Genomic DNA, 144,179 nt, shown 5'->3' with positions numbered 1-144,179 from the left:
CGGTCTCCCAGTCTGCGTCGGGTCTCACCAATATATAAAAGGCCACATCGGGAGTACCGGACGCAGTATATCACCCCAGTCGACTCACAGGTGAAGTGATGCCACACCTGGAAGGACTGTTTGGGGCCCTGAATGGTGGTAAGGGAGGAAGTGTAAGGGCATGTGTAGCACTTGTTCCGCTTACACGGATAAGTGCCAGGAGGGAGATCAGTGGGGAGGGATGGGGGGGACGAATGGACAAGGGAGTTGTGTAGGGAGCGATCCCTGCAATAAAACAACAAATCCCAAGACTGGATCTTCTACATCCCAGCGATATACACAATGTGTTGGAGGAGCTCAGGTCAGGCAGAATTATTGGATGGGGATGAAGTGTTGACATTTCAGGCAGAGACCCTTCATCAGGACTGGTACTGAAGAATGGTCTCAGCCTGAAATTTTGACTGCTTATCCCCATCCATAAATGCTGCCTGACCTGCTGAGATCCTCCAGCACATTGTGTGTATTACTCTAGATTTCCAGCATCTGCAGTACCTCTTGTGTCTATCTTCTACATCCCAGTGTATTGAAGGAGGTGGCTATAGAGGATGTAAAAGTATTGGTTGTCCTCTTCCAAGTTCTACAGCTTCTGAAATGGTTTCTGCAGGTTATGACTCCAGTATTGAGGAAAGAGGGGCAAGAAGGGACGACTGACCTACTAGTGAGTCATCAATGGTGAGGAAGATGTTGTGTTCTCCAATAAGGGATGTTAATAACAAGATACCTTGAAAACAAAACTGAGCAAAATTAGCCACACAAAATAGTGGAGGCAGCATCTATGGAGGGGCAGGACCTGTCAATAGATTCCTCCAGCAATTTGTGGGTGTGGCACAAGATTTCCAGTATCTGCAGAATCTCTTGTGTTCTTGAGTAGAGTTAGCATGTATTTATGAGTCACTGTGGGATGGGGGGGCAAAAACTTTGGGACGGGGAAAAGACATTGCACAATTCGGTGGGGAGATACCAAGGAAAGGGGTAAAGATTGCGCAACAGAATGAGACGCTGCAGGCAGAAGGAGATGTCATGTGATTACTGTGCGGCTCAGAGAGAAGCTGTGTCAAGGTACAATGAAACAGAGAGACAGAGCATGCTGTAGAGAGAGCAGGCATGAAATGAAGAGACACTGTATAAAACAGGCTGTCACAGATTGGCACTACAATACAAGGTGATATTTAATTTCACAGGAAAATACTGCAATATTGATATGGAAGGAGATTGCAGAGCACTGAGACAGCCCATGTGATATGGGACACTGAAACCTATCGCATGTTGAAAGAACATAGATGTAGAGGGGGTCTTTCCTATGGTGGTGGAATCTAGGACCAGAGGGCACAGCCTCGGGATGGAAGGATGCCCAATCAGTATAGAGATGAGGAGGAATTTCTTTAGCCAGTGGGTGGTGGATCTGTGGAAATTGTTGCTGCAGGCGGCTGTGGAGGTCAGGTCATTCGGTGTACTTGAGGTGGAGGTTGATAGGTTTTTGGTTAGTCCGGGCATGACTAAGGTTATGGGGAAAAGGCAGGAGGATGGGGTTGAGAGGGAAATGGATCAGCCATGATGAAATGACAGAGCAGACCCGATGGGACAAATGGCCTAATTCTGCTCCTATGTTGCATGGTCTTATATGAAGATGCGCTCTCACACACCATGTGATCTTACGTGATACTGTGTGATATGGACACCACATGAAGCAGGAGGACACGGTGTACACTCTCCCTATGACAACATGGGTATCCTCCAGGCTCTCCCACTGTCCTCCCACATCCCAAGCACGTCTGGGTGAGGGTTAGCAAGTTGTGGGTATGCTATGTTGGTGCCACAAGTGTGGTGACCCCAGCGAATAGTCGGACTGGGTTGATTGTTGATGCAAATGATGCATTTTGCTGTATTTCAATGTCTCAATGTACATGTGACAAATAAAGCTATTCTTTAATCTTTAGTCAACACATACACCATCATGCAACATGGCACTGCTTAACCGTGCACAGTGCAGATGGTCATCATGAAACAGACAGACGCTGGGTGAAATGGAGACACGGCAATGCACAGGAGCAGACTACTCACCAAGGTGAGACTGGTTCCTGAACCAGTGTGGACATTTTCACTCACCACAACACTGAACTGATCACTTGGACTCACTTCCAAGGACTCTAAATATTTGTTTAATTATTTATTAATAGGCGGGAGGAGAAGATGGCGGCGCACCTGCGTGTGCGCAGCCCTCCTGTGAAAAATGATATTGTATCTGTTAAATAGGGGCCGTGGACAATTCTGATTTGATGGAGAATGGACGTGAAAGCACAGAGGAACATCTGGAGAAATCTCTGAAACGCCCGTTTACTGCGCGGTTGGGAATCTTTCGGAGGGTAGGCCTCAAAATCCCCGGCCTTGCCTGTTCTTGGCAACTGAGAAGAAGGTCAAATCGTTCAGACAGAGATGGCGCTCAGTACTCGGTGTCGGAGAGCTGATCGGAGCTCGAAGTTTTCGGATGACTCAGAGTCAGATTGTGGTCGGCATGGCAGAGAGAGTTTTTCTTCCTTCTCCTGTCTGCGTGAGATGTGGGACATTTGAGAAACCTTGAACTTTACTGTGCTCATGGACTTCCTCACCAAGTTATGGTATTGTTGCACTGTTTGTAACTATATGTTATAATTATGTGGTTTTGTCAGTCTTGGTCTGTCCTGTGTTTTGTGATATCACACCGGAGGAAATAATGTATCATTTCTTAATGCGTGCATTACTAAATGACAATAAAAGAGAACTACATGTCCTCATAATCATAATATAATAATCATATTACTACTTCTCTTTGTATTTGCATAACTTGTCAGTCTTTGTGTGCAATCAGCATAACCAGAGACACCACACACCCCGGCCACTCCCTGTTTGACCCGCTGCCGTCCAGCAAAAGGTTCAGGACACTAAAAGCCGGAACAAACAGACTGAGGAACAGCTTCTGTCCCAGAGCTGTGGCCTCCATCACACCACTCCCACAGAACAATGACTGAAACTGTGAGCACACACATCAAGGACTCAAATACTTGCACTAACGGCACTTTGTGCATTACTGTGATATTCTGGTGCTGCTGGAACTTATTTTCTGCTACTTATCTATTTAATACTGCTTTTCTATTACTGTCTTGTTTTTATCTACCACTTTATTTACATAATTGCCTGAGAGGAAGCCAAACAGAGTCTCATTGTACCTATGTATAATGACAATAAAGATCATTCAATTCAATTCAATTCAATTAGTCTTCCATTGAATCTATTGTATATCTTTGTTCTACTATGAATGCCTGCAAGGAAATGAACCTCAGAGTAGTATTTGATGGCAAATACACACTGTAATAATAAAATCTACTTTAAACTTTAAAATTTGAACTGCCTGACACCAAGAAATCCAAGGATTATACAGGGAAAACCTGCATGAAACAGAGAGATGCTGCCACACAGTGACAAACAATTCATATTGGTAAGAAACCACCCTGTCTCCTTAACTTTTGCAGAGATGCACATTCCATGGATCAGAGGGACTGGGGACATTTCATGGCTTGGGCGAGAAATGAGGAGTTGCAGCGTGATGTGGGGAGTCGCATTGGACAGATGCACTGTGTAACATGGAAGGACTGCCCGAAAAAATTAGACTGTACTGCCCAGACAGACACTGTGACACAGAGACATTACATGACACGATTTGACACAGTACATGGCAATCTGGGCCACATCGCAGAAAAGCACTGTAAAGCTAAGGGATGCACAGACAGTCACTAAGTGAAGTGGAGAATTGTAACAGTTGAGTGATCGATTGCGTTGAGTATGATGTTCTCCCAAGGGGTTTTTTCCCTTAATGGAGAATGCCCGTGTATGATGTTGTTGCATGTGGGGAAGCTGATGCATAGGCAACCACCACACAGTCCTTGACAGGTCAGGGTTAGGGTCCAGTGGCAGAGAGAGCAAGATGACCGGTGACTTTTCACTGCTACAGACTTCCTACACCTTCACTGATGTTGTATTGTCTCAGCATCTTCCACCAGTTCCAAAGTTGAAGTCTTTGTTGGGTCGCTGGCTGGCTAGGACTTCCTTCTTGACCTTCCCACCGTGGGTGACCCTACCAGGAGCAAGGATGCAGACAGCATCGCTGTGGGATCGCAGGAACTCACAAGCCTCTCCAACACGACAAGGTGGTGATCCCCTGAGAAGGACAAGGGAGGACACATTGCGTGACAAGAAAGATGCACGGCATGTCGCAGGGACATTGCCTAGGTGACGCAAAGAAATATGCTGATTGACATGGAGAGACACTGAGAGTTAAGACACAATATGGAGGTGTGCTGGCTGATGAGGAAGATGCTATGAAACTTAGCGCCATGTCATGGAGAGATAGTGTGTGACACTGAGGGGCACTGCCTGATATGGGGAGACACACATGACACCAGGTGACAGGGGAACATGGCAACACCCAGTGAGATATTGTGACAGGCCGACATACACAGGCACCTCCCAGTCTTCTCTCAGTTTCAGGAGTCATCTGCCACTCATTTCCAACACATCACCTGCAGCCTATTCAAACCACAATCATATGAACCAGCCAGCCACAACCAGTTGCTCCTAGCCTTCAGTTACCTTGTTGCCTTGTCATGTTAAGTAACTGTTCGCTCTTACTTTGTGGCCCCTCATGAATAGCTAGGTTACAGTTTATTTGTAAAATATCACTTACTGCTAAATCATCTCCGCTGCTCTGCTTTCGGGTCAAACCTTCTCTACATTCCCTGATGCACTGTGTACCATGGCCAAACTCTGATGTGGCCAGGTACAAGAAGATGCTGCACAGCACAGGGAAACATTGTGTGCACTGGAGAGGCTGGAAGAACCATGCATCTGTTCTCTATTAACGTTGTATTCTGTCTTGCACGTTTATTATGTCTATTCTGGCAACTAGTCACACAGGTGGGGGCATGGTAAAAGCAAAGAGACTAAGTTACATATTTGTGCTTTGTTTGGGGAAGTTTGAGGCTGGGGACCGACGGATGTCGTATCTTTTGTTGACTGCTCTTTTACACTTAACTGGCCAGTCCTGCCAAAGGGTCTCGGCCCGAAACGTCGACTGTACTTTTTTCCATAGATGCTATCTGGCCTGCTGAGTTCCTCCAGCATTTTGTCTGTGTTGCTCGGATTTCCAGCATCTGCAGATTTTCTCTTGTTTTTGACACTTAACTTACATCTGGTTACGCTTCAGTTTCATCGCTTCAATATTGTATGTTTGCTAGTTGCTAATAAAGGATCGAATACATGTCTTCTGCTTTTGGAACAATCATTATTGAAGCTGAGAGTGCATCATAGAAGTATGACAAACCTGTGGGGGTCAGCAGCAGCAGCAGTTTGCCTTGGTTAGAATTGACTGCTGCAGAGACAAATAAATAAGTTCCCCAATTCCTTCCATGATCACGGTGTCAACAACAGTGCTGAGTGTAACATTTCTGTCAATACAATCTGCTGAATCTGATAGTCATAGCAGTGAAACAGGCCATTTGGCCCATCATGTCCAAACCAGCCAGTGAGCACATACCTGTATTAATCTCAGCTTCCATCACTTGGCCTGTAGCTTTTTATGCCTGTGTAATTTGAAGGGTTTGTCTGGAACACTTCTTAAATTCTTCTGGAAAATAGCCAATATAATCGAAGACCCCTCAATCTCACATCTCCTCTCTCCCATCGGACAGAAAATAGAAAAGCCTGAAAGTGCGTACCACTGGGCTGAAGGGCAGATTCTATCCCGCTGTTATCAGATTCTTGAATGGACTTCTCGTAAACAAAAAGATAAACTTTTGATGTCCCAATCGACCTCATCGTGGCCTTTACACTCTATCTGTCCACCTGCACTGCATTTTCTCTGTAACTATAACACTATATTCTGCATTCTGTTTTGCTTTTCACTATCTTGCTGTACTTAATGCATTGAATGACATACAAGCAAAAGTTCTTCACAGTGTCTCGGTACATGTGACGCACTAAGCCAATATTATTCTACCAGCACTCTGCTTCCACCACTCTCTCAGGTACTATTGCAGACACTCACCACTCACAGGGTGGTGAAAAGGTCTCCCTCAGACCCCTTCTAAATCTCCTACCCTCATCCGAAAACTATGTCATCTGGCTTTATTTGCCTCTAAGTTACCTGCTTATACACTTCATAAATCATGTACTTTCTTAACCTCCTTCTCTGCAGGGAAAACAGGGCCAGTCTCTCCTGGATCTGAGACAGGCAGCTTTCGAGCTGTTCCAGTCAGCCCCGCCATGCAGAGGAATCCAAGCTGGTTCCACTCACTGGCTAACAACTCCACTATGTGAAGTGGAAATTCAGGACGGACTCGCCCAAGCCTTAAATAGGTCATTATTCTGTTGGAGGCACACCAATAAAGAGCAACCACTTTGGATGTTTCTAGGAAATTCAAGGAAACGCCTTCACACACAAAGGGAACTTCGAAATAAAGTCAATGTGACGTAGAACATATCAGTAAACTTGTTTATCGTAGAGTCATATAGCACTACAGCACAGAAGCAGGTTTCTTAGCCCATCTAGTCTGTGTCAAACTATTTTCCTGTCTAGTCCCATCAACCCACATCTGGACCATTGCCCTCCATACCCCTGCCACCCATGTACTTATCCAAACTCCTCTAAAATGTTGAAATCGAACCCACATTCACTATTTCACTAGCAGCTCATTCCACACTCTCACTGCCCTCTGAGTGAAGGACTTCTCCCTCATGTTTCCCTTTCACCCTTAACCTAGGACCTCTAGTTCTTGCGCCACCCAACATCAATGAAAAAAGCCTACTCTATAATACCCCTCACAATTTCGTTTATCTGTTTAATTATTTCCTTACTGTGATTTCATTCAGATAAGCCATTTACTTCTCCTTAATGCAATGTTTATGATAGAATCACTTCACTAAAATTATTTAAATCTCCTTTTATGTCCTCACAGTGAAAACTAAAGAAAATAAATATTTACTTTTACAACTGATTTAATATGAAAGACTTAAGCATGCATTTTGTCTTGGAAAGAAACTTAAACATAGAGCCTACAGAGTATATTTTTGCATCAATACCATTTAATATGAGTGCAAGTAACATTCAAAGTCATTATGAGATTTTACTTTATCAACCATTATACCATGTAATGAGAAGTTGAGACATAAATCCTTGCTGGAATACTTGGCACAGTGGGCCGTTCATTAGAGGAGTACCAGTTGGAGAAACAGCCAACAGGGTGACGATGAAGGGTATTTTTAATTCATATTTCAGGACCTGCTCATTGCCGGAAACGCCAGAGCGTAGTACCCTCCCTATTTGACCTTGAAGTGAGTGGCTTTGGAATCAGTCACATCTACTGAGTCTGGAGTCAGATACAGGCCAGACCAGTGAAGGACGGCAGGTTTCCTTAACTGAAGTCTCCGAATGAACCAACAGGCACAATGGATTGACAGGTGACTTCGATGAGGGGAATTAAAGTTTGCACATTCTCATTGTAACTGCACAGTTTTCCCCCAGGTGCTCTGCTTTCCTCCCACAGCCCAAAAGTGAACTGGTCGGTGGGGTTAGTTGGCTACCACACCCTTCTTTAGGCCAGTTGATGAGCAGGTATGAGAGAACAAGTACAGGGATATCAGCAGGGTTGTGGGATGGGACTGCTCTGAGCAGAGGCAGAGATTCACTGGGCTCAATGGCCTTCCATATCGCGAGAAATACAAGAGAAATCTCCAGTTGCTGCTGAGGTAAGCAGGCAAAGATTCAAACACATTGGCAAGTTGGGAAGCATATTGTTCATTGTTATGTCCCCTGTCGTATGACGTGGGAAATCATAGTCGTTCCAGGACCACGATAGTTCTAGGCAAACTTTTCTACAGAAGTGGTTTGCCATTGCCTTCTTCAGGGCAGTGTTTACAAGACAGGTGACCCCAGCTATTATCAATACTCTTCAGAGGTTGTCTGCCTGGAGTCAGTGGTCGCATAACCAGGATATGTGATATGCACCAGCTACTCATACGACTATCTACCACCTGCTTCCATGACTTCAGATGACCCTGATCAGGGGAGCTAAGAAGATGCTACACCTTGCCTAAGGGTGACCTGCAAGCTAGCGGAGGGAAGGAGCACCTTACTCCTACTTTGGTAGAGAAGTATATCCATTCTGCCACCCCAAAAGCCATAAAGGCAAGATAACTTTTCTAGAAGACATTGATGAGCCAGGTAGATTTTCATTGCAATCCAGTAATTTCATGGCTATAATTATTTGACTGCTTTGAGTGCTTGCATAGATTCAATGGGCTAAATCATCTCCCATATCATGGGAAACACAAGAGAAATGTCTTTTTGCTGCTGAGTTAGCAGGCTAAGGTTCGACCGTTTCAACAAGTCTGGAAGCACATAAAGGCAAGATAACTTTTCTAAAAGACATTGGAGAACCAGACAGATTTTCATGACAATCCAATAATTTCATGGCTGCCATTATTGAGACCAACTTTTCTTTAAATTTGAAGTTTATTTGATTAGATTACATTTAGAAGGTTTGGGGGGGGGATCTCGGAATCAGAATCAATGGAATATAGTAAATATTGAAGGGCCTTAATCAAGTGGATATTGAGTCATAGAACACTACAGCATAGAAAGAGCAACTGCAGCCCATCTAGTCCATGCTGAACTATTATTCTGCCTAGTCCCATTGTCCTGCACCTGAACCGTAGCCCTCCAATCCAAGGACTTATCCAAACTTTTCCTAAATGTTGAAATCAAACCCATATCCACCACTTCCACTGGCAGCTTGATCCCACTCTCTCCACCCCATGAGTGAAAAAGTTCACCCTCATGTTCCCTTTAAACATTTCATCTTTCACCCTTAACTCTATTTCTAGTCTCACCTAACCTCAGTGGAAAAATCCTGCTTCCATTTATCCTATCTATCCCCTCATAATTTTATCTACCTCTATCAAATCTCCTCTCATTCTCCTGTGCCCTGGGGAACAAAGCACTAACCTATTCAACCTTTCCATACAACTCAGGTCCCCAAGTCCTGGCAAGATCCTTGTAAATTTTCTCTATACTCTTTCAAACTCATTGATATCTTTCCTGTTGGCACTGAAGGTGACCAGAACTGCACACAGTACTCCAAATACAATACATGGAGAAGATGTTTCTAATACTAGGAGAGCCTAGGACCAGAGGGCATGGCCTCATAATACAAGGAGGTCTCCTAAGAACAAAGATAAGGAGGAATTCCTTTAGCTAGATGGTGGTGAATCTGTGGAATTCATTGCCACAGATGGTTGTAGAGGCCAAATCATTGGGTACATTGAAAATGGATGCTGATAGGTTCTTATTTAGTAAGGACATTAAGGTTTGCAGAGAGAAGGCAGGAGAATGGGGTTGAGAGGGAAAATAAATCAGCCCTGATCAAATGATGGAGCAAACTGAACTGGCTGATTGGCCTAATTCAGCTCCTTTGTCTTGTTGTTTTGTGGTCTGTTGAACTCCCCAGACACCATGATTAGAACTCAAGTCTTTGGATCATCATTCCATAGCTCCAGCTAAACGTCACTGTCCCAGTGCCATTTGTTAATCCTACAAAGCTTGATGGAACAGTAGGCTGCAAGGAAAAGCAAGAAACTGCAAAAGGCCAGAGACCAGAATAAAGACTGGCATAAGGGTGGGTAGATTTTCCTCTCTCACTGAAAGAATGGAAAAGAAGGTCATCTTCTCAATTGTAAAGCATTAGCAAATGCTGGAAATCAGAATTTGGGTTTTCATAACTATAAATCATACACAAATAAAATGCAGATACCAAGTAGTTAGAAACACAAGTAGTATTTTAATATTTATTGCTATTTTATAATTATTTACAACAGAGATACAAGTCATTCAGTCCATCAGTACTTAACTATGTTGCTTTTTGGCACTACTTTTTAATATATTTATTATCGTAACTGATAGTATTTTTATGTATTTTCTCTACTGCTGCCGCAAAACAACAAATTTCCTGACATATGTCAGTGGTAATAAACCTGATTCTGATTCAAGTCTATATTGGTTCTCAAAGTTATCAGAACAATCCCATTCCCCATCAATTTCCCTGAAATTAATTCCCTCATACATACCTATTAACAAGCCCCTGATTCTCTCACCAGCCATCCATACTAGCGGGGATTTGCGGTTATCAATTAACCTAAAAACCAACAGGATTTTGGGATGTGGGAGGAAGTTGGAATATCCGGTGAAAATCCAGGTGGTCACAGGGAGAACTCTGCTCAGGTTTCAGAGCTAGTTTCAGCATGCCAGAGTAAGGAAGCCTTTGCAATTATATGCTGATGTTGTACCCAGGACCCTTAGAGACCCTTAGACAAATTCATAGATGGGAGATTCTTTCAATGAAAAGGGAGTGTATAAAATTATTGAAAGATAAATCTATGCAAGAAGGTCAAAACATTAAACAAATGTGATAAAATTTTCAAGCAAAGTTTCCTCTGATTGAAAACTAGGGGTGTTAGTATTAGAACAGCATTAGAGGATTCTCTGATTATGACTCAGAAGAAACAAAGTATTTCACATCAGTATCGGGTTTATTATCACTGTTTTATAGAGCATGAAATTTGTTATAAAATCAATATAAATACTGAAAGAAGAGAATAATGAAGTGATAATGGTTTCTAGAGTCTGGAGACTGAGGAGTGTGTCTCTGCAGCAGAGCCCGTGTTTAAGTGCAGGGAATGACCTGCTGTTTGGACACTTCAGACTTTGGGCTAGATGGACTGAAAAAGCAGAATGTCGGGCCCGGTTCCGCTCCACCACATTTACTCCGCTCTCCTCGGTGCTGAGGCTGCGCCCTACACCAGCTGCTCCAGGCTTCATGTCTGCAAGCTTCGCGGCAATTTGCCCCACTGTGTGATAAATTGAGACTGAGGCTATGGGCCTGTTCTGGCTGTCAGAGCTTCGGGTCTATAGAGTCAATTTTCTTCTGAATGCTGTTGTTTGCTTTATTGTTTGCATGATGTGTTTTTTTTCCTCTTTCTCTGGGCATTGGGGTTTCTTGTTTTGTGGCTGCCTGTAAGAAGACGAATCTCAAGGTCGTATCATTTATACATACTTTGATAATAAATATACTTTGAACTTTGAAAAAGCTGTTTCTAAAATGTTGGGTTAGTTCTTCAGGCTCCTGTGCTCCTTCCTGATGGTAGTAACGAGAACAGGGTGTTCCTAGATTGTTACAAGGCTTTGCGGTTTGATGTTTAATATTCAGTGTGTTATTCACTTGTTTTTGCCGTTTAAGACCATATGGGCTGATCCCATTCTTCCAGTCATCCCCACTCCCCAGCCTTCTCCCCATACCCTTTGATACCCTGGTTAATCAAGAACCTATCTATCTCTGCCTTAAATGCGCCCAATTACCTGGCCTCCATAACTGCTCGTGGCAACAAATTCCAAAGATTTACCACCCCCTGACAAAATTAATTTCTCCACATCTCTGTTCTAAATGGACGTCCTTCGATCCTGAAGTTGTGCCCTCTTGTCCTAGACTCCCCCACCATGGGAAATAACTTTGCCATATCTAATCTGTTCAGGTCTTTTAACATTCGGAATGTTTCTGTGAGATCCCCCCTCATTCTTCTGAACTCCAGGGAATACAGCCCAAGAGCTGCCAGATGTTCCTCATACAGTAACCCTTTCATTCCTGGAATTATTCTCGTGAATCTTTTCTGAACCCTCTCCAATGTCAGTATATCCTTTCTAAAATAAGGAGCCCAAAACTGCACCCAGTACTCCAAGTGTGGTCCCACGAGTGCCTTATAAAGCCTCAACATCAAATCCCTGTTCTTATATTCTGTACCTTTAGAAATGAATGTCATCATTGCATTCAGCTTCTTCACAACTGACTCAACCTGGAGGTTAACCTTTAGGGTATCTTGGACAAGGACTCCCAAGTCCCTTTGCATCTCTGCATTTTGAATTCCCTCCCCATCTATTATTTAGATAATAGTCTGCCCATTTATTTCTTCCACCGAAGTGCATGACCATACACTTTCCAACATTGTATTTCATTTGCCACTTCTTTGCCCATTCCCCTAAACTATCTAAGTCTCTCTGCAGGCTCTCTGTTTCCTCAGCACTACCCACTCCTCCAACTATCTTTGTAACATCGGCAAATTTTGCCACAAATCCTGGTCCCACAATTTGCACAATTTGCTCTTTTTTTTTGAGCATTGGGTAATTGATGTTTTCTTTGAACGGGTTCCATCGTTTTCCTTTGTTTCATGGCTGGCTGCGGGAAGACAAACCTCAGGGTTGCCTACATACTTTGATGATAAATGTACTTTGACTTTGATTTTGAATCTTTGAATGTCCCGGATGGTGAAGGTCCTTGGCGATGGATGCTGCCTGCTTGAGGTAGCATGTCTCGAAAATGTCCTCAGTGCTGGGAAGGGCTGTGTCCACGACTGGCTGAATCTGTAACCCTCTGTAACCTCTGTGAATTGGAGCCCAGAAAAGGCTGTCATGCAACCAGTCAGAATGCTGTCCACCATACATCTATAGAAATTTGCCAGATTCTACTAAAATCTCCTCAACCTCCAAATGAAGTAGAGCCACTGGTGTGCCTGCTTCATAATTGCATCAGTGTGGTGGGACCAGGATAGATCTTCTGAGGTGTTAACACACAGGAACATAAAACTGCTCGCCCTATCCATTACTGACTCCTCAGTGAGAACTGTGTGTGTGTTCTTCCAAGTTCCCCTTTCTGAAGTCCATCAGCGATTCCTTGCTCTTACCGATGTTGAGTTTAAGGGTGTTGTTGCAACGTGACCCACCAGCTGATGTATCTCATTCTTGTACACATCCTCATCGACATCTGAGATTTTAATCAACGACAGTGATGCCATCTGCAAATTTATAGATGGTGTTTTTGAGTTGTGCTTTGCCACGTAGTCATATGCGTGGAGAGAGTAGAGCAGTGGGTGAAGCATTCATCATTAAGTTGTACGTGTTGATTATCACTGAGAAGTTGGGGTGGCATGATAGCGTAGCAGTCAGCATAATGCTGTTACAATGCCCGCGAGCCGGGTTCAGTTCTGCTACTGTCTGTAAGGAGTTTATTCCTTCTCCCTGTGACAACATGGGTTTCCTCTGGGTGCTCTGCTTTCCTCCCACATTTCAAATATGTACAGGTTAGTAGGCTAATTGGTCACATCGATGTAATTGTGTGGGTCAGGCTCAGCAGCCAGAATGATCTGTCATGGTGCAGTGTCTCAAAATAAATAATAAATTATTACTGATCTGCACTGAGGATCCAGTTGCAGAGGGGGGTACGGAGACTCAGATTTGGAAGCTTGATGATTATACAAAGAGGATGATATTATTGAATGGTAAATTGTAATCAACAAAACAGAACTTAGCTGAGACTTAGCTATAGATGGAGATGGAAGAAGAGTCCAAAGTGTTTCTCACCACAAACACTCACAAAAGGCTTTAATCACTATAATCGGCTTATGTTTGAAGTAGCATCTGCACCTGCATCAGACAGAAAGCTATGGACCAGGTACTGCAAGGCTGCCCAGGCACTCAGTGTTACCTGGATGACATCATTGTTAAGGGTAACAAAGAGCACCTCCAAAACCTCAAGACAGTGTTAAAAAGATTAGAAGATTATGGGCTCAGAGCACGACACAGCAAATGTGAATTCTTTAAACCAAGCGTCACTTACTGCAATCACACCATTGATGTATAAGAATTATACAAGTGCGATGAGAAAATTCAAGCAGTGGTGGATGCCCCAAGGCCAAGGGATGTGTGCACAGTTGTGGTGATTTTTTTGGATTTGTCAATTACTATAACTAGTTTCTGCCAAACCTGGCTACTGTGCTCCACCCCTTGAACGCACTACTACAGATCAGGAAGAATTGGACAATGGACAAGGCTTTTTCCAAAACAAAGGAAATGATGACATCGGACACTTTACTCACACGTTATGATTTACATCATCCAGTGAAGCTTGCCTGTGATGCCTCTCCTTATGGTATTGGTGTTGTCATGTCACACGTTATGAGTGATGGAAGTGAACACCCCATGGCCTTTGCATCATATTCCCTTACCGCTGCAGAGAAAAGTTACATACAGATTGACAAAAAGGTCTTGAGTCTGGTTTAGGGTGTAAAACATTTCAATCAGTACTTGCATGGGGGAAGAGTTTACCCTCATTATTGATCATGAACCACTAGCGTCCATTTTCAATCCACGGAAGGGTGAACAGCAGCAGCACGAATGCAGAAGTGAACTCTGTTTCTTGGAGAATCCAATTACAAGATTGAATCCAAGAGGATAACTAATCATGGAACTGCAGATGGATTATAACAAGGGGAATTGAGTATAGGAGCGAAAAGGTCCTTCTGCAGTTGTACAGGGCCCTGGTGAGACCACACCTGGAATGCTGTGCACAGTTTTGGTCTCCAAGTTTGAGGAAGGACATTCTACCTATTGAGGGAGTGCAGTGTAGGTTCATGGGGTTAATTCCTGGGATGGCGGGACTGTCATATGTTGAAAGATTGGAGCAACTGGGGTTGTATACTCTGGAATTTAGAAGGATGAGAGGGGATCTGATCGAAACATATAAGATTATTAAGGGATTGGACACGCTAGAGGCAGGAAACATGTTCCCGATGTTGGGGGAGTCCAGAACCAGAGATCACAGTTTAAGAATAAGGGGTAAACAATTTAGAACGGAGTTGAGGAAAAACTTTTTCACACAGAGGGTTGTGGTTCTGTGGAATGCTCTGCCTCAGAAGGCAGTGGAGGCCAATTCTCTGGATTCTTTCAAAAAAGAGTTAGATAGAGCTCTTAAAGATAGCAGAGTGAAGGGATATGGGGAGAAGGCAGGAAAAGGATACTGATTGTGGATGATTAGCCATGATCACAGTGAATGGTGGTGCTGGCTCGAAGGGCTGAATGGCCTACTCCTGCGCTTATTGTCTATTGTCTATTATCCCTTTTACCCTTGGAAATGGAAATACCTGAAACATTTACAGAAGAGTGTACTCGCCTTGACGAGTTTTCCTGAATGGAAATCGAAAGTTTCCCAATCACAGCAGTGATGATCCAGGGAGAAACTAGAAAAGACTCCACACTGACTCACATCTACCTGGCAACTCAAAATAGCTGGAATGGGCAGCAGAAATTCCATTGCCCCCATTTTTACCAGCATTGGGATGAACTTGCCCTTGATAGAGGTTGCATTATGTGGGGATTGAGAATTATTTTATAATCCAAGCTGAGAGCTAATGTTTTAGAGGTCATCTAAGCACGGTTAGAATGAAAGTGTTGGCTCGGAGAAGGTGTGGCTCCAAGGAGGCAAATCATTTCCATATTTTTTGGGATTGCCCTAAATTAAGTTTATATTGGGAAGGTATTCACAGAACATTAGTTACGGTATTTAAGACTCAGATACCTCTGAACTTTGAGACTCTCTACTTGGGGCATATATTGTTTTTGGAACAGAAGATAGATATAAAGCTGCTGCAGGCCTTTTTAGCAGCAGGTAAGAAATCAATCACCAGAAAGTGGCTAAATCCAACATCACCTACATTAGAAGATTGGCATGAAATCATTTTGGAAATATTTAAAATGGAAAAGATGACCTACTCTCTGAGAAATCAAAAAGAAAAATTTTATCAAATTTGGAATAAATGGATTGAATTTATAACCCCAGGGTGAGCAGACTTTAGATGATTCTCCTAATGGTTTATACTGTTTGTCTCACCAACACAGTATTAGTGTTAATGTAAGCGCCCTTGGCTCGAACATTTACTGTTCTTTTTTTTGGAAAATGTGGAAATAACACAAGTAAAGAAAAGATCTGGGGAAATTTTGGACCAGAAAGAAATGGACCAGAAGAGATACATGGAAATTAGTATTCAACCACTATTATTAATATTTTTTATAACAACTATTATCATTATTTAGTTTAATAGAGTGGAATTACAATTGTACGTAAACATCTATTTGAGTGCCTGATTATTTTCTATATTATCTCAATGTGCACTTGTGAATGTACAAATTAATATAGATTTGCTCACATAAAAATGGAAAAGGTTATATATGTAAAAAAAAAGTTTGTGTATTACTTGTGAATACCTTATCCAAATAAAAACAAAATTTTTTAAAAAAGCAAGTGTTGACTCAAAGCTTTGTCTGGTGGCCTAGGAAAGATCAGCAGATCAAACAGCTCACCATGCACTGTTCAGCATTCCAACACATCCAGGAGATGTCAGGAGCAATGCCTGTCTATCCTTGGGATTGGCCTACATTGCCTGGTAAAGGATTCATGTGGATTCTGCCAGAGCATTCATGGGCACAAATTTCTAGCTAGTAGTGTATGCAGCTACAAACTGACCAGAAGTGTACCCAGTAGACGCCACTACAGCTTTGCAGACTGCTGAAGTGTTGAGCAGCCTCTTCTCAAGGACTTAGCCGGTGACAATGGACCACAGTGAACAGTTTCAGTCATTCCTGAAAATTAATGGAATAAGGCATATTACATCTGCATTGTACAACCCAGCAACAAATGGCTTGGCAGAAAGGTTGATCCAGAGTCCAAAGAACACACTAGACTGTCACTGAATCAGAAGCTTGCTAAATCCCTCCTTGCATGTCACAATGCAGCGCACTCCACAGCCACCAACTCGCCAAATATCCTGTTCCTGGCTCATCCCTTCCTCTCATGCTCAGACCTCCTGAGACCCCACCTCAGAAGGAACATGCAGAAAAACAGGCAAGACAAATTGAGGGATCTTCAAACAGGATTCGATGTTTCCCACCCGGACAAGCAGTCCTGGCGAGGGACTACAGAGGAGATCAAAAGATAGTACTTGGAAAGATAAAAGACAGAGTTGGACCACTCTCCTACACAGTGGAGATTGTGTCTGATATCATCTGGAGATGACATATCAGTCATTTGAGGAGAAGAAGGGTGGGGATTGACACATCAGTCAACTGTTGGAGAAGAAGGGTGTCCAGCGCTGTCAGAACCGCTTCCTGCAGCCCCAGAATTGACTCCTATACCATGTGTTCATATCACAGCTTATGTGGGTACAAGATGAACCGGGACTCAGGTCAGCTGGCATTTACAGGATTCCCTGTGAATGTGGAGCAGCGTATATTGGCCAGACGGGACACATGGTGGAAACGCATATGAGGAGCACAGCAGGCGTATCCGTTTGGGTTACCCGGAGAAATAGGTGGTAACAGAACACTGCATTTTCAATGGCCATAGGATTGACTTCAACAGCACAAAACTACTGCGCCGCACTAATAAACTTGAAACCTCCTGGTAAAGAAAGCCATTGAAATAAAACTAGAGGAAAAGAATTTTAACAAAGAAGAAGATCTCACTCAAAGTAAGAACTGGAATTCGATTGTAAACAAGGTGGCTGAGCGGAAACTTGATTGAATGAGTCGGGGGGTGGACGATGGGGGTATAAATACCACCAGCCGAGACATACCCAGGTATCATCCCTGATGAAGATGGCAGAGTTTGACATTGAAACATTGGTTATGATCATACTTTCACCCAGCTGGAAGTCCGAAAAGAGTTTATTCGTCATATACACTGTGAAAGCACTAGATCCTAGCCAATAATATTAAAGATTCGAAAAGTTTCTTCAGATACATAAAGTGTAAAAGAGAGGCAAGAGTGAATATGAACCACTGGAAAATGATGCTGGAGAGGTAGTAATGGGGGACAAGGAAATGGCAAACGAACTGAATAAGTGTTTTGCATCAGTCTTCACTGTGGAAGAGAATGGCAGTACAGTGGAAGTTCCAAGTGTCAAGGGCCATGAAGTGTGTGAAGCTACCATTACTATGGAGAAGGTTCTCTGGAAATTGATAAGTCACATGGGCCAGATTGTGTACACCCCAGGATTCTGAAAGAGATGGCTGAAGGGATTGTGGAGGCATTAGTAATGATTGTTCAAGAATCACTAGATCTTGGAATGATTCCAGAAGACTGAAAAATTGCAAATGTTACTCCTCTGTTCAAGACGGGAGGGGCAGAAGAAAGATTAAGGGAGCTAGGGCTTTACTCTTTGGAGAGAAGGAGGATGAGAGGAGACATGATGGAGGTGTACAAGATATTAAGAGGAATAGATAGAGTGGATAGCCAACGCCTCTTCCCCAGGGCACCACTGCTCAGTACACGAGGACATGGCTTTAAGGTAAGGGGGTGGGAAGTTCAAGGGGGATATTAGAGGAAGGTTTTTTACTCAGAGAGTGGTTGGTGCGTGGAATGCACTGCCTGAGTCAGTGGTGGAGGCAGATACACTCGTGAAGTTTAGGAGACTATTAGACAGGCATATGGAGGAACTTAAGTTGGGGGTTCATATGGGAGGCAGGGTTTGAGGGTCGGCACAACATTGTGGGCCAAAGGGCCTGTAACGTGCTGTACTATTCTATGTTCTAAAGGTAATTATAGGTCAGTTAGTCTAACCTCAGTGGTTGGGAAGATGTTGGAGTCAATTGTTAAGGATGTGGTTTTGGGGTACTTGGAGGCACATGATAAAGTAGGCTGTAGTCAGCATGGTTTCATCAAGGGAAAATCTTGCCTGAAAAATCTGCTGGAATTCTTTGAAGAAATAACCAGCAGGGTTGACAAAGGAGAATTGGTGGATATGGTGTACTAGGTTTTTCAGAAGGCTTTTGACAAGTTGCTACATATGAGGCTGCTTAAAAAGCTATGATTCCAGCACAGATAAAACAGTGGCAGATTGGCAGGAGGCAAAGAGTGGGAATAAAGGGAGCCTTTTCTGTGTGGCTGCTAGTGACTAGTGGTGTTCCACAGGGGTGTGTGTTGGGACCAATCCTTTTAACGTTACACATCAATGATTTGGATGTTGGGATTGATGGCTTTGTTGCAAAGTTTACAGACAATATGAAGATAGGTGGAGAGGCAGATAATTTTGAGAAAGTAGAGGCTGCAGAAGGACTTAGACAAATTAGGAGAATGGGCAAAGAAGTGGCAGATGGAATACAAAGTGTATGGCCATGCACTTAGGAGGAAGAAATGAAAAGGTTGACTATTTTCTAAATGCAGAAAAAATATTTTAAAAAACTGAGGTGCAGGGGAACTTTGGAGTCCTTGTGCAGGATTCCCTAAAGGTTAATTTGCTGGTTGAGTCTGTGGTGAGGAAGGCAAATATGATGTGATTCATTTCAAGAGGGTTAGAATATAAAAGCAAGAATGTAGAGGCTTTATAAAGTACTGGTGAGGCCTCACTTGGAGTATTGAGAGCAGAGTGGACCCCTTCTCTGGGAAAGGATGTGCTGAAACTGGAGAGGGTTCAAAGGAGGTTCACAAAAATGATTCCAGGATCAAACAGCTTGTCATGTTTGATGGCTCTGGACCTGTATTCACTGGAATTCAGAAGTATGAGGGTTGATCTCATTGAAACCTATCAAATGGTGAAAGGAATTGATAGAGTGGATGTGGAGAGGATGTTTCCTACGGTGGGAGAATCTGAGATCAGGGGACACAGCCTCAAAATAAAGAGGTGTCCTTTTAGAATGGAGATGAGGAGGAATTTCTTTAGCCAGAGAGTGGTGAATCTGTGGAATTTGTTGCCACAGGCAAGTGTGGAGGCCAAGTCTTGATGTACTGTATATTTAAAGCAGAAGTTGATCTACTCCTCAGCTTTTTTTCTCTAGTCCTGCCAAAGGGTTTCAGCCCGAAATGCCGACCATACTTTTTTCCATAGATGCTGCCTGGCCTGCTGAGTTCCTCCAACATCTTGTGTGTGTTGCTCGGATTTCCAGCATCTGCAGATTTGCTCTTGTTTGTTAACTGATAGATTCTTGATTGGTCAGGGCATAAAGGGATATGGGAGGTGGGGGGGGGGAAAGTGGGAGATTGGGGCTGAGAGGAAAAATAGAGCAGACTTGATGGGCCAAATGGCCTAATTCTGCTCCTATATCTTATGGTATAAAGCTGTAGAGCCCAGGAACAGGGCCTTTGGCCCAACTGTTCTGTACCAATCATCAAACCTAACTACGCTAATCCTATTTGCCTATATTAGGTCCCTCCATTTGTTTATTCCTTTCCCTAGATGCTACCCGACCAGCTGAGTTTCTCCAACATTTTTACATATTACTCTGGATTTCAAGCAGCTGCAGAATCTTTTATGTTTGTATTTAGAAGACAATATTTTTTGAACTGTCAACACAGAATTCTGAAAGGAAAATCATTGACTCAGAATCAGGTTTAATATCACAGGTAAATGTTGTGAAATTTGTTTTGTGGCAGCAGCACATTGCAATACTTAATAGTAGAAATGCACTATATAATAATAAAAACTATAAATTTACAAAAGAAATATATATACAATGTATAAGTAGTGTAAAAAGAGGGCAAAAAATAGTAGTGAGGTAGTATACTTGGGTTCAATGCCCATTCAGAAATCTGATGGCGGAGGGGAAGAAGCTGTTCCTGAAACATTAAGTGTGTCTCTTCAAGCTCCTCTACTTCTTCCTCGATGGTAGCAATGTGAAGAGGGCAAGTCCTGGTTGATGGGGGCCCTTAGTGATGATGCCACTATTCTGAGACCGCCTTTTGAAGATGACCTAAATACTGGGCAGGCTTATGCTCATGATGGAGCTGGCTGAGTTCACAACTTTCTGCAGTTTTTTCCAGTGGCCCCTCCATACCAGACGGTGATGCAATCAGTAGGATCCACTCCACAGAACATGTGAGTCTTTGGTGATTTAGCAAGTCTCCTCAAACTCTGAGTGAAATATAGCCACTGTCATGTCTTTGAAAATTGCATATTGTTTGAATCTATTGAAGCTCTTTGAGGATATATATATATATATATATATATATATATATGGTAGAGTAGATAAGGAAACTAGTGGATGCAGTTTATTTGGATTTTCAAAATAAGATCCTGAACAGGAGATTCTGAACAAGATAGCGCACATGGAATAATCGAAAATGTACAAGTGAGAATTGAGACTGGTTAAACAGGTAGATAACAAAGAGTAAACTAAGCAGGTTCTTGTCAGGTTGCCAGGCTCTTACTAATGGAGTGCATAAAGATCAATACTTGGGCTTCCAATTGCAAATTGAATGCATCACCCGTTTACAATTTGGATGAATGTTTTGGCTGACCTGAAACTAAATGGGAATGTAGCTAGTGATGAGAATGCATCAAGGCAAATTCTGTGAGACACCAACAATAGAACATAGTCTATAGAACAATACAGCAGTGTACAGGCTCTTCGGTGCACAATGTCTGTGCCTACAAGGATGCCAATTTAAACTAACCTCTCTGCCTGCACATACTCCGTATCCCTCAACCCTGAATATTCATAGCAGAGGAAAAATCTGAATTCGCACACATTGGTCACTGAAAGTTAATCTGCAGGTTAAACTGCAAGCTACAAAGAAGGTAAAAACTACATTAACATTTACTGTAAATTGATTTGAGTCTAAAAGTCTTACTGCAATTAAATAGGACTTAGGTGAGGGTATATCTAGAGTGCTGTGGACAGTTCTGGTCACCTTTCATATAAAAAATAATACGTCCTTGCAAATGAGGGGATGTAGTGAAGATTTGCCAGACTGGGTTCTGGGTTGGCAGTTGAGGAGATATTAAGTAGGTTGGGCCCCTTTTCTCCAGAGTTTGAATCAAAATCAGAATTAGGGATCTGAAGTAACAATTATTTCAAAATGACTTTAAACAATCTGGAATTTTGAAGGTTCAATATCATTTCCATATGTCATGAAATTTATTCTTTTTTGGCAGTACAGTGCAATACATAAAAACAATATCTATTTTTATTTTCAACTATATGTATCTATATTTTTTTAAATTTTAAATTAAATAAGTAGTGCAAGAATGGAAGAATGAAAACTAATCTCAATGTCAAGTACAAAATACTTAAAGGGGTGAGTAGGGTAGATGAATGGAGGCATTTCAACTGAGTTTGGAGTCCAGGACTAGATGGCACATGTACTAGAGTGTCATGGGCTCAGAAAAAGGAGTGGGCAATTCAGACTGAAACAAATATTTCTTCACTTTGAAGTGGTGAATCTTTGTAAATCTCTACCCAAAATACCTGTGGAAGGACAGTCATTGAGGTATTCAAAGCACTGAGTATGGGGAGATTGCAGTATTGCATTGGCCCCTGCACTGTGATTAGTGGAACCCAGATAAATGTTAGCCACCACAGGACAGAATTTCCTGTTGGTTTTCCTTGCTTTCAACTAATATTTAAAATCCCTGCCTCCGATTAATGTCCCTTTTTCTACAAGTAGCTGAAATGCTTTTCGGCTCTGCCTGGCTCTAAACTTCCGAGCAAGCTTTGAGGGAGGAGGGGAGAGGGGAATCGAGGAACTAGCCGGGCCTGATTTATGACACCTTACTTTTCAGAGTAATTGACTGTAGGTGAACTGTTGTGGGGCACCTGAACAGGTTCGGTATTGATTTCTGATTTTTTTATATAGTTTCAGGATCCCACACACCTGTGGTTCATGGCAATCTCACTTCACACCGAGGAGTGGAGTATTGGAGATTGTTTTAAAAAGGAGTCTCTGGCTATGAATAGGATAGGCAGGCTCCCCCCCATCAGTAGATTGATTGACAGGGCAGCCACGTCAGTGACAGCTGACATCAAAGGGCTCGTGCTCCCTTGATGACGTCATGGTGGTGTTATCTCTACCCTTCGATCTCACGGTCTGGGGACCGATGCCTCACGAGCTCCTCCTGAAATGATTCAGAGAAGATGAAATCCTGGTAATTGACTGTGACAAACGAATAGTGACTGCAATTTTCTGCGTGTGAAGTTTACAGGAGTGACCTCGAGACCCTGCCAATAACCTCGGCCATTTAAGGTGCAACACCACTGGCAAATCTGAAACATTTTGAACCCTCATTGCGACCTATTTACTCTTGTTGGGGAAAATGATAAACAGAACACGCCTAGAGAGAGAGAAAGAACTCGGGAAAAAAATTGTCCCGAAAAAGAAATAGTTCCATCGAATTACAAGACTGACCTCTGGGGTGTAACGAGTCGTCCCTGAATCCACATTCCATTCCTACAACAAACTATCCGGCCGCTCGATAATCCACGGGTAATTAGCATAGCTGCAAACTCCGGGAGGTTTTGGGAATTGAAACCCGGCCCTTGATTGGAATGAATGTTTATTATAAATGTTTTTTTAATATAAGGAACCGGCGCGATGGTGAAAATTTCCACTAGCACCCCTTCTAAAAATTAAAAAAAACATGTTCTGCCTGTTAAACCTCAACCTTGACTTGATCTGCCCTCAAAATGTTTGGAAAGCTGGCGCCTATGGTAATTAGGTTTATTGTAGCCCACAGCTGCGGCTGAGGGCGGTACAAAGGTATTGTCTTCCCCTGTAATGAGTATCTGAGAATTCATAATTGCTAAATATCTGGGATTAAAGCAAGTTAGTGGGACATTTAAGTGCTCCGCTTCGTGGTTTAATGTTGCCGATGCAGTTGGGAAGGGGGGAAAACAATATTTGTACAACAATCCGATAATCGTCTTGATTTATTCCGGGACGTGTTTGTTAGTGTGTGTATGTATTGCAAGTGTGTGTATGAGGGGGAAGAAGGGGACCCGAACTGCGAGGATTAAAATTCGCAGAATAAAAAAAATGGGAAGACGTTCTACTGCAGTAATGAAGGGGCACTGCGCAGATATACAAATATCTGCCTTGTGAAAGATGTGCCTTTTGAATGTAAACCATGGAATCCCGGATACGCAGCGGTGGTAATAATATCAATTCGTAACTAGTCGGGGGGGGGGGGGGGTAAAGTCAACGGGCAAGGGAAATCAGGATCCCACTCACAACAAAGTGATCATAAAATAGTTTTTTAAAATATACAAATAAGAGAACTTGGATGACCTATCCCACAACAGAAGTTCTGAGTAGCTGGGCCCACGAATAAAATTCCCATACCGTTTTAGCAATTCCTTGATCTTAAAGAAGGCGGGTAAAGGAGTAAACACACTGTCTGTAGGGTCAAAGTACTCGTCCAGTTTTGCTGCTTACCTTCTGTCCGGCATTAGGGACACTGGGCTCTTTCTTTCATCTATTATTAACGCTTCCGGTGCGAATATATACAAGTCAAGTTTATTAACAGGGGTCTTTGGAAACGAGTTTGTACAGAATTCAAATTCCAGACGTTTGTTGTCTATGAATCGATTTGTCATGCTGTCGATTCCCAAAAGCTGAGGCTCGGCAGTGTCAAATTTTTGGTAGCAAGGTGCTTTAGTGTTTATTTGAACTCATTTCATCCCCATTTTGTTTTCCAAAGAAATGTTAGGACACCCTAATGCTGTTTATTGCAGGAAATTGGGAAACAGATTAGCCGTTCTTTTCGGTCTTCTGGTAAACTTTATTCAGTATCAGTTATGGTTGTGTCGTAGTGATTTTTTAAAAATTTTTGCCTTTCGTCAACATTAGCTGTCCGTTATAACAAGTACAAAAACGTTTGTACAAGATTTACCCACAGATTTCCACCCTATTTCAGCAATGGATTAGCACAGCCGTGTAGATTTTTATATATATAAACCCCCTGAAGTTAACTTTTGTGGCTTCCTTTCACTCTGAAGGGCTTTCACGTCGGAATCGTTCTTGTGTTTTATTTTCACTGGAATACAATTACTCATTAACCGACCATATTAATATTGGGTGAAAACATGACTTCGTGATTTCCGGAGCAGGAAAATCTAGACTTTTTCCAGAACCCAGGCATAGCTGTTTTTAATCAAGTATTCTAGATATAGGCCTCCTAGCAATAAAAACTGCCAAAAAAATAAAGATTTTGAAAGGATATAAAAAGATGCTCGAGATTTTAAAGAAGGCGAAACATTTCGGACAGCCGCAGTGGTTCATCGGCACGTGTAAAACGGACAGGTAGCTGTTCAGGGTTGAGGTTCTCTTCAACTGATGCCAAGACAAAATATACTTTCTCCTTCAAGATTTACTGAGCAGTCCTGTATGCAATAATTGGATTATTGAAAGGTGGAAAAAACTCAACAGATATGACTTGATTTACTGAAACTTGATCATTAAAAATATCAGAATATGTAATAATGGCACCGAGAGAAATTGTATTAAAGCAGCTCTCTTCGGAGTAAAGTGGAGGCCACTCGTCAAGATAAATCGGCTTTGCAGAGAGTTCCCAAACCGCTTTCTGTAACAGACAGCCTCAGTGTGCAATGAGTAGAGTGCAGGGGTTGATATACCGTTGGTATGTGCAAATGCAGATGAATCAGCTGCATTCTTTATAAATTTCCCATATATTTAATTAATTCCTTAGAACATTAGAGACACCATTTGCTAATTCCCAAATCACACCACTGCACCTCAAGATGTTTCAGTCAACCTGCGAAGTTGCTTTGCCTACGGTGTTAGTGAACCTTCCCAGTCCCTTACAACAAAAATGTGTGATACTATATGGAACTAGAATCTGAAAACAAAATTCTTATGAATGAATGTGGTCTGTTTCAATCGGAAGCACACAATCCATTCATTCATTCATGGGAAAAGTGACCTGAACATTGTTCCTGTCAAAAAATACACTTTGCTTGTTCCTGCCGCTATACATTATATCATCGTGCCGTAATTGTACTTTCTTTACAAAAAGCTTTATTTTTGCACAAACTTCACTTTCCGTGCGATAATAGCAATATCCACCCAAGAAAAGGCCAGCGAGGCGACCAAATTAGCAATTATTATTGTTTTCTTTGTTGTTGTCATTCCGTCGGCTCTTTGGAAATAGGGTCCCGTGGAATTCACACGTGTATTTAATGAAAATATCACGAAAATGGCATTCTGGAAAAATGGGCCAGGACGCCACTAATGACTTCAAATTGTTTATCATCCTATTATACACCAGCACCGTCTATACAAAAGTTGAAAGCGGGATAAATGATCAGGCTCCGGCTGTCAATGAAGCCATTTTACTAAACGGTGTCTCCAAAGACAAGAACCATCATTCAATTAGGTTTATCTACAGGTCCTTAATTGCGTTTTAGGAGCGAGGAGTGTGTAATACACTACTGCAAAGGGCTTGATTAGGGGCTGCATGCACAATCCTGACGGCGCTTTTCAGAAAGGCCCATTCAGAAGGGATTTCTTCACGCCGCGGCGATCAGGCGGATTAAAGAGTAATTAAAACCTGGAAATTATCTTTCGCAACATTTTTTTTCAAAGTGTCCACTCGGTTCAAGAGAAGGCCTCTGATGCTGTCTTTGCCCTTTCAAAGAAATTGGATCAAGCTTAAAACAAAACAGCGACGAAAGAAGGGAGCGGTGCTCAGCAGAGACCTGGCGCCGGATGAGATATCGATACTTATTTTATTAAAATCCAATCAAACAACGCCCTACCCCACCCCCTTCACCAAAATAAAGATTTTAAACCAGCCATTGCACCAACTTCAAACACTGCATGCATCCGTTGTAAGTCTTTATTTTTTTTAATATAGGCAGAATTGTCTAGTTTGTTCTACATTTTCTCGGGTTAAAATTACAAAATATTCACCAATACGGCATTTCTGATTAGTTTCCCAGTCACCTGATTGTGATTTCACGCGTTATTAGTGTGACTCCCGTTAAATAAAAACTAATAGGTTGTAAAAACAGCAAAGGCTTAGATAAGATCAGGACAAGAATTCCACTTACGCTTCGGACAAGTTTACTTCTATTTTTTTTAATCTATGATAAGCTGACAAATTTCGTATAATTGTCAGCTAGAGTGTCCATTGCAAAATAAAAGCAGATGTTTCACGCTTTAGATAGAGGCTGCATTTTAATAGAAATTGCGTCATCTGCTGGGCCCTCATAAGGGGTTTACAACGTGTGTCGTTAACAATACACACAGTTCTGGGACTGTAGTAGACTCCGCACAGGGTTTTATTTAAAACCAATATTCTAACCTCTCATCTACTCCCCACAATGACAGGAAGCCTTCGTTTTGTTTTTAGTAAGTCACATTTTAAGGACATGACAGGCGATCTGGCTTTTTCACCGCTCATGTTTGGAGTTTGAAGATTCAGATTGTGACCCCTCGCTTTGTGTTTCGGCTGCTGTTGCGCCAATTCATTGGACCACATCCTTGTAGCCGCACTGGCTCTATGATCTATGGACTGGCAACCTCAACGCCGTTCATTCATAAATACTTTTAAACGCGGAGACAAGTGTGACATCTCTGACCTTACAGCACTGAATTGCCAATGACATTCTGAATATAAACGCCTCCGATCCCAGATCCTAACGAGCAGATATCGAATATTTATATATAAAAATAGCAATTAGCCACTTAAAGTACAACAGTTTCGCCATTTGCCCCGTTTGTGAAGTATTGACGGAGAACAGCTGGTCACTTTGTAGAATTTAGAATTGGAGGAAATACACAACCCTTAAAGCAGCCGTGGGACGAGCGTATTAGCTGCCTATTCAAACAGACTCAACAATGTGGAAAAAAAGATCTTGTGCTTCGGAAATTACAAGATCCTCTAACTTGACGGCTTAGACAAACATTTTTTTTATAATTCAAGCGGAGGTGTTCTCTTCTTTTATATTTCCAGTTTTTTTTAAAAAAAACGTCCATAAATGTTTGATTCAGGCTCTTGTTTCTCAAACCGTGTCTGACAGTTCCGGCATTAGTTTGGAAGTACTTATCGATTTTATATTTAGTCAGGTTGACAAAAAAAAGAACTGGATGGTAAAATGGGAAAAAAAACGAGAGGGGAGTGTGGGATTGGAAAGCAGGTGGGAGAGTTGGCGGGAGCCGGTGGGGGTGGGGAGATGTTGTCCCAACATTCACCAAGGAATGATGAGGCAGCGATGTCGGTCCGTTTGCAACTGATTTCACTCACTGGGTACAACCGGACTCACGTGTTTTACACCCCCTCTGGGTGATTTTGCCCCCTCCCTCGAAAGAAAAAGTGGAAGTGCAAATAAACAAAGTAGGGCAAAGCTTTAAACAATACTTCCAAACTGAGCACCTTGGCAGGGAACTAACTGTTGGGCTTACAACAGACTGCTGGAAACAAAGAACACTGTAATTGACAAAGGTTCCAGGGGAAGAATTGGCTGCACAAGGGAAAGTCAAAATTGGGACCTATAGTGAGGCCCTTCAATTCCACGTAAAGTCATTTCCCCTTTCCCCTAAGCAAGCAAGCGTTGTTCCTCAGAGTAAAAGGATGCCCTTTTAGAACAAGTGAGGTGTGATTGCTTTAGCCAGAGCGTGGTGAATTTGTGGAATTCATTGCTACAGACGGATGTGGACACCAAGTCACTGGGTATATCTAAAGTGAAGGCTGATAGTTTCTTGATTAGTAAGAGTGCCAAAGGTTTTGGAGAGAAGGCGGGAGAATGGGGTTGAGAGGGAAAATAAATCGATCGTGGTGGAATGGAATATACTCGAAGGGCCAATTGGTCTAGTTCTGTTCCTATGTCTTACGGTTTATTTATTACTGATCACTGGATGCCCCAGGGATGATATATAGACGCCTCTCAGTAATCAGCACGGGCTGATATCGATTTAAAGGACAGCTCAAAAACAAAACTAACAATCGTGGAATGTGTGGGTTCAAATTGTCACCTTAAAGGAGGCCCGTTTCCGAACCCCTGTTAGAAGAAAATTATACCGACGTGAAAAGCCAAAGGAATTCGCTACTTTTTTTTTGACTGAATACTCGAGCGGATCCTGTTTCACTCGCCAGGGCCTACGTTAATACCCAGGATCGGATAGTATTGCAGAACTTTACCGTCACAATATTCCTTGTTGTGTCTAGGAGGATTAGCAGCTCGGAAGTGAGAAAAGCTTTGAAACTCGAGGCAAAGGGAAATACTGTGTTTCGAATTCTAAACGAAAATAGTAAGATAAGGGAGAATGATGAAAGATTCCGGTTGACCTGCCTGTACTGAGCGTGCATTCCCAACACCGGTCCGCTCGCTGCCTACCACATCTCTGGGCACTTACCCGATAACAGCTTGTACCATGTTGACACGGTCACAGTTGTACATGTGCTACATTTTGCCATTATGTTTTCAACGTCCTGATTTCATATGTTGTGATGTGATTTGCAACGGCGGCCCGAAGTCATTAGTTAGCCATCAAAGTGCTTTGAGTGAGGGAAGGAGAGAGAGACAGGGAGTTTATTGGGTCTGAAATTAAATCCAGGGCGGAGTGGGAACCTCTACAGTAGCTCGTGTTCTTCTTTTTGTTTAGCTCCGGTGTGGCCGGGTGCATTAATTCCCAATTTTTCCAGCCACGGTCTTTTTACCTCCAGTTTGCAAAATGCTAAACAGTCTCAGATCGGCGGGGGCGGGAGGGGGGGGGGTGGCAGAGTGGGAATGCAACACATCTATTGAGAGATTAGCGTCAATGTTCGACTCGTGTGTTGTCGCGCTAAAATACTCCAATTTCTGAGCAGCGTCCTTAAACTTCGGCAGATCAGTCGGATGGTAGACCAGAAAAGGACTTATGCGTTTGTTACCGGAGTCTGTTTACCCTTTTCTAGGTATAGCTTGAGGTAAAACTAAAAAGACTGCGTGTATCCAGTGGAGATTCAGAGGTACAAGAACTCTAAAATTCCCTTCTCTCTTCCTCCCCCCCGCTCCCCGTTCTTGTCTGGGAGTCATATCATTTCAGGTCCCTTTCCCCCTCCCCCCGGCAGGGTTTTCTCGTCCGTAATATCACAGACCTTAAAAGAGATTCTGTAGATGCTGAAAATTCAGAGTAACACACTCAAAATGCTGGAGGAACTCAGCAGGTCAGGCAGCGTCTATGGCGAGGAAGAATCCTCTCGGTAGATGCTGCCTTACCTGCTGAATTCATCCAACGGTTTGTATGTATCACAACCCCCTGTTTCTGAAGGACAATTGGACTGACTCATTTGTAATCTTCCAAATGTGAAAGTTATGCTTCGCTCCCGAGCGACGTACCTGGAGACGCTGCTGGAACGTTGATTAGACTCCGAAAGAGGAATGCCTCATTAATTTTTCGCGAGCTGAAAACGCCAGCCGAAGCAGTAATAATGTAGCAGGAGTTGTCTGGGTTAAGGAAGGACATATGGTTCTTTTGGAAAGCACGAGGGTTCATTTAAACAACACTCAGTAAGATGTTATAGCGCTCGGGAGACTGAAGTATTAGGCAGGTCTATCTTTAAACTAAATAGTGGGGGTTCAGCAGTTTGGGAAAGTATCAATAAAGTAAAATGGAAGGAGAGTGCAGGAGACATTACTGATGTCTCCATAATAAAGATTAATACAGAAAGCTTAGAAAGGGGTAAGTATTTAACTTCAGGCAACACGAAGACAAACTTGAGAATGGAGGTGAATACAGTAATGTTGTATTTGAATGCGTGCAGCATACGAAATAAATTCAGTGAGTTTATAGCACAGCGAGACATTGGCAAGTATAACGTTGTGGGCATCACGGAGTTGTGGTTGAAAGAAGATCACAGCTAGGAGCTAAATATCCAAGGATGCAAACCATATCGAAAAGACAGGCAGAAGGGATGTGGTGGGTCGGTTGGTTTAAAAAAAAAAGTTGAACAATATACTTAGGAATAAGTGACATGGGATTTGACGTGGTAGAATCTTTGTGAGCAGGGTTAAGAAACTACAATGGTAAAATGACCCTGATGGGAGTTATATACCAAGCCTCTGAATAGTGGTCAGGATGTGGAGTACAAATTGCAATCGGGGATAGAGGAGTCATGTAAAAAGGTGCAATGTTAAAATGATCATTGAGGGTTTCAATATGCAGGTATACTGGGAAAATCGAGTTGGTGCTGGATCCCAAGAAAAGGGATTTGTAGAATGCTTAGGAGATTTTTTTTAGAGCAGCTTGTGGTTGATCCGACGAAAGAAAATACGGTGTCAGATTTAGTGTTGTTTAATGGACCAGATTTAATTAGGGAGCTTAAGGTAACGGAACCCTTAAGAAACAGTGATCATAGTAAGATACAATTCACCCTGCAGTTTAAGAGGGAGAAGCTAAAACCAGATTTCATAGTTGAGTAAAGGTAACTATAGAGGCATGAGAGAGGAGCTGGCTAAAGTTGATTGGAAGGGGACCCTAGCAGCGATTATATTAGCAATAGCTGTTGTTTGTGTGAGTAATTCTGAGGACGCAGGATCAGTTCATCCCAAAAAAGAAGGATTCGAAAGGGAGGATGAGGTCACCACAGCTCACAAGGGAAGGCAAAGGCAGCATAAAAACAAAAGAGCGGGCATGCAATATAGCAAAAAAAATTAGTGGGAAGTCAGAACATGTGGAAGTACTTAAAAACCATGAGGCAACTAAATCAATAGCAGAGAAATATGAAATATGAAGGTAAACTAACCAATAACATAAAGGAAAATGCCTGAACTTTTTTTCAGACATATAAAGAGTAAAAGAGAGGCAAGAGTAGACCTCACACCATTAGAAAATGGAGAGGTAGTAACGGGGTGGGGTTGAAGAAATATGGGACGAAATGAATAAGTATTTTGCATCAGTCTTCACTGTGGAAGACAACAGCAACTGCCAGAAATTCGAGAGTGTCAGGGGGCAGAAGTGAGTGTATTAACTATGACTTAGGATAAGGTGCTTGGAAAGCTGAAAGGTCTAAAGAAAGATAAGTCAACTGGGCCAGATGGACTACACTCCAGGTCTCGGAAAGAGTTAGCTGAAGATATTGTAGAGGTATTAATAGCGATCTTTTAAGAACCACTAGATTCTGAAATGGTTCCGGAGGACTGGAAACTCGCCAAATTGGTGAGTTTATCTTATTTGTCCTGTCTGACAAATATGTTCGAGTTCTTTGAGGAAATAATAGGCAGGATAGAAAAATGAGGCTCTGTGGATGTGTTTCATTAGGATTTTCAGAAGGCATTTGAGTGCTTTGTGGCAAATTTTGTGCACGATACAAAGATATGCAAGGAGCAGGTAGTGTTGAGATATCAGGGAGTTTGCAAAAGGACTTGGACAGAATAGGAGAATGGTCATAGAAGTAGCATTTGGAATTCAATGTAGGAAAGTGCAGGGTTATGCACTTTGGTACTAGGAATAAAGGCATAGAGTATTTTTTAAATGGGAGGGCAATTCATAAATTGGAGGAGCAAAGGGACTTGTGATCCTAGTGTGAGACTCACTATACTTGCAAAGTTCAAAGTAAATTCATTATCAAAGTACGTATATGTCACCATATACAACCCTGAGATTAATTTTCTTGAGGACATAGAAACATAGAAAATCTACAGCACAGTACAGGCCCTTCAGCCCACAATGCTGTGCCAAACATGTACTTACTTTAGAAATTACCCAGGGTTACCCAGAGCCCTCTATTTTTCTAAGCTCCATGTACCTATCCGGGATTCTCTTAAAAGACCCTATTGTATCCGCCTCCACCACCATCACTGGCAGCCCATTCCACGCACTCACTCTCTGCTTTAAAAAAATTACCCCTGACATCTCCTCTGTACCTACTTCCAAGCACCATAAAACTGTGCCCTTTCGTGGTAGCCTTTTCAGTCTTGGGAAAAAGCCTCAGACTATCCACACAATCAATGCCTTTCACCATTTTATACACCTCTATCAGGTCACCTCTCATTCTCAGTCGCTCCAAGGAGAAAAGGCCAAGTTCACTCAACCTATTCTCATAAGGCATGCTCCCCAATCCAGGCAACCTTGCTATCGTTTCCACATCCTTCCTGTAGTGAGCTGACTAGAACTGAGTTCAGTACTCCAAGTAGGGTCTGACCAGGGCCCTATATAGCTGTAACATTACCTCTTGGCTCTTGAACTCAATCCCATGGTTGATGAAGGCCAATACACTACATGCTTTCTTAACTACATAGTCAACCTGCGCAGCAGCTTTGAATTTCCCATTACTAAAGGGAGCCACCTCACACTTATCTCGGTTGAACTCCATCTGCCACTTCTCAGCCCAGTTTTGCATCCTATCAATGTCCTGCTATAACCTCTGACAGCCCTTTACTGTACCCACAACACCTCCCAACCTTTGTATCTTCAGCAAATTTATTAACCCATCCCTCCACTTCCTCATCCAGGTCATTTATAAAAATCACCAAAAGAAGGGGTCCCAGAACAGATCCCTGAGGCACACCACTGGTCACCAACCTCCATGCAGAATATGACCTGTCTACAACCACTCTTTGCCTTCTGTGTGCTTGTGAATTCTGGATCCACAAAGCAAGGTCCCCTTGGATCCCATGCCTCCTTACTTTCTCGATAAGCCTCGCATGGGGTACCTTATCAAATGCCTTGCTGAAATCCATATACATTACATCTACTACTCTACCTTCATCAATGTGTGTAGTCACATCCTCAAAAAATTGAATCAGATTCATAAGGCACGACCTGCCTTTGATAAAACCATGTTGACTATTCCTAATCATATTGTGCCTCTCCAAATGTTCATAAATCCTGCCTCTCGGGATCTTCTCCATCAAGTTACCAACCACTGAAATAAGACTCACTGATCTATAATTTTATGGGCTATCCCTACTCCCTCTCTTGAATAAGGGAACAACATCCGCAACCCTCCAATCCTCTGGAACTTCTCCCGTCTGCAATGATGATGCAAAGGTCATCGCCAGAGGCTCACCAATCTCCATACTCAATAAATCCATAGAGTAATAACCAGAACAGAATCATTGAAAGTAGTAAGGAAGTCAAAGGCAGTGTCAGCATTCACTTCGACAGGACTAAAATATAATCCTCTAGAAATGAACGCTAACATTGCATTTGACTTCAGGGTGACATCATTCAAGCCTATCGAGTATTGAAAGGCCTAGATAGAGTGAATGTGGAGGATGTTTCCTATCGTGGGGGAGTCTAGGACCAGAGAGCACAGCCTTGGAATAGAGGGATGTGCCTTTAGAACAGAGATGAGGAAACCTTTTTTTAGCTAGAAATTCATGAACATGTAGAGTTCTTTGCCACAGACAGTTCTTTGCACAGGCCAGGTCATTGGGTATATTTAATGTGGAGGTTGATAGGTTCTTGATTAATCATGGCGTCAAATATTATAGGAAGAAGGCAGGAGAATGGGGTTGAGGGGAATAATAATTCAGCTATGATGGAATGGCGGAGCAGATTCGATAGGCCGTTATGTCCTAATTCTGCTCCTATGTCTTATCGTCTTACTGTCTTATAAAAACAAGGAGGCTTTATAAGGCACTGGTCAGATTGCATTTTGAAGTATTGCGCGCAGGTTTGGCCCCCTTAATTCAGGAAGGATGCTCTGGCATTGGAGAGGATTCAGAGGATATTCACGAGAGTGATACCAGGGCAAAAAGGGCCAACGTATGAGGAGTATTTGATGGCTGTGTGCCTGTACTCGCTGGAAATTAGAAAAATGAGGAGGGCCTTATCGAAACCTACCAAATATTAAAGGCCTAGATGGAGTGGACGTGGAGAAGATGTCTTTAACAGTGTGAGACTCTAGGATCAGAGGACGTTCGTTTAGAACAGAGTTCAGTAAGAACTGCTTTAGCTAGAAGGTGGCGAATCTGTGGAATTCATTGCTACAGACGGCTGTGAAGGCCAAATCATTCGGTATATTTAAACTGGAAGTTGATAGGTTCCTGATTAGTAAGGCTGTCAAAGAAGACAGGAGAATGGGATTGAGAGGAACCATAAATCCACCGTGATCGAATGGCGGAGCATGCTCCATGGGCCGAATGGCCGAATTCTGCTCCTATTTATTATGGTCTTAAATATACGGAGTATTTAATAAATTTCACCTAATTTGTTACTTTACACAGGTGTGAATACTTCCTCTGAAGTGTGGAGCCTGGGCTCTTCATACGAAGATGATATAAAAGGTGACATGTATTTTTATTTACGACGGACACTGATTGGTGTAAACACTTCAGGCGTTAACATAATTATCCTTTAATACACAGGTGTCTTTCTGGTGTTTGTTATCTTCGTCATTGTCATCGCACGCCGTATACAGGAGAGATCTTTTTTTTCTATCTGAATAAGTTTAACCTGTAGAGTAGACACTGTCCTGAAGAAGTATCGGCCAGTCTGCGAGCTTCACCAGTCCCAGCTCAGATGTATCAAAAAGGACTTTCTATATCATTAGCGGAAGTTGTCATTGAAGTCACGGTGAACGAAAACTTCCACTGAACTCAGGACTGAGGAAGAACTGGGTAAAAAGAGAATATGGCAACAGAAATTCTCATTAAAGGTGAACTCACCGACATTCAACGACCCCATACTGTATGTGTGAAGACGCTGGGATTAATTTACCAAGTTGTTACTAAAAGACAAAAATACAATTGTTGTGACGTTTAATGGATTGTTGGGAACAGCATGGGCACAATTGTTTAAACAAATGTTAAACCCAGAGATAGCCTTAATTGTTAGTTCATTCATACATTTTTTTTCTCTCGTGGTGTGGGTGAATGAACAGTAGTTACACTGACGGATCTTTATCCCAATGTATGTTTATCAATGTATCCAGTACAGAATGCTAATAGTGTTTACAAGTCATCTTCAGTGACATTTGGTCTGAAACATAAAGTGCCGGCTAGGTCCCCGAGCTCAACAGCAAGGTCGAAGGCACGGGAAGACACAAATTAGGTCTTGGTATGCTTCCCAATTCACCCACTGCCTGATGTGGAAACTAAACAGAAGGTAGTTTCAGTACTTGTGAACTGAGTGTATATGAGCCGTGGGGCTCTTTAGAATGTTGCAATTTGTTGGTTCATACTGCTGGCGTTTGGACTTCCTCTCACACTGATAAGAACACCTTCACTCTCGCAGAGCTAATTAATACTGGCGTTCTGGATCGAGAATGGTTTTCCAGGGGAGAATTAAACTGTGGGTTAACTTTAAACACTGCTGTTGGAAGGGCAACGAGGCCTCGCCATATAATATATCAGATCCCATTAGAAGCATGGATAACGAACCCAAAAGAATATGATCAGGGAGTAGGTGAAGCTTTAAAATTTGAAAGGCTATTGTGGGAGAACGAGAGATGGGACTGACGCTCTACAAAGGGCTGGAGAGGACGCGATGGACCGAGTGGTCTCGATCGATGCTGTACAGAGTTCTTGATGCGTCTGTACTCGCTGAAGTTTAGAAGAATGGGGAGTGGGGATTCATTGAAACCTATCGAATATTGAATGGCGTAGATAGAGTGGACGTGGAGAGGATGTTTCCAATAGTAGGGGAGTCCAAGACCAGGGTACAGCCTCAGAATACAAGAACGTCCATTTAGAACAGAGACGAGGAGGAGTTTCTTTAGCCAGAGTGCTGAATCTGTGGAATTCATTGCCGCAGACCATTGTGGAGGCCAAGTTGTTGGTGTCATTAAGTGGAGGTTGACAGATTCTTGATTAGTAAGAGCTTAAGTGTTTCAGGGAGAAGGCAGAAGAATGGGATTGAGAGGGGTAATAAATCCGCCATGATAGAATGGCAGAGCAGACTCAATGGGTCGAAAAATCTAATTTTGCTCCAATGTCTTATGGTCTTATTATTCGCTCCGCCACCAACTCCATCCTGCCAAAAATAAGTCTCCAGTGAATTGGCGTGGGGAGGGAATCTGGAAACTTATTAAAGAAAAGTGAGGTCGTTACAGCAAACGGCGAGGATTGAGTAGTCGACGGTTCTGTGCGTTCCCATTGCGTTCTGAGCTGAATTGTCGTACGGGATTATCAGACTACCACGGACAGTGAACAACTACAACGTTAAGAATGGTTTCCAACCAGTTACAGTACTTTAATCTCCTCTGACTTTATTCCCTTCTGAAAGCCTGCATTTCCATAGCGCCTTTCATGACACGTGACACTCAAAACCACGCAATGTGTGGGGTGGGGGCGTGCGGGAAAAATCCACTACGATACAAAAAAAACGCAAAATTAAACATCCACAAGACTCCTTGCGGCTGCTGGGAGAGTTCGTTTCAAATGCTCAACGAGCTTAACTCGGCATATGATAGTCTTGGGCATCTTGTCCCCTCAATTAAAGCGATGGTGTTACGTGAGAAAAAATAATAGGGAGTTTATCATATTGCACTGCAATAATAAAACACGTACGGGCGTTTTCTGCATTGATACGCACCGTAGCATATGTGGCATTTTCCTCTGCTTGCCTGTTAGAAACGTTCGGGCTAATTTCCATAACAATTCTAATGTTGATTTTAGCAAGTGCATGGAATGTATGGGAAGTGGGATGGGGGGGGGGAGTGACGGGAGGTGCAGAGTCTGAATAAATGTATTCTCCAGCAACGATGCACTGACTATACTGCGCCAAGTACTATGGGAGATTAGCCGTGAAATTCTATATGGATTTGTTTAAAACTACATCTGTCACAAAAATAACAATGATGATATTCTAGACTTCAGACATGTTTGTATGGTAGTAATGTTCCTAACTGCAAATCAGTAACACAAGAGACTCAGTCCCGATGAAGAATCTAGGCTCGAAACGTCGACTTTTTATTCATTTCCATAGATGCTGCCTGACTTGCTGAGTTCCTCCAGCATTTTTTTTGTGCTTTGTGAGACTCACTAACACACGTCTTAGAATACAACCTCGATTTTTCTTTCTACAAAACTACAAAAGTTTATTCGCTCACACAAAAACAAGCAATGATCAGAGATTTACAAAACTATTTACAATTTCAAATTAAAATACGGTTACTATCATTTACACTCAATTCCCTGAGTGTGTGTGTGTGTGCGTGTGTGTGTGTATGGGGGGATGGGTGCACCGTTCTCGGAACTCCCTCACTGCGTCCGTAGTGACCGTATGCTCCCTCCCTAAGGAAACTCGAGCACCAGCGTAAACCTGGAAGAGGGGCAGCCAGTCGGCCCGGGCAGAGCACTCGACTCCTCGCCACCTGAATGGCCATCTTGGCCTGGCCCACCCCACCAGTAGCTCTCCCGAGCAAACCACCCTCGTTAATGTAGTGGGGGGGGAGGGGGAAACAAGAATTGTATACACCGCATGATACGGTATGAAGCGAGAACGATTCAAGATTGTTTCCAGTACACAAGTGCAAATAAAGATATATGTATTCATGTTTGCTGGCTGGCGAGAAGAGCGAAGCCAAAACTGTTCACAATCCCAACAAAACTAGTGGAGAGCTCCATCAGCAACACGGTCGCGGTTCAAGACGACGACTGGGCACGGGTTTGAAACTCATAGCTCACATCTTGTGCATATAAAGTGATTTATATAACGTCCGATCAACACACAAAACATACTGGAGGAACTCAGCAGGCCAGGCAGCATCTATGGAAAAGAGAACAGTCAACGTTTCGGGACGTCGACTGTGTTCTTTTTCCATAGATGCTGCCCGGCCTGCTGAGTTCCTCCAGCATTTTGTATGTATTGCTCGGATTTACAGCATCTGCAGATTTTCTCTTGTTTGTGGTTTGATATAACGTCCTATGTTCAGACATCCCAGAATATGTATGTTCCTGAAATTAGTGCCCTACAAGAAGCCTCTAAATTATTTCATTCCTACTGAAAGGTTAAACCCCCTTCCAAAGGCAACGGATTTTAAGTCCATTCAATGCGATTGCACCTACAACTTGTTTCAACTGGTGAAGCCCCGCAAGGAAAATAGCTAATAGCTAAACACTTTGCAGCAACATTCTGGGGCCTAATTACTGAGCATTAACACGCTAGATCTGCCCTAGGATCGCTAACTGCTGGCGGAGTCTCTCTAATTGACTTTCATAGTTTCTGTGAGCGTGGTAAACCTGTGGTTAAGAAAAACGGTCCGGTGCTTAAAGATTTCTTTAAAAAAAACTTTGGAGTTGTGCAAAGTTGGAATTCTCCCATCTGCAGGCACGTAAACATGAGAATGTAACTATGGTGTTTTGGTGGGGGTTGGGGAGGGCTGCAAATAAGTTTGAAAAAACTTTCGAATACATTACTCCGCAGTTTGGATTCTGGTACCATAAGCACACGGAGAAAGTTTCACAGGATCGGCCGTCCAGAGCGTTTTTCTCTTTCTCTGAGGTGGGAGATTGCGCCGAAGCCTGTTGGCGTTTCAACGCTCCAGATAGTTATTGTGTGAGAGTTAGACCGTCGCATTATGTCCCTGGGGGGAGGGGAAAGGAGTATAGTGAGTGGGGGGGGGGTGACTAACCGATTCCGGTCCTCTGCCGCCCCGAACCGCTCTACCCTTTCCTCACAGTCGCACGCCACCTTCCGACTTAGTATGTACCGCGGGATGCGGGCTTCGGAATCGTGCGTACATTAAAATAAAATCACAACGCGGGTCAGCATTTCCCTCGGTAAATAGAAAATCTCCTTTCCACCTCGTCAGCTGTCGGCAACTTCTATAGCCTTCCCATTTCAAACCAGCTCCTGGTTAAAGAGGAGGAAGCGGAGGTGGGATGCGGATGCTTAACCCAAAGCTGCCGAGTGGCTTGATATTCCTAGTTAAAATGACTCTCACAGTCCGATTTTCAGGCGTCGGGCTCCTAAATAATGCACTGACGTCTGACCCAAAATAAACTGGCCAGTTGCATCGGCTGCTCCCTTAGCTTTGTCTCTCCCGCTGCGGTCCAGCAAATAAAGCAAATATCAACCGAGTTTTTCGACAGATTTTTTTTTTGGAGCGGGGGCGGTTTAATGAATTGTTGACTTTCAAAGGGCCCCATAATAAGTCTATTTCGGGTCTAGGTTTTCCCCGGTTACTATGAAACATCTTACCTTGAAGACTTCCCATTACTACTGAATTTCTAAGATTTTATAGGAAGGCAGATTAAACCACCTATGCAATTTCAAATCGCCTTTCCAAAACTCGTTGGCGTGATTGGGAAACCCACACTGAAATTAAAAGCTTTCAACGGGCATGAGAAATAGCCGTCCTGTACGCCTCCCTGCCTCTCTCTCTTCCCCCATCGCTTTGTGCTTTTACCCAATCAAATATTATTTGTGTAATAATAGGGCGAAGGATTGTGGGTAGGTGCACAGAAAAAAAAGATTTCTATTGTACAGAGGGTATTAGGGAAAAAAGGTCATAGTAAAATGAGTGAGCTATTTTTTGTTCTAATTGGCTGGAGGTGAAAATGACTGATGAACTTAAAGCACTGGCGTGTGCTGAGTATTTGTGGGGAGCTTTTACGGTGCGGTTATGCCTTGGAGGAGAGAGTACTACAGCTTTAAGTAAGGAGAGGGGAGATGAGAGTTACGCGGCGTTGTCATCTCATCAAAGTCTCATCGTCATGTGGTGAAATCTCCTCCCGTTTATTGGACGGAGGCACGTGTCTAGGATCCCGGGGACCAGCGTCACGTGACCGCCTCTATTTAAAAAAAGAACAAAAATCCAGCGCACTGAAAGTATTTCTGATCAGTTAGCGGCTCTCCTTAATTTTAATTCCCTGTCTAAGTGTGTGCGTGTGTGTGTGTGCCTGCGTGAGTGAGAGAGAAAGAAGGAGGGAGAGAGAGATTGTCTCCCCCTTGCTGCTGCCCAAGTCGAGGGGTGAGCGGCAGGTTGGGGTAGGGAGGGGGAGGAGGAGGAGAGACAAGAGCCTTGAAAAGTGAAGGCTGCAGATTAAATGTGAACCATGGATACCTGAGTGTGGAACTGAGGCAAGGCAAAGCATGATTATCCGCACCTAAACCAAACGAGCAAAGGGAATCAGACTGGGGGAGGGGGGAGACGTTAAAGGCGGAGAGATTGATGCTGGCAAGATATTAAAGGAGGAACGTTTGGGACAACTAAAAGGCAAGATCTGGGCTTTCTCTCTCTCTCTCTTTCTAAACCAAGTTGGATATCGTTGCATACTGAGTGGGTAAAGGATAAAGAGAGTGGGGAAAGGGGACGGGGACTACAGTTCCGAAGCGTTCACACACTATGGAAGAAAATGATCAGAATAACCATCCAGTGGACAATCAGGAGTCGAGCAACGAGTCTAACCGAGCCATCATGCCGCTTCTTCAGGCGCCGGGCAACCAGCTCCCTCACCGGATCACTAACTTTTTCATCGACAACATCTTGCGGCCGGACTTCGGAAAAAGGAAAGACGGCCACCGCGATCAGAACCACGTCCCTGGGAGAGAGAACGTCAGCCCGTTGGCGGTGGTGTCCGGGCAGAGCGGAGGCAGTCCGCCCGGGCTGGGAGGAGGAGGAGGAGGTGGTGGTGGTGTCGGTGGTGGAGGAGGAGGAGCTCCACCTAGCCCGTCTGCCCCGGCCAAGAAACGAGATGTGGCGGGAGAAGGAGCGCTGAGGAACGGCGAGAGCGCCGAGCAGTCCCAAAGCTCGGATTCCGACAGCTCCCACAGCAGCACCAACGCAGTTTCCCAACCCATGCTCTGGCCTGCCTGGGTTTACTGCACTAGATACTCGGACAGGCCTTCTTCAGGTGAGGGAACACAAAAATAAAATCACTCTCCACGTCATCTTTATTTTGGAAAAGGGCTTGTGTTAAACTTTGGAAGGCAGCTTATCTAGGGCTTAGAATCATCGTTTAAATTAATTTTGCAGACGTGGAAACATAAGATAAATATAGACTGATCTTACGTTCGGTTTCCTTGTGCCATTTTACAGGAATGTTTCAGTATATTAAAAGTTTCCCAAAAATAGACTAAAACACGGCGATGGCCTTGAAATGTATCCTGAGTGCTTTTCCAAACGCATCTTGCTTTCTGAAATAACAAAAGATTGATTCTCATACACGTGGGATCCTCATAACAGACATCAGTTTTTATAATATAATTTTTTATGGTTAGTCGAAATTGTAGATTTTTTTCGGGGAAAGAATTGGACACGGAACGCCCTCAACTCTCTACTTAACATACTTTGAATCGAGTCGACCCAAGTATCGGCTTTACCGTTTCCCGGTAAAAATCTAAAGGTCATATTTTGAAGTTGGAAAGATTGCAGGCACGGGATCTGTCTGAAAACATCGACTCGATGAACAAGTCCCTCCAACTGTTTCCCCGGGCGCGTTTTGGTGGTTAACATTTTTCAATAGCGCGCCTATAGGATAAATTATCTCAAGATCTTTTGTTTGAAAGAAAGCCCCTTCCATTGTTAGAATAAAATGGACGATATTTTTGAGTTTCATGTCTGAAAACAAAGTGGATTTTTAAAGAAGAAATATGTTTGATTATTATTACTAAAACGCTCACGATGCACTCCATCGCTCTTGTCTGCTTCTTTGTTGACTAGTATTTAGCATATTTTTGCCAGCGAAGTAGGCCTCACTATATTCGATCGGCTTCAGACTTGCAGTTTATGAGGAGAGAAATACATGAGAGCGGGATCGGCGAAGAGTATCACAGCACACGCAGTAAATAACCCTCAACAATGCAGTGTTGAAATCCAGATTTAGAAATTTCGTAATGCGCAAAAATTGCAACTTCAGCCCTCGAAAGACACGAGCAATAACTCACCGGAAATAACAGGGATTTTTTAAGGATATATAAATATCAGCGCGTGTTTTATTCGGAGGAGTTGATTCTAAGGACGAATAACATCAAATAATATGTTAAGTCTAACCCAAACTTAGATGATCGCAAGTTTAATTAAAAATAATAAAACGTAATAACTAAAGAGAGGTTTTGAAATATAGACCATATATAATTAGTTTAGTCCGATGGAAACTGTTTATTATACTTTTTGATTTTTCGATCCAAATTTTATTTTATTCGTGTAGTTGTGAACAGTAGACTATGAGATATCATACTTTATATAGAAGCTGAGTGGGGGATGCATTAAAAATTTAACTAGCCTTATACTCGCCGGCCGAATTACAGCCACACATAGACCCACTGCCCCCCTGGACTGTCGCACTTTATTCCAAGGCTGCTCAAAGATTTGCTGCTTCTGATAACGCTTGCAATTTATGGATAAATACGTGTTAAACTCTTAGCATTCCACCTCAAGTCACATTTTAAATGTATTTTTCTTCCCAACGCTGAGAAGACAAAGTTGTGCATTTGTACCTAGAGATGCCGACTGTGTATCAGGCGTTAGTTAGCAGCTTACTTTCAATGTTATTTGATAATCTTACAACTTTCAGACCATAGAGTCAGTAAGAATGAGTGGTTCTTCTGTCATTATTGCACAACCCTTATTTTATTATATATTTAAAGTTTGTTGTTTTACTGAAGCGTTGAAAACAATGCTCATTAATTCAGTGTATTTTAGTTATTTTCCATTTTTCTATTTTCATGACACTTTTTTAACGCAGGTGATAATGTTTTTCTTTTATCCTGGTTTATCAAATGTGGCCCAGAAACTTTGCATTGCGCGTTGCCACATATCAGATAGCTACTGCAAATCTGCTGCAACTCTGTTAAAGGGGGGAGTTATTACCGCACGAAATCTCACATTTTCTCTGTCTAATCGCCACCATTAAACGTCATACTGAGAGGGTCAGTGTTGGCAACTCAACTCTCGGCAAATGTTTTGTGCTTTTCTCACAACTTTTTGAGTTGCGTGTGGAAGTAAATATTGTGCTGTTGCATTATTGTGTTTTGGCCTCGAGATATCTTATGCCCTTACGCACTCTGGTATAATCGGAAGCCAATCTAATGGAGAGTCAATAAGTAAGCAGAAACGTCACTCTGATTGCGTTGTTGCATGGTTTTCAGAAGTTTGGAAAGCTGCATAATTTAGAAATAGAGAGGGAGAGAGAGGCAGAAGCAATTACAACTTCGGAGGCTAAAGATGTAGACAACTGTTATCACACAGTCTGTATTTTAATATGTGCTGGATCATGTCTCTATCAATTTGCAATTAATTCTATTGCACTGAACACATACAAAAATGATCTTAATTGCAATTCTACTGCACATTTTCAAGCCTTCACCAATCTCGCTGATGTACACCATCCGATAATGTACTTTCTGGTATGTAAATTTGAGCGTTGTTTTGATAGAAATATTTACATGTTAAAATTACTAATTTAATAGACAGAAATTGTCAATGATCAGACATTGCTCGAGAGCTAAGAAACTGTTCATAGTTTTAAGGTTTGATTTTAGGAAACAAACATGTCACGAGGGAGAAAAAAAATGGCACCTGTGTTCACGTCTATGCCTTTCGTACAAGAGTATATCTTAATGGCAGATTGGGTTTTTGTTTGATTTTGCCATTTAAAATCTCATCGCGTTTTTGTAACACTGCGTTCCATTTTCATTTTAGGTCCCAGGTCCCGTAAACCAAAGAAAAAGACTCCCAATAAAGAGGACAAGCGACCGAGGACAGCGTTCACTGCCGAACAATTGCAGAGACTGAAAGCCGAGTTTCAGACTAACCGCTACCTAACCGAACAACGCCGGCAGAGCTTGGCTCACGAACTCAGTCTCAACGAATCCCAAATCAAAATCTGGTTTCAGAATAAGCGAGCCAAAATCAAGAAAGCTAGCGGATCAAAGAACACACTGGCACTCCATTTAATGGCGCAAGGACTTTATAACCATTCCAGCACGGGGAAAGAAGACAAGGAAGAAAGTGAATAGCAAAGATTTAACTAAAGTGCGAAAAAATACAATGCAATAATATAAATCAAAAATAAAGGGCCAGTGTATTGAGAAAGAGAGAGAGAAAAAAAAGATACCAGCATAGTTTTTAAAAGAAATGAAATTGTATGAAATATTATTCCGCAATATTCTGTGTATATAATTCAGGTAAGGTGTTGTAAAAAACTGAAAAAATATTTCAATATATGATGAGATATTGTTTCTGGGATTTCAGAAGCTACTTTTTTTTTGCCGTGGATATTGTTTGCTGGTCGCATTTTCTACCAGGCGTCGACTGGATGCTGCAGGCGCTCGGTGAACAGTCTAACGTGACATTTAAACCTACCCGCTGAAGCCCAAAGATTTTTCCTGCTGTTCTTTTACAGACAAAAATGTTAAATTAAATAAATATCAAATGTTTGATTCTACTACAAGGTTTACAGATTTTTGATATGACTTTTCTTTAAAAGAAACAAAGAACGAAAGGCGGTGGTAAGGCAAAATACACTCAAGCGTCGCATCAACTGGTCTAGATTGTTAATAGCGGAAATGTGAGCCTTATCAATTTAAAGGATTTAACAGAGGCTCGGATAATTACGTTGTGAGGGACGGTCAAATTTTGTTAACTGTGTGAAAATGTATACATTATTCTTTGGGCTTGATGAAAGGTTGTGAGGCGCGGTGAATGAAACTTTCACTGATGCGTTTGCTTTGGTGAGGTGTTCAGTGTTTTTAAAACATTTGGAGTGTTGTGGAGTGGGGACGCTGCAAGCGTTCGACAAAACTTTGGAAACAAACGGTCTAGATAAGTGAAACTATTTTCATTCCTTTTTCAAAAAAAGCGGAGTGTGTTGTTGTGGAGTGGGGGTGGGGTGGGGGAAGGTGGTTGGGTTTTAAAAGTGTTCAGTCGACTGTCTTCCGCCTCTGGAGCGCCTTCATGCGGCAGATGGAGAGGTGGGGGAAATGTCAAGTTCAACTCAGAACTTGATTCACAATGCAATCGACCAGAAAACACTTTTAAGTATTGTTGTAAACAGTGAATTTTTAAAATTCTATAGCTATTTTATAATTTGGATCCTTGCATTGCTGTTGAATGTTGTTTTTTTTAAATTAAACACACACTAAAGCATAAATAACACGAAAGGTGCCACTTACTTTGCAATTGTAGATAATCAACCGGAACGTGGAGAATATTTTTTTCTTTCCCTTGTATCTGGTTGCGAGTGCGTTTGTACTCTCCGATTTAAAGGCACCATTTTAAAGACTGCACTGTAGAAACAGCAGCTCATTCTCGTTCAGTCTCCGACCTAAAATTCGACGCAATCAGAGCCTCACGGAAATACAATTTCTGCGGCTTAGCCCACGTGCTCTATAGCCTGTCTTTCACACAAAAAAAGTGCAACGTAATTTTTGCTGTAATTTCCAAGACCTATAGAGAGCGTCCTTTCTTTGCAAAAATATTATTGTCGTATTCCTTGCTAGTTTTCTAATGAACTGAACCCGGTAAAAATATACCCCAAAGGCATTATTCTCTGATAAAAAAAAATGATCGTCAATAATCTAAAGTCGCGAAGGGAAAAATTAGGCTTCCGAATACCTTTGCTAATGCCTTTTCACAAAATTATTCTAACGGTAACAATTATACAATGCATTGATATCTCTTACCTAAGCAAGGGTACAATCGTACGTCGACTTTTGTATAAAGTTTCTACTTTAACAAGTTAAATATAACAACTTTGCTTTTAACTGTTAATAAAGCCGCTATAGCATAAACTATGATACTTCTGTAACTGCCATATCGCACCTGATTATTTAAGTTTAGTGAAATCACGTAACAATTACTCCAGGAGCTGCAATGGGTCTACATACTTTCTGTAGATGATTTCCATGCAGCCACTGTTAGTGCACTACCGTCCGCGGAAAAGATCGTTTTGAAAATGAGGACTAATAGCAATTACCTAGACTGTGTAATACAGGAAGTATTATCGGTGGATATGTGGTTTCTTTTGGCCTCCGAAATGCAAAGCAAGCAAATCATTTTGTATATATTCTTCCCAACTTATCCGCGCCTCCATGACTTCAGATTTCATACAGTGGAAATGATATATAATTATATCTAATTTTCACTCATTCATATCTCAATTTTACAAACGTTTTGTTCCTAATTAGATGAAGTAAACAATTTCATACTTCAAAGACTTGCCACTGAGGTCCAAAGAGGATAAAACTGAAGCACATTGACCCTATACAGTACTGGCAAAATATGAATACCGAGGTCACACCTTAACGACAAGAGCGAGGGTTTAATGGCAATTCCAGATATTATCAGTCCAATCGTAACCGACTTTCTTTACTCCATTTATCTTTACACCGTGATTGTAATGTACAGTGAAAACGACGCACAATTATGAATCATAGATCTTTTTCACTTCTTTGTGATAGAGTCTGGAATGTTATAATCGCATCTAATTTAATATATATTGTATATCATGTTAGTCTCGCGATAAAGGACAGGAGGAATGTACAACATTTTCTTATTAATTATATATCACATTTTACAAAAAGTCGACGTTGTGTGCAGCAGTATATGTTACTCTTGCTCAATCTGATGTTTACCGAAAGGAAATATTTTCTTAATTGCAGTTTGTAGTTTGATAAAAGCCACGTAACATTTAAGGATTCGTTTTAATAGACAAAGTGACCAAAAATTCAGACTCCACAAACCAGTAACAGCATGAAGAAAAAAAACTCGTTTAAAATACTGACTTTGGCGCCATATTGTGTTACGATACAGGATGAGACAGACGTAAACAAGTACATAAATGGAACCAAGAAGTTTTATTCATTACGGCTCTATTTATAAGTTGCATAACTTTCGTGAACGATTCAGCTTGGTGTTCTATTATAAAATAACAGAATTTTTGGCCGTTAACGCAGCTAAATATCCTGTTAAACAAATATTTTTTAAAAAACTTTCCTGTGGCAATAAACTATGGGATTACTGACTTCTATGTTGGTTTCCCAGAACAAATGAAGCCATAATTTTGGAAAGATGAGGTGTGTGAGGAACTGGATTAAAACTACTCTAATTTTGATATTTTGAAAAGTAAATGTTAGCAAGTCGTCGGAAGCCAGTCTAAAACGGAGTCTAGTTTTCATTCCACTCAAAAGGTTGCAGTTAATCCAAGGAACACGGAGCACAATTTGCTACAAGAATCAAAGACAGTGATCTTCTGCATCAATAAGGACATTTGATGATAGTTAATTTTAAAAGGATCTTATGATAACAATCTGTACTCCGCGAACGCAAGGCGGACCGGTTACAAGGGAATTATATTTCAAGCTTGTGACCTTAAGTAGTTACCAGGTACGACGTAGTCGAAATTAACAGAGCGTTGCATTCGAGTTATATTTGACTGGCTGTTGCTGACATTTTCGGCCATCAGTTCCAATATATCCCTATAAGTCAAAATCATTTTGAGGATTTCATATTTTTTTTTAAACTTTGGGAGTAATGTGGAAAAGCAGCGGCTTCAGCACGTGTAGTTAGGCGAAGAAAATTCACAATGTTTCATGTAATTCAAATAAATTAATAACTGGGACTTGAAAGCTAAACTCATTGCATTCTGGGAAGTAAAAGAAAGTCTCCAAAACATTTATTTCCCGCCACTAAAAATTGTCACGTTCGTAACTGAAATGATGGGTACTGATCTCTGTGCCGCTTAGTATACCATGGTTTGCTTTGAATTCAATAAGAACCACAAGCAAACTAAATAGAAAGGAATGTAAATTCTGGGGTCAGACCATTTAAGGTCATTCAACAGATTCATTGCTAATTTGTACTCGTGTAAACTTGGAACTCTACAATTAATTGCCCTTTAAATATATTTTAAATCAGACAGAGTTTAATAAAGTAAATGTAGTGATTTTTTGTGAGATTTTGTAAAATGATAATTATTCTGAATGGTAAGTGCACCCGAGATTTGGCTTATATATTTTATATTCGGTGGAGGAAATTTAAGAGAAGTAAATATAATCGTAAATACAGGTTTGAGCAACTTATTTTTCTTTACCTTAATACACAAATCATCTTATTTGTCTGGTAACGCCAAACACTGAGGAACAGAAAGCTGATGGGTAGGCATTTCTCATCAATGCATTAAGTATAACGGCCCGGCAGCCAATGACCAGTGGAGCATTAGGAAGCGTGCTCATTTAGCAAAATCCTATCTTGGTCACTGTTCAACAATTAAAACGTGCAGTAACTGATATGCATGAGGTTAATAGGAAAACAAGATCTGGCCTAAAAGTTTAAGAGGACGAAGGAGCAACAATTGCCAGCTGGGCTATATATATTGATGCCAGTTCAACCCTTAATTGGTCTTAATGCAAATGAGATTTTTTTTAAAAACTTGATAATAAATCTTCGAGCGGCAGAGTATATTAAAATAATATTTTGTTGCACTGTTTTCGAAACTTTCTCAATGAGTTGGCAGATAATGATCTAATTGTCCAATGGGCTTGCCGTTCATAATATTAATTTTTCCTCAAGTATTGCCTGGTTTTTAAGTGGGGAGTAAAATAGAACAAATACCATTAGCAAAGGATGATATGAGTTAGAAAGTTTTTAAACTAGTCGCAAAGGACAGAAAAAAGGTGACACACTTCTGCCATAGGGGTTTAAAGGGTGTGAATTGAAAGAGACGCTGAAGTGCCCAAGAATTTCGTACTCTTGTGTATTATAGAGATTTTGAAAACATTTCAGGAATGAAAATTAAAGAAAATTTCCCTTTCACGGAATGTCGTTGTTAACAAAATAAATGTTGCTTCACACTCTGGTTCATGCTCACAGTTCTTATTGCTGTTAAACGGGATATTTCGGCGAGTTTAATCCAATGAAATTTGGCTGTGGGTTTGAGTATTAACTGAGATCACTTATTGTAACGCATTGCAAATAAAAATATAAAATACTCATATTGTACAAAACATGGCAAAGATTCATTTCCGGCAGATAGAAGACCAGTGATAATTGGGTTTTGAAAGAATTTGTTAATTGGAACCAATAGAAATTTGATCCCAGTAAAGTGTGTGAATGAATTAAAATCATGGTCCTCCCTTGCCAACCGAATTGCATCTTTATATCCCCCTAACCAGATCCTCCAGTATATCGGCCAATTAATTTATTTTGGAAATGATACTTGGAAAAAGCCAAGATGCTGGCAAATCGAGTTATTAAAGAACAGATGGCTTGAATAAAGTGCTTTTTTTGGGTCACTCTCTATGACGCTTTTGTGTGCGGGGGTAAAACGCAGCGGATCAGATCGCGGTTTTCCGAATTTTGCTGAAGGTTTTTTTTCCGAGATGAAAAAAGTCTCTTCGAGATTGCAAACTTTATGTTTGTCATTTATATTTAACGTTTAAACAATCTATATTAGGATATCGAATTTTGTAGCCTTCAAAGAACTTTTAAATATTTTATCCTTCACCATTTCAAACTTCTCAGCAATTCTCAGCAACTTTCTTAGGTGGATCATTTCAGTTCAGGATATTAAAAAAAAAATAATCCGCGCGGTAGTGAAGCATTCTTGATGCAATTAATTATATTTAAACAAATGCCAAATTTACTGAAACATTTTGGCTAATAACTTTTAACATCCGTCAGGCTTGTTTCGATTGAAACAGGAAACTCCTGTTTAGCTGAATTTTCTACTTATAAAGTAGCTACAACGTAAATAAGAGCTTTTTCTTTCTTTTTTTAAATCTTAGTACCTTTGTTTCGTCCCTGAATGTCATTAAGTTCCATTTGTTTCTACCTGTCTCTGCTAAATATAGAGACTGGGAAACATTACTGAAAACGTCGGACAAAAGGAGCTGTCAGGCCTGAGCATTTCCCAGCATTGACCTGGTATCAAATGCTAAAGAAGTAATCTGCATTTCTATTCTTGCTTAGCTTGTATGTGGAAGTAACGCCCAATGGTCACTGCCTTGATGAGCCTGGTCCTGTACAAGTGGGGAGCAACTGTGTGCCTCTCAGACACTGTGAATGGAGTCTGCGGCCAGGAGACCGGGGTGAAGGTCAAAGCTTCTGCCACAACTGCAGGTGGTTCATTTCCTCTCTGTCCCAAATCATCTGCGCCTCTGAATAAAATTCACAAACTTTCAGAGCACCTCGTCAAACTGTCGAGATGACACTCTCCCATCAAAACCCGTTTTAACCAATCAAAACCTGCGACGTTGAGCTAAAAAGGATTATCCCCCCAGTGACTTTACAATTAAGTATTGCAAATGGCGGGTGGGTAGAAAATGTATCGGGGGAGATATAAAGGTCCAACTTAAATATTTTAGTCAAGCACGATACACTACAGAGTGCAATGTTATCATTTAATGCACTATGTAGTAATGTGTCTTGGGGTGGGGAAACAAAAAGAAAAAATAAGCAGATGAAAATTACTTTTTTTGGGGGCCGACTAGCTGTCTTCAACACAAAAGCGATCCCCTCCCCCCACAGTTATTTCACCCATACTTTTTAATGCTTCCTTGTCCAACTTGAATATGCAATGAAGCGCCAGCCTTTTGTGGCGGAAATATAATTAAACTGGTGAAAGATGTAAAAGTGAAGAATAGGGATGACATCAGGCCGATTTCACACTTGGCACTCGGATGGCCAGGACCAAGCCAGGCTCTTGCCATGCAACACAGATCAAAGGGAACTGCCACCACCAAAAAGGGGAAGGGGGATTTAAGTATGCTAATCCCCAGGACAAATATATTTTAATCTTGTTAGAATACAAGTTAATGCTGCAGCTCAGAGGCTGAACTTTGTCAGACTGTAGAGAACCACTTTGCTGCAGTTCTGATTGAGGTGGACCTCCTGGTTCAATGATATTGAATTTAAGTAATTTTACAAAATGCTCCTTCATACAGACCAGGCTAGTCTAAAGAAAGATACTCCCTCCCTTCCACCCAAAGCCTTAGCAGCTGTGTCACTGACCTTGCTAAGCTCCCCTACCAAGGCGAATACGAGCAGGAGGAAATGAGCATTTATCTGTCCGGTTTGTAGATGGCAAACTAAATCCATTCCACTAATTTTACATCGAGGCAGAACATTGATCTCGCTCATTGGTACAATTGTTAATGACAGTTTGTGTTGTAGTTATAGAAATATAGTCCACAACAATAGACTCAAAAAGTCAAGTAGCTTAAAAGTACACCGTGGCATTGGAGAGGTTGGTTCATGGAAGACGCAGATGAAAAATTAATTGTAAATACAAATCATTACCAAGTGAACCAAATTGTAATACCCATGTCTATATATTCTTGAAACTAAAGCAGAAGCCTTGTTAAATGTAAGGTTCTATTTTTCTGCAGTCGACCAACAAAATTTGTAAGCGATTATCCATTAAAAGACGCTGGTAATTTCTGGAAGTAACATAGGTGGTCATTCCGTTGGGGTGGATGGAAGTTCTACCAGCCCGAACTCGAAAGTCATACTATTAATTCCTCATCACTGTTCAAATTAATAATTCGGGAAAGCGTTTGCTCTTCGAGATCGGTCAGTATAAATGCAATCCAACCATCCTTTGGTAAAGTTTGTTTAAAACCGGTACATGAAATTCGGAATTATTATAAAGGAAATCGAGGACAGTGCTTGTCTTTAGAAGTTTTTAACAAAAGTACAAACCTACGATGGTAAATATTTATTTAAAAAGGAACGCCATTAGCTGCATCTCCACAAGTGTACCCTTCTCAGCAGGACTCTGTATTGAATTACAATTATATGCTCCTGCTTAAAAGGAAACACACTATAGGACCTTCACACAATTAATGAGTCCGTGCACAATTTGAAATGTAAACATGGTAGGCTGACAAAGAGCTAATACTTTGCTGCAGATCATCAGAAGAGAGAAAAATCATTTCAAAGTATCAACTAAATGAACATTTTCGGGTCGGTAGCTGAAACGAGCTAACAACCAGAGCGTTTCAGATTTTCCTACGGTGTTTTCAAACTTCGAAAGTTTCTCTTTATACTGGTCATTCTGTAGGACTTTGACCTCATGACCACAGATTATGTGTCAATTTCAGCATCATAAAGAAACAATTATTGAGCCAATAGCAATGGTTCCAGGTTAAGGAATCTTTGGCTTCACTAAACGATAATGAAGTTTACTTGTAGTGTTATTTAAAAAGTCGTCGAATTTGAAGCATTAAAACATTTGCCGACGCTTGCCCATTGTCCTCCTTTTATTATAATCAACTGAGCAGTATATTTAGAAAGCACGGCGGCTATGTCACAGAAGAATTGGGCATAATTGAAAACCTGTTGTTGGGAAAGTTATCAAATCATACAATGCTTCGTCCTTATCGTTACGACGTAAATTAAGGGACCATTTAAAATGCTTATAGCCCAGAAATTAAAAGGGTGCGAACCGTTATTTATATAAAAATGCCAAGGTAGGAACAATGTCTTTGCATTGCCCATACCAAGCAAGTTGTCTGCTAAAAATGATTTTCTGCACAGTCTATTGGAACCATTATGCGAACTTTTTGCGGGGGGGGGGGTGGTATGGGGCGGTGGAAAAGGACATTACTTTTCCATCAATCTCAGTTTTAGAAGAGAAAATAGCGTTCCCAGATAAACTGGTACAATTTCTTTTTAAACATAATACAGATCCTCAATAGTGCATTATTAGTCATAGAAATGGGATTTTTACTGTTATGCAGAGATAAAAAACGACTTCTATATTCTGTGCTAACTATTTTTATAGAATTCTTCAATTTTCAAAAGGGCAATTAAGAAACTTGCAGTGGGGAAGTTTAAATTTAAATAGGGTGGTCCACAGGAGTAAAAGCCAATTCACAAAAAGAACTAGCAGAAATAATGACAAATCCACAAATTTTGAATAAAAACTTTATTTGCAAGAACTGGAACATAAGCTTTAGAAAGAATCAAAACACACCATTTGAAAATTAAAGGAGCATTTTCTTACCTCCAGTATTAAGCTAAAAATCTTCCTGAAAATGGGCATTAATACAAATGACTTACAAAACTCCTCTAATAAATTTTAGATAATCCAGATAGACTTTAATAAATCAGGAATTATCAAAAGATAGTCATAATGAAAATATCCAAATCTGTGGTTGAGTGGTTCTTGGACAGAAGATATAAGCAAAGATTAAATACAGAGCAGCAGTTCTGATCCAGTGTAAATTGCCAGTTGTTGATGCAGACATTAAGAACTCTTCCATTCCAGCTTGAAATATCATTTTTTTTTATAGTTCAGGGTGGTGAGTTTGTACAGATGGTTTGCAAAATTCTGGTGAGTGAGGTAGGAGGGAAAAATAAATACACATTTTATTAAAGAATAGCTCAAACTGTATGAATATTTTAATAGCTAGTAATATCTTTAATATCTACTCAGCACAAAATCCATTTGAAAAAAAATCATGTTTAAATTACTACAAAACAATACAATTTAAAAGAAAACATTCCTTACTATTGAAAAATGAAAGCAAATTAACAAAACAGGTTTTCAAAAATAATGTGACTTTATATTCTGCATTTTGGAACAGAACTGTAGGATTTAAAAAAATCAACTTTGTTATATTGAAGGTGAATCCATTTCTAAAGTTATCTTTTCCATTGTTTGAACAACTGAAACCTGGAGAATCCGTATCAAAGTAAACTTAGTATTAAAGGAATCAATTTATATAAATAGTTCCACAAAGAAGAGTGGCAAAACTCTAAGGATGGTACAATCATTCCAAAATTTATCATTTTTATATCCTGTAGGAAATAATTTTAGATTCGTGTTATATTGAAGTAAACTGCCCTCTCTAGCCAGTCACAATTTAAAAAGGGATTTTAAACTATCTATGGCTCTCAAAACCAGTTAGATTAAATTTAGAATATTACCATCTTTTCTTGCAGAGAAAAAGACAATTGAAAACGAGGAAGTATGGCAAAAACACTTTCCATTTTTATAGTTATTGGAGTATCTTTTATTATTATACATATTATTTTAGGCATTTTAAGTTATACTTTTATTTTTAAAAGTTACTAATTTTCCCAGAACTGTGAAGTTAGATTCTTTCAGGAAGACGTGTATAAAATAGCAGAGTTCTACCTGGGAAAGCACCACGCTCTGCTATGCCTGTTTGCAAGCTTAGTAAATGTATAACAGGCACTAAATATAGGTTTATCATAATAGAAATGTACTTAAGTCTTGAACTAACTCACAGGGTCAGACTAGAGTTCTGTAAATTTTGAATATCCAGTACTGACGATATCATACGATGATAATCAAGATTTATTTAAGGTTCCTTATGTTAGTGACAATATAAAACTAACACTCAGAAACCGAATGAAAATTCAAGTTTTGATATTCTGAACTAGGTGAAGTTATTTTTCATCTTCAATTGTATTTGGATCTCATTTTTATGCCTACAGTATCAAAATCATACAGTTATGTTTCTCATTTTAAAAAACTGAGCCAGAAACCCCAAGTTTAAAATACAATGGTATTCCAAGATATTTTGCAGGAGTATCGAATTCTCTCAAGCTACGTCATTTCTTTGATATTTTTGTTTATTTTAATGTCAGGTGTGAATCACCAGTCAAAATTGTGTGGTAAAATACACAAAAATATTGTAAATTTCTTTTAAAAAAAAGAAATAAAAGATTTCCTAACATGGTTCCACCAACATTTTGAAATAAAACATTAACAGCAGTGAGACACGAGAGAAATATCTTCAAGAGCCAGCAAAAGGAAACAAGCTTTTGGGTCACAGGCAGACCATTACACATCAAGTAAAACATTGTTGAAATTAAGGTTTGCAGCCTGTAATATTATGATAGATCACCTTTTCATTATCAACATTACAAATGAAAAAAGCATTAGTTATTAAAGATGGACTTTAATCAAAAGAAAATTGAGATTTTAGCCACTCATTCCCTAAAGAATCTCATTTCAGCTAAGGGGATTTTGAGCAAGCAGCTTTTCTGAATACTAATGACAACCAGTTACTGATAGTAGGATATACTTAGCACAATTCTGTATTCATGTACAAGCAAGCTATATGCACTAAAAGAAAATCAAGTTCTAGGCAGCATACTGAAAAGAAAGGTTGATAAATTTGAATAGCTACAAATAACAGTAATTAGGCCAAATTTTAATTTGCCTACTGGAAACTTCATAGAAAAAAGCTTGCATTTGCGAGTAACAAGCCAAGTCACTTTATATGGATTGAAGAGGAGATGTTCTTCTACAGAACATCAAAGCGACATAGTAACATGAAATGTAAGAAACTATACATTAAATCGGACACAATACCTGATCTTTCACTGCACAGCTTGTCAGCCACATGGTCTGCCTCATGGGTGAATAAGGAAATGATTTCATCTTCATATTCTTCCACTATATTTTCACACTGCAAGATCAGAGTTAAATTGGAGTGCATTACAATGCAAAACACAGTCAAAATGAATCTTCATCACTGCTAGGCATGCATAGCTCTATATGCTTCTTTGTTACCCTACCACTTTCTGTTTCCTCTTTCAACAGCTTGCAAAACCACTTGAGTAGTTCCACAGCAAAATAACCAAAACCTGAAACTACCAAGAAATTATGGCCAGCTAATTACCATTCTACTAAAATGATTTTTTTCTGCTTAATTTTGATGATTTCCAAAACCATTTTAGCATAATTCTTATCATCAATTTCACAAGCTTCTAGTGCCCTCTGCTGAATCATCTGAACACATTTAAAAACCTTACCACAAACTTTAGTGATTTCGAATTTTCAGGATCAAATTTGAAATTCTTGAAATCTACTGAACCCATTTTCTCAGAATCTCTTGGAGCAAATCTCATGTAAGTCCTCTTCTGGGTGTCAGGATCCACATATAGTGCATAATCATCCATGTTAGAACAAATATTTTCAAAAAGTTCAAGTAGATGAATCTCAGATCTCGCATATGGAATCTGTAGGAAATGAGCAATGTGAATATTATATTATACATTCCTTAAGATTAAACTAATTTAAGAGCTCAAATTGATAATGTAGTTTGTGATTCCTGTTTAGTAAATACACAATCTTTGCTCCTTTGAAAACAACAAATTTGACAAAAGCAGATGGAAAGAAAACACCTCACTTTAGTAAATTAAATTTAGTGGACTACTATATCCAGTTTGTTCACATGACTGTTTAGTTCAGACATCGTTCAGCAGCTGCTTAATCCTTCCTCAGGATTCAGAGGGAAAGCAAGGCCTAGGAAGTTAACATCACTCAAGACGACAGTCTCAATTTTCATTTCCTGGAGTTAAAGCTGCTGAATTGCCTCTCATCTCTCCCCTCACCAAATTCAAGAAAAACCCAGACAATAGCTATATGCCCAGAATGAATTGCTACAAAGAGCAAACCAGAGGTCAAAACAGTCCTTTCCTTGGTAACTGGGCAAAAAGTTTTAACTGTCTAGACAGGTCAAGGTGCAAAATGTGCCCCGTTGCTATCTCCGGAAGAGTTTCTATTGAAGCCAAGTACAGGGTAAACAGGAGAGATACATCCATAGGCCTTTGCATGTCCCTCCCTCCACCCTCTACTGATCAAAGTAGGAAGTTTGCATGACAACCACAGTCAAAGGGCTGAATTGCTGATGAACTCGATTTCAGCAATGTAGATATGGCCAGATTCCATTGTCTCCATTCAGACACAGTATGGCCCCTTCCGGTCCCAGTGATTACATTATGGATGCATTTTCACATAAGCAGTTCATTCACACAAAAGGTTTCTCCTTGCTTCATTGCCATCCGATCACAAAGCAAAGACATCAGCGCTTAAACTTTAAAGTATTTTGCTACCAGCTCAGATATTTTCCCTATTAAACCCAATTGATAAAAAGTTCAGAAGAATTAAGCAAACTATCTTCAATAAACTTTTTTGACAAAATCTTCCAAGTTATATATGTAATTGGCAAGACTGTAGAAAAACATTATATGCACACTTGCACATTTTAATTCACATCTACAACAGTTACTAGCATTATGGACAAAATCTAATTTTCTAGTGACCAGCACCAACCAAATAGTTGGAAGCAGCAAAAATAAAAGATTTTCGTTAAAACAGCCACACGACCTCAGATGAATCATTTTCATAAAAGGCATTTCTCAGTGTGTCAGAGGGGAGGGGGGAGAAAAACACACATTGCCCTCTGCCAGTAGAAAAGATGTCTGAGATACCGCCCTGCAAATTGTGTTGCCATTGAAATAAGAATGAAGAGATTGCCATCATTAAAATGTGATGGAAGAGAATCACAATCAATTTTCCCTGTCTGCTTTGGACAAAAGTTTCTTATCTTACTGAAAAAATAAGACATGTTCTGCAAAGAGGTGATAAAGATGAAGCACTTTTGATTTTCAAATGATGGGGCAACATAAGCATAGATTCCCACCTTCAGGACAACAAAAGCTTACATACAGATGTACTTTTCTCGTAAATAAAGATAACCAAGTGCTAATGAAAATGCACACCTGCACAATTTAATGAAAAAAGATTTACCCCAAATATGATGTAAAAAAAACATAGCCTACTTACTTATAACATTATACTAGAAATCTACAATTTGACAGCACACATTGAAAAGAAAATTTAAAATGCATACCAAACATGCACTTAACAGTTATTTGAAATTGCTATTTTATTTCAGTGAATATAACTTGGAGCCCACAATTTGGAAAATGACAAATTTTTAAAAATGCATTGTCACGGTTACAGTAATAACATTAATTTTTTTAATAAACTTACTACCACAGTTTACTTTATAAATAGAAATAATCAATTTGAGATGACATACAAAGACACACAGCTAGATATCTGAAGATTTTAATCCAAATGTGGGTTTGGACAAAAACATATAATTAAAGCAGCTTTATCTGTAGTAAAAGGCTGAAATTCTAAATAATTACAAATCTATGCTATAATTTCTGATGAATATAGGAGCTTTAAAGGAATAAAGGGAAAAACCACTGAAATTAAAGTACTTCAAGCATTTTCTGTTTCTTTTTACATTAAAAGCAAACTATTAAGTTCCACGCACAATTCTTCTAAAATTGCTGTATTTTTACAAGGAGAAAGTTTTGAGTTAAAACATACTGTTGCTCAATTCAAAGAACAGGCTGATTAGGTTTTGATAAACTTAAGACTACATTTGAAACAAATTTTTCAGAAATTAGAGTGTAACTGAATTAATTACTATTGAAAATCAGAAGTGTGAAAATTGGATGGAAGAGGAACTAAAGCTGTTTACACCAGAAAATAAATCTCATCAACTCTTTGAAATTTGAGCCCAGTGAGGTCCAAACAAATCAAAAACATATTGCTCATGGCTTACAGAGTAACTGTCAGATGTCAGTCTTAAGCCTCGAGCCACCTTTTAATGAAACCCCTCAAGTCATTTTTTTTTAAACTGAAGGTGAACAATAAAATTCCATAGAGTATTCTTGACAATTATTCAGCAAGTAAGTTTTAATATTGGTCACAAAGGATCATGGGAACAGCATTCTGTAACTTAGCCAAATAGAGAGACCACTGCTGTACCAAAGTATTAATAGGCAACCAAAATGAAAATTCACCCTAAAACTTAATACAAAGACTGATACAAGAAGCCTTTAAAATATTTGCAATTTCCCAAAGATTCCACAATCCTTCTGTAGGAAACTATGTTAGTAAGAAAAAAAAGTGAAAATTAGCCTATGCAGTAAAATTAGATAATTACAGCATATCAACCAAAGAAAAATGTTCACAAAGGACACAGTTTAATTTGGAACAAAGGATCTGAGGGATAGTTTAAATATTCAGACATACTCCATTTTACCAAACTCCACCAAAGAGATACATTATAGAATTACGTCCTTCTTTAGCAGCACTATTGTAAAAGTCCTGTCACAGAGTAGTTTCTATAAAGTTCTATGAGTTACACAAAAAAAAAACACCAAGTGTCCTTGGAATTTTCCAAAACTATTGCAATTATACCATTTTGCACTGAAGTATATAGAATTTCCTTATAGCAATGGAGAAACACCATACAGTTAAGTTAATTTATGTCTATTTAAAGCAGTTTGCAAGCTCTGTAATACCAAGTCCAGGCAATTAAGAAGAGTTTGCATATATTAAAGGATTCTGCCAGCGAGAGTGATCCGTTTCCAGGCCAAGGTGATGCAGTTCTCAAATTAATAACACCACTAAATTGTAATTCTTTCCGTATGCCTTCTTTTAGCTGCCCTTGTCCCTCCACATTTTTCCCCACATTGTTGTGGAGAAAGCATTTTTCTTGCTGAGTCTATTGCATGAATTAGGAATCTATTTACTGCCTTCAAACAAGTACACAATGACAACTAACCTTAGTTTGAGTTCAATAATAACCATGATACAATTGTTTTCTCAAATGCACTCATCCGACAAGACAATGCAAATCACTGTAATGCATCCAGCAATTGAGGACAATTTACAGGATCTTTCTGGCCAAGATGGAGCAGTCTGTATTTGAACAGAAAGTAGTCAGATTTTTAAAAATAAAAAGGAACTTGATTGTACTTGATTCCAAGTAACGTAAAAAATTGTACCATGATCCAAAGGAGTGAATCTTTTCATCTCCACCCACTGAATGAAGGACATTATACTTCATGGTTACATAGTCTTCCTCACTAAAGTAAAATTAACAACAACTTTATCGTTTATGAAATGCAACTGGATATCTGACAAGGTTGGAAGTTACCGAGAAAAAAGCAACAAAGATGAAGAATGCTCATTGAAAGTGAAGTTTATGATTTTCAGTCCTTAACACTCAGCAGGCCAGGCAGCATCTATGGAAAGGAGTAAACAGTCAATGTTTCGGAGCAATACCCGACATCAGGACTTCTTCAGAAAAGCAAAATATAATTAGGACACAAGAGATTCTGTAATTGGCTATACTCAAGTAAAAACTTGGCAAATGGGAGTATTTTTGCAGTGAAATGAGAGGTCATGCATCTCAAGAGAAAACAAAAGACAGATCATCTAAATAGAGATAGAAATTGGGGGAAATGATGGGATATAGGTGCTCTGGTGCACCAGTTACAAAAATTAACAGACAAGTCCAACAGGTATTTTAACTTTTATTACAAAGAAATTTGAGCTGAAAATAGGGAGCTTTTGTCATAGTTGCACGTGGTGTTGAGACTACACTTGAAACATTGTGCATTTTTGGTTTCCTCGTCTAAAAACAGACAACATTGGAGGCAGCCTAAAGAATTAAGGGCCATGAGGAACTGGCACAGGAGTTGAGACCAATACAGATCAGTTACGATCATAAGGCAGACGAGCAGAATTAGGTCCTTTAGCCCATCGAGTCTGCTCTACCATTCGATCGTAGCTGATCCTATTTTCCCTTCCTCAGCTCCACTCCCCAGCCTTTTCTCCGTAACCTTTGATACCATGTCCAGTAAAGAACCTATCAAGCACTGCCTTAAATATGCCCAACGACCTGGCCTTCACAGCTGTCTGTGGTGATAAGTTCCACAAATTCACCTCCCTTTGGGTAAAGAAATTTCTCCACAACTCTTAAAAGGATGCCCCCCCCCCCCAGGACCTCTTGTCCTAGACTCCCCCGCCATGGGAAACATCCTTTCCACATCTACTGTCTAGGTCTTCCAACATTGGAAAGGTTTCAGTGAGGTCCTCCTAAATTCTAGCGAGTACAGACCCAGAGCTATCAGCAGTTCCTTGTATGATAACCCTTTCATTCCTGGAATCATCCTTGTGTATCATCTCTGATCCCTCTCCAATGCCAGCACATCTTTTCCTAGATGAGGAGCCCAAAATACTCAAGCTGAGGCCTCACCAGGGCCTTACAAAGTCACAGCATCACATCCCTGCTCTTGTATTCTAGACCTCTTGAAAATAATGCTAACATTGCATTTGCCTTCCTCACCACTGACTATCTGCAAGTTAACCTTTAGTTTGTTCTGCACAAGGACTCCCAAGTCCTTTTGCATCTCAGATTTTTGGATTTTCAACCCATTTCGAAAATAGGCTGCACATTTATTTCTACTACCAAAGTGCATGACTGTGCATTTTCCCAACACTATTTCATTTGTCACTCTTTTGCCCTTTCTCCTAATATGGCCTAAGTCCTTCTGCAGCCTGCCTGTTTCCTCAGCACTACCTGCCCATCCAATCTTCGTATCACCTGCAAACTTGGCAACAGAGCCAAGTACAGTATTAGATTAGATTAGAATCAACTTTATTGTCATTGTGCCGAGTACAGATACAAAGCCAATGAAATGCATTTAGCATCTGACCAGAAATGCAAAGAATAGCGTTATTTACAAAATAACTGCGAATAAAAAAAGTGCTACAGCACACAAATATAAAAGTACTGAGACAGTACAATACGGATGCAATACTGCTTAGTGCTATGATGAGAAGTTCAGCAGTGTCACAGCTTAAGGGAAGGAAGCTCTTCCTGTGCCTGCTGCTGCAGGAGCGGAAGCTCCTGTAGTGCCTACCGGATGGGAGGAGAGTAAAAAGTCAATGGTTAGGGTGAGATGCATCCCTGATAATGCTTTTCACCCTGCCCAGGCAGTGTTTATGGTAGATGTTCTCAATGGTGGGCAACTGGGTGCCGATAATCTGCTGGGCAGTTTTCACTACATGCTGGAGTGCTTTTACATCATCTAAATCATTGATATACCCCATAAAATGAAGCAGACGAACACCGACCCCTGCAGAACACTACTAGTCACTGGCAGCCAACCAGAAAAGGATCCTTCTATTCCTGCTCTCTGCCTCCTACCAATCAGCCAATGCCCTAACCATGCCAGTAATTTTCCTGTAATACCATGGGCTCTTAACATGGTAAGCAGCCTTATGTGTGGCACCTTGTCAAAGGCCTTCTGAAAGTCCAAATTTACAGCATCCACTGCATCCCCTTTATCTTACTTGTAATCTCCTCATTGAATTCCAACAGGTTCGTCAGGCAAAATTTTCCCTTAGGAAACCATGCTGATTTTGTCCCATCTTGTCCTGTGTCACCAGTCACTCCACAATCTCATCCTTAACAATTGACTCCAACATCTTCTCAACCACTGATGTCAGGCTAAATTCCTTTCTGGCTGCCTTCCTCCTTTCTTTATTTTATTGTTGCCAAATAATTGATACTAGAACGTACAATCATCATAGCGATATTTGATTCTGCGCTTCCCGCTCCCTGGATTGCAAATCGCTAATAAATATTAAAAATTTAAATTAAAAATCATAAATAGAAAATATAAAAATGGAAAGTAAGGTAGTGCAAAAATACTGAGATTCAGGTCCGGATATTTGGAGGGTACAGCCCAGATCCGGGTCAGGATCCGTTCAGCAGTCTTATCACAATTGGAAAGAAGCTGTTCCCAAATCTGGCCGTACCGAGTCTTCAAGCTCCTGAGCCTTCTCCCGGAGGGAAGAGGGACAAAAAGTGTGTTGGCTGGGTGGGTGGTGTCCTTGATTATCCTGGCAGTACTGCTCCGACAGCGTGTGGTGTGAAGTGAGTCCAAGGACGGAAGATTGGTTTGTGTGGTGTGCTGTGCCATGTTCACGATCTTCTGCAGCTTCTTTCAGACAACTTCCATACCAGGTTGTGATGCACCCTAGAAGAATGCTTTCTACGGTGCATCTATAAAAATTAGTGAGGGTTTTAGGGGACAGGCCAAATTTCTTTAGTTTTCTCAGGAAGTAAAGGCGCTGGTGCATGAACTTTAGTGATATTGGGAGACTACAATTACCCTTAGACTGATTGGGATAATAGTAAAATCAGAGCAAAATGAGAGGAATTTCTGAAAAGCATTCAGAATTGCTTCAACTAGTAGCTTTCTATTCTGCTAAGTACAGTGGATTCCGATTAATGTGGCTATTGGTTAATCCGTTAATCACTCAAAGAGTGAAGTGACATATTGAATGATGGGGCAGGCTCGAGTGGCCTGGTGGCCTTTTCATGCTGCTATGTTCCTGGGTGTAGCACCATCTATTCTCAACAATTTCCAAAATGTCCAGGACAACAAAGTCCACTAGATTTTAGTCCTTCTTCCAATACAACCCAAATTCTAGAACTTTCTAATAGCAATTTAGAAGAATTTTCTTTAGGACAGCAATAGTTCAAGGAGGAGGTATCATCTTCCAAGTTAATTAAGCATGAGCAATGAAGGCTGGACTTGCCAGTGGAAAATAAAAGGGACACTTTAGGATGCACATGACAAGTCTCTGAAGGTTACAAATTAATAAGGCTTTTAATGAAAGTATATTGAGTACTTCACTTTCTAAATGGGAATAAAGAATCAATCACTTCCTTGCATTTGCATTTAAAGACACTGCAGCTGCTGGAAATCGGAATTAAAAGCAAAAACAGTGTTGTAAATACTCAGGTCATGCAGCATCAATACACTGAGAGAACAGGTTACTGGAGATCATTGGGGTTATTGAGTCTTATGACAATGCTCAGAGCCAGCATAAACTTAAAATGGGTTGAACTGCTGCTCCCTGTGTCATGGGGAAGATTGTCAATACCCAAGAAGACAGTACAGAAGAGGTCTTAGCAGGACAGGTTCAGGGACAAGCTTCATTAGTTATGACTAGAGATTGAACTGTACGTATTCATTCAGCAAATCAAGGGTAGATCTAACAAAAGTATACAATCTAACAAAAAGGAGAAAATTCTGTCTTGCCTATGGTGAGATCCAAGTTAGAGGTAAAACAAAAGAATAAGCTGCACAAAAACGTGTTCCTGACAGCAGACAATTTGAAATAAAAAGACCAATTTAGAAAGCATATATACAAATCCAAAAAATACAGCGTTTAGGGTTGGTGAGTTGTACACATCAATATATTCCCTGAATGTCTAATGTAGTGATTATAAAATGGGTCAAACAATATAAAAAAGGACAAGACTTAACTGTTAATTCTCGTAGTTAAAAAGGTATTTAGAAAAGACTAGGAAGGAAAAGTAGGCAAAGTAATGAGAGACAAACAGACAAAATATGCCCAGAGGGACCAAGGGCAGAGTCTTACTATTGGGAGATAAACAAAATAAAAGTGTTGCCACACTACTGCCTATGATAACCAAGCTGCCAAAAAGAGGGAAATGGATTAACTAATATAGAGGGAAGTTAAAAAGATGTGCATGAACTTTAGTGATATTGGGAGACTACAATTACCCTTAGACTGATTGGGATAATAGTAAAATCAGAGCAAAACAAGAGGAATTTCTGAAAAGCATTCAGAATTGCTTCAACCAGTAGCTTTCTATTTTGCTAAGTACAGTGGATTCCGGTTAATGTGGCTATTGGTTCGTCAGGGTAGCCACATATTTGGGACAACCATTAAAGAACAAAAGCAAGGCGAGAAAATAGCCAGGATAATCTTCATTTGGGACTTTGGGAGAACGTTGCTGAACAGTTTCTAACTAGTGTCAGTCACATGCACTTGTGTAGCTGATAGACACTACACAATGCTTAGAGCAAATGGTTTTTAAAATAGCATCAGTTGCATGTGTTTGCATTCAAAAAGCAGTATTTTGTCACTGATAGTTAGCAGGAAATAGCAGTAAGACAATTCAGAACTGTTTTGCTCACTGCAATTTCAATTATTTAGGCTTGGAGATACCAGAAACAGAAGGGAATGAAAATGAAACAATTCCACTACTTCAACAAGTTAAGAACTACAAAGAATTTTAAGATGGTTATCAAAATCATCAATGTTACAACGAAAATGAAGATTTGGAGGATGCAATCATTGAAAGCATTGCATGAAAGCAATCCATTCATTATCTGCACTTTTATTTAACTTTATTTAGAGATACAGCATGGAAAAGGCCCTTCTGGCCCTTCAAGCTACATTGCCCAGAAACCAACCCCCCAGCCTAATCATGAGGCTAAATACATAATTTCTTAGTCAGTTAAACAGTAGTTTGTCTTTTTTTTTTAAAAAAAGACCTTAATAAATTTCACAAAACTTCTACTAATGAGGGCAGCCACTTAATTGGGCCAAAATGTACTTGAAAAACTCTGCAGTTTTGGTTCCCTTGCCTGAAAATAGTGAGACAACATTGGAGGCAACTCAAAGAATCCAGGGCCAGAATCCACTGTATTAGGAACCGTAAAGACAATCATTGCATAGAGACACATGGCTAGAATACAGTGTATCAGTCTTTATCTTCACAGTTCTCTGGGAGAATTTCAAAGTAAAGTCATCCAATTTGGTGCACATAACGTTAAAATCTCAAAATATGTCACAGAATATGTACGAAAATTTGAGTGAAACATTGGTAAAGAGGTGACAAAGGTGGCTGGCTATACTTGATCACCTGGTACAGAGGTTGCAGTCTTAATTGCCAAGAGCAGCAAGATTGAAGGAGGGTTTGAAATGATCTTGCAAAGCTTAGTTCAAAATAGGGTACAAGTTCAAACCAGACCACAAATCAGTCAAGTTAGCATCCATAGAGAAGCTTTTAGAAATCATAACCAGTGAAAGAACTGATCAGGTACTAAATTTGAGCTAATATAAAATCAGCACAGATTTGTTACAGGCAAGTTGTGCTTAACTGACCTGACTGAATATTTTGATAAAGGTAACAAATGGTTGATGAAGAGATTAAAGCAAACAGTTAATATGGAATTTTTAAAAAAATACTTTTGACAAAGACATACAAAAGACAATCATTGATAATGGAAATTTGAAATAAAAAACAGAAAATACATCTTCAAGATCATCAGCTTGAACTGTTCTTTTTCTCTTTTTGTTCTTGTCCATTTCTCTTTCTACATACGTTGCCTTACCTACCAAGTGTTTTTAATATTCAGTTTAAATTGTGAACAGCTGGAAGCCATTCACTGAGTCACAACCTACCAACTCAAAATGATCCATTTATTCTGCTCATTGGGTTCTGTCTACTAACTAATTCTTAGTGTTGGTATATTACCCCATTTCATATGCTGTTGTTCATCAATATACTACACTACAAAGGATATTTTCTAAATGCCTTTGAAACTCATTCTCTCCCCTCTTATCCTCAAAAGAATTCCAGCAGATTAACTTAACATGATTTCCTTTCACAACTCCATTCTTTAAGGTCATCCAGCATTTCCTCTACCACTGAAGTTAAGCTAACAAATAGGTAGTTTCCATTTTCTCCTCCCCTCCTTTCTTGAAAAGAGGGCTCACATTTTCCATACTCCAAACCATGTGAACAATTCCACAATACATAGAAGTTCAGAAGATAACTGGAGCATCCATCTCTAAAGCAACTCAGTTCAGAAATTGGATGCAAACCATCAAATCCTTGGGATTCAATCATTTTCAAATGTTCTTAATTCTCATGCCCATTGCTGTTCAGGCTACCTTACAAACCACTTCCTTGGGTGTCTAAGATTTTCTTGTCACCCACAGATGTGTCAGTTTTCCTGTTGGGTTCTTACGCCACAAAATATCAGTTTTTCAAATTATGCATTTTTTCTTTTACATGCTTCCCACTACCTGACAGGTACAATGACAAACTTCATACAAAGAATATGAATCATTTTCCAGATTGATAGATGATGGTAATCATTTTAGACAGAATGCACAGTTTTTTGGTTTCTCAGGTTGAAAATGTAGCTGCATTTTCCCCACACACGAGGCAAGAGATACCAAATGAGCCTCCTCATTTATATTTAACATTTTTTTGTAACATCATATTAGTAGCAATTACAAATATGCATGCTGAACACAGAAAAGAGCTGGTAAAGGTGAGGGTGCATTACTCAAGGATCAAGTTAGAAAAAAATACAAGCACCAGTTGAAAACGTTGTTCATGGACTGCACTACTCAAAAGAAAAATGGTTATGTTAATTAGGGCACCTGAAAATCAAAATGAAGGCTTACTTGCCACTACGTTGTAATATTTCCAGATTTGCAGAAGTGTTTTTATAGTTAATAGGCATGGTTCACTTAGTAGAACTTGCCTTCACTTGAGAAGATTGTGGATTTACTCCTATCCTAAACCATTGAGATGGCTGAATCACTAGACAGCAGTTTATGGGAGTTTTACATTATAGAACTAGTGCACTAAATGGGACAATTACACATCCAAACAACAGGAATTCTGCAGATGCTGGAAATTCAAGCAACATACATCAAAGTTGCTGGTGAACGCAGCAGGCCAGGCAGCATCTATAGGAAGAGGCGCAGTCGACGTTTCAGGCCGAGACCCTTCGTCAGGACTAACTGAAGGAAGAGTGAGTAAGGGATTTGAAAGCTGGAGGGGGAGGGGGAGATGCAAAATGATAGGAGAAGACAGGAGGGGGAGGGATGGAGCCGAGAGCTGGACAGGTGATAGGCAGAAGGGGATACGAGAGGATCATGGGACAGGAGGTCCGGGAAGAAAGACGGGGGGGGGGTGACCCAGAGGATGGGCAAGAGGTATATTCAGAGGGACAGAGGGAGAAAAAGGAGAGTGAGAGAAAGAATGTGTGCATTAAAAAGAGTAACAGATGGGGTACGAGGGGGAGGTGGGGCCTAGCGGAAGTTAGAGAAGTCAATGTTCATGCCATCAGGTTGGAGGCTACCCAGACGGAATATAAGGTGTTGTTCCTCCAACCTGAGTGTGGCTTCATCTTTACAGTAGAGGAGGCCTCTGTCCCTCTGAATATACCTCTTGCCCATCCTCTGGGTCACCCCCCCCCGTCTTTCTTCCCGGACCTCCTGTCCCATGATCCTCTCGTATCCCCTTCTGCCTATCACCTGTCCAGCTCTCGGCTCCATCCCTCCCCCTCCTGTCTTCTCCTATCATTTTGCATCTCCCCCTCCCCCTCCAGCTTTCAAATCCCTTACTCACTCTTCCTTCAGTTAGTCCTGACGAAGGGTCTCGGCCTGAAACGTCGACTGCGCCTCTTCCTATAGATGCTGCCTGGCCTGCTGCGTTCACCATCAATTACACATCCATTTATTTTTTTTTAACTTGACACTAACATCTTTACCCACATGTAAAAATGAACAATGACAAGCACTTTGCCAAAACTATATGCAAGTATTTATACAGATATGCATCTGAGATATATCTAGCATGGCCAATCAACACATGATGTGTGATAGAAAAGCTCCATACTTATCAGGATTAAAACAGGGACCTTCATGTGTTCCACATGTTGGACTTACTGTTCAGCCACACAGTTTTAAATCAGGATATTTGAACCCGAAGACCATCTTTATAATAATAATGCTAAATGAGTGACAATATTTAGCCTTTAACGGTGGTTTAAGCCAGATAGATAGAAAATCTCTGAACTCAAGATCCAGTGAACTGTTATGAAAATATTTCTTTGTCAAAATAGGAACCCTTCAGCAGTTCTCCCAAAACATAAAAATGCAACTAGCTGTCCAACTATTGCCGGTTCGCTGCCGCTGTTACTGGGCGATCGAGAATCTTCCGGAGGGAAGGCCCCAAAATCCCCAGCTTTGCCTGCTGCTGGCGACTGAGGCTGAGGTCGAAAATGGTGCTCGGTACTCGGTGTCGGAGGCTCGAAGTTTTCGGACAACTTAGAGTTGGACTGTGGTCGGGCATGGCAGGGAGAGTTTTCTTCCTTCTCCCATCTGCGTGAGATGTGGAACATTCAACAGACTTTGAACTTATTTTACTGTGCCATGGCCTGTGCTTCATCAAGTTATGGTATTGTTGCACTGTTGTAAGTATATGTTATAATTATGTGGTCTTTGTTAGTTTTTCAGTCTTGGACTGTCCCGTGTTTTTGTGATATCACACCAGAGCAATATTGTATCATTTCTTAATGCATGCATTACTAAATGACAATAAAAGAGGAGTGCGTGTCCTTATAATCTCAAAAAAAAACTATTTAGAAAAATGTCATTAGTTCTACATGGCTTCTCGTAATATGGCAGAAGTTGCAGTTTTACTCTTCGTTATCCTATACAAGGACCAAATTGTCACATACCTAGTTCATTAAGTCCAGCATCTGGTTGTTATAGTTGTGGGTGGTAATAGGGACAAGCTTTCACTATCCATTAAATATTCCCAATAGTGTGTGCCTCAAATAGCCTCCGACTACTTGGCCCTCAGGTGTGGCTTAGCTACTAAGCCCGGCGGAACCATTTCTACTGACAGGAGAAGGGGCAAAGGCAGGTTACTGGCACCTTAAAACCTGTCGCTTCAAGCAGATGGGGCTCGTCAGCCATGGTTGGCAGCTCATCTAGAAGGAAAACTCTGATCTCAATCCTCCGCTGCATTGCAGCTATAGCAACTTATGGGGAAGGACTCTGGAATAAATCCCAGGGGAAAAACTGGAGCGAGAGTCCCTAAGGCAGTCCTACATTGAGTTCAATGTTGACTGGCAACTCCTGCAACACTGCAGGGACCAAACTGTATCGGTCTCTTTGGGCTCATCAAATGCATGGAGGGGGTGAGCTTGCTACATGGGCAACAGCTTGCTCTCCATATAATACGCCTAGACTTCATATCTAGACAGCTAGGACACAATAGCCATGGTCAACTCTGACCAGTGGAGGCATCAGAAGTCCAGCAGCTAAATATAACAGCAACAAATTGTGAATGAAACATCCATCCTAGCAGAAAGCAACAAGTGGGAATCATTGCCAACTCAACTTTTGAAATTCAGTCTAATCATAAGATATAGGAGCACAAGTAGGCCATTCAAGCATGGGCTGATCCAATTCTTCCAGTCATCCCACTCCCCTGCCTTCACCCCATACCCTTTGATGCTCTGGCTAATCAAGAACCTGATATCACAGTTAATCCCAGTATCTGACATCTGTATTACATTTTTAAGAAACGAGTCATGATATTTTTGGAATGCTTTGAGGCCTTGGTCACTCCAAGTCATTAATTACACCAACTAATTATGTTTCTTGTTTCTACTAATAAGACACTGCAATTCAGCTCTACGGTTTTAGCATTAAGACTCCTCTCAGGAAACACAACCGTCTCCTCGTGCATTATTTATTACAGGTAAAGTATAATATAGAAAGATACTTCGTTGAGACCTGGTTTGTCTGTCTATAATAATGTTATCAAAAACAATAACTGAAGATCCTGCAAGTCATGAAATATTTATCTGGTATGTATAAAGTGGTAACAGAATTCACATAAAAATACCCAACTCCAAATGCAGAGACAGTGTCACACTATTGTGATACAACTGGAAGCAGTCTGTAATGAATAAGGAGTGATTTTAAAAGAAAATTTATGCTTGGATTCAGCAAGAAGAGATCAGTCATGGGAAATTGAATTTTACATTCACTGTGGCAGCAATCCATTCAACAATTAGTAATAATAAAACTTGGAGAACTATTTCACAGTATTATTAGCAAAAGGCCAGAGTATGGTATTATAAGCTGGCAAAAGGCACAGCAGGCCTGATGGCCTCCTCCAGCTGCTTAACATTTCATTAAAGCCATTTACAGAAATAAATTTCTTTGGCGTTCACCTTAAGAATGTGTCCAGAATGTGGCTAAACTAAACTTAAACCTACAGACATGATCTATACTGTAAAGGATACAAAATTAATGAAATTAAAATGAATTTAGCAGAATCACGTGGGTTCAAAAAAAAAGTACCACATACAGCTGGCAGAAAAAAAAGCTGATATCTCATCATGAGGTTATAATTAGGAACATGTGCAAATCCATTCACACTTTCTCCAACCTTTCTCCCAAAACATGAGCGGTGTAACAGTCAGACCACAAAAGGTCAGTCACACTTGCATCCAATACAGCTCATAGTAATGATTTAAAAAAAAACTACCCTGATGAATTGACAGCATAGACAGCTATCACTAGAGGATAACATTCACCCAAGGCTTAATCATATCAGCTATCACCCACACTCTTATCCACTAGATCACTCCTTGTTCATCTTGTTCCATCTACCCTTAAAATCTGCCCGAAATGGCTCCCATTATTACCTTCCCTACTGAGCAGATTCCAGTACAGGTAGCATGGGTTCTCATTTATCACCCTCCTAGCTGTCTCTACTTTCACTCTCCCTCCCCACCTCTGTCTGACTATCTGCCTTTTGGCTGCTTCTACCCATCACCCACCTGCCTCTGAATCTCAACTCCACTTATTTCTCTTACTTGGTTCCATCTGTTGATTCACTTGTCACCTACTGACTCCCATCGCAACTCTGCCTCTCCTCCGTTTCTGGCCATCTTTCTTCTCCACAAGGTTTTGGAGTGAACATTGACAATTCCTTTTTCCCCTCCACTAGTGCTGTTCAACCTGCATCTGCAGTCTCTCAGGTCTCCATTAGCCACAATGCTGGTTAAGATTGCAATGTTCATTTGTAATGTTCAGCATCATATGGAACAGAACATTACACAACATGTTCCCTGCCATTGATTTTCTATAGCAACTGTGCATACGTAATTATGACAATAAACTACCTAACATGGCCACTGCCCATTCCCGACCTTGGATTATGCCTGACCTGCAGAGTCCTCTAGCAGTTTATCAAGCTGACCTCAGGATGAGACAAAGCTTGTTGCTACCTTACACCTTCTTTATCATCCTATTTACTTAACTTTCCAGTTTGAGAACTATCACAAGGGTTCTGCCATTTACTTTCCTCTCAAATGACCTCCCCGAAGTGCAACACCATATTTGTCTGAATTAAACTCCATCTGCCATTCCTCTGTCCATATTTCTAATAGATCTATATCCAGCTGTATCCTTTGACAACCTTCTTCACTATCTACAACTCTGCCAGTTATTTCTGTGTTGTCTGCAAACTTACTATTCAGCACATCTACATTTTTGCCCAAATCTTTTAAACAGAGATCCCAGCACTGATCTCTGTGAAACATCAATTGTCACTGACCTCCAGCATTATAACATCCCTCTTCTATTACCCTCAAGTCTATGGCCAAAACAATTTTAAATCCAGTATATGAAAATCATGGTACCCATGTATTTAAGCAACACACACACAAAATGCTGGTGAACGCAGCAGGCCAGGCAGCATCTATAGGAAGAGGTGCAGTCGACATTTTGGGCCAAGACCCTTCGTCGGACTAACTGAAAGAAGAGATAGTAAGAGATTTGAAAATGGGAGGGGAAGGGGGAGATCCAAAATGATAGGAGAAGACAGGAGCGGGGAGGGATGGAGCTAAGAGCTGGAAAGTTGATTGACAAAAGGAATACAAGGCTGGAGAAGGGAGAGGATCATGGGACGGGAGGCCTAGGGAGAAAGAAGGGGGGGGGGGAGAACCCAGAGGATGGGCAAGGAAGCCAAAGAGTAGTAAATCTGTGGAATGCTGTGCCACAAACTGCAGTGGAGGCCAAGTCTGTGCATATATTTAAGGCAGAAGTTGATAGTTTTCAGATCGGTCAGGACATCAAAAGATATGGTGAGAATGCAGGTGTAAGGGGTTAAGTAGGATCTGGGATCAGCCATGATGGAATAGTGGAGCAGACTCGATGGGGCTGAACGGCCCAATTCTGCTCCTATGTCTTATGGTCTTATTCCCTCTCACACACATAAAACCACATTGGTTTTCCTTAATAAGTATATGGTTTTCTAAATGAAAGTAAATCATATCCCCAATAATTTCCTTAACATTGATGCAAGATACACAGGCCTATAATTTTCTGGTTTGTCCTGAGAAATCGCAACTATTCTCTGGTCTTTTGAGATCTCACATTTCACTAAAAAGGATAACAGATCTCAATCAGGGCCCCTGCAATCACTTCATTTATTTCTCTGGGGACTAATACACTTAAGTTCTTCAAGACACAACACCTCTCTGACTTCATCAACCTCCATGTTCTTCTCCCTTGTAAATACTGATACAGAAGTATTCATTTAGTAGTTGCCGATTTTCTGTGGTTCCATTGTAAATTCCCTCGTTTGTCTATGAGTTGCTTTGTCCTTTCCCTAGCCACTCAATTGTTTTTAAATGTATGTGTAAAATGCCTTGAGATTTTCCTTAATCATGCACAACAATTTTCTTGGCCTGATTTAACCCTCTTGCAGTTTAACCCTTCAGCTTGCTTCCACAGACCTTGTCTGACTTCAGCTTCCTCAACTTTTGCTTCTTGACTAAATTTGCAACATCTCTCATCATCCAGAGTTACTTCTGAAGGAACTCAGTAGATACAGCAGTGTTTGTGGAGGGAAAAGGATAGCTGACTTTTCAGGTCAAGACCCTGCATCAAGTCTGGCAGCACAGACCAAAATATTGACGCCCAAAATATTGACTATCCTTTTGGTAAACCTACCGAGTTTGTCCAGCAGTTTTTTTTTGCCACAGACCATCCAGTCTCTCTATACAATTGAGACACTCCATCACTGCCCGACGACATCATGGTGTATTTCCCCTGCAGGCTTTCTAGTGGAATCACAACCTTTTTAGTCTAACCAAACTTTTATAAAACTGTAGCACGATCACCACAACATAAAATGTGTGGCCACTGGGGGATCCTGCTTTCTCTGGCAGATAGAGCGTAGGTGTTCAGCAAAACGATCTCCCAGTCTGAGTCGGGTCTCGCCAATATATAGAAGGCCACATCGGGAGCACCAGACGCAGTATATCACCCCAGTCGATTCACAGGTGAAGTGTCGCCTCACCTGGAAGGACTGTCTGGGGCCCTGAATGGTGGTAAGGGAGGAAGTGTAAGGGAATGTGTAGCACTTGTTCCACTTACAAGGATAAGTGCCAGGAGGGAAATCGGTGGGGAGAGATGGGGGGAACGAATGGACAAGGGAGTCACGTAGGGAGCGAGCCCTGTGGAAAGCCGGTGGGGGAGGGGGGGGAGAGAGGGAAAGGTGTGCTTAGTGGTGGGATCCCATTGGAGGTGGTGGAAGTTACGGAGAATAATATGTTGGACCCGGAGGCTGGTGGAGTGGTAGGTGAGGACAAGGGGAACCCTATTCCTAGTAGGGTGGTGGTTGTTTCGCTGAACACCTATGCTTTGTCCGCCAGAGAAAGCAGGATCTCCCAGTGGCCACACATTTTAATTCCACATCCCATGCCCATTCTGATATGTCTATCCACGGCCTCCTCTACTGTAAAGATGAAGCCACACTCAGGTTGGAGGAACACCACCTTATATTCTGTCTGGGTAGCCTCCAACCTGATTGCATGAACACTGACTTCTCTAACTTCTGCTAATGCCCCACCTCCACCTCGTACCCAATCCGTTATTTATTTATATATACACACACACACACATTATTTTTCTCTCTCTCCTTTTTCTCCCTCTGTCCCTCTCACTATACCCCTTGCCCATCCTCTGGGCTTTTTCCCCCCCTCCCCCCTTTCTTTCTCCCTAGGCCTCCTGTCCCATGATCCTCTCATATCCCTTTTGCCAATCAACTGTCCAGCTCTTGGCTCCACCCCTCCCCTTCCTGTCTTCTCCTATCATTTCGGATCTCCCCCTCCTCCTCCCACTTTCAAATCTCTTACTAGCTCTTCTTTCAGTTAGTCCTGACGAAGGGTCTCGGCCAGAAACGTCGACTGTACCTCTTCCAATAGATGCTGCCTGGCCTGCTGCGTTCACCAGCAACTTTTGTGTGTTGCTTGAAATTCCAGCATCTGCAGATTTCCTCGCGTTTCCATGATCACCATGCTTTATATTCAATACTCTAGTTAATAAGCCATGCATCCCATATGCTCACACGAGGAACACAGAGGATGCACACAGAGGATGGGCAAGGGGTATAGTGAGAGGGGCAGAGGGAGAAAAAAGAGAAAGAGAAAAAAAATGTGTGTATATAAATAAATAAATAACGGATGAGGTATGAGGGGGAGGTGGGGCATTAGCGGAAGTTTGAGAAGTCAATGTTCATGCCATCAGGTTGGAGGCTACCCAGACGGAATATAAAGTGTTGTTCCTCCAACCTGAGTGTAGCTCCATCTTTACAGTAGAGGAGGCCGTGGATAGACATATCAGAATGGGAATGGGATGTGGAATTAAAATGTGTGGCCACTGGGAGATCCTGCCATATGCTTTCTTTATCCACTTATGTATCTGTGTTGTGACTTTAATATTCCATGAATTATACTTAAGGGTCCCTCTGTTCTTGAATACACCGGGGTCCTACCATTTACAGTATTGCTCCTACCTTTAATAGATCTCCCACTTGTTGGGATTACATTTTACCTGCCATTTCTCCACCCAAGTTACCATCTGTCCAAGATAGTTATGCAAATTAGCTATCATACATAACTCACTTTAAAAAGTCATCAATGTATACAAGCTTTACTGTGAGTAATACCCTAGCCAGAGGCAACTCACGTAAAGGGCCCAATAACATACCTGCTTGGGTGCTGTGGGACTATGCAGTGCAGCTAACAGAGGTTCTAACTGACATATTCAACATCTCTCTGAAACAATCCACTGAACCCCCAGGCTTCAAGGCAGCCACCATCATCCCAGTGCCCAAAAGGGTGACAGTAACCTGCCATAATGATTACTTTCCACTGGCACTAACCTCAACAATAATGAAGTGCTCTGAGCAGCTGGTTACAGATCACATTAAATCCAGTCTTCCTGCTACATTGGACACTTTACAGTTCACTTATTCAATTAACTGATGATGCCATAGTCTCTGCACGCCACTCTGTTCTGCCCTACTCTGGAAAACAGTGCCTCATACACCAGGATGCTGTTTATTGACTTTTGCTTGACATTCAATAAGATCATCCTTCAGAAGCTGGTGGGTAAACCGTCTTCATTGGGTCTCAATGCCTCTCTCTGTAACTGGAGCTTTTATGTCTTGAAAGAAAGACCAGTCAGTCCATGTTATCAGCAACACCCCTAGCTCCATGGCACTAAGCACCGGCGCTCCCCCAGGGCTTGCATGCTCAGCCCAATGCTGTTCATGCTTTTGACGCATGACTGTGATGCTAGATCCAGTTCAAATGAAACCACAGCAGTAGTTGGCCTCATCAACAACAATGATGCGACAGCGTACAGAGAGGAGGTAGACCAGCTGGTAGAATGGTATGAGCACAACAGCTTGAATCTCAACAAGCACAAGACTAAAGAGATGATTGCAGACTTTAGAAAGGTGCAAGCTAACCATTCCTCAAATGCACATGGCCCATGAATGGCTTCTCCATGGAGAGCTCAAAGCTTCTGGACCAACCTTCAATGTAGGACCTTATTAAAGGCCTTACTAAAATCCATGAAAACTAAATCCACCACATTGTTCTCATCTTGTTATATCTTCAAATAAAAATTTAAAGATAAAAAACACAGGATATCCCACAAGGTCATGCTAGCTATCAACCCCTAACTTTCAAAAGCTAGGTTAATCTTGACTTTCAGTAATGATTCCTTCCAATAATTTCCCATTATTAAACTCACTGTACTCGAATTACCTGGCTTATCCTTGTAAGTAAAAAAAGTACAGCATTTGCTGCCTCTTAATCATTTGGCATCTCATCTGTGAGCAATGTCAGCAGATACCTGCAACACCTCAGAGGTTACTGCATTAGGATCATGCAGAGTCCTTGGACTAAAGTGGAAAATACTTCATCCATTTTAGCCAGCAGGAGCAGGCACAGAAACTTGCACACAACACTCATTGAATTTATATAATTCATTTCCATATATTCTGTGTCACAGAAAATGTATCTGGGCTAACTTACGTTAATAATACTTCAATTATCTCTCACTAGCTTAGCTACTTGAAATCAGTCCTCAAGCCTTCAGTTTATTTTACGTCATTCAGAATGCCAATGCAGTCAATTTCGTACAAAGTGTTGTCGTTGATTTCACTTGAATTTTGTTATAATTTCATGAATTTCACTTGAATTGTTTTAATTGAGCATGTTGGGCACAGCAAGAAGCAGACAGTCAATTTGAGGAAGTAGGGAATAGTTAATTGTAGGGAAATTATTATTAAAACCCAAGTTTTGAAAGTTAGGGGTGATAGTTAGCACGGCTTGTAGCGATGTGCTACACACAGCGCTAGAATAACCACACAGAGTCGGTGAGTTAGAGTTGCGATGAAAGAGATTTATTCAAACTTCGCGGCCCACTTTAAAGCCTTCCCGTTCCCGCCCTCCCTGGGCGGGATTGCTGTGGGGAACGCATATTCCCAGACCCTTTCTGCGCGCGGGATTTTCCCCCTGCTGGTGAAGATGGCCTGGTGCCCTTTTTGGGGCCGGCCCTCTGCCTGCGCGCGCTGTTGTGAGCCGGTTCGTGTGTGCCAGAAAGTGGGTCGCCACAGGCTCTTTTTTTGTAGGATATCTTGTTTTTTTTTGAAGATGTAATTTGAGGAAGCAGTCAATTATGAGTGTGTTCAAATTTTCATAGCTGTCACTTATTCCATAATGGTTATATTGATGTTAACTATTTTATTAATTATTATTAAGGTTGAATTGGACCAGTAACGCAGTGAGATTTGTCACATGCCTCCATAGCATTATAATGGTCTTGCCAACGCTTCCCTAAATCTTAAACTACAAACAATAAACTTCAGAGACAAAAATCTAGTCTGAGTAACTGATTTTGAATTACAATTTGCTCCATCCACATCTCAAGGAGACAGTTGTCCTGCATGGTGCATCGTTAGCATTCCATGAACAGTCAATATGGAAAGGAACCCAGAGTAAAAAGGAAAGCTTCTGGGCATCTTTTGTATTATACTTAAGAACTGATAATGAACAGCTCAGTAGATGAGCCAGCACAAGTTTGAATTAAAATCTCCAAACAGGCACAGAAAGAAAAATGTAAAGATAAAGAAAGATTTGATTAAAAATTCAACATAATTTAGATTTAAAAACAAATTATTAAAAAAATTACAAGCTGAAGACTGCAGGTCTATAGTTATCAATTACTTTTCAGGAAGTTAATAGTAGCAATTGAGACTCGTGGTGCCATTAAAATGGGCACTTCAAATGAAATGAGCCCAACTTTCTGTGGAAGTTTAGTCTATTTTTAAAATGCAACCAAAGGAACTTCAGAGCATTTATACATTCAAATGTGGAGCCAGCTTGCAAGATGTTGCTTTCACATAGCTTGCGGTAGAGAGAGCTCCCTAAAGTTCCCAGATTCTGTGTGTACAACCTGCCATGTCTGAAGTCGCGGTTGACTAGATGCTTGATGACGAGCATCTTAACCAAACTTATTATTATACTTTATACTTTATTGTCGCCAAACAATTGGTACTAGAACATGCAATCATCACAGCGATATTTGATTCTGCGCTTCACACTCCCTGGATTACAAATATTAAATATTATAAATACTAAAAATAGTTAAAATTAGTAAATATTAAAAATTTAAATTATAAATCATAAATAGAAAATAGAAAAATGGGAAGTAAGGTAGTGCAAAAAGACTGAGAGGCAGGTCCAGATATTTGGAGGGTACGGCCCAGATCTGGGTCAGGATCCGTTTAGCAGTCTTATCACAGTTGGAAAGAAGCTGTTCCCAAATCTGGCTGTAGGAGTCTTCAAGCTCCTGAACCTTCTCCCGGAGGGAAGAGGGACGAAAAACCTGTTGGCTGGGTGGGTCGTGTCCTTGATTATCCTGGCAGCACTGCTCCGACAGCATGCGGTGTGAAGTGAGTCCATGGACGGAAGATTGGTTTGTGTGATGTGCTGCGCCGTGTTCACGATCTTCTGCAGCTTCTTTCGGTCTTGGACAGGACAACTTCCACACCAGGTTGTGATGCTTTCTAAAAATTAGTGAGGGTTTTAGGGGACAGGCCAAATTTCTTTAGCTTTCTCAGGAAGTAAAGGCGCTGGTGGGCCTTCTTGGCAGTGAACTCTGCTTGATTGGACCAAGTCAGGTCATTTGTGATATTGACCCCGAGGAACTTAAAGCTTTTGACCTGTTCCACTTACGCACCACCGATGTAAATTGGGTCGTGTGGTCCGGTACTCCTTCTGAAGTCAACAACCAATTCCTTCCTCTTGTTGACGTTGAGGGATAGGTTATTGTCTTCGCACCATGGCACCAGGTTCTTAACTTCCTCTCTGTACTCAAACTCATCATTACCCAAGATACGGCCTACAATTGTTGTGTTATCAGCAAACTTATACAGGTGTGCCCCGCTTTCCCAACATTCGCTTTACGAAACCTCACTGTTACGAAAGACCTACATTAGTACCCTGTTTTTACTTTCAGAAGGTGTTTTCACTGCTACGAAGAAAGGCAGCGCGCGATAAAAAATCAGCGCGTGAAAAAAATCGGCGCGCGATAAAAAGCAGCACGCATCCCAAGCAGCCGCTCTCCCCCGGATTCGGAACGGCATTGCTTAAACACACTACATTGAGCAGCCGTTAGCAAGATAAGTTCTAAGGTGTCGGAAAAGCCTGAAAGAGTAAGGGTGTTGCACTTAGTGTAAAGCTAGAAGTAATTAAGCGTTTCGATCGTGGTGAACGAAGCAAGGACAAAGTGAGTTTGGCTTGTGGAAGCTGACGAAGATGATGTTAAAGAGGTTTTGGCATCCCATGACCAAGAACTGATAAATGAAGAGCTGATGCAATTGGAAGAAAGGATAACAATCGAAACTGAATGCAGTAGCGAACTGAACGTGAAGCAACTGTGTGAGATTTTCGCTGCAATGATAAAGTACAACTTTAATCTTGAAAGGGTACGTAGGTTTAGGGGATATTTGCAGGATGGTTTGAGTGCTTACAAACAACTGTATGATAGAAAAATGTGCGAGGTTCAGCAGTCAAGCAAGCCTTCCACATCAGCCACAGCAGACGACGAATCTCGACCTTCGACATCGAGGCGGGCACTCATAGCAGAAGATGAGCTGCCTGCTCTAATGGAAACAGACGATGAAATGACACCCCCATGTCCCACCACCCCAACCCCCAGGCCTCGGACAGATACTGTACCGATTCGCTGAGAATGCAGTGGTAGCCAGGAGGCACACAGCACATCAATAACGTGCTAGGCAGCACCTAATTAATTAGCTTGTTTATTTCGGCTTTTTTCTTAAAGATATGCTGTGTGCCTCCTGGTTACTGCTGCGTTCTTCGCGGCAATGTATCGGTCAGCGGCCTGGAGGGTGGGGGCCACTGCACCACCCCAACCTGCGACGACTCAGTCTAACACACCATCATCAGTGTGCTTGGCGCTGTTTTCCCAATTCCAGTAAGTGATACTACACTGTACATACATTATTTCTACTTTATATCGGCTATGTATTTTTACTTGTTATTCGGTAGATTTGGCAGCTTCATAGTTTAAAGGTTACTGGAGAGCGCGTTTATGCCAACAGCGCTTGCGTGAGACTTTCTGCCGAGAGCGTTTGCGTGAGATTTTCGCTACGGAGATCTGTGCAGACAAATAATTCTACTTTATATAGGCTGTGTATTTATCATATCATTCCTGCTTTTACTGTATGTTACTGTTATTTTAGGTTTTATGTGTTTTATGATCTGCGAGCGCTCACAAAATTTTCCCCATATAAATAAATGGTAATTGCTTTTTTGCTTTACGACATTTCGGCTTACGAACTGTTTCATAGGAACGCTCTACCTTTAGATGGCGGGGGAAACCTGTATATTGAGCTTGATGGAAACTTGGCTACACAATCATGGGTGTACAGTGAGTACAGCAGGGGGCTGAGTACACAGCCTTGTGGGGCACTGGTGCTAAGAGTGATTGTAGAGGAGAGCTTGTCCCCTAGTTTTACAGCCTGGGTCCTGTCTGTGAGGAAGTTGAGGATCCAGCTGCAGATCTGAGTGCTAAAGCCCAGGTTCCAGAGCTTAGGAATCAGTTTATTTGGAATGATGGTATTAAAGGCAGAGCTGTAGTCAATGAAAAGGAGCCTTACGTATGCGTCTCTATTCTCCAGGTGTTCTAAGGAGGAATGTAGGGCCAGAGAGATGGCATCTGCCGTCGACCTGTTGCTCTGGTAGGCGAATTGCAAAGCGTCGAGGTTGACCGGTAGGCTGTGGTTGATTTGTGCCATAACCAATCTCTCAAAGCACTTCATAGCAATTGATGTCAGAGCCACAGGTCGATAGTCATTCAGGCATGCCACCTTGCTGTTCTTCGGCACTGGGATTATCGTTGCCTTATTAAAACACGAGGGGATCTTAGACTGAACCAAGGAGCAGTTGAAGACGTCAGCAAACACTCCAGCTAGCTCGCTTGCATAAGCCCGGAGAACCCGTCCCGGGACGCCATCTGGGCCCGTCGCCTTCCTTGGATTTATCTTCAGGAACGCCCTTCTAATGTCCTCCTCGGTGACGATGAATCTCGATGCCACCAGGTCCAGTTGATCCGGAGGGAGCGGGATGCTCTTCTGTTCGTGTTCTACGCAAGATTCATTAAGTTCGTCAGGAAGAGAAGCGCTACAGTTATTGATATTCCCAGTCTTTTCTTTGCGCCCAGTGATCTCATTTAGACCCTGCCATAGTCTACTGGCATCCCTTTGGTTAGCCTGAGCTTCCAACTTGGCTCGATATTGCCTCTTGGTGCCCTTAATGGCTTTCCGGAGTTCACGCCTCGATTCCGTGTAGCAACTGGTATCCCCGGACCTAAAAGCCGCAGCTCTAGCCTTTAAAAGGGACTTGATCTCATAATTCATCCAAGGTTTCCGGTTAGGGAATACCTGGATCGTCTTGTGAGACACACAGTCCTCCGTGCATTTCCAAAAAAAGTCTGTGACAGCTGAGGCATACTCATCGAGGGTAGCTGCCGAGTCCTTGAATACTAACCAGTCCACCAATTCAAAGCAGTCACGGAGGACCTCATCCGTTTCCTCCATCCAACGTGACACTACTTTTGACACCGTGACCTCCCGCTTCAGTTTCTGTTTGTAAGCCCAGAGGAGGAGTGCGGCCTGATGGTCCAATTTTCCGAAGTGAGGTCATGGGACGGAACGCTAGGCATCCTTGACTGCTGTGTAAAAGTGGTCAAGTATATTCGGGCCTCTAGTGGGGCAGGAGACATGTTGGTATAACTCTGGCAGTGCCTTTCTGAGGTTGGCCTGGTTAAAGTCCCCGGCTGTAATGAGCAAAGCCTCCGGATACCTGGTCTCAAGTTCACTGATGCTGGCATACAGTATGTTCAGAGCACACTCCACGTCTCCCTGGGGAGGAATGTAGACCACTGTCAGTATGACTGAGGTGAATTCCCGTAGGAGATAGTAGGGACAACACTTCACCAACAGGTGTTCCAGGTCCGGGCTGCAGGAGCTTGTCAGTGCCACTGTGTCCGAGCACCATCCAGTGTTGATCAGTAGGCAGACAGCACCTCCCCTCGTCTTGCCCGATGACACCATGCGGTCCATCCGATGGATCGAAAATCCCTCTGGTCGGATGGCACAGTCGGGGGTGGCAGGGGAGAGCCAGGTCTCGGTGAAACAGAATACACAGCAGTTCTGCATCTCCCTTTGAGATCATCCACCTTGTTCTCTATGACTTGCACATTAGCTAGTAGGATGGTGGGCAAAGGGACCCTGAAGCCCCTCAGCTTCAATCTGACCAGCAGCCCAGCTCTTTTCCCACGCTTCCTCAGTAAGTAGTGCATCTTTCCAGGTTTCTATCGATGTAGTGTGTTGTTGCCAGCTCTTTGATGTTGGTGGACGCGTCCCACCAGAATCGATCGCCCGGTCGCATTGTCGTGCGCTCCAGGTCGGGCTGAGTAACGGGGGAGGCTCCGCTGCCACTTTCAGCTGCCGGGGGCCCGGGCTGTCGATTGGGTTGGGCCCCGAGGCCAACACTTAATCCCGAATGGCTGGGCTCCTTCCTTAAGCCGAGTCACGGTTGCAGAGGCCTCCGCTCCAGCCGAGCCTCATGCTCGATTTTCAAGGTTGGTGGCGGAGGCCTCACTTCCGGCAACTGTGGATGGCCACCAATGGGGCTTTACGGTGGTCGCTCCGGGGAAGCGTCTGGGGCACCTTGGGGTCTCCGCCATCACTTCTGTGTGGTCGTCTGCTCCGGAGAGGTGCTGGTCGGAATGGGCCGTGTCTCCAAGCGCTCCGGCACGGTAGCAGACCGTGGGTCTCCGGGAACGTTGGTCAGGTCCAGGTGTGGTCCGGAGTTTAAGAAGCAGTTCTGGTGTGGTGGTCTCCAGCTCGGTCAGTAGCTTCACCAGGGTGTTGTTTATCTTTATCTTGCTAATTTGGAGGTTTAGAAGGGTTTCTCGGGTATAGGATAGTGGAGAGGGCAGTTTGCTCGGGAGAGCATGCGCAAAGTCGCCAGTTACCAGTGCCATCTTTAACAGAAAATTACTGTGTATTATTTAAAATATACTGCATTTCAACTGGGGAATAAGATAGAAAAGCACTTAATCAAAAGCTACTGTCCATATAAACCTCTGCAGAGCCAAATACAAACCGATTAGGCTCTATAGGAGCCCTCAGTTTTTCAAAACAGTAGGCATTTCGAAGTCACCATGGATTTCCAGGACTCAAAATACTTTTATCTGCCAAGCATCAAATCCAATTTTAAACCCACATTAACTCTGATGGGTTTTAAGGCACCTCCTGCTGCTAACAATTAACAATTATTAACTCATATATCTTGCTCAACACAGATGTCTGATATATGTAGTTCATTAACATCATCTATAGCAACACATTGCTAATAAAGCTGAAGTCAAACTTTGGAGTTGAAATCCTACCATAACTGGCTGAAAGCAAACTGTCTGATCTATTTCCATAAACAAAATACAATCAGAAAAGATGATTTGAGACCAGCAAGTTAACTCATAACTGGCTCTGGGATCCAGGCCTCATTAAACTGTCATCTGTACCTCATCCATGAAAATGTGGCTGACTATTAAAATGTCCTCCAAATGGCCCAGCAAATTCTCCGTTAAATCAAACCTCCACAGTAGTTGCAGAAGGTAGTTTATCAAGTACTAGGAACTGGAAGTCTGCCAGTTTTGATAGCATCTAGTGCGTGTAGAGAAAGAAAACATAACTTTTATTACATAATTAAAGTAATACAGATGGTAGAAATCTGATATAAAAATGAAATATTCAGCAAATCAGACAGCAGCACCTGTGGTGAAAACACATTAATGCTGATGACCACTCTTCACATCATCAAGATGAAACATTAGATGTTTTTCCCTCTACATACTTACCTTAATTTGCTGAAGCAAACGTTTTGTTGAGCCAACCATCCAGGGAAAACAATCCAAAATGAATAGCCATTGTGCCTAATTGAATTTTCTTTTGATTAAGGAAAGAATACTGGTCAAGACACCATAAGTAGTAGACAGAGCAATAATAATTCAAAGAATAGCATTTTAATAATTATTTGCTTTGGTTACGTGTCAAGTACACAATGAGCATTAAACCAAAAGACATTAATCCAGGTATGGAACTGCTTCAAGCCAGGGGGTATGTAGCTAACAAATTAGAGGAGGAAAGGAACTTTTACACCATTCTGAAAAATAATTGGGATGAATCATTTAGAACAAAAAGTGTGTGTCACAATTCTTTGAAAGAGTTATCTAACTAATCTCATTCCCCTTTAATTTTATTTTATTCCCTATTGTGTACCAAGACATTATACCCCACCCCTACCCAGTGAAGACAGATACAAAGTACTCATTGCACACCAAATCTCTTTGTTGGACAGCCTTATCTTCCTTTAATTACACTTTTCATTACAACTTAAACATTTACAGAATACTTGCATTCTTTTTTATGGTCAGTAATCTACTTTCATTAATGTTTTCTTCCAAGTTATGTTCTGTGACTTTCATGTTCAAATTAGATTAGATTTCTATTGCATTAAATTAATCTTACAATTTTCTTAAATCCCCTTTCTCTATCTCATTTCAGGTCTATCTTTAGATCACCGAGTAGGCTCTACTTTCAGATATCTTTCTTTTCTCTACTTTGTATCTAAATCATCTCTCTTTGAAAGCTTCCTTAAGTAACAACACATTCTAAAATTTACAAGTATTTCTTACTATGGCTGAGACATTACCTACAGGCAGAAGGTTAATGCTACTTAAGTGTTTCCTTTTCTTCTTATGCCATGTATGATATTTCAGAATATTTTATCTTTGGTTATACAGATCATAACACTTGATTAGACACTGGGTAGGATTTCAAATCCACATCAGCCTTTGACCATTTTTCCAATTTCCTACCTTTACTGATATACTTTATTCCGAAAAAAAAGCAGTTGTTTTGCAGGTGGAAATTGATGCAACTTTGAATTAACCTTTTAGTCAAATTCAAAGTAAATTTATTACCAAAGTAGATACATGTCACTATATATGACCTTGAGATTCATTTTCTTGCAGGCATTTACAGGGAAACAAAAAAAAAACCATAAAATTTATAAGAAATACACATAAGCAAAACCCAAACAACCAACGTACATTTAGTGAACTGCCATAAAATGTTAAATATTCATAATAAATGTAGAGATTAAAGAAGTCTAAGAAGAATATGAAGTTCACCAATAGAGAATGTAATTTTAATTGTCCATTATAATTCTATTAAATTGAAGAGTTGTAAATGTTGTATTGGAAGGGTAAATTTGGGATTTCTCTCTTATTTAAGGTACTTTGAATGTTTTATATTCTTCACATATTCAAGTCCACTCCACACATCACCAAAAATGTCCATTTCCCAAGGATAAAGTTAATTCATATTCTATTATCCTATGTGATTAAGGTTACCAAATTTGTGGACCACTGCTGTTTGGATAAATGGCTATAAATTATGCATAATAAACAATATACATACCTCATTTGGTTTTTGAGAGCCATCAGGACTAATTCGAAAAGATCCCACTTGAATTGTCTTTTTTGGATCTACTTTCTTAACTGCCCAGTCTATTTCATCTACTAATGCCCTGCAAACTTAAAAGAAAAGCAATTCAAGTCAAAATAAGTATACATAAAGTTTATATTTAAAGACAAAATGAGTTTTGAAGTACATTCAGAATAGATCTGTTTTTGGAATCCCCAATTATGAACAAAACACAGTTCATCATTTAATACAAAAAACAAGAGCAATATCTCAGCAACATAGCTAATATATTTCTTCAGAAAGAGTTCAATGATGCACTCCATAATTTATTTGCAAGGCTTAACACTACTAAATCAGGAAAAAAATCAGAATTGTGCAGATCATGAAATGAGTACCTGGGTGATACACAAGGGTGTTGAAAATAAAACAAGAAAAAAAAACTTTATTCCACTGAACTTACTTCACATCTCTAAATTTTACTGTTCTTCTGAAGAAAAAAATATTTCAAAGGTTGGAAAGATTTTTATTTATATGCAAAATAACTCATTCTACGGTTTAATGTTTCTCTTTCCACAGACCTGTAGCGTAGTGGTTAGCGTAATGCTGTTCCGACAAGAACTGTCCTTTGTTATTCAAATAACAAGCCATGGGTGACAAAGGACATTAAGGACATCCTGAACGCTAAAAAGAGGGTGTTTATAGATAGAAACAGGGAGGAGCTGAGGGCAATACAGAGGGACCTGAAAGCCAGGATCAGGGAGGCTAAAGGCAGGTACAGGAGGAAGCTTGAGTGGAAACTCCAGCAGAACAACATGAGAGAGGTCTGGAGCGGGATGAGGACCATCACTGGGTTCCGGCAAACTAGCAACAGAGGAGCTGAGGGCAGTGTGGACAGGGCCAACAAACTTAACCTGTTCTTTAACAGATTTGACATTGTGACCCCTGCCCATCCCCCACATGAGCCATCTGTTGTCGGCCCCCAGTCAACACATGTTCCACTCTCCCCTCCTACCCCTCCTCACAGTCCCCCAACCTGCTCTCATGACTATACCCCTCCCCCACACAAAACCACCACGGTGGGCTTCACGGCTGAACAGGTGAGAAGACAGCTGAAACGTCTCAACCCAAGCAAGGCTGCAGGACCGGATGGTGTCAGTACCAGGGTGCTCAAAGCTTGTACCCCTCAGCTATGTGGAGTACTTCACCATGTATTCAACCTGAGCCTGGAGGGTTCCTGTGCTGTGGAAGACGTCCTGCCTCGTCCCTGTGCCGAAGATGCCGCGCCCCAGCGGCCTCAATGACTACAGACTGGCATTGACCTCCCACATCATGAAGACCCTGGAGAGACTTGTTCTGGAGCTGCTCCGGCCTATGTCAGGCCACACTTAGATCCCCTCCAGTTCGCCTACCAGCCCCGACTAGGAGTTGAGGATGCCATCGTCTACCTGCTGAACTGTGTCTACGCTCACCTGGACAAGCCAGCGAGCACTGTGAGGGTCATGTTTTTTGACTTCTCCAGTGCGTTCAACACCATCCACCCTGCTCTGCTGGGGGAGAAGCTGACAGCGATGCAGGTGGATGCTCCCCTGGTGTCATGGATTCTTGATTACCTGACTGGCAGACCACAGTACATGTGCTTACAGCACTGTGTGTCCGACAGAGTGATCAGCAGCACTGGGGCTCCACAGGGGACTGTCTTGTCTCCCTTTCTCTTCACCACTTACACCTCGGACTTCAACTACTGCATAGAGTCTTGTCATCTTCAGAAGTTTTCGGATGACTCTGCCATAGTTCGATGCATCAGCAAGGGAGATGAGGTTGAGTACAGGGCTACTGTAGGAAACTTTGTCACATGGTGTGAGCAGAATTATCTGCAGCTTAATGTGAAAAAGACTAAGGAGCTGGTGGTAGACCTGAGGAGAGCTAAGGTACCAGTGACCCCTGTTTCCATCCAGGGGGTCAGTGTGGACATGGTGGAGGATTACAAATACCTGGGGATTCGAATTGTCAATAAACTGGACTGGTCAAAGAACACTGAGGCTGTCTACAAGAAGGGTCAGAGCCGTCTCTACTTCCTGAGGAGACTGAGGTCCTTTAACATCTGCTGGACAATGCTGAGGATGTTCTACAAGTCTGTGGTGGCCAGTGCTATCATGTTTGCTGGGGCAGCAGGCACCAACAGAATCAACAAACTTATTCGTAAGGCCAGTGATGTTGTGGGGATGGAACTGGACTCTCTCACGGTGGTGTCTGAAAAGAGGATGCTGTCTAAGTTGCATGCCATCTTGGTCAATGTCTCCCATCCACTACATAATGTACTCGTTGGGCACAGGAGTACATTCAGCCAGAGACTCATTCCTCCAAGATGCAGCACAGAGTGTCACAGGAAGTCATTCCTGCCTGTGGCCATCAAACTTTACAACTCCTCCCTTGGAGGGTCAGACACCCTGTGCCGATAGGCTGGTCCTGGACTTATTTCATAATTTACATATTACTATTTAACTATTTATGGTTCTATGACTATTTATTATTTATGGTGCAACTGTAACAAAAACCAATGTCCCCCTGGGATCAATAAAGTATGACTATGACTATTACAGTGACAGTGATCTGGATTCAATTCAACAGCTGACTGCACGGAGTTGGTACATCCTCTCCACAATGCATGGGTTTCTTCTGGGTGCTCCAGTTTCCTCCCACATTCCAAAGACTTGGGGGTTCATAGGTTAATTGGTCACATGGGTGTAATTGCCAGTGAGAATATATTGGGCTGGAAGGGCTTGTTATCATGCTCTAACAGAAGTACTGGAAATAAAGTTACTGTCCAAGATGCTGAGTTTTTTTGTTTCACATTTGATCTTAACAGTCTTTGGAAATACAAAAATGGAGAAAATATCAAAAAATCTAATTCACAGAATCTGAAAATCCATGAATATTTTCACTTTCAAACCAGAAATAACACTGAATTGTAGAGAGATTTTACTGGCTGTAACTGTTTGCTTTTGTTATCTTTGCCTCCATATCATACTGAACCTGAGCTGCTTTAATTGAGTTATATAAGCAACAAACCCCCAATTCAATCCATTTTTTCTATATTAAGCGACCTGGAGGTTAAAATGTGAATAGATCTATACCAACAGATATAAATCCCAGTGCTATAGCGTTAATTATATTTCATGTCATTCAGAAGTCTGCTACTTCTGCTGAGTAAGAGGAGCTGGCACACTAAGTTCGATTAGCATTGAAAGTACTGGTGCATATTAGCCACTGGCATGGTTTTTGCTTGGAAAGGAAGTTGCACTTTCCCGATGGCTGCAATCATAGATGCATTAAATGATAATTTCAAACTTTTAAATCAACTTAATCTCTGCTAGTTTTTTTTGGAGCAATGCTTCATGCAATTCTTATTCACCAATATCAGAAGGTCTACTGTCACTGAAATCAGTCACGAAATTTGTTGTTCTGTTGTAGCAGTAGAGTGTAGGCAGAGGAAATAATAAATACAAGTTACAACATAATAAATAAATAGTGCAAAACAGGAATAGCAGTGTTCATGGGCCATTCAGAAATCTGATATTAGAGGGGAAGAAGTTGTTCATAAAATATTGAGTGTAGGACTTCAGGCATGTCCCTAATGAGAAGAAGACATGTCCCTAATGGTGAGGGTTCTTAATTATGGATGCCACCTTCTTGATGCATCACACTTTGAAGGTGTCCTTGACGGTTAGGAAGCTTGCACCCATGTGGAGCTGGTAGTCTACAATCCTCTGAAGCCTCCATGACCCTAAGCATTGGTGCCTCCACACCAGACCATGATGCAATCAGTCAAAATGCTCTCCACAATACATCTTTGGTGACATACCACAATACCTCAAACTTCTAATGAAGTACAGTATGCCTTCATCATGATTGTATCAATGTGTTGGGCCCAGGACATCCTCTGACATGTTGCTGCTCTGGAACTTGAAGCTGCCCACCCTTTCCACCAGTGACCTCTCAATGAGGATTGCTGTGAGGTTTTCCAAATTCCCCTTCCAGAAGTCCACAATCAGTCCCTTAGTCCTGCTGACACTGAGAGCAAGGTTGTTGTGATACCACTTAACTGGCCTATCTATTTCACTCCTGTACACTTACTTATCACCATGAGATTCTGCCAACATTAGTGTCATTAAATTTTATGGATCTGTCTTTTTACTACAACACAAATGGATAAAGAGCTAATCAAGTCTTTTTGGTCATTGAAGACAAAAGCACAAATCAAGCTCTAAAATAGTTAATGGCTTATTATATGTAACTACTTTAGATGGAATTAAACCACTCTATACATCTTGTTTTGAGTTTAAGTTTAAAGAGAAACAGCTTTCAACAAACCATTGTAAAAAACATTACTAGCTTCTAGTCTTTGTAAAAATATTAATTACTGAAGTCAAGAAATCCCGTCCTCAACTTGCACCAGTGATTCCTCAAGATATAAACTGTATGGTGCCCTCTAGAGTGCATCTGGGAGATGTACAAAGAGGGCAAAAAAATGTCTTATGAACCAACCCAACCAAATTGACAATTTTGCTATGAATATAGTGTAGAATCAAAGAAATAGAATTGTCTGCAGATATAATAGTGATAAGGACAGACTCAATTGAGAATGTGAGAGAAAATAAGTGTATGGTGCCCACCTGCTTCAAGCAGGTTTCAATTGTACTAGTGCCCAAGACGAGTGTGGTAACATGTCTAAATAACAATCACCCAGTTGCCCTTATATCCACAGTGATAAAGTATTTTGAGAGACTGGTGTTGAAGCACATCAGGTCCTGTCTGAATGGTGACTTGGATCCACTCCAATTTGCCTACCCAAACAACAGATCTACAGAAGATGCTGTCTCGTTGGCTCTTCACACAATCCTAGAACATCTAGGCAGTAAAGATGCATACATCAGAATTTTTTTTTTTTTTTTTAAATCAATGACAGCTCAGCATTTAACACCATCATCTACTCAAAACTAGTCAGTAAACTCCAAGACCCGGGCCTCAATACCCACTTGTGCAATTGGATCCTGGATTTCCTCACTTTTAGATCCCAGGCAGTTCAGATTAGCAAAAACATCTCCTCTACAATCTATCAGCACAGGAGCAACACAGGGATGTGCACTTAGCCACACAGTCATAGGTATAAAGTGAGTAGAGCATGGGTCTAAGTACAGCTCCAACACCATATACAAGTTTGCTGATGACACAATTGTTGAGAGCTCTATCAAAGGAGGTGATGAATCAGCATACGCGAGGGATATTGAAAACTTATCTGAGTGGTGTAATAACAACCACCTCATCAAAAAGACCAAGGAACTGATTGTAGACTTCAGGAGAGGGAAACCAAAAGATCCATGAGCCAGTAATCAGAGGATCAGAGGTGGAGAAAGTCAGTTACTTTAAATTCCTAAGTGTCACCATCTCAGAGGACCTATCCTGGATGCATCATTTGAATATTATTACAAAGGAAGCATGGCAGCACCTCTACTTCCTCAGGAGTCTGTGGAGATTCAGCATGCCATCACAAACCTTGGCAAACTTCTATAGCTGTGTGGTGTACAGTGTGCTGACTGGCTGTATTATGGCCTGGTATGGAAACACCAATGCCTTAGAGCAGAAAATCCCAGTACATCAAGGGTAAAAGCCTCCCAACCATTGAGCACATCTACATGAACTGTTGCCATAGAAAAGCAGCATCCGTCAAAGGACCTCACCACCCAGGCCATCCTCTTTTCTCACTGTTGCCATCATGTAGAAGGTACTGGTGCCTCAGGACTCGCACCACTGGGCACAAGACCAATTACTACCCTCAACCATCAGGCTCTTGAACAAAAGGGGATAGCTGCACTCATTTAAGCACCTTGTGTTGTTATTTCATGCTTGTTATTTATTGCTATTTACTTATACAGTGCCTCTAAAAAGTATTCACCCCCTCAGAAGTTTTCACAACATTGAATCAGTGGATTTAGTGTCAAAGTGAAAACAGATCTTTACAAAGTGATTTAAATTACAAATATAAAAACACAATAATTGATTGTACAGGTATTCACCCCCTTTAATATGACACACCAAATGATCACTGGTGTAGCCAACTGGTTTTAGAAGTCACATAATTAAAAGGAGATCTGTGTGCAGTCAAGGCATTTCAATTGATTGCAGTTTAAAAAAAAAATACACTTGTATCCGGAAGGCCCAACTGCTGGTGAGTTTGTGTCCTGGCAAAAACTACACCACAAAGACAAAAGAACAGTTGAAACAACTCCACCAAAAGGTTACTGAAAAGCACAAGTCAGGAGATGGATACAAGAAAATTTCCAAGTCACTGAATATCCCTTGGAATACAGTTAAGTCAATCATCAAGAAATGGAATATTTATCACATTGTTTGTCAATGATATAGATAATGGAATTGATGGCTTTGTGGCAAAATTTGCAGATAATACAAAGATGGGTAGAGGGTTAGGTAGTGTTGAGGAAGCAATGCAATTGCAACAGGAAAGGAAATTATAGGCCAGTTAGCTTAACCTCAGTGGTTGGGAAAGTGATGGAGTCCATTAAGGATGAGGTTTTGAGGTACTTGGAGACTAATAACAAAATAAGTCAAAGTCAGCATGGTTTCTTTAAAGGGAAATCTTGCCTGACAGATCTGTTGGAGTTCTTTGAGGAAGTAACAAGCAGGGTGGACAAAGGAGAGGCAGTGGATGTCATTTACTTGGATTTTCAGAAGGCATTTGATAAGGTGCCACACATGAGGCTATTTAACAAGATAAAATCCTATGGTGTTACAGGAAAGATACTGGCATGGAGAATGGAATGTCTGACAGACAGGAGGCAGCAAGTGGGAATAAAAGAGGCCTTTTCTGGTTGGCTGCCCGTGACTAGTGGTGTTCCTTAGGGGTCAGTATTGGGACCACTGCATTTCACATTGTTTGTCAGTGATTTGGATAATGGAATTGATGGCTTTATGGCAAAGTTTGCAGAAGATACAAAACATAGCTGGAGGGGTAGGTAGTGCTGAGGAAGCAATGTGATTGCAGCACATCTTAGACAAATTGGAAGAATGAGCACAGAAGTAGCAAATAGAATACAGTGTTGGGAAATGTATGATAATGCATTTTGGTAAAAGGAATAGTGAGGACTATTATCTAAATGGGGAGAAGGTTCACACATCAGAGGTGCAGAGGGACCTAGGAGTCCTCATGCAAAACTCCCAGTAGGTTCATTTCCAGGTTGAGTCTGTGGTAAAGGTGGAAAACGCAATGTTGGAATTTATTTCAAAGGGCATAGCGTGTAAAAGCAAGAAAATAATGCTGAGCCGTTATGGACACTAGTCGGGCCGCACTTGGAGTACTGTCAACAGTTTTGGGCCCCGTATCTCAGAAAGGATGTGTTGTCATTGGATAGAGTCCAGAGGAGGTTCTTGAGGATTATTCTGGGAATGAAAGGTTTAACATATGGGAAGCAGCTTTGAACCTGTACTCACTGGAATTTAGAAGAATGCGGGGGTGGGGGGACACACTGAAACCTAACGAATGTTGAAAGGACTAGATAGGGTGGATGTGGAGAGGATGTTTCCTATGGTGGGCGTATCCAAATTAAAAAGGCACAGCCTCAAAATTGAGCGGCGACCCTTTAGAACAGAGGCAAGGAGGAATTTTTTTTAGCCAGAGAGTAGTAAATCTGTGGAATAATCTGCCACAGACTGCGCTGGACACCAAGTCTGTGTGTATATTTAAGGCGGAAGTTGATCATTTCCTGATCGGCCAGCACATCAAAGGATATGGTGAGAAGGCAAGTGTATGGGATTGAGTGGGATCCAGAATCAGTCATGATGGAATGGCAGAGCAGAATTGATGGAATGAATGGCCTAATTCTGCTCCAATGTTTTATGGTCTTATGGTCTAATATGGCACAGTTGTAAATCTGTAGGCTGTCCTCAAAAACCTGAGTGAAGGGATTAGTGCAAGGAGACTAGTAAGGGAGGCCACCAAGAGATCTATGACCACTCTGGAGGAATTACAAGGTTCAGTGGCTGAGATGGGAGAGACCGCACATACAACAACTGTTGCCCAGGTGCTTCATGAGAGAGTGGCAAGGAGAAAGCCCTGTTTTTGAAAAAGAAACTCATGTGAAATCTTGCTACAATTTGCCAGAAGGCATGTGGGAGACAAGTTCTATGTTTTGATGAAACCAAAATTGAGCTTTTTGGCCATCAGACTAAATGCCATATTTGGCAAATGCCAAACACTGCACATCATCAAAAACACACTAACCTTACTGTGAAATATGGTGATGGCTACATCATGCTGTGGGGATGCTTCACTGCAGCAGGCCTTGGAAGGCTTGTGAACGAAGAGGGTAAAATTAATGCAGCAAAATACAGAAAAATCCTGGAGGAAAACCTAATGCAGTCTGCAAGAGAACCGCGACGTGGGAGAAGATTTGTTTTCCAGCAAGATAATGGCCCCCAGAATAAAGCTAAAGCTACACAGGAATGGCTTAAAAACAACATCGTTATGTCCTGGAGTGGCCAAGTCAGAGTCCAGACCTCAATTCCATTGAGAATTTTGTGACTGGACTGAGAGAAAAAAAAAATCTGTGGTGACATGCATGTACTCTGATAATAAATTTTACTTGTAACTTTGAACAAAGCATTCTACATGAAAAGTGTAATTTAAGGAATAAGGTTAACCAGAGAAAAAAATTCCAGATGCATACAATGCAACTTTTCCCTCCGATCACTACACCTACAATTTTGCAATTATCTTTTAAGTTATATCCCCGGATACCAGTGATATTGCCTCTTCATTTTAAAATTCCTCATTATGCCATTCAGCTCATCCAGAGGTCTTTACCTGCTACTTTATTTTGCGTATCCATCAGATTTGAGCCACCCCGCCCCCCCCAACAGCCCAACATTTTCCTGACACCCATTACACAGGGAAAATTTAGAGCAGCTAATTAATCTCCTAATCAGTACAAGAGATGGGGGAAAAGAAACAGGAGTATGAGGAAATCTCAGTCACTGGGAGAACATGCAAATTTATCAGATCCTACCCCAAGTCAGGATCAAATTTAAATCACTGGAGTTGTGCGGCAGTAGCGCTAACTCTGCATCACTATGCTCTTAAATCTGAAACATTAATGCTCTGAGCAGGAAAACTCCGGCTTATCTGGGGGGGGTGGGCAGGTGGTGCAGGGGGAAAAGTAAAATTTATAAACCAGATAAAAAACTAAAATATTTTCCATTGACTGTGGACAATCACAATTCCTAACCTACTTTCTCTATTTGAGCTTTACGTTTATGGTGAGAAAAAATTCCACAAAATTATCAGAAGCTGCTGCTGATGCAAGCGATTTCTTTCGGTCTTCAGAGCACGTACAAGTCAAACGATTTAGAGGCAGACAGGATAATGAAAAGAAAAATGGCTGGATTATGCTCTCCAGAGGAATGTAGAAGACTGCTTTTGGCTTTTAAGAGATTGCAGAATGTCACAAGACTCAAGGGAAACCAATTTAAATTTGTTTCATTGGCTTTTGTGAAGTTTCTAACCCAGCACTTCATGCAAAATCATGAAGTAGGAAGCCATGTGAATACATGTTCAAATCTTTATTTTTTCCTCTCAAATGTTTATTTCTACTCACATTAGAATTACAATCAAAATTATCTATACAAGCTGACAGCATTATTTTTCATTTTTCTGAAGGAATATTACCAAAAAAAAATTGCACATTGAGACTATTTTTAGTCACTTCATTATAGTTCTTTCTGACTTTCTTCCATATCAAAATATTCATTTAGTTTATTCTCTGCCTCAAGACAAGCCTCATGTCATCTATTCCACTATTAGTTTCTAAAAGAGAAACAAAATGGCAATGAAAGTTAAATTTTTCTGTGCCTTATGCTGATATCCACTTCTAATTTCAGAATTTATTTTCATACATCACCACAGCTAGAACTACTATCAGACTTCTAATAACACAGTAAAACTTCAAGTGGCTTCACAGAAAGGAAACAAAAAAGCTTAATCTCAAACCATTTCAGCACAAATTGCATAACAGCACATGCAGATACTTTGATACATAGCTGATGACACACAAAGCAAGTATGTGGGTGCAGCAAGTAGTATGGTGTGTGTTTAATATTTCAGTAGTATGAATAATATTGTAAATATTTTGTTTGATTAATCATTCTTGTTCATTTAAATAATTCATTATGAGATGTGTAAAAAGTGAAACTGCATACGTCATGACACTACCATGTGATACATGCGTGCCTCGCTTAAAGTAAACATGAAGTTAGACTCACATTTTGGACTCCTACCTTTTCCTTTCAATTAATTTAACGCTTTGGAATTACAAAACACAACAGTAGTGATCAGTCTTTACAGTGAGCCGTTTGAATTTTTAAAAAAACGGCACAGCGCATGCTCTTCAGTAAAGGAGACAGTTGTGTTTTTCTTTAAAAAAAGCAAGAAACTGAAGAATTCATGGCCTCAAACAGTGAGTACTAGGTGATAATTATTAAAAAAAAGCAGAAATACCCATGACATCGGAAAGATTGACACATTTGAGTACACAAATAACAACTGGAATCTGTATACGGACTGGATTGAGCACTATTTTAAAGCAAATGAATAGCCTATGAGAAACAAGTGCCAATTTTTCCTGAGTGCATTGGATTTAAACGCAGTTTGCTTAGAAACTTAACTGATCCAAGTAAATAGGCTGAAATGAGCTTGCTGATATCATGAAAGTAACACAGGAAAACTGAGAATCCCAACAGTTGTTGAATGCATAACACTTAGGTTTCATAAGTGGAATCAAAATCTGCGTACATGGCCAAAATAAAGTTATTGTCTGAGCATTGTCAGCTTGGTAAAGGGGTTAATGATGTGCTGAGAGATCATTTAGTTCGTGGAATCTTCCAGGAAAGCATACAAAAACTGCTCCTGACTAAAACACAACTTGCATTTAAGAGCAGTTGAAATTGCTGTATCAATGTATCAGCAGACAGACAGAGACACAAGCAAGTTGCAGTCAGGAATGAAAGAGTATGAACAAAATTGCAGCATTAAGCAGAAACTGGACTGGCCAAACAAATTGTGTTATCATTGTGACAGGGGCTCACATACACCAGACCAATGCAGGCTTAAAAGGTGAAACTTGCAGAATATACCATGAAGTAGGACACATACAAAAGCATGTCAGGCAGACAGAAATAAATGGACTGCGCAGGAAAGGAAAAAAAAGTCATGTTACAGCTTCAAAAAGATCACTAATCTGCATGCTGTTGATGAAAAAAAATGGACAAAGGACTGAGTAGCCTTGAGATTTGAAATGTGAAAACTTACTATAGACGAGCAATATGACTTACATTAGAAGTGAACAGTAAGTCAATTAAAATTGAATTAGATGCTGGCTCAACTGTTTAAGTCATTCAACAAAATGAGTTTCAACAGCATTTCAAAAGATACTGAATTGAAGCCTGCAGATAACCAAGAACTAATACTGCAGAAAAGGTAATTCCTATGGGAATGACATTTGTAATGTAATACCCCAATTTAGATCATGCTTTATTGTATTAATACAGTTTTGTTGGGCATTTCATTTTCTGCAGATTTTTTGAAATGCAATGTGTTCCTTTAATTACATTGTACAATGGAGTATTTTTTTGCTGTTTAAAATAATCATTCTGTTGATTAAGTTAGGCTTGTTGTAATAGCCAATAGGATTTGTCTTATTGACATTTTGTCCAACAAGGTGCCCTGGAACACTAGAGGATTTGGGGTGGGGGGGGTTGTCACCGTTTTCTGGGGAGAGTGCAGTAGTTTGAGGAAGAAGAAAAAAAAATGAAAATGGACAACACACATAGTAGAAGAACATGAACTCACTCAGAAGGACAGATACGGCTGTCAGAAAATCTTCATGCAGACAATAGTCTCAAGAGAATGTATGGATAACTTTTAATTAGCTAGTTATCACAATGATCTTTGAGAAAGTTCAATACACCTAGTCCTTGGACACACCTTGGATATTTATTTATGCTTTGTTTGGACTGTGTTTCTGGCAGAATTGTTCTGTACCAGGAGTAAACGGAGTGAAGCAAACCTGTATTGACTACGCAATGAACTCCAACAATTATGTTCACACTTCAGGCTGATGTATGTCATGGACCCCTTTCTTTATTTTGTTTGTTATAGTTTAAAATATTTTGTCACTACAACTTCAATCCAAGTTTATAAAGGTGCGAATTAAATTATTGCTTTCTGGCGAACAGTAAATTTGCATGGATGGTCAGTGTTCATAAGTAACAATCCTACTTTCCCTTAAAGGAACATTCAAACTTTTATGTTTTGTATTTACCTGAAACACATTTACCCAAGCCATGTTTATTTAGTGGAAATGGCCTTCTCATTATTATTCCCAAGCATTGTTGAGTTATGTTGCTGTTAGCTTTTATTTACAGTATTAACTCACTATGAGCCTACTGTGAGAGGGTTACAATAACAACCAACAAGCCACTTTTGACTTGAATATGGTAAAAACAGGAGAACTAGCATTGTGGGGGTGTGATTGAGTGAGGCAACTACAACTTCATTGGAGATCCGTCCACCACATGGCACATCCCCTGTAACTGAGTCAACTGTAAGCAAATTAAGAAAGGTACTGGAAGATGCCTCCATGCTGTATACCAGTGATTCTCAACCGTTTTTTGGCCATGGCCCCCTTAAGAGCTCTTCTCTAGTTCCAGGGCCCTCCTTTCAAACAGGGATACAAGACGAACAGATAGACAGAAAATCATTTATTATTGAACACCAAGAAAACTTGAACATTCCAACATACTGGACAAAACTTAAAAAAAAGACTGCATGAAATTAAACATCTATCAGGCCTAATGGGATCCTTGAGCTTGGTGCTTTTCTGCAAGTTTCATGATATCGGGCTCCAAGTTAAACAATGACAGTCAGAGGTCACCTCTTGTTGTGATATCAATTCTGTTCTTGGATTTTGTCAAGGAAACTACTTTGACGAATCCGCTCTCAACCAAATATGTTGAGGGAAAGGCAATAAAAAATCCTTGAGCTTCCCCTCCCCCACCCCCACAATGTTGTAAATTTATTCGGCAGATTACTCTTGTTCCAAAAAATCTGTTTCAAACTGACTGAACTGACGACATGCAGTTATATCACTCTGAAGATCAATCAAACTCTCTTGAATTTCTGCCTCAACTTGGGTGGGTTGTACTTCAAATGGATTCAAAATCCAATCCGGGATACCGAGGTTTATCAGGTCATTAAATCTTTCTTGCATATCCTTGTGTATCTGCCTGAGATGTTTCACATAAACTGCAAGGTCATCGTCCTTCAGTGCCTCTGTGATTGTCTTCTGGTTTGGAAATTGTAAAAATTCCCGACGTTCCATAATGTGGCAAAAGACTTAGAGTTTCTTAAGGAAAGAAACAATGGTTTTCTTACAATCTACAAGGTTACTGTAAAGTCTTGTTTAACAAATTAAGTTTCTGAAAGATATCTGCCGGATAAAATATGTCCGCCTTAGCATCAACGAGTCTTTCTCCATGCTCTTAATCAGACATGAAGGAAACTGTGGTGTCCCAGAGTGTAACAAAACGTTGAAGACAGCTTCCCTTGGAAAACCACCTCACCTCAGTCTGCAGCAGCAGCGTCCGGAAGTCTTCATCATTTTCTCCACACAGCTGCTGGAAAAGACGATCCTGAAGGGCATGGGATTTGATGAAGTTTATAGCCTTTATGACAACTGAAAGCGAAAGAATGAGACATCCTCCTAAGTTTTAGCTACTAGGTGCTCCCTGCGAATGATGTGATGAATAGTAAAGACAGAAGGTATAACTCTTTTTAGATGGGCGATGAATCCTTTGCATCGACCAACCATAGAAGTGGCACCATCAGTTGCACAAGCAATTATATTCTCTGTTGGAATATTGTTCTCACTTAAGTAACTTTCGGCTTCTTCAAAAATAGACAGTCCCTTAGTATCCATTTTAATCTTCCTGGCAAACAACATCTCTTCCATCAGTTTGTTTCCGTTCCAGAATCTCACACAAGCCATGCTTCTCAGGCACTCAAATTCATGAAATCAGATATTATTACGGACACTGAAGGCAGGATAAGTGACTCACTAATGTTGTGAGCATTTCTAGTTTTAGCAATCAGTTTACTAATTTTGTATGATGCAACAAGACCCTTCTCTAATTTCTGTGACATTTGAGTAAGCATTTGTTTCAGTGTTGGACTTCTCGAAGGTTTTTGAAGAAATCTAAGTGTTTATCCCTTCTTCTCTGGATGCGAGGTATCCAAATGTTTTTTCAATTTGTTCAGCCTCATGCTTTCATTTGACAGTGTAGTCATGCAGTTCAAACACATGGGCAAAGATGGGTTTTGCGGAGATGCAATGAAACCATACGGTAAGTATTCCATTGAATGCAGCTGACACTTTTTTTTCGCCAAGGAACTGGTGGGTAGAATTATTTCTGAAAATAATAAGCACGTGAAATACAGATACATTACTGACAAAAAAAAAATGCTGTCACCTGGAGCCAGGGATTTTTTTTTTATGGTGACTTCATTTCCAGTCAACACTTTAAGTAACCTACCTTAAAGTACAATATATCCAAACAAATATACTTATTTCATCAGTTCTTTTACCAGGGCCCCCATAAATCCTTGGGGCTCCCCTTCTCAGTTTTCAGTTTTCAGTCGGTGGCCCCCTTCCAATGTGCCAGAGAATGGTATACTATGAATAGTATACTATGAGAATGGTATACTATGAGAATACTATGAACAACTGCCCAGAGGGCAACAAGTATTGGCGCCAACCTCCGTGTCTCTGATTGGAAAGCGTATTAGACCAAGGAAGAACCATGCTGCTCAGAGGAACCGTGACAGTGTTAAAAGCAGTGGATGGGCTACAACAGTTTCTGTAGGCAACGTAACTGAGAATGCTTCTGATATATTAATCAGGCCGTTACTTGCAAAATGTGGCTTGGTTTGAAGCTGGAAGAGAGTTCAAGGAGCTTCAAAAAAGTTGCAAGTGTTTAGCTTTTGAGAGTATAATACAAAGTGAGTTAACCCAGTCTCTATAAGAGAGGTACCGCCTAGCGGAACAATCGTTGTTGGAGTAGTCTTGAGTCAAGAGTAGGAAGGCTTTGGCTTAACAGGGCCTGGCGAGAACAGATTGAGTTGAGGCAAGTTCATTCCTTATTTCTTACTCAACTCTAGAGAGAATAAGGGTTATGTCTACAGAGCCAGTGTTCTGTGTGTCAGACGTGGGATTTCCAGAAGACTCCCAGCCTTGCCAATGGCTACATCTGCACCAGGTGCATCAAGTTACAGCTCCTTAGAGACCGAGTCAGGGAACTGGAGCTGCAACTTGATGACCTTTGGCTTGTTCGGGAAAGGGAGGCAGTGACAGATGCAGCTACAGGGAGGTAATCACCCCAAGGCAACAGCAGACAGATAATATCAGGAAAAGGAAGAGGGAACATCAGATAGTGGAGAGCACTATCCACTCAACAATAAATACTCCATTTTGAGTACTGTTGGGGTGGGGTGGGGGGGTGGGGGGAGGAAAGATGAGTTACCTGGGGGAAGCAACAGCAGTCGTGCCTCTGGCATCAAGTCTGGCTCTGTGGCTCAGAAGAGAGCGAAACTGAAGAAGATGGCAGCACTTACAAGGGACCCTATAGTCAGGGGGACAGATAGACAATCCTGGGGATGCAAAAAGTAAATATGGATGGTAGTTTGCCTCCCTGGTGCCAGGGTCTGAGACGTTTCTGGATGCATCCTCAATATCCCAAAAAAAGAGGGTGAGCAGCCAGAAGTCATGGTACATATTGGTACCAACAACATGGGTTGAAAAAGGGAGGAGGTCCCGAATAAAGAATATAGGGAGTTGGGAAAGAAGTTGAGAAGCAAGACCTCAAGGGTAATAATCTCAGGATTGCTGCCTGTGCCACATGACAGCGAAGCTAGGAATAGAATGAGGTGACAGATAACTGCGTGGCTGAAGAATTGGAGCAGTGGGGGCAGAGATACAGATTTCTGGATAATTGGGACCTCTTCTGGGGCAGGTGAGACCTGTACAAAAGGGATGGGTTGCACTTGAGTCCGAGGGGGACCAACATTCTTGCGGGCAGATTTATGACAGCTGTTTAAACTAATATGGCAGGGGGATGGAAAACAGTACAAGAGCTGAGGATGAGCCAGCAGGTTTAAAAGCAGATGATGGGTGTAACATGAATGCAAGGAAGGATAAATAAATGATTGGGTACAAATGCAGACAGAACAGAGAGTTAAATTGTACCACAGAGACAAAATTCAAAAGGGCAAAGAACACAGGGTTGGAAGTGCTGTATTTAAATGCACATAGAATTTGGAACAAGGTAGACAAACTCGTGGTGCAATTAGAAATTGGTCAGCATAACATTGTGGGCATCACCGAGTCGTGGCTGAAAGGCGGCAATAGTTGGGAGATTTACATCAAAGCATATACTTTGTATTGAAAGGACCGGCAGGAAGGCATATGCAGTTGTGTGGCTTTGTTGCTGAGAGATGGAATTACATCTTTAGAATAAGGTCACCATGGGTCAGAAAATGTTGAATCTTTGTGAGCTGAGTTAAGAAATCACAAGGGTAAAAAAAACATTAAGGGAATCATATATAGGCCTCTAAAGAGAAGCCAAGCTGTAGGGTTGAGATTGCAAAGGGAGCTGGAAAAGGCATGTAAATAACACAATTGTAATGGGGGACTTCAATACGCAAGGGGAGTGGGAGAATCTGATTGGTGTCGGGTAGCAAGAGAGGGAATTTGTTGAATGCTTTCATTGAATTTTTGAATTTGTTGAGATGTATGTATGTATGTATGTATTTATCTATTTATTTATTTATTTAAAAAAGATCAGCTTGTGCTCGAGCCTAGTTGGGGAAAGGCCATCTTAGATTGGGTGTCGTGTAATAATCCAAATCTTATTAGGCAGTTTAACGTAAAGGAACCCGTAGGTAGGAGGCAGTGATCATATGATTGAATTCATAGTGCAATTTGAGACAGAAGCATAACTCACATACCTGTATCACAATGGAATAAAAAGGAATTAGAGGCATGAGAGAGGAGCTTGCCCAGGTGGATTGGAGGAGGAGACTGGCAGGGATGATGGTAGAGCAGAGATGGCTGAAGTTTCTGGGAATAATTCACAAGGTGCAGGATAGATACATCCCACAGAGGAAGAAGATCTCAAATGGCCAGATTCAATTTTGTCATTTAAAAAAAAACTGGATAGGTATATGGACAGGAAAGGAATGGAGGGTTATGGGCTGAGTGCAGGTAGATGGGACTAGGTGAGAGTAAGCATTTGGCACGGATTAGAAGGGCCGAAATGGCCTGTTTCCGTGCTGTAATTGTTATATGGTTATATGGGTAGACAACCGTGGCCAACAAAGGAAGTTAAGGATTGCATAAAAGCCAAGGAAACTGCATACAAGGTAGCAAAAGTAAGTGGGAAGTTGGATGATAGGGAAGCTTTTAAAATCCAACAAAAGACAACTGAAAAAGCTACAAGGGAAAAGATGAAATGTGAGGGCAGACTAGCCAATAATATAAAGCAGGATGACAAAAATTTTTTACATTTATATAAAGGAATAAAGGGAGGTGAGAGATGTTATTGGACCCTTGAAAAATGATGCTGGTGAGGTAGAAATGGGAGGGGGGGGGCAAAGAAATAGCAGATGAACTTAAATGGGTTCTTTGCATCTGTCTTCACTGTGGAAGATACCAGCAGTGTGCCAGAGGTCCATGAGTGCCAGGGAGTAGGAGTGAGTGTCATTACTATTACAAAGGAAAAAACTGCAAAGCAAACTCAAAGTTCTCCCTGAGCTAGATAGACTACATCCCAGAGTCCTGAGAGATCTTGCTGAAGAGATAACAAATGCATTGGTCATGATCTTTCAAGAATCACTAGATTTTGGTGTGCTCCCAGAGAACTGCAAGATTGCAAATGTTACGCCACACTTTGAGGAAGGCAGGCAAAAGAAAGGAAATTATAGGTCAGTTAGCCGAACCTCACTGGTTGTTTGAATCTATTATTGTCTGAAGTGTTTGAATCTAATATCAAGGATGAGGTTTTGACATACTTGGAGTTTACTGAATAAATAAGTCAAAGTCAGTAATGGTTTCTGTGAAGGGAAATCTTGCCTGACAGATCTGTTCGAGTTCTTCGAGGAAGTAACAAGCAGGGTGGACAAAGGAGAGGCAGTGGATGTCATTTACTTGGATTTTCAGGAGGCATTTAATAAGGTGCCACACACGAGTCTGCTTAACAACATAAAATCCTATGGTGTTCCAGGAATGATACTGGCATGGATAATGGAGTGTCTGACAAGCAGGAGGCAGGAAGTGGGAATAAAAGATGTCTTTTCTGTTTGGCTGCCAGTGATTAGTGGTGTTCTTCAGGGGTCAGTATTGGGATGCTGCTTTTCATATTGTTTGTCAGTAATTTGGATAATGGAATTGATGGCTTTGCAGCAAAGTTTGTGGATGATACAAACATAGGTGGAGGAGTAGGTAGTGCTGAGGAAGCAATGTGATTGCAGCATTGTGATTGTGTCTAGACTTAGACAAATTCGAAGAGTGGCCAAAGAAGTGGCAGATGGAATAGTGTTGGGAAAAGTATGATATGCATTTTGGTAAAAGGAACAATAATGCCGACTATTATCTGAATGGAGAGAAGGTTCAAACATCAGAGGTGCAGAGGGACCTCAGAGTCCTCGTGCAAAACTCCCCAGAAGGTTAATTTCTAGGTCGAGTCTGTGGTAAAGAAGGCAAATGCAATGTTGACATTTATTTCAAGGGGAATAGAATGTTAAAAAAAAAAGGAAATGATGCTGAGCCTTTATAATGCACTAGTCAGGCTACACTTGGATTTCCATCAACAATTTTGGGCCCCATATCCCGGAAAGGATATGCTGTCATTGGAGAGAGTCCAGCGGAGGTTCACGAGGATGATTCCGTGAATGCAAGGGTTAATACATGGCAGCGTTTGGCAGCTTTGGGCCTGTATTCCCTGGAATTTAGAAGAGTGCAAAGTGGGGACGGGGGGGTGGGGGGGGTGAAATCTCACTGAAGCCTACCGAATGTTGAAAGGACTAGATAGGGTCCATGTGGAGAGGATGTTTCCTATAGTGAGGGGATCCAGAACTAGAGGGCACAACCTCAAAACTGAGGGGTGACCCTTTAGAATGACAGTACGGAGAATTTTTTTTAAGCCAGAGAGAGTAGTAAATCAGCCACAGCTCTGCCACAGACTGCGGTGCAGAAGTTGATCATTACTTGATCAGTCAGGGCATCAAAGGATATGGCGAGAAGGCAGGTGCATGGGGTTGAGTGGGATCGGGATCTGTCGTGAGTGAATGGTAGAGCATACATGATGGGCTGAATGGCCTAATTCTGCTCCTATGTCTTGTGGTCTTATAAAGAACTAGAACTTACTCTGAGTGCATTAAGGGTATGCACAAACTTAAAGGGGGAGACAACAAAGCTGCTTGTAAAAGTAGATGCAAAGACCAGAGCCCAGCTGAATGAATAGAAGACTAAGAAGAAAGGAGTTAATGGACAGTTGAAAACAAGCGACATCAGATTATGGTCTGGATGAGGAAACCAAGAGGAAAGAACTGTTCATAAAGTGAGCAGTAGAAGGATTAATAAGAGAATACTCCTGCGAACTAAATGCACCTTCCCAAGATCAAGACACACATCTCAGAAAAAGGAAGAAAAAGAAAAGGATCGAGATCAGGATAGCAATGAAAGAAGCCTGGACTGGGAGGTGTGCAACAATTGAAGTAGATCCAGAGAAAAGAAGAAAAGTGTCCAGAGCTATCAGAATCAATTACTGCCATTTCTGAGTCAATCCCGACAAACATCACAGAGGAGGCCCCAGAACCAGAGTTTGTTTCACAGACACAAGTCTCACCCGCCAAGCAGAATGATTCCGCCCCCCCACCCCCCAAATCACCTTGTCAGGAAAGAAGTTACCCACAAGAGTTTGAAAACCTCCACAGCAATTAAATCTTTACGCCTGAATGGGACAATTTAAAAATTTACTATGCTGTGGATGAATTGAATTGACTTTATTACTTACATCCTTCATATACATGAGGAGTAAAAATTTTTACATTACTTCTCCATCTAAATGTGCAATTTATAGTAATTTATAATAAATAGTATGTACAACAGGATAGTCAATATAACATAGAAATACAGTTGTGTCAGCATGAGTTAAGCAGTGGTAGAAGCTGTCCCGGAGCCTGTTGGTACTGGCTTTTATGCTACGGTACCGTTTCCCAGATAGTAGCAGCTGGAACAGTTTGTGGTTGGGGTGACTCGTGTCCCCAATGATCCTTCAGGCCCTTTTTACACACCTGTCTTTATAAATGTCCTGAATAGCGGAGAGTTTACATCTACAGATGCGCTGGGCTGTCCGCACCACTCTGCAGAGTCCTGTAATTGAGGAAAGTACAGTTCCCATACCAGGCAGTGATGCAGCCAGTTAGGATGCTCTCAGTTGTGCCCCTGTAGAGAAAGTTCTTAGGATTAGGGAGCACACACCAAGCTTACTCAATCGTCTGAGGTGAAAGAGGCACTGCTGTGCCTTCTTCACCACATAGCCGGTACGTACAAACTACGCGAGAGCCTCAGTGGTGTTTATGCCGAGGGACTTGAAGCTGTTCACCCTCTCAATCCAAATCCATTGATGTCAACAGGAGCTAGCCTGTCTCCATTCCTCCTTTCGTCCACAACCAGCTCTTTTGTTTTTGCGACATTGAGGGAGAGTTTGTTTTCTTGACACCACTGTGTGAGGGTGGTGACTTCTTCTCTGTAGGCTGCCTCATTATTATTTGACATTAGGCCAGTGTAGCATTGTCAGCAAATTTAATTAGCAGATTGGAACTGGGGGTGATGACACAGTCACAAGTATACAAAGAATAAAGGAGGGGGCTTAGTACACAGCCCCGAGGGGCACCTATGCTGAGGGAGCCCACTCTTAGTACCTGCCGACAATCTGACAGGATGACCAGTATCCAACTACACAAGGCAAGGTGAAGGCCAAGGCCTCTGAGCTTCTTGTCAAGCCTGGAGGGAATTATGATGTTGAATGCTGAACTGTAGTCCAAGAACAGCATTCTCACATAAGCATCCTTCTTCTCCAGATATGCAAGGACGGTGTGTAGAGCTGTGGCTATTGCGTCATTTGTCAATCCGTTGTGTTGGTAGCTGAACTGTTAGGGATCCATTGTGGGTAGTAGCATGCTACAGATGTAGTCCTTGACCAGTTTCTCAAAGCATTTGCTTACTGAGACGAGTGCAACAGGATGCCAGTCGTCCAGACATGTTACCTTGGTCTTTTTAGGTACCCGAACAACAGTGGATGTTTTGAAGCAGGAGGGCACTCTGCACTAGAAGAGGGAGAGATTAAAAAATGTCTGTAAACACACCTACAAGCTGAGCCATGCACATCCTGAGTACCCACCCTGGGATGCCATCCAGTCCCGCAGCCTTGCGACTGTCCACTTGCCAGAAACACCTGCGTAATTTGGCCTCAGAGATGACCAAGATGTCGGTTGCATCATCTGCAGGTCTCCTCAGGGGCTCAGTATTGGCGACATCGAATCGAGTGCAAAAAGGATTTAGCTCGTCTGGGAGAGAGGCAGTGACGTTGGAAACTCCAATGTCTTTAGCTTTGAAGTCGGCGATGGTGTGCAGACCTTGCCATAAGCTGTGTGTCTGTATAATAGGTATATTATAGTTAATCTGTACAATATGTACAGCTAACATGCCTCTACATTGAGTTGATGTTTATAGCTAAGCAGGAGTGTTGCAGATTTAATATTGCAGTAGTATTTGCATAATATTGTAACTATATTGTTTAAGCATTTTTGTTCATTTAATTAATTTGAGTTATATGCAAAAATAAGAAAACTGCATGCGTCATGATACTATACAATATGAGCGCACCTCACTTAAAGTAAACAAGTTAGACTCACATTTCAGAATCCTGTCTTTTCCTTTCAATAAATTTAATGTTTTGGAGTTACAGAACATAACTGATGGGAATTGAAATGTTAGCAGTTATCAGAAGGGAGATAGAATGCAAACTCTCATTACAGTTCAGAGTTTTAATGAAACCTAATTTAGAATACAGATTCAGAACTATTAACTGTATCTTTGTGCTATTTGTAAGAAACATTGTGCCATTTTTCTTCACAAAGGCTTAACACCACATAGGACTTCAAAGCTACAGATTAAAAACTCTGAAGGTCTACATTTGCACAAACACCAAAGTAAATGGAGCACGTACATCGAGATATTACACATTCTGGGTGAAGAGCTTTGGATTTCACATGTCTATTAAAAGAAAAATTCTATTAAAAACTTTACAGATAACAGAGGCATGAAGCAAAGAATTGTTAGAATTTGCTGCCACCAGCATACTTGAAAAGCAAAACAAAGACAAGCAACAGGAGTGGGAACAACATGCAACACTGGATGAGAACAAGAGGCCATTACTGTTCATGATTTGATAAAAGTTTGAAGCAATGGTGCATCATGTTAAAGATCAAGAAAAGGAAGCAAAAATCTTCAAAACAAAACACAAAATGGAACAATTTTCAACTCTGCACCATTAATAAATCCACATCCATTGCCTTGAATTGCAATTTTTCAAAAATGTAATCCCAGATTTGGACAAATACTTTGGAAGAATTTGGATATGTAGATGAAGAACTGGTTTGACCAAAAAAAAATCAATAGAAGTTTAAGAGACAAATTTGAAATACACAGCTCAATACCAGTGGGAGAGAGCCACTGACATTATCAGCTCAGAAGCAAATCAGGAAATAGGGAGCACAAGTTGTTTAGTGGGATGAAAAACAAGGATAAGGGCTTCAGACAAGATGAACTCAGAGGGCACCAGAAGAAGTTGAAGCAGAAACTAAAGAAAGATTGGAATTCAATCCTTGGGCTTAGAAGCTTATCCTTGAAGCCTAGGAGAAAAGGTAATGACTGACTCAGCTTTTAATTTTGAGGTTGGTCCTCAAGTTGAGGTTTTGAAATGCAGAAAGCTCAATTTGAAAAGCACAAAATAGGACTTGGCAAAAATATATTGGAAGTAAATACTTGTGGGCAAAATGATAGCTGGTAAGTGGAATACTTAAGAGTTAGTAGAAGTTCAAGGCCAGCATGTTCCAGTAAAAGGTGAAATGCAAATATGGCAAGATTAGGGAACCCTGGATGACAACAGACAAAAGGATTGATGGGGCGGGGGGGGCGCAGTGGGGAACATAGCAGACAGAGACAACTGCAATCAAGAGTCTCTTGAAGAATAGAGAGTGTGGGAGAGAAGGGAATGAATAAGGAGTACAAAAAGGGTCATAAAATATGAACACAGAACTTAAAATAGCATAGCACTGGACAGGCCATTTGGTCCAAGATGCGGTGCTGATCTCAATGTCAATTTATACTAAATATCCTCCTGTGCTTTTTCCATAATCCCTTCATTGTCATCATACGCTTGTGTCCAAGAAAAGCTTCTTAAACTTCACTAGCCTGCCTCATAAAATGCAGTGGTAGTTTCTTAAATCATACTCAGACATATTTATTCTCCTTTCAGGTTTTGCAACATCTCTCATCATGCAAGGTCCATGAACCTTGCCATCCTCAGTCTTCCACACAGGAAGATATTAGTCCCAAGTTCCTACAAGGAATCCCACCTCCATTCCTCAATTTTGCACTCTTACCTTAGCTGTAAAAGTGAATGTGAACACCCACAGAGTTTTGATTCCCATCCTAAAATACTCTACCATCTAAACTCCAGTCATTTAGCCAAGCTCATTTTCCAACACAAAATCTGGTACAGCCTCTTCCCTAGTTGGATTATTAACAAGAAACCCTCCTGGATGCACCTATCAATTTCTTCCCCATTTAGTCAGAGGTGGTGGCAGAGTCAGACACAATTACCATGTTGAAGAATAATTTAGACAAACACTTCAATAGGCAAGGGATAGGAGTAGTCTAAATAGGCAAAATTGTTGGCATAGATTTGGTGGACCAAAGAGTCCTGTTTTATGCCTTACATCTATTAAGAATTACAGATGTCTGCTAATATTCTTAGTATTGTGGCGACCCACTTTCTGGCACACACGAACCGGCTCACAACAGCGCGCGCAGGCAGAGGGCTGGCCCCAAAAAGGGCACCAGGCCATCTTCACCAGCAGGGGGAAAACCCCGCGCGCAGAAAGGGTCTGGGAATATGCATTCCCCACAGCAATCCTGCCCAGGGAGGGCGGGAACGGGAAGGCTTTAAAGCGGGCCGCGAAGTTTGAATAAATCTCTTTCATCGCAACTGTAACTCACCGACTCCATGTGGTTATTCTAGCGCTGTGTGTAGCACATCGCTACAATTGGTGACCCCGACGGCCCAAATGATATTTGGACCAGAGATGACCGACGCTGCATCTGTTCACGCAGTTTCGTTAAAACTGCCAAGCTTCTGGACGCGGCGACTCCAATTATGGTTCGAACAAGCAGAAGCACAATTCCACATTCAGCAGATAACCTCGGAGTCCACTCGCTACTACTACGTGCTGAGCTCACTCGACCAGGAGACTGCTGCACAAGTTGAGGAGTTTATACAGTCGCCCCCGGAGGACGGCAAATACACAGCATTCAAAGCCCTGCTCATAAGGACTTTCGGACTCTCACGGCGTGAACAAGCACACCGCTTAATGCACCTGGATGGTTTGGGAGACAGGCCGCCGTCAGCATTAATGAACAAGATGCTGGCCCTGGCTGAAGGACACAAACCCTGCCTCATGTTTGAGCAGGCGTTCCTAGAGCAACTGCCCAAGGACATATGCCTGCTGCTGTCCGATGCAGATTTCAGCAACCCCCGGGAGGTGGCGGCCCGAGCAGATGTGCTGTGGAATGCCAGGAAAGAGAGAGGGGCATCCGTCGCACAGATCACCAAGCCGCGTGCCCAACGACAGACCAGACCAGGCCTGGCAGCAGAGCCTACAAAACCTGGCGACGGGAGTGAGGAGCCCAACGAACAATGGTGTTTCTACCACCAGCGGTGGGGCACAGAGGCCCGCCGCTGCAGACAACCCTGCAAATTCCCGGGAAACGCCAGGGCCAGCTGCCGCTGATGGCTACAGCGGCTGGCCATCAGGACAGCCTCCTGTATGTCTGGGACAAGCAGTCGGGACGCCGCTTTTTGGTCGACACCGAAGCGGAGATCAGCGTCTTACCTCCAACGAGTTACGACACCCGCAACAGAGAACCGGGACCCACCCTGAGGGCCGCTAATGGCAGCACAATACGAACCTACGGCACCCGCACGGCACGGCTACAGTTCAGCTCCAGCCAGTTCACGTGGGATTTTACACTGGCCGCCGTGGTCCAACCACTGCTGGGGGCAGATTTTCTACGAGCCCACAGCCTGCTGGTCGACCTGCAAGGGAAGCGATTAGTCCACAACAAGACTTTTCAAACGTTCTCCCTGGGTGAAGCACAGTTGCCAGCCCCACACCTGGACTCCATCACGCTGTCCGATGATGAATTCACCAGGGTCCTGGCGGATTTCCCATCAGTACTGACACCGCAGTTCATGGCAGCCATGCCCAGACATGGAGTACAGCACCACATCCCGACCCAGGGACCACCCCTCCATGCCCGTGCTCGAAGGCTTCCCCCGGACAAGCTCCGACTGGCGAAGGAGGAGTTCAAGAAGATGGAGGAATTAGGGATCATACGATGGTCCAACAGCCCATGGGCCTCCCCCCTTCACATGGTGCCCAAGGCAACGGGGGGCTGGAGACCATGCGGTGACTACCACAGACTGAACGAGGCTACAACGCCAGACCGCTACCCTGTGCCGCACATTCAAGACTTCGCAGCAAACCTACACGGCGCAAGGATCTTTTCCAAGGTAGACCTCGTCCGGGGATACCATCAAATCCCTGTACATCCGGACGACATCCCCAAAACAGCACTTATCACCCCGTTCGGACTTTTCGAATTCCTCCAAATGCCATTTAGTCTAAAGAATGCCGCACAGACGTTCCAGCGGCTAATGGACGCAGTGGGATGCGACCTGGACTTTGCATTCATCTATTTGGACGACATCCTCATAGCCAGCAGTAGTCGGCAGGAGCATCTGTCCCACCTCCGCCAGCTCTACTCCCGCCTGAGCGAATTCGGCCTTACAATCAATCCAGCCAAATGCCAGTTCGGACTCAAAACCATCGACTTCCTGGGCCACAGGATTACTAAAGACGGGGCAACCCCGCTGCCCGCCAAGGTAGACGCGGTCCACCACTTCCCCCGACCCAACACAATTAAAGGCTTGCAGGAATTCGTGGGTATGGTGAATTTTTACCCCCATTTCCTCCCCTTAGCAGCCCGAACCATGCGCCCCCTGTTCACCCTGATGTCGGGTAAGGGCAAGGACATTACCTGGGACAAAGAGGCCGCAACCACTTTCGTTAAAACCAAAGAAGCCTTAGCAAACGCCGCGATGCTAGTGCACCCCAGAACGGACGTTCCTACTGCCCTCACGGTGGACGCATCCAACACAGCGGTCGGTGGAGTGCTGGAACAACTTATCGCGGGTCACTGGCAACCCCTGGCGTTCTTCAGCAAACACCTACGACCACCCGAACTCAAATACAGTGCTTTCGACCGGGAGCTATTGGCACTATACCTGGCAATCTGGCATTTCAGGTACTTCTTAGAAGGTAGGCCCTTCACCACGTTCACAGACCACAAACCGCTTACCTTCGCGTTCATTAAGGTGTTCGACCCCTGGTCGTCCCGCCAGCAGTGACATCTGTCCTACATCTCCGAGTACACGACAGACATCCGGCATGTCTCTGGAAAGAACAACGTCGTGGCGGATGCACTTTCCAGACCTACCATACAAGCCCTGTCCCAGGGGGTGGACTATGCAGCGCTGGCAGAGGCACAGCAGGCAGACACTGAGATCCCCAGTTACAGAACTGCAGTCTCCGGTTTACAGCTTCAAGACCTCCCCGTAGGCCCAGGTGAGAGGACCCTACTATGTGACGTAGCTACCGGCCAACCCCGCCCCGTCATCCCAGCAGCCTGGCGCCGGCGGGTTTTCGAGTCCATTCACAACTTAGCGAACCCCTCCATCAGGACAACTGTCCGGCTGGTCGCCAACAGGTTCGTGTGGCATGGACTTCGTAAGCAGGTCAGTGAATGGGCCAAAACGTGCATGCCAAGGTGCAGCGGCACATGAAGGCTCCGCCGCAGCGGTTCGAACCCACTCGCCGGAGGTTCGACCACATTCATGTGGATATCGTGGGGCCCCTGCCAGTGTCGCGAGGAGTGCAGTACCTCCTAACTATGATAGACCGGTCCACCAGATGGCCAGAGGCAGTCCCGCTCACCGACACCACCTCCGAATCCTGTGCCCGAGCACTGATCGCAACCTGGGTAGCACGCTTTGGGGTACCGGCCCACATTACCTCCGACAGGGGCGCCCAGTTCACCTCCAGCCTGTGGTTGGCTGTGGCCAGCCTTTTAGGAACACAGCTACACCACACAACTGCCTACCACCCACAGTCGAACGGACTAGTGGAGCGCTTCCACCGTCACCTGAAATCGGCTCTCATGGCCCGCCTGGAGGGGCCTAACTGGGTGGACAAACTTCCCTGGGTCCTGCTCAGAATCCGCACGGCGCCCAAGGAGGATCTACACACCTTGTCGGCCGAGTTGGTGTACGGCGCGCCCCTGGTCATCCCAGGAGAATTCATACCAGCCCCAAGGGGGCAAGAGGAAGAACCCACAGCAGTCCTGGACAGACTACGGGAGAGGCTCGGTAACCTGGCCCCCATCCCCACTTCACAGCACGGACAGAGCCCGACCTGCGTACCCAAAGACCTGCAGAACTGTAAGTTTCTTTTTGTACGACGGGGCGGACACCGGGCACCACTACAGCGGCCCTACGAGGGACCATTTAAGGTGATCAGGAACAACAGGTCCACGTTCGTGCTGGACATTGGGGGGAGAGAGGAGGTTTTCACGGTGGACCGACTCAAACCGGCCCATGTGGACTTGGCGCAACCAGTCCAGGCTCAGGCACCGCGGCGCAGGGGCAGACTTCCCAAACAGAGGCTGATCCAGACTGTGGACATTGGGGGAGGTATCGCCGGTTCGGGCGGGGGGGGGCGGTTATGTGGCGACCCACTTTCTGGCACACATGAACCGGCTCACAACAGCGCGCGCAGGCAGAGGGCCGGCCCCAAAAAGGGCGCCAGGCCATCTTCACCAGCAGGGGGAAAACCCCGCACGCAGAAAGGGTCTGGGAATATGCATTCCCCACAGCAATCCCGCCCAGGGAGGGCGGGAACGGGAAGGCTTTAAAGCGGGCCGCTAAGTTTGAATAAATCTCTTTCATCGCAACTGTAACTCACCGACTCCGTATGGTTATTCTAGCGCTGTGTGTAGCACATCGCTACAGTATGATTCAAAAATCTCAAATGAGAAACAGCAAACATACATTCTTTCCATACAACATAAAACACGATTTGAATTAAGCTTTCAACCTAAAATCACCAGATTCCAGGAACTGCATGTCACAGGATCTGGAATTTTATCTTACTGGAACACAATATCCGCAGCTTTGTGCAAATGAAAAGACAGATCTTAAATTTCCTCAAAGGCTACACAGTTACAACTGCAACTAGCCTCTAGAGGGAGATAGCCTCAAGTTTCTTGGGTTACCTGATTGCTTTACCAGTCAAAAGGCTGAGATTAGACTGCACATGCTGGAATCTTTTACAATTAAAAGGTTCTGTACATACTTCAATGTAAAATTTAAAGCTAACCATGCAGCTGTTAAATTCAAATTAAAAATGTTTTGAACTAGGTTCCACCAGATTGCCTTAAAAACCCATCTATAGCATTTGTCAGAGAAGGCAATCTGAAATTCATAGCCATTATGTCCTGGCATACACACAAGTAATGTGCTGATTCTTTGCTTTTCTCTGCTGGCTGAGCAAGTTCTGCGATAGTACTGCTAAAATAAACAAAGGATAATCACCCAATATGAAATTGGGTAGTAGATGCAAAAATGAGTTAATCACCTGTCCAATGATCGCACAACAAATCTCATGGTTGTATATGGTGACATACATCTACTTTGAGAATAGATTTACTTTGAACAAAGTCTTTTGCAGAAATAACTGCAGTTCAGGGTTTGAAGTGGGAGAACTAGTTCTCAGATTAATGTGCTAATTCACATCTAGTTAAATTCACAGATGAGACCTCAATATGATAGAGGTGAGGATGAGCTAGTGGGTTTACAAGTAGATGGTGGTGTAATATGAATGTGACAAAGGACAAGTCAATGATTGGATACAAATGCATACATTCAAAAGGATGAGATTGCAGGACTGCAGGTGCTGTATTTAAATGCATGTAGTATTCAGAATAAGGTGGATGAACTCATGGTGCAATTAGAGATTGGTCAGTATGACATTGTGGGCATTACTGAATAGGGGCTGAAAGGAGGTCATAGTTAGGTGCTTAACAAAGGATACAAGACCATAAAACATGGGAGCAGAATTAGGCAATTCAGCCCATCGAGTCTGCTGCACCATTCCATCATGACTGATCCTGGATCCCACTCAACTCCATACACCTGCCTTCTCGCCATATCCTTTGATGCCCTGAGTGATCAAGAAACAATCAATTTCCATCTCAAATATACCTACAGACTTGGCCTCCACTGCAGTCTGTGGCAGAGCATTCCACAGATTTAGTACACTCTGGCGAAAAAAATTCTTCCTTCTCTCTATTCGAAAGGGTCACCCCTCAATTTTGAGAATGTGCCCTTTAATTCTGGATAACCCCACCACAGGAAACACCCCCTCCACATCCACCCCATCTAGTCCTTTCAACATTCAATAGGTTTCAATGAGATCCTCCCGCATTCTTCTAAATTCCAGTGAGTACGGCTCAAAGCTGTTAAATGCTCCTCACATATTAACCCCTTCATTCCCAGAATAATCCCCATGAACCTCCTCTGGAACCTCTGCAAAGACAACATATCCTTTCTGAGCTCTGGGCCCCAAAATTGTTGATAATATTCAAAAGGTAGCCTGACTAGTTGCTCAGAAGAACTCTAACAGATTTGTCAGGCAAGATTTCCCTTTATGGAACAATGCTGACTTTGACTTATTTCATCATTAGTTTCCAAGTACCTCGAAACTTCATCCTTAATGGGCTCCACACTTTCCCAACCACTGAGGTTAGGCGAACAGGCTGATCATTTCCTGTCTCTTGCCTTCCTCCCTTCCTAAAGAGTGGAGTGACATTTGCAATCTTCCAGTCCTCCGGGACCACGCCAGAATCAAGTGATTCTTGAACAATCATGGCCAATGCATTGGTTATCTCTTCAGCAACCTCTCTCAGTGACTTATCCGCCTTAAGCACTTTGAGCTTGCCACGCACTTCCTTTGTAATAGCAATGGCACTCACTCCTGCTCCCTGAAACTCACAGACCTCTGGCACGCTACTAGTGTCTTCCACAGTGAAGACAGATGCAAAGTACCCATTAAGATAATTTGCCATTTCTTTGTCCCCTATTACTACCTCACCAATAGACAAATATCAGCTCTCACCTTTTACCCTTTATATAAAGGGAAAAACTTTAGTATCTTTCTTTACATTATTGTCTAGTCTGCCCTCATATTTCATCTTTTCCCTTCTTAAAGCCATTTGTTGGATTTTAAAAGCTTCCCAATGATCCAACTTCTCACTCACTTTTGCAATCTTCTATGCCCTTTCCTTGGCATTTATGCAGTCCTTGGCTTCGTTTGTCAGCCACGGTTGCCTATCCCTATCATTTGAGAACTTCTTCCCTGTGGGACATACCTATCCCACACCTTGTAAACTATTCCCAGAAACATCACCCATCCCTGCTCTGCCATCATCCCCACCAGTATCCTCCTCCAATCCAGCTGGGCAAGTCCCCTCAAGCCTCTAATTCCCTTTTATTCCATTGCGATACTGATACTTCCGATTTCTCCCTCTCAAATTGTAGTACGAATTCAATCATATTATGATCACTGCCTCCCAAGGGTTCCTTTATGTTAAGCTGCCTAATAAGATCTGGGTTTTTACACAACACCCGATCTAAAATAGCCTGTCCCTGAGTAGGTTCAAGCACGAGCTGATCTAAAGCCATCTTGTAGGCATTCAACAAATTCTCTCTCTCGTAACCTGACACCAACCTGATTTTCCTCAATTTCCTTGCATATTGAAGTCCACCATTACTTCTAGTGAAAGGACAGGCAGAAAGGCATAGGTGGTGGTGTGGGTGTGGTGATAAGAGATAGAATTACATCTTTAGAAAGAGGTGACATAGGGTTAGAATGTTGAATCTTTGTGGGTGGAGTTATGAAACTGCAAGAGTGAAAAGAACAATGTGGATCATATTGGCCTCCAAATAGTCACCACATAATGAGGTTGAAATTGGAAAGGGCATTTAATAAGGGTAATGTCACAATTGTAAAGGGGGACTTCAATAAGCAAGGGGATTAGGAAAATCAGGTTGGTGTCGGGCTGCAAGAGAGGGAATTTGTTGAATACCTACAAGATGGCTTTTTAGGGCAGCTTGTGCTCGAGCCTACTCAAGGGAAGGCCATCTTATATTGGGTGTTGTGTAATAATTAAGATTTTATTAGGGAGCTTAAGGTAAAGGAACCCTTTGGAGACAGTGTTCATAATATGATTGAATTCATACTGCAATTTGAAAGAGAGAAGCACAAGTCACATGTATCGCAATGGAATAAAAGGGAATTATAGAGTCATGAGAGAGAAGCTTGCCCAGGTACATTACAGGGGGATACTGCAGGTGGCTGAAGTTTCTGGGAATAGTTCACAGGGTGCAGGATGAACAGAAATAGTTGTCAAATAGAGGTCAGGCCACTGTGGCTGACAAAGTTAGTTAAGGACTACATAAAAGCCAAGGAAAAGGCATACAGGGTAGCAAAAGTGAGTGGGAAGTTGGATGATTGGAAGCTTTTAAAATCCAACAAAAGGTAACTGAAAAAGCCATAAGGAAAAAGATGAAATACGAGAAGAACAGATGAAATACAACTGTTCTTCCTACCAATCACATCCAAGTCATGACAACCAAAGGTCCCAACACTCAGCCTTGGTCAGACTTCTAATCAGAAAAGCAACCTTCCACCATTACCACCCTCTGCTAATCACCAGAACAATTTTTACAATAAGCAAGGGGATTAGGAAAATCAGGTTGATGTCGGGCTGCAAGAGAGGGAATTTGTTGAATACCTACAAGATGGCTTTTTAGGGCAGCTTGTGCTCGAGCCTACTCAAGGGAAGGCCATCTTATATTGGGTGTTGTGTAATAATTAAGATTTTATTAGGGAGCTTAAGGTAAAGGAACCCTTTGGAGACAGTGTTCATAATATGATTGAATTCATACTGCAATTTGAAAGAGAGAAGCACAAGTCACATGTATCGCAATGGAATAAAAGGGAATTATAGAGTCATGAGAGAGAAGCTTGCCCAGGTACATTACAGGGGGATACTGCAGGTGGCTGAAGTTTCTGGGAATAGTTCACAGGGTGCAGGATGAATAGAAATAGTTGTCAAATAGAGGTCAGGCCACTGTGGCTGACAAAGTTAGTTAAGGACTACATAAAAGCCAAGGAAAAGGCATACAGGGTAGCAAAAGTGAGTGGGAAGTTGGATGATTGGAAGCTTTTAAAATCCAACAAAAGGTAACTGAAAAAGCCATAAGGAAAAAGATGAAATACGAGAAGAACAGTTGAAATACAACTGTTCTTCCTACCAATCACATCCAAGTCATGACAACCAAAGGTCCCAACACTCAGCCTTGGTCAGACTTCTAATCAGAAAAGCAACCTTCCACCATTACCACCCTCTGCTAATCACCAGAACAATTTTTACACTTACATGCACTGAGCCAGCTTGCTTTAATGCCATGTCCCTTAACCTTGTTACTTTCCACCCAGACCTTGTCTAAATGGATTTCAATGTATGTGACATCTACCACATCACTTTCAAACTTCTTCGTTACTTTCTTAAAAACAAAATCAATGAAGCCAAATTCCCTCCTCCCCCTGACAAAGACATATTGACCATAGTTGATCAGCCTATTTTATCAAATGTACATATACCACTGATGCAAGCTTCACATGCAAACTGCCTATAACCAGTTTCTACAAGAAGCAATGACCAGATAATAGCTGGCTGATAAACTCTAGCCAAACCATTGAGAACGCTTGTGCTGCCCCTAGAAATAACAGCACAGGATATCAATCATGCCCCTTAGGATCTCATGCAGATGAATTAAGATCAACCCTCAGTTTTTCCATAGTCCAATGAATATAGAACTGTTTTAAAGTTGTCTGTGCTAAGAAAATCCTATAACTCCTGGAATCACTCTCTTCTGTACTGTCTCCAATGCAAGCAAGTTCTTGTATCGGGGCAAAAACCGCACACAGGTGGCTTCATCACCATCTGTACAACTGTAGTAATACCACACCCCCATTTCCAAACCCCAAGATCTTACAACAAATCCTGATGCTACACTATTTGCTTTCCCAATTACTTGTTCCACTTGCAACCTTGTGTGTACAGTAGTTTCATTGTTTTATTCACTGAAAAGTGAAAAAGAATCAGTTAAACCATTTTAACATTCCTTTAGCAAAATGGCATTTTCAACAATCTAGCCTCAGAGACAACTTAAATTTTTGAGCTGAAGCATCTCAGAACGAGTCTGGAAACAATCATTTTCCAACTCAAATAAGAGTACCTCTAACTGGGTTGAGGCCAGAGATTGAGCACAAGCGCTTTGCCTCTATTCTCCTACTCCCTGATGACCCCCCCCCCCAAAAACCAACCGCACATGTGGGTTTGGGGGGAGGGGAAGAGAAGAAAGGGGGACCTGAGTGATGGATGCTACCTTCTGCAACTTCTCGTAATCCTATGTATTGACGCCTCCATACCAGACAGCAAAACAGCCAGTCAGAATGCTCTCCACCATAAACCTAGAGAAATTTGTAAGAATCTGTGGTGATACACTACATTTCTTCAATCTCCTCATGAATTGAAGCCATTGGCATTTCATCTTCATGACTGAATCAATGTATTGGGCCCAGGACAGATTCTCCAAGATGTTTACAACAAGGAACTTAAAGTTGTTCCCCTTACTTCACCTTCATGAAATTGCTCTCTGGAAGCCAGCATGGTCTTGGTGGGCTGAGTAGTCACCTCAAGTAAGATACTTTTCGAAACTTAAATTCCTCATTGGCTGCAGTTTGTGGGTGACAGATTTAGTGCTATTTTTATGGACAGATTGCCTTAACTTGTTTATGAAGCGTGATAGGTATTCCTTTTCATGTGGTTCTAGTCCAAAAGGAGTAAGATCATTTTCTGAAAGTGCACAATAAGAAATACAATTCCAAATTTTAAAAGTGTGTTAATTCCCTTCCACCTGATTATGATCACACCAAGTAAATTGGTTTATTATTGTCACAGGTACTGAGGTACAGTGAACATCTTTCGCATTAATACAGACAATTTCACCACATTATAACAACAGTACAAAAGAAAAATAACAAAATATAGTGGACTTTCAAAGTATGCCACCAAATATCATGTGACTAAAGTAGAATGACTCTTCTAAAAACAATGAGAAAAGGTTGGTCTTTTAAGCTGTCTAGAGAAAAATTACTGCTGTAATAATTTTCCAATGCTGAAGAACCTCACCACAATCATGAAACTTATGGACTACAGAAGTTTTAATAATCATTAAAATCAATACCCAAAATAAAGATGTTGAAAGGACTTGAAGAAAATGTTTAGCCAACCTTGTTGTACAAATGGCCCTACTGACCCAAAGCCTGTCCCACCATTTGCTAAAATGAGAAAGTTCAAGATAAGCAAATAATACAGGTGAGAAGGCCCAAAAAATCAAAGAGTACTGCAACTTAAATAAAACACATTTAAAACAGAATCACTTTTAAAAAATTGAGACAAGTTAACCAGGAAGTATCAATCTACTGTAAGCTTCACATTTCAGCACCTACTCCAAAGAACAGTAATCACCAGGGCGGAAAATGTAAAATCTAGTATCTTTCACTTTGTTACCATCTGTCATTACTTTTTCAACTGTCAGTTTTAGTATAAATGATACATTTAAACCAGAATTGTATGATAAGTAATATAAACCCTTAAATACAACTTTGATTTTGTTCTAAGACTGCACTTCTTTGAAAAAGTAGTGACCTTCACTTAACAGATGGAGATGAAATGGCTAATGGGTATTTTCATCACAAGAACTGAAGTAGAGGAAAACCACCATGGCTATTTCTAGAGAGTGAAAATTAAGAAAGAAATTGTTTCGTCAGTGGTTTAAGATAAATCAGTAATCAAGGAAAAAAAAAGTTGTTGAGTCAAGAGCAAAGCTGTAGTGCTGCTTCCTAAAACTGTGGCATTTAGAAATGTACTCTATTTCACCAACTGAGAAAATCTTAAGCTTGTATTCAAAACAGTGGCGGCGCCAGAGATTTTTTTCTTGCTGGTGCTACAGTGGGGCTGAATTATTCAGTGATGGTGCTGAGGGATGTACTGTATTCGCAAGGCCAGACGCGTGGCATTCAAAAGTCAGTTTCAAGCATTATGTGCCTACTATAAATGCCTCTGTTGATTCACAAGCAACAGCAATTGATAGATATAATATTAGAAGTGAACTGTGACAGTGTCAACAGCATCGAAGACAACCTAGGCTACACAGAGCATAAACAAACAAACCAACAGAGCATCTGACCCACAGCACACAACGTGAATCACGCACCAATCCCGCAATCAGCATCAAATGCGTGCTTTTCAACTGAAAAACACAACACTAACCCACAATGTCCACTGCTATTCGCATTACATAGACAGACAATGGCAAAAGATACACCGTTATTAAAGTCAAATACGGCAAACAACAGATGCAAGACTTTACCAGGAGTTGGACAAATCATACTCTGACCATGCAATACCTCAATTAATTCGGCTACTGAATTTAAAACAAAAATCAACAGGATCACCACTTGGAAGTCTAAGCAAAACCAGTAGGCTCAATAGCAGTAAATGTAATAGTTTAGGATTTGCAGGAAACATAAGGACTATGGGGTATCCATCACAAAATAATAATTATAATCAGCATTAGCCTAGGCCCAAATTTAAAAAAAAATCAACTGCACTCACCATTGATGTTTTCAGAGAAGCACAATCCGTCTGTTGTGATTGGTGGTGAAAGTATCATTGATTTTCTGGATGTCAAGTGCTTTGGTCCTCCGGCTCTTTATGGCCAACAGGGCCAATTTGCTGTTCCGAGCATCACCGCTGCTATTCCTTAGGTACTTTTTAAGGCGTCTGAGGCAAGAGAAACTCCGTTTGCATGAGGCAGATATCACAGGTAGAGTCAGTGATATGCAGATTCGTTTGTACAAATCTATAAATGCATTGCAGTAGGGTCTCATTAGAGCTAGAAATTCCACTGTGTCATTCACTGTCTATCCTTGCTTTTGTTTCCAGCAGACGCCGACCTGATGTAGCTCTGCAGTCAGGTTCACTTCACTCGCTCCGTAGTACTGGGCCATTGGCCAAAGACAATTCTTGTTTAGGAAGAGCTTGTGTTTGGGATTCAATGCTGAGACTCCAGTCAGAACACCCCCAGTCTCAAGTGCGAACCGTCTTTTCATTTCAGTCAGAAGGCCGTCTATAACTGGATAGAAACAGTGGTTGCGAAGGTCATCAGAGGATGTGACAGGTGTGCATTCAGTTTGGGCCTCAACAACAAAATCATGTAGGCGGTGGTGTGGCTGGGCCTGTCTCCTTTCATGTGGTCTGCTCTGTATACCGGCCTTGACGCACAGGTCCCGAGCTCTTGCCTGAATTTCACTCCATGATTCCTTTCCCCACTTTGCTGAGAGTGCATCGATAATAGACTGAGCCAAGTCCACAGCAGATGAAAGCTCCAAACTGGGAGATTGCAGCTGGTCTGACATGAACTTGGTGACTCGGAATAAATCCTCAAACATGGTGAGAAGTAAAGCAAAATGCTCGTCAATCAGTCCATTTACAGCTCTGGCCTCTGTTTTCCTCCATGCATTTGGTTGACCCATAATATCCTGTAGTGTAGCTACAATGACAGGGAGTGATTTCCTTATAGCCCACAAAGCTGCATACTGCCATGCCCAACGTGTATCTGACAATTTCTTCAACTCCACAGGCTGTGGAGTTGATTCCAGTTCTCTGCTTCTTCATAAAAAGATGGTGGGCAACAGAGTTTTAAAAAAAAAGTTGTAAAGCAGCTGCAGAGTTTCAAAAAACTCACCCGCCCGCTTGCAGTACATTGCTCACAACATCCACTAAAACAAGGTCAAATCTGAGAGCATGGCAGTGTGCATATAATGCCTGCGGGACCTCTTTCCTGAGCCTCCCTTGTCTGGGTGCAATAACGGGATACATCACTGCCGCCCCGTCATAACACTGACCTATACACACGTTCTTATCAATCACACACTGGGCGAGTGTCTGTCAATGCTTTTAAGAAGTGACTCTGCAACCAACCCTTCTGCTGGAGTGAAGTGCAAGAATTCTTCAAGCACTATTATTAGTTATTCAAATACCGCACCACCACTGATATTTGCTCCTTTTTACTCAAGTCTTTACTTTCATAGGCGGAAACGGGCAAGGCGAGGAAGGTTTGGTATTCATTTTTTGTTGTTATTTGAGGAGAGGGGCAGTATGAGTGTGAGAGCAGTTTGTTGTTCTCGGTGCCGGATGTGGGAGGCCCTGGAGTCTCCAAGCCTCCTGGAACGTCCACATCTGCGCCAGGTGCGCCGAGATGCAGCTCCTAAGGGACCACGTTAGGGAACTGGAGCTGCAGCTCGATGACATTCGTCTGGTCAGGGAGAGTGAGGAGTTGATAGAGAGGAGTTACAGGCAGGTGGTCACACCGGGGCCACAGGAGGCAGACCAGTGGGTCACGGTTAGGAGGGGGAAGGGGAAGAGTCAGGTAATAGAGAGTACCCCAGTGGCTGTGCCCCTTGACAGTAAGTACTCCTGTTTGAGTACTGTTGGGGGGAACAGCTTACCTGGGGGAAGCGACAGTGGCCGTGCCTCTGGCACAAGAGTCCAGCCCTGTAGCTCAGAAGGGTAGGGAAAGGAAGAGGAGGGCAGTTGTAATAGGGGACTCGATAGTAAAGGGGTCAGATAGGTGATTCTGTGGACGCAGTCCAGAGACCCGGATGGTAGTTTGCCTTCCTGGTGCCAGGGATATTTCTGATCGTGTCCAAGATATCCTGAAGTGGGAGGGTGAGGAGCCAGAGGTCGTGGTACATATAGGTACCAATGACATAGGTAGGAAAAGGGAAGAGGTCCTGAAAGGAGAGTACAGGGAGTTAGGAAGGGAGTTGAGGAAAAGGACCGTAAAGGTAGTAATCTCGGGATTACTGCCTGTGCCACCCAACAGTGAGAGTAGGAATGCAATGAGGTGGAGGATAAATGCGTGGCTAAAGGATTGGAGCAGGGGGCAGGGATTCAAGTTTTTGGATCATTGGGACCTCTTTTGGCGCAGGCGTGACCTGTAGAAAAAGGACGGGTTACACTTGAATCCTAGGGGGACCAATATCCTGGCAGGGAGATTAGCAAGGGCTACTGAGGTGACTTTAAACTAGAATGGTTGGGGGGGGGGGGAATCAAATTAAAGAGGCTAGGCGAGAGGAGGTTAGTTCACAACAGGGGGATGGGAACCAGTGCAGAGAGATAGAGGGGTGTAAAATGAGGGTAGAAGTAAAAAGTAGTAAGGTGAAAAGTAAAAGTGGCAGGCCGACAAATCCAGGGCAAGCATCAAAAAGGACCACTTTTCAACATAATTGTATAAGGGCTAAGAGAGTTGTAAAAGCACACCTGAAGGCTTTGTGTGTCAATGCAAGGAGCATTCGTAACAAGGTGGATGAATTGGAAGTGCAGATTGTTATTAATGATTATGATATAGTTGGGATCACAGAGACATGGCTCCAGGGTGACCGAGGATGGGAGCTCAACAATCAGGGATATTCAATGTTCAGGAGGGATAGACATGAAAGAAAAGGAGGTGGGGTGGCGTTGCTGGTTAGAGAGGAGATTAATGCGATAGAAAGGAAGGACATAAGCCAGGAAGATGTGGAATCGATATGGGTAGAGCTACATAACACTAAGGGGCAGAAAACGCTGGTGGGTGTTGTGTTCAGGCCACCTAACAGTAGTAGTGAGGTTGGGGATGGTATTAAACAGGAAATTAGAAATGTGTGCAATAAAGGAACAGCAGTTATAATGGGTGACTTCAATCTACATGTAGATTGGGTGAAGCAAATTGGTAAGAGTGCTGAGGAAGAGGATTTCTTGGAATGTATGCGGGATGGTTTTTTGAACCAACATGTTGAGGAACCAACTCGAGAGCAGACTATTCTAGACTGGGTATTGAGCAATGAGAAAGGGTTAATTAGCAATCTTGTCGTGAGAGGCCCTTTGGGTAAGAGTGACCATAATATGGTGGAATTCTTCATTAAGATGGAGAGTGACATAGTTAATTCAGAAACAAAGGTTCTGAACTTAAAGAAGGGTAACTTTGAAGGTATGAGACGTGAATTAGCTAAAATAGACTAGCAAATGACACTTAAAGGGTTGACGGTGGATATGCAATGGCAAGCATTTAAAGATCGCATGGATGAACTACAACAATTGTTCATCCCAGTTTGGCAAAAGAATAAATCAAGGAAGGTAGTGCACCCGTGGCTGACAAGGGAAATTAAGGATAGTATCAATTCCAAAGAAGAAGCATACAAATTACCCAGAAAAAGTGGCTCACCTGAGGACTGGGAGAAATTCAGAGTTCAGCAGAGGAGGACAAAGGGCTTAATTAGGAAGGGGAAAAAAGATTATGAGAGAAAACTGGCAGGGAACATAAAAACTGACTGTAGAAGCTTTTATAGATATGTGAAAAGAAAAAGATTGGTTAAGGCAAATGTAGGTCCCCTACAGACAGAAACAGGTAAATTGATTATGGGGAGCAAGGACATGGCAGACCAATTGAATAATTACTTTGGTTCTGTCTTCACTAAGGAGGACATAAATAATCTTCCGGAAATAGTAGGGGACAGAGGGTCCAGTGAGATGGAGGAACTGAGGGAAATACATGTTAGTAGGGAAGTGGTGTTAGGTAAATTGAAGGGATTAAAGGCAGATAAATCCCCAGGGCCAGATGGTCTGCATCCCAGAGTGCTTAAGGAAGTAGCCTAAGAAATAGTGGATGCATTAGTGATAATTTTTCAAAACTCTTTAGATTCTGGACTAGTTCCTGAGGATTGGAGGGTGGCTAATGTAACCCCACTTTTTAAAAAAGGAGGGAGAGAGAAACCGGGGAATTATAGACGGGTTAACCTAACATCGGTGGTGGGGAAACTGCTGGAGTCAGTTATCAAAGATGTGATAACTGCACATTTGGAAAGCGGTGAAATCATTGGACAAAGTCAGCATGGATTTGTGAAAGGAAAATCATGCTGACGAATCTCAGAATTTTTTGAGGATGTAACTAGTAGAGTGGATAGGGGAGAACCAGTGGATGTGGTATGTTTGGATTTTCAAAAGGCTTTTGACCAGGTCCCACACAGGAGATTAGTGTGCAAACTTAAAGCACACGGTATTGGGGGTAAGGTATTGATGTGGATAGAGAATTGGTTGGCAGACAGGAAGCAAAGAGTGGGAATAAACAGGACCTTTTCAGAATGGCAGGCAGTGACGAGTGGGGTACCGCAAGGCTCAGTGCTGGGACCCCAGTTGTTTACAATATATATTAATGACTTGGATGAGGGAATTAAATGCAGCATCTCCAAGTTTGCCGATGACACGAAGCTGGGCGGCACTGTTAGCTGTGAGGAAGATGCTAAGAGGATGCAGGGTGACTTGGATAGGTTAGGTGAGTGGGCAAATTCATGGCAGATGCAATTTAATGTGGATAAATGTGAAGTTATCCACTTTGGTGGCAAAAACAGGAAAACAGATTATTATCTGAAAGGTGGCAGATTAGGAAAAGGGGAGGTGCAATGAGACCTGGGTGTCATTATATACCAGTCATTGAAAGTGGGCATGCAGGTACAGCAGGTGGTGAAAAAAGCGAATGGAATGCTGGCATTTATAGCGAGAGGATTCGAGTACAGGAGCAGGGAGGTACTACTGCAGTTGTACAAGGCCTTGGTGAGACCACACCTGGAGTATTGTGTGCAGGTTTGGTCCCCTAATCGGAGGAGACATCCTTGCCATAGAGGGAGTACAAAGAAGGTTCACCAGATTGATTCCTGGGATGGCAGGACTTTCATATGATGAAAGACTGAATGAACTGGCCTTATACTCGTTGGAATTTAGAAGATTGGGGGGGGGGATCTGATTGAAACGTATAAAATCCTAAAGGGATTGGACAGGCTAGATGCAGGAAGATTGTTCCCGATGTTGGGGAAGTCCAGAACGAGGGGTCACAGTTTGAGGATGAAGGGGAAGCCTTTTAGGACCGAGATTAGGAAAAACTTCTTCACACAGAGTGGTGAATCTATGGAATTCTCTGCCACAGGAAACAGTTGAGGCCAGTTCATTGGCTATATTTAAGAGGGAGTTAGATATGGCCCTTGTGGCTAAAGGGATCAGGGGGTATGGAGGGAAGGCTGGTGCAGGGTTCTGAGTTGGATGATCAGCCATGATCATACTGAATGGTGGTGCAGGCTCGAAGGGCCAAATGGCCTACTCCTGCACCTATTTTCTATGTTCTATGTTTTCTATCCACCATGATGGCAAAATGTCCAGACTCCTTGATTTCTGCACTTATTTGATGTCTGACCATATCTGCCATAATACCCATAATTTCATTTTGGATATTGTGATGCGTGGTTTTTTTTGCATTTCCAGGATTATCCTCTTATTTTTTTTTTAGCTACAGTTTTATCAAACTATCTAATTAAACTGAGCAACTCAACAAAGTTTCCCCTATTGCCAGATCCATCATCCTCCCAGTGTCCTCGCTGGGCAATGCCTTGGCACGCTGTATAGCGTAGAGACTCAACCACTGCTCTTATACTCACCATTTTCTTGGGACAATCTTTGCATGTCCTTTGTCAAGCGTATTTCCCCAATCTCGAACCGTCTTGTTTTCTCAATCTGAATTCGGCCCATGCCTCCATAGCAAACTTAAGAGCTGCACTTACATTAGATTATGAGAACACTCAGTCCTCTTTTATTGTCATTTAGAAATGCATACATGCATTAAGAAATGATACAATGTTTCTCTGGAGTGATATCACAGAAAACAGGACAAACCAAAGACTAACATCGACAGAACCACATAATTATAACATATAGTTACAGCAGTGCAAAGCAATACCATAATTTGATGAAGAACAAACCATGGGCACGGTAAATAAAGTCTCAAAAGTCCTCGAGTCGATTGACTCCCGAGTCCCCGATAGCAGGCTGCAAAAGGGAGAAACTCCCTGCCATAAACCTGGCACTGTCAACTTGCCGATGACCTGGAAGCAGCCGACCATAGCCGACACTGAGTCCATCCGTCCGAAAACTTTGAGCTTCCGACCAGCCGCTCTGATACAGCCTCCCGAGTGCCATCGACCTCACCCCGGCTGCTGAAACAAGCAAAGCCGAGGATTTCGGGGCCTTCTGTTCTGGAGATTCTGGTTACCACACAGTAGCAGCAGCAGCGAAGCAGGCATTTCAGAAGTTTTCCAGATGTTCCTCTGTACTCTCACGTCTGTCTCCATCAAATCAGAATTGTGCACGGTCCCCTACTTGACAGACAACAGACATCACCACCGAAGTGGCCACGCGTGCTGCCGTTGCGCCATCTTCTCCTCCTCCTCCAGCAGCATGGTGGGTTTTGAAAGCTGCTGTAGCTTTCCGCCAGTTGTGGTAACCGATGACAGTGAAGGGTAGACTCAGAATGGAACCCATGTCCTCCACACAGGAAATGCCTGCATGCGAAGCAGAATGTAGTATCTTTCGTGATCGAATATTCCAGTCTGTCAAACCAGCCACGGATAAAACTCCTTTGCTGATTGCCAAACTGTTGCGAGCAGCAAAGAGTACTTTTTCCAATGCTAGCCGATGGGGTCCTTCCTCAGGCTGTTGGCTAACATCGCTAACAGTGTTCCCACTAGCACTAAGAGCAGCTTCATCTACATTCTCTTCCGAATCCCGCTCCACTTCTTGTTCCTCTACTTCGCTCTCACACTCCTTTGATGAACTGCTGTTGTCCTCATCCCCACTTACTTCTTTCTGCATGTCACTTTCAATTAAGACAGGCTCGGGCTGAGACACCACTGATTCCTCTGGATGAGATCATTTTCTCACTCAAAATCGATCCATTTTTCACGCCGGCCAAAATAATGCACATGCCAGGCCCACGCTAACTTGTAAAAGCACAGTATGTGCGTGTGGCATCCGTTAGTCTTGCGAGACCATGGATCTGCACCTGGATGTATACTATCAATCTTTCGCATGAGTGAGAGTGAGTGACATCACCACTTTAAGTGATCTTAGATCAGCCTTACTGATCTGAGGACAGCAACAGCAAGACATTGACAATGAACAAATAAGCAGAAGTGTAGAGTGGATCTGACCTTAGACCAGCACAGAATTTATAACTTTATTGCTGTGTGGGTGCTATGGTAATTGGGGGTGCTATTTCACTAGATCAACTAGAGAAACAAGCTGTATTCAAAACTATACAGAGAATGCAAAGCTACTGTAATTTCTGCTGGGGCTATAGCACCACCTTCGCACCGCCCCCAATTCAAAAAAAGCCTTTAGAAAATTAATTATACATCACAAAATACATTTTCAGCCATACAATTAAAATTTCATTGCACTGTAACGATAAAAGCAATTAACTAAAAGAAACTTTTGAAAAAGGTAATGGGATATAATCACCACTTGGTCAAACTCAAACAAAAACAGAAAATGCTTGAAACACCCAGCAGGTCAGGCAGCGTTTATTAGAAAAGAAGCAATGATTTAGATCCAAGACCCTTTTTCAGAAAAGGGAGAAACCCGAGTGATCAGGAGGAAAGATGGGAAATGGATGATTTGACACAGAAGGGAATACACCTTGACTGGGCAAGTCCCAATCGATTAATAACGGTTATTACATGCATCTTTAGCATCTTAGTCCATATCAAGTTCTGTCTGGTATGGTAGATGTTAATGGAACACTATAGCACTGCACAAACTCTTCAGCCCACTAAATTGTGCCGACTTGTAACCTATTCTAAGATCAATCCAACCCTTTATTTCTACGTAGCCCTTCATTTTCTATCATGGAACGGCAGCCTATGGTTTAAGGTGAACCTGGACCACTTCCCGACAAGAGAATGCAAAATGTGGAAGGCAAGTATTTTTGTTGTTAATACTTAATTTACATTATCTATTTAATATTCATTTCCATTAATTGGCATTTTGATTGCTGCAATGTAGAAAGTAAGCACTTAACTATGACACTGATCCAGACATATTAATCCGCTTTTGCCTACAGATTCAAAATGTCAAATCCCAAATGCTAATATTAAAGCTAAAGAACATATAATCTGTAATGAAGAAAGAGATTACAACTACAAAAGCATAGATCTGTCCATCGGTGTTGATGTAAATGTAACCAAGTTGAATTGATGAATGCACAACAGTGGAGTCAATTTCAAACAAAAAATAAATTTAGGATTTCCCACATGCATGTTAGGTTTAACAAATCAGCTAACAATAGAAAAGTAATACTTGCAATAATTGTAAAAACAATGTATACATTGTTATGCTCCAACAATGACTCAAAAGTTACTGTCCAGAAGGACCCCACTGAGCCAAAAAGCCCCTATCCTCGTTATATGTGCCTTCAGACAATGCGGATTCAGTTATGTGAGGAACCTATTTCTACCTTGTATCCATACAAAACCCAGTTATGCGAGGAGCACCGCTTTCCCGCCAATACAAGTCACGTGCGCACACCTCACAACCTCACTCCCGCCGGTCTCACATTGGTTTTGGCAACGTATGTATGTGCGATTTTGTGCTCTTAAACTTTTGTTGTTCTTACCTACGGTGCAGTGATTTTGTGCTTAAAAATATTTAACTATGCTTCCTAAACGTCCAATGTCAAGTCCTATCATCAGCCAAGCTGCAGAGAACCGCTTTAACACTTGAAAAAAAGTTCGAAATTATAAACAGGGCAGCATCAGGTGAAGGTAACACAGCTCTGGGACGCTACTCTGTGCAGTTGCGGGCTATGATAGCGGAGTTAGGCATCACACCAAAGCAGGTGTTTAATGCAGACAAGACAAGGCTTTTTTGGAAGCGTTTGCTGAAACATATTTACACAAGTAGGAATGAAAAAACTGCGTCAGGTTCCAAGGCAGCAAAGGATAGATTGACTTTGCTTATGTGTTCCAATGCCGAAAGAGAGTGTAAGATGAAGCCTCTTAGTTTACCATTCACTAAACCCCCGTGCTCTTAAGGGTTTGAGTAAGAAGCCTCTCAATGGAGCATGGAAATCAATTTGGTGGAGTGTGTGCACACCGTCAAGGGGTTTCCTGCCTTCACTGCAGCTGTCCAGGATTGTGTGGCCCTGGGCGGTAAAATTGATGGGGAAGGATTCTCAGATCTCGAGACTGCTGACCTGGTAGAACTCCTGGATTCTCATGAAGAATTAAGTGTGGATCATCTTCTGCGTTTAACTCAGACTGAAGGTGATAACGATGAAGAAGAAAGTGTCGAGTTGCAGGTGAACCATTTTACAGTGAAGCAACTGGCAGAATTTGTTTTTAAGGCTGCGGAACACTTGGCACAAATGGCGATGGACATGGACCCAAGTTTAGAATGGAGTCAGCATTTCAGTCGTTCCCTGCAGTCAAGCCTTCTTCCCTACAACCAAATTTGTACTGAAAAACAAAATGCTGCCAAGCAAACAACCTTCACCACTTTCTTCAAACCGGTGTCATCTCCTGCTGCCAGTAGTTCTGAGAGCCTTCCTTCACCCCTTGCTGTCCTTGATGATCCTGACAACACACAACCATCCACCTCATCCATGAAAAGCTGCCTGACACCACAACAACCACCCATCTCCCAGAGCGAACACACCTGCCACTGTCGGTGAGTACTGTACACCCTAGTATGTTAACTTTCATTTATTACATTGAATATTACCTTAAATTGATGAAATATAATACGAATGTTGCCTTGTGGTACTGCTTTTATGTTGTATTGGTATGAAAATGTGAATAAATTACAGATAAAACATATTTAGGAAGCCCTCTAGAACGCATCCCTACTTTCTCTATTTAAATAATTATTCACATTATGCGTCGACTTCGAGGAACACATCCCCCGCATATAACAAGGATAGGGTGTATTCCCCACATTTAGTTTGTTAAGCTGTTACCATAAATTTGATTTTTGTTTTTTTTTTCCCTACCTTCGAATCACTTTACCATTTGTGCACTTATAATTTAAAAATCCTTAAACTATACCAGCCAAAGAGGTTCCCACCTGCTTCAAAGTGAGAAAAGTGCTCAAGATCAGGACGAGTTGCTGCAACAACAATAGCCACGAGGCACTTACACGAACAGTATAACCAAGGACGTGCCCGCTAATCATTGCTACCATTAAGGAGGTGGTACAGGAGCCTGAAGATAAGGCACTCAACATTTCAGGAACAGCTTCTTCCCCTCTACCATCACATTTCTGAATGCAAAATTAACCTATGAACACAACCTCTTTTTCCCCTCATTTTTAGATAGAAATAGTGCAAAATTTAATTAAATACTTCAGAATATGCCCTGATACTGTGAATCAAAATCTTTCTGGATACATGTCTCTAGTCATGTCAACACATTTAATCATTTAATGCCCCCAATAACCAAATGCAACACAGTAGTATTTTTCAATACTACTAAATCAGCCCTTTTGCTATAACCTAAGACACAGCTTTACATATGGTCATAGTCATACTTCATTGATCTAGGGAGAAATTAGTTTTCGTTACAGTTGCACCATAAATAATAAATAGTTAAATAGTAATATGTAAATTATGCCAGGAAATAAGTCCAGGACCAGCCTATTCGCTCAGGGTGTCTGACCCTCCAAGGGACGAGTTGTAAAGTTTGATGGCCACAGGCAGGAATGACTTCCTATGATGCCCTGTGTTGCATCTCGGTGGAATGAGTCTCTGGCTGAATGTACTCCTGTGCCCAACCAGTACATTATGTAGTGGATGGGAGACATTGTCCAAGATGGCATGCAACTTGGACAGCATCCTCTTTTCAGACACCACCGTCAGAGAGTCCAGTTCCATCCCCACAACATCACTGGCGTTATGAATGAGTTTGTTGATTCTGTTGGTGTCTGCTACCCTCAGCCTGCTGCCCCAGCACACAACAGCAAACATGATAGCACTGGCCACCACAAACTCGTAGAACATCCTCAGCATCGTCCAACAGATGTTAAAGAACCTCAGTCTCCTCAGGAAATAGAGACGGCTCTGACCCTTCTTGTAGACAGCCTCAGTGTTCTTTGACGAGTCCATATAGCATGACATTATTCTACGTTTGTATTTTGATCATGATTACCATTTTCTATGTGAACATCAAATGTAGGCAGGACACACTTTCCTTTTTACATGAATAATTTACTACTACCTAGCACCTGAAAGCTAACACCATTTAAACCTCTAAGATGGTTTATTTAACTTATAGCGTTCTTTAACCCTGTTAAGCTCCAGTAGATTTGCTTGCCAAGATGAATACATCTTGTTAAGACCTCTGTCTTAAACACAAGGTCTTCCCCCTTACTTTCCAGTCTGAAACACTGACTGTTCATTTTACTTCACAGATGCTGCCTGACCTGCTGAGTTCCTCCAGCATTTTGTACATCTTTCTTAAGGTGTGATTTCTAAACTTCAATATAATCTTCTTGGTAGATTTAATAAAAAATTTATTGTTTTGACACTTCCAAAAAGTGTTCATACCAATTAGGTAACTGAATTTTAATTGTGAAATCCATTCTGCTTCTAGACAAAGCAGGGAAAAGCAATCTGCATGAGCTGCGGTGCAGTCAACGAGCCAACTCATGAAAATAAATAAGAACTGTCAATGCTGGATATATGAACCAGCAACTGAAAATGCTAAGAGCATTCAGCTGGTCAGGCAGTAGAGGAAAGAGAAAGAGTAGAATTTTCTGTCCATGCTGTAGATGTTCTGCACTGATATAAGGAAATGAGATGACAATTTTCTCAGTGCTGCTGAATAATTAATTTGTTGACCAATTTAACAATGGAACAGAATTAAAACTAGGACAATTCATCAACAAAACAATACCAACTATAAATTACAATGGAAGTTGTTAGTCTGACGCTGATCAACCTCTCCTTCCACCATTATTAAATCTTTTAAGATGAAAACTAAGGAGAGGAGAAAGTGTGAATTGGAAGTCCCAAAGCTACTTAGAAGCATAGAAAACAGTGAAACCGAAAACCTTCAGACACATTTTTCCCCCCCCGGATAAAAATGGGCCAGAGATCAGGGCATTGTGCATACAACCATACTCTGTAGTCTGGTTGAGATTTTTTCTATCAAATAAACTACCTGGCCGTTACCCTGTTGCTATTTGTGGGAATTTGTTGTTAACAAAATGGCTGTTATCTTGCCAACCTTTCACAATTAATTCACTGTCTGCAAAAATGTATAGGATCTCAAAGCTGGGAACACAAGTATATAAATGCAAACAAATCTTTTCTATGGCTTCATTTTATACTCCAGCAACATTTAATGAAGTACACACAAGTGCTGGGTCAGCGATTCCATAACTATTGTACATTGTTCTATAGCTCCAGCATGAGAGTATAATCTGATGAAAAGATCATATATTTACCATTATTTTCTGCTTCAAAGTAACAGTTCCAAACTTAGGATGTGTGCACAATTCAAAAATTTATAATTAACATGCCATTTTTAAAATTACTGCCAGTTAATATTGTTAGAATTAAAACTGTAATTGATTGCTAAGTGGGAAAATAATAATATTGACATAACTGCATATGAATACAATTACAAGAAAAGCTCATTATGAAGCCTTTTAAGCAAGAACATAGGCTCATACCTGCAATAGAAATAAGCCAACATTTTGCTGTGCAAGTAGTGTCACTCTATAACAATTCCGAACATGAAAACATGAGCACAATACAGGACCTTGAGCCTACAATGTTCTGCAGACCTATAAAATCTACTTCACAAATCAATCTAACCCTTCCCTCCTACATTCCAGTTTTCTTACATCCAAGTGCATATCCAAGATCCCTATTGTAACAGCCTCTACCACCACTCCCAGTAGTGCATTCCAGGCACCCTCCTTTCTAAGACATCTGTCCTAAACTTTGCTCCACTCACCTTAAACAGATGTCCTCCAGTATTGGCCACTGCTGCCTTGGGAAAAAGTCACTTCCAGTCTACTTTAAGATTTAGTCAGTAGCTGTTCATATTTACTCAGCAGACTGAGAGGTGCCACCACAACAACTTCTTACTCAATGACCAAGGAGATGTTTATTGACTTCAGGAGAAGGAAACCAGAGGTCAATGAGCCAGTCCTCACTGGAGGATCAGAGGTGGAGAGGGTCAGCAATTTCAAATTCTTTGGTGTTATCATTTCAGAGGACCTGATCTGGACCCAGCATGCAAGTGCAATTACAAAGAAAGCACAGCAGCCTTTTTACTTCCCTAGAAAAATGCAAAGACTCAACATAACATCTAAAACTTAGCAAACTTCTATAGATGTGTGGTGGAGAGTATATTGACTGGTGGCTTCATGGTCTGGTATGGAAACATCAATGCCATTGAACTGAAAATCCTTCAGCATCCATCATCGGTAAACCTCACCACCCAGCTCATGCTCTCTTCCTGCTGATGCCATCAGGAAGGTGGTAGAAGAGCCTCAGGACTCACACTACCAGTTTCAGGAACACTAATTACCCGTCAACCATCAGGCTCTTGAATGAAAGGGAACAATTTCACTCAAATTCACTAGCCCCGTTATTGAAATGTTCCCACAACTAATGGGACTCACTTAAGGACTCTTCACCTCATTCTTAATATTTATTGCTTACTTATTTAATATCTCTTTTCTCTTCCTCCCCTTCTTATTGTATTTACACAGTTTGTTATCTTTTGCATTGCTTGTCTGCCCTGTTGCTGCAGTCTTTCATTGAATCTATTATTGTCATTGGATTTAATGCGTATGCCTGCAAGAAGATGAATTTCAGGGTTATGAATCTCAGGACATATGCACTTCCCTTGTTCTACCAACATGGTTGGTACCTACATGGACCATAAAAACTGGATCTTTCACCATCCACTCTAAATTTCTCTGCAGTTCAAATATCCTAAACCAGGAACTAAGAATCCATGAAATTTTGAAGAAGAAATATACCCTTAATTTTTCTAAGTACCTCTAAGCCCTGGGATGAGGTTATCTGGTCCTACAGGCTTATCACTTTTTTTGACGTGTGCCTGTGTGTGTGCGAGTCTGTGTGTTTGCGTCTACGCGTGTGTGCATCCGTGATGATGTCTTTTTCATGGCTTTTACAAGGCGCAGAGCGAGAGAGAGACTGTGTGACACGTCACTCTTCACACAGACATTTTCACAGTATTTTACCCTTTTTTATTTTACGAGGTCGAGTTGTGATCTCAACACTCAACCCGGCACGGATGGAAAGCGTATTCGGGAGCAGACCCGACTGGTTTCGAACCCAGGAACCTCCGCTCCCGGGTCCGGCACCGATGTCATTGTGCCACCAGCCGGCCCTGGCTTATCACTTTTCAAGTTCCATTTAATTTCTTCAAGACTAATATTCTAAACACCCATCTCTGAGTTACTTGTTCCCACTGTTTCTGGAAAATTTATTGAATCACGTGTGAAGGTGTATAGAAAGTATTTGTTTAATTTCACTGTTAGTTCTTTAATCTACAATGTACAAGGTTCAAAGTAAATGTACTATCAAAATATATGTCACCATAAACTACCTTGAGATTCATTTTCTGACAAGTATTCAGTGTAGAACAGAGAAATACAATAGAATCAATGAAAAACTACATACAAAGACCAGCAAACAACCAATGTGCTAAAGATGTGCTGGTGCATCTTGGCCTGGTATGGAAAACAATGCCCTTAAATGGAGAATCCCACAAAAACAAGTGGATACAGGCCAGTCCATCATGGGTAAAGCCCTCCCCAACAATGAGCAGATCCACTCAGAGTGCTGCGAATGTTGCAGGAAAGCAGCAGCTATTGTCAAGGACCCCCACCACCCAAGCCATGTTCTTTTCTCACAGCTGCCATTGGGAAGAAAGTACACAAGCCTCAGGTCCCACACATCAGGTTCAGGAACAGTTCATTCCCCTCAACCATCAGGTTCTTGAACCAGTAGGGATAACTTCACTCGCCACTTCTCTAGACAGTTCATACCACCTATAGACTCACGTTCAAAGGTTCTTCACCTCATGTATGTAACACCCTGGTAAAGATTTTACTGCTAATGCTGTAGGGTATCTTCTGTAGAAGCAGTGTTTGGGTTACTGTTGGAGATAAGGGAGCTTAGGAATGTGGGCCATCCAATCAGGAGATTGGAAAAGGGGGAATGCTCAAGAGAAGGCTGGGGGAGTGGTTTTGTGACTTGAACCAGTGGTGGGTCTAAGCCAGCGGGAGATGAAGAGAGAAGAATTTGGAGAGAACCAGTCATAGGATTCAATCCGGTGGGGGAAAGCGATTTGATGGAGCTCAGGCGCAGAGGTCTGCCAAGAATCGGTGAATATGGCTTTCGGAAGGTTTGAGCTCCAACCTGTGCACATTTGACTGTTTAATTATAATGGGTCCTTTTGTTTCCCCCCCTCCCCTTTCTTTTCTTTACTAACTCTTTTCACAAATATACTTTATAATTGTATGGAGTGTGCAGTCTTAATTTATGTGACTGACTTTTACACTCACACAAACAGTGGTCTGTGTGGGCGAGACATCCCAATCTCATGGGTTTGGCAGGACCAAAGTCACATATAACTTCGATGTACGAAGCCGGAGAAAGGGGAGTTCATCGCCGCGGAATCCAGTGGCTGTTAGCGAGGGAATAACGAGACGCGTTTCCAGAGATGCCCAGTAAAAGGGTGTTTTATTGTGGCGTTATCGTTCTAGGATTGAATTAATTGAAAACTGTGTGATTGCCCCACGAATTGATTAAGTGGGTTTGTGGTTAGCCTGTGTTAAACTATTGTCCGGGAAAGTGATTAAGATACGTGGTTAAGGATGCTGCAGGGATTAAGCGTTGGTGTAATTCAAAGATCACCTGTAGCTAACGCTTGTATTCCAAGCAGGGTGGATATCCGCAGCCCAGATGAATTGTTGATTAGGGTTTTAAGCGCTGTTAAATCATTAGGAAAAGTTATGATCATGCAATGGCAATTTGACCGAACAGTGGGGAAAGACATAGTTTAGTTCAGACTAGCACTGATGTAACAGGAATGGATCTGACTGGTACCAGTGGGGTCCCAGGAAATGCAGGGCCATGGTCCATCCAAGAAAAGGAGTGTAGGGGAGAGTGCTGAATTGGAAGCAGAGTTTCCCGTAGCTGAGGGTGGAGACTTTAAAGACAAGTTGCTCTCATTTCTGTGGAGCAAGGGGAACGAATAATTTGATGTGGAAGATCTAATGAGTCCTCCAGCGAGTGGTGAAAATTCTGAGTGGTGAAAATCCTTACGTCCCTGGCAGATAAATGTCAAGTGCACCGGCAGAGAGTCAATGTTAATCATAGGCAGAGGATGTTCTCGCAAGGGAAGCCCACCCCTGAGGGGAAGGTGGAGCAGACTTCTCACATGCTGAATGAGTGGCAGTGCTTCAATAATGCGAAAAGACAGCAACTGGTAGAGAGTCTAAAAAGGTCCGGCTGCTGAAGAAGTGAGGTCCATAAAGGCAAAGGACCCTTAGCTACTTGTGCAGGTTACATGCAAGTGCTAGAAAACGATCTTGGGACAACAGGAAGCCCAACGGAGCTTATGCATGCTTCAGGAGAAGGGGGAGAAACTTTCTGCCTACATTTTTCTGCTAGAGAGACAACTGTGTTGCCTGTGGTGTAGAGGAGCCATCCAAACAGCCGAGGTGAATCAATTAATGATAGACCAAGTGGCGAAGGGTGCCCAGTTACAGGACATGATCACTTGCAGCCTCCAAATGTCTCGTAAGATGCACAATGAACCACCGCCCCTCCCGATTGTTAAGCTGATCAGAGAAGTAAGAGGCGGAAAATGCGATGGAGGAGCAGGAGACCTCCTTCAGCAGGGTACAGTCCTCGGTAGTAGCCTCTGTTGCTGAAGTGACTCCTGATGTCCCACAAATGGGTGTTATAGGAGCTTTTTGGCAGATTTTAGAGCTGAGATATCCCAGTTGTTACCAGCAGGTGCTGCCACCAAGCCCGACAAAGTCGAGAGGGAGCCGAACCCACTGAGGGGACTTACTAAGCAGAGGGCTGCTATTGAACAGGGTCCTTAGAAAAGGGGAGCGACCAGTATTGTCTGTTACAACTATGTCGAGGGTCATATTAGACAGGAGCACGAAGGATGGGACAAACTTCGGAAAGTGAGCCCACAGTTACTTAAGCAGAAAGGAAAGTCGGGAAACTTCAGAGATCCAGTGAGCGAACGGCCTGGTGTCTCGTGGGGGGGGGGGAGGGGTGCTGGAGGGAAGAAGAAATGCGTTCCAATCAAAGTATCCAGAAATACACTAAAGTGAAAAAACCTATTCCTGAGGGCTTAGTGGGGCCAAGCTCCAGTGTATCCCTACGGATTGAGAGTATTTATGCTCGAGCCATACTTGACAAAGGTTCTCAGGTTACTCTGCTGTACAGATTCTTCTACCATTGGTGCCACTCAGTGCCCTAGAGCTCTGGGGCATTAGTACTGATGACTACCCATATGACAGTTACTTGTTGTTGAAGCTGGAGTTTTCGGAGGTAGATGTGGGAGTAGCTGAGGTCCTTGATACCTCAGTGTTGGTTTGTATGGACCTGGTTGAGAAGGGTGAAGCTTCAATTCTTGTGGAAACAGATACTCTACTTTGAGGAGTCTAGTGTGAACCTGCAAGGAGAAAGTTGGAGAGAGCTTTCTGAAAACCTTGTCCATTCATCCTGTGTTCAGAGCAGCTTTTAAGGAAGAGTGTGCCTGTCGTAGGCTCAATGATGAGCACAAATGAGGAACTGCGTAGTACACCTGGTCCAAACCAGTCATGTTACAGCCTGGAGAAGTAGCTAGAGTGACGGAAAGCTCCAAATCTCCTGGCATGCCTGATGCTAAGACCCTCTTGGTGGATGTTCCAGAAGACCATGAAGAGTCATACTTACCTGCAGGAATACTGGAGAGGCCTGAACTGCAGAAGCTGTCAGTTGTACAGGATGACAGTGATTACCAGAAACACCTTGGAAAGGGAGGTCCCTCTCAAGCTGGAAATGCCAATGGCACACCATTTTCCGGTAACTGTAATGTCTAGTTTTCTGGTGAAACAAGCAGGAGAGAAACCATCTCCTGGCAAGGGAAAATTGACAGTAAAATCATTCAACTTTGGCGACTTCCTGGTACCTGGAAGGTTGACAGAGAAGATGTTGAAGTTCAAAGATGTCTTTTCTACTGATGAGATTGATGTGAGTTGTTTTAAGAGTACTTGCCACACCATCCGAGTGACAGAGACACCCCTTTCAGAGAAAGATCTTAGTGACTGGCACCTGACGAGGTGGAGGATGTTTGGCAGCATTTGCAGATGCTGAAGGAAGCTGGGATTATCACCGAGTACAGGTGTCCCTGTGCATCCCCATAGTGGTGGTGAGGAAGAAGAATGGGAAGGTACGAATGAGTACTCTGAACTGACACATATTCCCCAACCAGTATACTGTTCCGAGGATCAAGGACGCACTGGCCTGCCTGAGTGGATCGAAATGGTTCAGTGTACTGGACCCAAAGAGTGGGTATTATCAGATACCCATGAGTGAGGCTGACGAGAAGACAGCACTCATAAGTCCACTTGGATTTCTTCAGTTTGAAGGGATGCCCCAGGGCATATCAGGAGCTCTGGCTACTTTCCAACTTATCTTGGAGAAAACTGTCAGGGATATGAACTTCTTTGAGGTGCTGGTGTACCTGGACAATCTCAGTGTTTGGGTCTACTCTGGAAGAGCACAAGGCGAGGCTACTGAAGGTGTTAGGCTAACTGAAAGCTGAACGGTTAAAAGTGTCACTAGACAAATGCCAGTTCTCTAGCTATTAGTAGTTAGAGTAATTAGGTCTAAGTCTATCCAACAAATCAATAAAAACTACTACACCAAAACCTACATTTCACAAATTACTTCAGTGATTTGATTATAAAGCACTAATCTTAAATAACCCACCTTTTCATTCTAGCATCTTCACCTTCCTTCTTGGTGCTGAAGGATCTTGGCCCAAAACATCGACTATCTATTCATTTCCATAGACGCTGCCTGACCTGTTGAGTTCCTCCAGCATTCTGTGGGTGTTGCTCTGGACTTCCAACATCTGCAGACTTCCTCGCTTTTATTAATATTCAGTAGATATTCTTTGCTACTCCCTGAACTGGTGATGAAAGTCCATGGGTATTGTAATTTTAAAAAATACACTTCAGCTAAAGAAATACAAATGAAACCTTCTGTCAATCTCAAATGTTAACTGTTTCCCTCTCCTGTTGAGGTCCAGCATTTTTTATTTGATTTCAGTATCTGTAGGTTTTGATTATCTTCATTTCCTGAAAATAAATGTTTGTGGAGGATTTAAAGAGTGAGTTTAAAAACCAACATTGGCCTCCTACAGACAGTATTATTCAGTTTAGCCAAAAGCAGACCAAGTCGGTTTCTCTTTGAATTGCTACAATACCATATCTAAAGTTAACTCTTTAAAAATGTCTGCTTTTCCACCAATGGTCAAGTGAATAACTTCAGGCATATCAACACTGAACTGATTCCACAACTTCTGGACTCACTTTCAAGGACTGTGCAACTCATGCTCTCAATATTAATTATTACGAGGTTTTTTTTCAATTGCAGTACGTCTTCCTTTGCACAATGGTCATTTGCCCGATCGTCTTAGTTTGTGTTTACTGAGAATGTCCGAAAGAAAATGGATCTCAGGGTCGTATATGGCAACATATACTCAGTTTGATAATAAATTTACTTTGAACTATGAAGTCTCCTGTCAATTCTAAGGAGAGCAACCCCAAAAGTTCCACACCCCCTCAATCTTTCCCCTCAAGTCTACAGAACTGTTATATTATCTGGACCTGCCTCTCGGTTTTTTTGCACTACCTTACTTCCCATTTTTCTATTTATGATTTATAATTTAACATTTTAATATTTACTAATTTAAACTATTTTAATATTTAATATTTGTAATCCAGGGAGTGTGAAGCGCAGAATCAAATATCGCTGTGATGATTGTACGTTCTAGCACCACTTGTTTGGCGACAATAAAGTATAAAGTAAAGTAAAGCCAAGGTCTTATTCCTTTCCTTCGTAGTAGGATCAAGAGCAATTGTGTCATCGCAAGATCTCAGTTTCCACCCTACAACAGACTTAGTTTCCACCCTAATGCCAGGTCCCCCCTCCCCCCACACCCTTCAATTTGCAAGCTGTTTTCTCACTTTTCCAGTTCTGCCAAACAGTCATTGATTCAAAAGTGCAACCGCTTATCTCGCTGGCTTTTCTATATTTATCCGTTCTGAAGGCACCATTCTCATGGATAGGTAATTCCGAATCATAACCTCTCTCTGTAAAGTTTTTTTTACTGAAACCCATCTTAAATCTTTTCCATAACCTCTTAACACACTATATTAAATACATGCGGCATAAATGTGTTTTCTTGTGACTACTGCTACGACAATTAAGTTTTTCATTGCACTTGTGCACATGACAACAAGCTCGGCTTTTGACTTGACCCATCCGTGAAGGGGGGAACACGTAGCTCCATATATCCTCGTCTCAGAGCCACGTTGTTGTCCATCTCCCACCCCACCAACAAGGTCAGCACAGAGGCAGACGCCGCCGTTCAACCGCTCACCTCCACAGTACGTTTCCGCGTCTCTCTCCGCGCATGCCCACGGGGAGCACAGAGCGAGAAGCTCCGCGAGCAGCAGAGCGATGTCCCACCGCGGCCGCGAGCCCATGGTCGATCCTCGCGCTGATCCAACCGTCTCCCACAGAAGAGGGCGGAGCGACCTGTCAGAGCGAAAAGTTTCTCCTCCTGAGCCTATACGTGGAGACTGACTCGGGGCTCACTCCGAACTGCTCAATTTATGGTGTAATCGGTCTCGCGCTGGAGTTAATATTTAAATCACCCAGTTCGCGGACTTCAAAGCAATCCGAGACCGCCGGCCGAGCGGCACCGCCTCCACGCCGACAACAGCCCCGCCCACAGGTCCCAGCGAGCAAACATAAACCCGGCATGCAGCCTGTAAACGTTGCCACGTCGCTCGATCGTCACTCGCGCGTGGTGTCCGTCATGCCTCCCGCCCGCTTCCTCTCAGCCAGTGAGAGAACGCCGCGTGCGCGCGCCGGTACCGCCCTCTTCGGGGCGAGCCAATGAGAAGCTGGAAGCGA

General features: G+C 42.0%; 2 protein-coding genes across 2 annotated transcripts; one reads left to right on the top strand and one right to left on the bottom strand.

The window, feature by feature from the left end:
* Positions 1 to 40,953: 40,953 nt before the first annotated feature.
* On the top strand, positions 40,954 to 44,567 carry en2a (engrailed homeobox 2a). Its single transcript, XM_063042419.1, has 3 exons — positions 40,954 to 41,203; positions 41,267 to 41,461; positions 44,251 to 44,567. The coding sequence occupies exons 1-3, from the start codon at positions 40,954 to 40,956 to the stop codon at positions 44,565 to 44,567; spliced, it is 762 nt and encodes a 253-aa protein (XP_062898489.1).
* An 8,900-nt stretch (positions 44,568 to 53,467) lies between these two features.
* Positions 53,468 to 143,923, bottom strand: LOC134344511 (protein canopy homolog 1-like). The gene is made up of 5 exons (XM_063044431.1): positions 143,641 to 143,923; positions 86,280 to 86,395; positions 56,341 to 56,547; positions 55,898 to 55,994; positions 53,468 to 53,881 (listed from the first exon to the last, which is right to left on the bottom strand). The coding sequence occupies exons 1-5, from the start codon at positions 143,744 to 143,746 to the stop codon at positions 53,838 to 53,840; spliced, it is 570 nt and encodes a 189-aa protein (XP_062900501.1). The 5' UTR covers positions 143,747 to 143,923; the 3' UTR covers positions 53,468 to 53,837.
* Between the last annotated feature and the right edge of the window lie 256 nt (positions 143,924 to 144,179).

This window comes from Mobula hypostoma, chromosome 3 (assembly GCF_963921235.1).
Source record: "Mobula hypostoma chromosome 3, sMobHyp1.1, whole genome shotgun sequence".
Classification (NCBI taxonomy): domain Eukaryota; kingdom Metazoa; phylum Chordata; class Chondrichthyes; order Myliobatiformes; family Myliobatidae; genus Mobula; species Mobula hypostoma.
Note: the sequence above shows the minus strand (reverse complement) of the source record. Positions and strands in the feature narration are given on the sequence as shown.

Bases quoted from the DNA above. Each gene is read 5' to 3' on its own strand.
- en2a (XM_063042419.1), top strand. From the start codon at position 40,954: ATGGAAGAAAATGATCAGAATAACCATCCAGTGGACAATCAGGAGTCG. The intron at 41,204-41,266 runs GTCCGCCCGGGC...GAGGAGGAGGAG, and splicing joins GTCCGGGCAGAGCGGAGGCA to CTCCACCTAGCCCGTCTGCC. The intron at 41,462-44,250 runs GTGAGGGAACAC...TTTTCATTTTAG, and splicing joins CTCGGACAGGCCTTCTTCAG to GTCCCAGGTCCCGTAAACCA.
- LOC134344511 (XM_063044431.1), bottom strand. From the start codon at position 143,746: ATGGGCTCGCGGCCGCGGTGGGACATCGCTCTGCTGCTCGCGGAGCTT. The intron at 56,548-86,279 runs GTATGTATATTG...CATTTCCTACAG, and splicing joins GCTCTCAAAAACCAAATGAG to ATTCCATATGCGAGATCTGA. The intron at 55,995-56,340 runs GTAAGGTTTTTA...CTGATCTTGCAG, and splicing joins CGAAATCACTAAAGTTTGTG to TGTGAAAATATAGTGGAAGA.